We start from the raw sequence: 144,179 nt of genomic DNA on the forward strand, positions 1-144,179 counted from the left end.
CCTAAAAATGAGGTGACAACAAGGTGAAGCTATAAAACAGGATTACTTGCGTGCCAAACAGCATAAGCAGCAAGTGATAGACAGAGCTAAGCTATTCCACAACCAAAGGATCAGATATAAGCTCTGTATCCTGCCACATCAAGTCTTGAATGGTGGTGGATAATTAAACAACTCACTGGAAGAGGAGGATCCACAAATATCTGCATCCTCAATGATGGAAAAGCCCAGCACAGCAGTGCAAAAGATAAGGCTGAAGTATTCACAACAACCTTCAGCCAGAAGTGCCGAGTGGATGATCCATCTTGGACTCGTCTGAAGGTCCTCAGCATCACAGATGCCAGCCTTCAGCCAATTCAATTCACTTTACGTGATATCAAGAAATGGTTGAAGGTACTGGGTGCTGCAAAGGCTATGACAATATTCTGGCAATAGTACTGAAGACTTGTGCTCCAGAACTTGCTGCATCCCTTGCCAAGCTGTTCCAGTGCAGCTACAACACTGGCATCTACCTGGTTATGTGGAAAATTGCCCAGGTATGTCCAGTACATAAAAAGCAGGACAGATCCAACCCGACCAATTGCCGCCCCATCAGTCTACTCACCATCATCAGTAAAGTAATAGAAGGGGTCATCAACAGTGCTATCAAGCGGCATTTGCTTAGCAATAACCTGCTCACTGAATCCCCGTTTGGGTTCTGCCAGGGCCACTCAGCTCCTGACCTCATAACAGCCTTGGTTCAAACATGGACAAAAGAGCTGAACTCCAGAGGTAAGATGAAAGCGACTGCCCTTGACATCAAGGCAGCATTTGACCGAGTGTGGCATCAAGGAGCCCTAGCAAAACTGGAGTCAATGGGAATCAGGCAGAAAACTCTCTGCTGGTTGGAGTCATACCTAGCACAAAGGAAGATGGTTGTGGTTGTTTTAAGGTCAGTCATCTCAGATCCAGGACATCACTGCAGGAGTTCCTTAGGGTTGTCTCCTCGGCCCAACCATCTTCAGCTGCTTAATCAATGACCTTCCTTCCATCATAAGGTCAGAAGTGGGGATGCTCACTAATGATTGCACAATGTTCAGCACCATTCACACCTCCTCAGATACTGAAGCAGTCCATGCCCAAATGCAGCAAGACCTAGACAATATCCAGGCTTGGGCTGACAAGTGGCAAGTAACATTCACACCACACAAGTGTCAGGCAAAGACTATCTCCAACAAGACAGAATCCAAACATCGCCACTTGATGTTCAATGGCATTACCATCACTGAATCCCACACTACCAACATCCTGGGGGTTACCTTGGACCAGAAACTGAACTGCACTAGCCATATAAATATTGTGGCTACAAGAGCAGGTCAGAGGCTAGAAATCCTGTGGAAAGTAACTCACCTCCTGACTCCCCAAAGCCTGTCCACCATCTACAAGGCACAAGTCAGGAGTGTGATGGAATATTCCGTACTTGCCTGGATGAGTGCAACTCCTACAACACTGAAGAAGCTGGACACCATCCAGGCAATACGGTCTGCTTGATTGGCACCACATCCAGTAACATTCATTCCCTCCACCACCGACGTACGGTAGCAGCAGTGTGTACCATCTACAAGATGCAATGCAGGAATTCACCAAGGCTCCTTAGACAGCCCCTTCCAAACCCATGACCACTACCACCTAGAAGGACAAGGGCAGCAAATAGATGGGAACACCACCACCTGGAAATTCCCCTCCAAGTCACTCACCATCCTGACTTGGAAATATATCACTGTTCCTTCTCTGTCGCTGGGTCAAAATCCTGGAACTTCCTCCCTAACAGCACTATGTGTGTACCTACACCACATGCACTGCAGCAGTTCAAGAAGGCAGCTCATCCACCACCTTCTCAAGGACAATTAGGGATGGGCAATAAATGCAGGCCCAGCCAGCAAAGCCCACATCCCGTGAATGATTTTTAAAAAAAGTTTGACACCATCCAGGACAAAACAGCCTGCTTGATCAGCATGACATCAATGAACTTAAACATTCATTCCCTTCACCACTGACACACAATGGCAGTAATGTTAACCATATATGAAATGCACTGCAGCACCTTCCACTCATATGACCTCTATCCTCTGGAAGAACAAGGGCAACATGTGTATGGGAACACTACCAACTGCAAGATCACCCACACACTAGTCTGATTTGGAAATACCTCACCATTCTTTCATTATTACCTGCTCAAAATCCTGAAACTCCTTCCTTAACATCACTGTAGGTGTGCTTACCACAGATGAGCTGCAGCGGTTAAAGCAGACAGTTCACCACCACCATCTCAAGGGTAATTAGAGATGGGCAATAAATGTTGACCCACAATCAAATAAAAAATAAATAGCAATAGAGCAAAGTATATGCTTTGGTCTGGTCTATATATTGGACTAATGAATCACATAAGCCATATTATAGAAAAGCCATTATATAAAAAAAAAACCACTAGAGCTATACCTTGAGTGCCCTACCATCCATTCTTAATTAGCACATTTGTTTAGATAATATCACCAACTTTAACTTTAACACCTATGTGTTCTATTGTACTATTGTCGTTGACATCTTTTGATGATCTGCTTCTATCACTGCTTGTTTGTCCCTACAACCACACCCCCCCCCCACCTCTCTCTCTCTCTCTATCTCTCCGCCCCCCACACACACACCTTAAACCAGCTTATATTTCACCTCATTTCTATATTTCCTTAGTTCTGTTAAAGAGTCATAGGGACTCCAAACGTTAACTGTATTCCTCTCCGCAGGTGCTGTCAGACCTGCTAATTTTTTCCAGCTATTTTTGTTTTTGATTCAGAAACTCGGTTTAGTAACCGGCAGCTCATCTGTCAATTTCTGGACAGCAAAAGGGATACGACATCCACCCTCCCAGCTGAAAAAGTCCCCTTCGTCCGAAACATCTCCTCGCTGCGGGGGCGGGGGGTGGTGAGAGGATGGGGGAAGGGCAGCTGTCTTCTGGCCGTGCCGTGTGAGGCTTGTTTTTAATGTTGGAATTGAATTCTTTGTTACTTTCTCATTAAGACAGCAAATCTGGGAAAATTGACAGAGCAAGGTCACATAACCTGAAAGCATGCTGCCACCTTGTGAATCCCTCGTTAACATTAAGTTAGGCTGATGAGGCAGGTAAACTCTTTGAGTTTAAAATAAAAACTAAACTTGCAAGTTACTAGTTCCACAATAAAGCACCGTAAAGAATTGAATGGTGGAGTCCCGGTGCTGCCTGCAGCCACCAGAGTTAATTGATAACAGTGGCCATTCTGCCCGATTCAGCGCTAACTCCAGGCAGTGCTACGGGCAGAGCAGACACCCACCCACCCAACCTGGGTTAAATTCAGGGGGCAGTGACTGGCAGGACTCTGTTTAAAGAAACCGCTGTCTTAGCCCGTGTGTATCTGATAACCAAGGCGGCTTGTTTCTTAAACAGTTGGCCCAGCCCCTAGGATTATCATGTGCCCGCTCAGTCCTCGAGTTCACTTATCTGGAGAGAGTTGCCGAGGGGAGGGGGGCTTTAACTCTCCCAGGAACACGTCATCTGAACTCAAGACCAGAGGAGGTTAATAAAAAGAGCGGCACAGCGAACCCGCACAACACATCCCGGTGGACTGTTCAAATACTGAAGCCCAGTTCTGTGCTTGTAATTGTTCATTGGGGCGAGCTGCTAATGCAGCTTCAAACTTTCTCGCCTGTTTAGCTGCAACGGGTCGAGAAATGCTTTCAGCGAACCTGAGCGGGGATTGTAGCGAGATTGACCTGTGCGGGGACGATGGGGTTTCTTATCAACATTTCACCCTCAGCCCCACGGGCCACCTGGTCGCGGCCGTGTGCCTGGGGGCCATCGGGCTGCTGGGCTTTAGCAGCAACCTCCTGGTGCTGCTCCTCTTCTACCGGTACAAAGTGCTGCGCTCGCCCGTCAACCTGCTGCTCGTCAACATCTCGCTCAGCGACCTGCTCGTCAGTACCCTGGGCACCCCGTTCAGCTTCGCCGCCAGCACCCAGGGGCACTGGCTCATCGGGGACGCGGGTTGCGTCTGGTACGGATTCGCTAATTCCGTCTTCGGTGAGCTTGACCGGAATAATCATTCCCCCTTCTCCTTTAAGCATTTCAGTACTAACTTTCAAAAGGATGTAGACTTGAAAAAGGGCGAGAAAATGTGTGTTAATTTTTGCTGTTGAAAACAGTAAATCTATGGTCTTAATAAATAGTAAGGAGCCGGGAACTATTTATATCCTGGCGGACATCCCGGAACTCCTTATAACTCTTATAGAGTCAAAACAATTAAACTAAATTAACAAAATTGGGATAAATCAGGCACAGCCCCTAATTTAGGTCAGTTGTAAACCAAGAACAAAGTTTAAAGGAAACTTACAACTTTAAATCAAAATGTGATACGGAACTCCTTATAGTCGAGGAAGCACTTCAGTAGTGTAATTACTAGTGTAATGAAGGGAAGGCAGCAGCTAATTTGTGTAGGGCACGCCACATAAAGCAGTGAGATTGATGACTGGATAACCTGTTTTAGTGATGTTGGTTGAGGGATAAAGAAGGCTGGTTAGGATGCTAGGGAAACTCACTTGTTCTCTTTCAAATAATGCCATGGGGATCTTGTTATATCCACTTAAGAGGGCAGCCGGTGTCTCCATTTAATGTCCCATCTGAAAGACAACACCTCGGACAGTGCTTTCAGTACTGCACCGGTGTGTCACCTGAGGTTTGTTCTTAAAAACCGATGAAATTTGTAGATGTATGCTTGTCATGTCAAAATGTTTCAAAGCACTTTCAGAATACCACAAATATTTTCAGTTAGATAAGTTACTGATAATATCACGCTGAAATGAAGTGTACAAATCTCTGCATAGGTTGGATTTCCTGGACTGATTCCCTGCCACAGCTCACTATTACCAGTTGAATACAAATAGACTTGAGCACGAAACATATCAGTTTGTTATCCAAATATGAGTTCTTAAATACCCCAGGACTGTCTTCATTTTTTATATTTCAGAAATTCTCATAATCAGCGCTGTTGACAATAATTCTCACTGTAGTGTTTATAAGTTCCGAATTGAACGTGCGTGGCACTGAAATCAAGTGCTGGTGTGGATAAAGGTAAAAAGAGTTAGGTTTTTTTTAAAGTACAGACTAAAGTTTCCTTTGGTGAAAAGGGGCTTTGGAAATAAATCTCTTTTTTATATATAATAAGGTGTTATTTATCACTTTTGGTAAGTAATAATATTTTCACAGCAGGTAATGAGCATAAAGATTCTGAAACAAAAACAAAAATACCTGGAAAAACTCAGCATGTCTGGAAGCATCTACGGAGAGGAGCACAGTTAACGTTTTGAGTCTGAATGACTCTTTAACAGAACTAAGTAATGGAAGAGAGGTGAAATATAAGCTAGTTTAAGGGGAGGGGGTGGGACAAGTAGAGCTGGATAGCGGCCAGTGATAGGTGGAGATACCCAAAAGATGTCACAGACAAAAGGACAAAGAGGTGTTGAAGGTGGTGATATTATCTGAGAATGTGCTAATTAAGGGTAGAAAGCAGGACAAGCAAGGTACAGATAGCCCTAGTAGGGGTGGGGTGGGGTGAAGTCATCAAAAAAGGCTAAAAGGTAGAGATAAAATGATGGATGGAAAATACTTTTAAAAATAATGGGAGTAGGTGGGAAAAGAAAAATCTATATAAATTATTGGAAAAAAAGGGGGGAATCGGAAAGGGGGTGGGAATGGAGGAAAGTGTTCATAATCTAAAATTGTTGAACTCAATATTCAGTCCGGACGGCTGTAAAGTGCCTAGTCAGAAGATGAGGTGCTGTTCCTCCAGTTTGTGTTAAGCTTCACTAGAACAATGCAGCAAGCCAAGGACAGACATGTGGGCATGACAGCAGGGTGGAGTGTTGAAATGGCAAGCGACGGGGAGGTCTGGGTAATGCTTGCGGACAGACTGAAGGTGTTCTGCAAAGTGGTCACCCAGTCTGCATTTGGTCTCTCCAATGTAGAGGAAACCGCATTGAGAGGAACGAATGCAGCAGACTAAATTGAGGAAAGTGCAAGTGAAATGCTGCTTCACTTGAAAGGAATGTTTGGGCCCTTGGACGGTGAGGAGAGGCGAAGTAAAGGGGCAGGTGTTGTACCTTCTGTGGTTGCATGGGAAGGTGCCATGGGAGGGGGTTGAGGTGTAGGGAGTGATGGAGGAGTGGACCAGGGTGTCCCGGAGGGAATGATCCCTGCGAAATACTACTGGGGTGGGTGAAGGGAAGACGTGTTTGGTGGTGGCATCATGCTGGAGTAGGCGGAAATGGCGGAGGATGATCCTTTGAATGCGGAGGCTGGTGGGGTGATAAGTGAGGACAAGGGGGACCCTATCATGTTTCTGGGAGGGAGGAGAAGGTGTGAGGGCGGATGCGCGGGAGATGGGCCGGACACAGTTGAGGGCCCTGTCAACGACCGTGGGTGGAAAACCTCGGTTAAGGAAGAAGGAGGACATGTCAGAGGAACTGTTTTTGAAAGTGGCATCATCAGAACAGATGCGACAAAGGCGAATGGGATGGAGTCCTTACAGGAAGCGGGGTGTGAGGAGCCATAGTCGAGGTAGCTGTGGAAGTCGGTAGGCTTGTAATGGATAATGGTGGACAGTCTATCACCAGAAATTGAGACAGAGTGGTCAAGGAAGGGAAGGGAAGTGTCAGAGATGGACCATGTGAAAATGATGAAGGGGTGGAAATGAGAAGCAAAGTTAATAAATGTTTCCAGGTCCAGACGAGAGCATGAAGCAGCACCAAAGTAATCATCGATGTACCGGAGAAAGAGTTGTGGGAGGGGGCCGGAGTAGGACTGGAACAAGGAATGTTCCACATACCCCATAAAGAGACAGGCATAGCTGGGGCCCATGCGGGTACCCATAGCCACATTTTTATTTGGAGGAAGTGAGAGGAGTTGAAGGAGAAATTGTTCAGCGTGAGAACAAGTTCAGCCAGACGGAGGGGAGTAGTGGTGGATGGGGATTTTTCGGGGCTCTGTTCGAGGAAGAAGCGGAGAGCCATCAGACCATCCTGATGGGGGATGCGGTGTAGAGGGATTGGACATCCATGGTGAAGAGGAGGCGGTTGGGGCCCGGGAACTGAAAATTGTTGATATGATGTAGGGTGTCAGAGGAATCATGGATGTAGGTGGGAAGGGACTGGACAAGGGGAGAGAGAATGGAGTCAAGATAGCAAGAAATGAGTTCCATGGGGCAGAACAGGCTGACACAATCGGTCTGCCAGGACAGTCCTGTTTGTGGGTTTTGGGTAGGAGGTAGAAGCGGGCCCCCCTTGTCCTCACATATCACCCCACCAGCCTCCTCATTCAAAGGATCATCCTCTGCCATTTCCGCCTACTCCAGCACGATGCCACCACCAGACACATCTTCCCTTCAACCCCCCGGTGGCATTCCACAGGGATCGTTCCCTCCGGGACACCCTGGTCCACTCCTCCATCAAACCCTACACCTCAACCCCCTCCCATAGCACCTTCCCATGCAACCGCAGAAGGTGCAACACCTGCCCCTTTACTTCCTCTCTCCTCACCATCCAAGGGCCCAAACACTCCTTTCTAGTGAAGCAGCGTTTCACTTGCACTTTCCTCAATTTAGTCTATTGCATTCGTTGCTCCAAATGCTGTTTCCTCTACATTGGAGAGACCAAACGCAGACTGGGTGACTGCTTTGCAGAACGCCTTCAGTCTGTCCGTAAGCATTACCCAGACCTCCCTGTCGCTTGCCATTTCAACACTCCACCCTGCTGTCATGCCCACATGTCTGTCCTTGGCTTGCTGCATTGTTCCGTGAAGCTCAATGCAAACTGGAGGAACAGCACCTCATCTTCCGACTAGGCACTTTACAGCCTTCCGGACTGAATATTGAGTTCAACAATTTTAGATCATGAATTCTCTCCTCTATCCCCACACCCTTTCTGATTCCCCCTCTTTTTTTCCAATAATTTATATGGATTTTTCTTTTCCCACCTACTTCCATTATTTTTAAATGTATTTCCATCCGTCGTTTTATCTCTACCTTTTAGCCTTTTTTGATTCCTTCACCCCACCCCACCCCCACTAGGGCTATCTGTACCTTGCTTGTCCTGCTTTCTACCCTTAATTAGCCCATTCCTTAGATAATATCACCACCTTCAACACCTCTTTGTCTTTTTGTCTATGACATCTTTTGGCTATCTCCACCTATCACTGGCCCTCTATCCAGCTCTACTTGTCCCACCCCCCTTTAAACTAGCTTATATTTCACCTCTCTTCCATTTTTACTTAGTTCTGTTGAAGGGTCATTCGGACTCGAAATGTTAACTGTGCTCCTCTCCGTAGATGCAGCCAGACCTGCTGAGTTTTTCCAGGTATTTTTGTTTTTGTTTTGGATTTCCAGCATCCGCAGTATTTTGCTTTTATAAAGATTCTGAAATTGCCCCCAAGATGTTTACAAATAGTTTTAATGGCATTTCTGGCAGCTGGCAATATTGGCAAATGGTAAGGAAGAAGCAACAACTATCTTCAGATGCTGCACTTGACATTATTAATAAAAGCATTTTCCAAGCTTTTCTGTATATTTATGGGAACCCCTGAAGTAGTAGCGCACTCCCAAGAGCCCTCTGCCCTACAGTCAGAAAGGAAATCACTAAAGTATTACTGTCCTTGCAATTTTTTTGAAGTACTAGCAGATCTTCTATGACATTGTTCATGGTAAATTGTTATACTCATAGAAACATAGAAAGATAGAAAATAGAAGCAGGAGTAGGTCATTCAGCCCTTCGAGCCTGCTCCGCCATTCAATGTGATTATGGCTGATCCTCTATATCAACACCATACTCCCGCTCTCTTCCCATACCCCTTGATGCCTTTAGAGTCTAGAATTCTATCTATTTCCTTCTTAAGCATATTGAGTGACTTGGCCTCGACAGCCCTCTGTGATAGAGAATTCCTCATGTTCACCACCCTCTGAGTGAGGAAGTTTCTACTCATCTCAATGTTAAATGGTCCACCCCGTTTCCTGAGACTGTGACCGCTTGTTCTAGACTCCCCAGCCAGAGGAAACATCACCCCAGCATCCAGTCTGTCCAACCCTGTCAGAATTTTATGTTTCAATGAGATCCCCTTTCATTCTTTTGAACTGCAGTGAATATAGGCCAAATTAGCCCAATCTCTCCTCATACGACAAACTTGTCATCCCAGGAATCAGTCTGGTGAACCTTTGCTGCACTCCCTCTCTGGCTAGTATATTCTTTGTTGGTAAGGAAAAGAAAACTGCACCCAATGCTCCAGGTGTGGTCTCACCAAGGCCCAAAAGTCCGCTGTAAGGTATCTTTGTTCCTGTACTCAAGTCCTCTCACAATGAAGGCCAACATACCATTTGTATTCTTAAGTGCTTGCTGCACCTCCATGCCTGTTTTCAGTGATTTTTTAAAAATTATTCATTAACGGGATGTGGGCTTTGCTGGCTGGGCCAGCATTTATTGCCCAGCCCTGGTTGCCCTTGAGAACTGCCTTCTTGAACTGCTGCAGTCCATGTGGTGTAGGTACACCCATAGTGCTGTTAGGAAGGGAGTTCCATGATTTTGACCCACCATCAGTGAAGGATCGGCGATATATTTCCAAGTCAGGATGGTGAGTGACTTGGAGGGGAGCTTCCAGTTGGAGGTATTCGCACCTATCATCTGCCCTTGTCCTTCTAGATGGTAGTGGTCATGGGTTTGGAGGATGCTGTCGAAGGAGACTTGGTGAATTCCTGCAGTGCATCTTGTAGATGGTAGATGCTGCTGCTACTATGCATCAGTGATGGTGGGAGTGAATGTTTATGGATGCAGTGCCAATCAAGTGGGCTGCTTTGTCCTGGATGGTGTCAAGCTTCTTCAGCGTTGTGGGAGCTGCAATCAGCCTGGCAAGTGGGGAGTATTCCATCACACTCCTGACTTACACCTTGTAGATGGTGGACAGGCTTTGGGGAGTCAGGAGGTGAGTTACTCGTCATACGATTCCTAGCTTATGACCTACTCTTGTAGCTACAGTATTTATATGGCTAGTTCAGTTCAGTTTCTGGTCAATGGTCACCCCCAGGATGTTGATATTGGGGAATTCAGTGATGGTAGTGTCATTGAACATCAGGGGGCAATGGTTGGACTCTCTCTTGTTGGAGATGGCCATTGCCTGACACTTGTGTGGCGCAAATGATGCCACTTGTCAGTCCAAGCCTGCTTATTGTCCAGGTCTTGCTGCATTTGGGCATGGACTGCTTCAGAATCTGAGGAGTTGCGAATGGTGCTGAACACTGTGCAATTATCAGCGAACATCCCCACTTCTGAGCTTATGATGGAAGGAAGGTCATTAATGAAGCAGCTGAAGGTGGTTGGGCCTAGGACACTATTCTGAGGAACTCCTGCAGTGATGTCCTGGAGCTGAGATGACTAACCTCCAACAACCACAACCATCTTCCTTTGTGCTAGGTATGGCTCCAACTAGCGGATAATTTTCCCCCTGAGTCCCATTGACTCCAGTTTTGCTAGGGCTCCTTGATGCCACACTAAGTCAAATGTGGCCTTGATGTCAAGGGCAGTCACTCTTACCTCATCTTGGGAGTTCAGCTGTTTTTGTCCATGTTTGAACCAAGGCTGTAATGAGTCAGGTCAGGAGCTGAGTTGCCCTGGCGGAACCCAAATTGGGCATCAATGAGCAGTTTATTGCTAAGCAAGTGCCGCTTGATAGCACTTCCTATTACCACCCCTTCCATTACATTACTGATGATCGAGAGTAGACTGATGGGCGGTAATTGGCCCGGTTGGATTTGTCCTGCTTTTTGTGTACAGGACATACCTGGGCAGTTTTTGACATAGCTGGGTAGATGCCTTTGTTGTAGCTGTACTGGAACAGCTTGGCTAGGGGTGCAGCAAGTTCTGGAGCACTAGGACACCCAGATCCCTTTGTACATCAACATCTCCCAATCTATCACCATTTAAATAATACTCTGCCATTCTGTTTTTCCTACCAAAGTGGATAACCTCATACTTATCCACGTTATACTGCCTCTGCTTTATATTTGCCCACTCACTTGACTTGTCTAAATTGCCTTGAAGCCTCTTAACATCCTCCTTACCACTCACATTCCCACTTAGTTTTGTGTTATCAGCAAACTTGGAAATATTACATTTGGTTCGCTCATCCAAATCATTGACATATATTGTGAATAGCTGGGGCCCAAGCACTGATCCCTGCATCACCCCACTAGTCACCGCCTGCCACTCTGAAAAAGACCCATTTACTCTGTCTCTCTGTTTCCTGTCTGCTAACCAATTCTCAATCCATGCCAATATGTTACCTCCAATCCCATCTGCTTTAATTTTACATATTAACCTCTTACGTGGGACTTTATCATCAGCTTTCTGAAAATCCAAATACACAACAGCCACAGGTTCTCCCTTGTCTAGTCTGCTGGTTACATCCTCAAAAATCTCCAGTAGGTTTGCCTTTTATAAATCCATGATGACTTTGTCAAATTCTGTTGATATTTTCTAAGTGTCTTGTTATCACACCCTTTATAACAGACTCTATGTGATGTTTGTGTTTAACATTTATGCTTTTTTTTGCAAAAGGAAAATTTAGTTAAAAATAATTTTTTATGTAAAACTTAACAGTAGTTTGTGCTAAGTCCTGGATATATTGCCCTCTGATGGAGAATAAGGAATAAAGGCACCTTCTGTTTTCATACAGAAGTTTGGAGTTCAGAAGCGGATAGCTGTGTGTGTATATTTAATTGTCAAGAATTGACAAAACACTTCACTCTAACATTTTCCCTTCCACTGATGTTAGGTGAACCAGTCTGTAATTCCTGGTTTTTTCCCTCCCTCCTTTTTTAAATAATGGGGTTACATTTGTCACTCTCTAATCTGCTGGGACTGTTCCAGAATCTACAGAATTTTGGAAGATAACAACCAACGCATCCATTATTTCCAAGGCCACCTCCTTTAGTATCCTGGGATGTAGATTATTAGGCCCTGGGGATTTATTGGCTTTCAGTCCCATTAATTTCTCCAGCACTGTTTCTTAGTAATACTAATTTCCTTCAATTCCTCCTGCTCACTAGACCCTGGATTACCTAGTATTTCTGGGAAGTTATTTGTGTCTTCCTCCGTGAAGACAGAACTAAAGTAGTTGTCCAATTGCTCTGCCATTTCCGTGTTCTCTATTATAAGTTCTCCTGTTTTGGACTGTAAGGGACCTACATTTGTATTCACAAATCTTTTTCTCCTTACATATTTATAGAAGCTTTTACTGTCCTTTTCTATGTTCCTTGCAAGTTCACTCTCATACTCTATTTTTCCCCTCTTAATCAATCTCTTGGGGCAGGATTTTCCCCCCCATCGGGGGCAAAGTTGAAGTGTGGGCATGCACAGGTGTACCTCCGATCGGCGTCCCCGATTGGGGGCGTGGTGCCATTTTATGTGGGCGGGCCAACTAAGGCCCGACCAGCGTGACATCCCTGTGCGGGCGGGGGAGAATCCCTAAATCTGATAGTGCACTCTTTCGCACATGCGCATGAAAGAGTGCATTCATCTCCCTGAGGCTAAGTGCTGCCTCAGGGAGATTGGCTGTACTGTCAAAAATATTAAAAATAGAAAAAAAATTCCCTGGCATATCCCCTCATGTGACACTGTCACATGAGTTGGGACATGTAGATAATTTTTAAAAAATTTTAATAAATTTTTTAAAAATCCGACATGAAACCTCAACCTGGGGTTTCATGCTTTTCTTAATTCCCACCAAGGCTCCTGGCCTGCCCACCAACCTTAAGGTTGGACGGGCAGGTCCATTAATTAGTAAAATGACTCTGTCAGCTGATTTTGCTGCACCCCCGCCTACCTGAAAATTTAAATGGGGCACGGTGACGTCAGGAATTCTGCCCAACGTCACCATGCATCTGTTTACACATTGGTGAGCGGGCCCTGCCCCCTACTCACCAACGGGAAAATCCTGCCCTTGGCCCTCATTTGCTGAATTCTAAATTGATCCCAATTCTCAGACTTGCTACTTTTTGTAGCAACTTTATATGACTCCTCTTTGGATCTCATATTATCCTTAATTTATTTTGTTAGCCATGATTGGGCCACTTTTCCTGTGTGTTTTTGCACCAGAAAGGAATAAATAACTGTTGCAATGCATACATTTGTTCCTCAAATATTAGCCATTGCCTATCCATCTTTTAATGAAGTTCCCCAATCTATCTTAGCCAACTCACACCTCATACCCTCGTGATTTCCTTTGTTTAGGTTAAGGACCCTAGTTTAGGACTGGACTACTTCACTTTCCAACCTAAGAAAGAGTTCTATCATGTTATGGTCACTGTTCCCTAAAGGACCCTGCACAGCAAGATTATTAATTAACCTCTTCTCATAACACAAAACCAAATGTAGGATAGCCTGTTCCCTAGTTGGTTCTCTGACGTACTGGTCTAAAAAACCATCTTGTACACAATCCAGGAATTCAACTGCCACAGTATTACAGCTAATTTGGTTTGCCCAGTCTATATGTAGATTAAAGTCACCCATAATTATTGTAGTACCCTTGTTAGATGCATCTCTAATTTCCTGTTTAAGGCTGGGCAATCTAACAAAAAGCCAAGAAGATTCCAGTGTCACAGCTGTCCTGGAAGATCTTGACATGGGGCTGTCTAGCTTTGTTGCTCAACTATTCTTCACTACAGCTGGAATGTTTTTGGAGTCCAGATTCTTTACTATGTTTAGTCCAGTTTTTAATGTCATATAAAGTGAATCAAATTTGCTTTACGCTCGTATCATTGATGCAGACTCCAGGAGGAGGATCATCTAATCAGCATTTTTGGCTGAAGATGCTAACAATACAGGAACAGGAACAATGGACGAATAATAGCACTCTCAATATTGTATTAATAATTAACCAGTTATGCCTTCTAATAGATTTTGAAGATTGAGATTCTCATTGGGTGGAATTAAGGGTTTCTGAACCAAGAACTTTTAAAATGTCATTAGAATAACCTATCACTTATATCACACAAATTATATATAAAAGGCTTGTTTTTGCCCTCGAGCTTGATATATTTTCTCTATTATGCTAAATTTTCCAGTTCAGTTATTGTTTCTATGAAGACTTTCAAAATTCCCTGGCACCTATTAAACTCAGTTTCCATTAGATTTAAAAAAACAGTATTTATCATAATAGTTATCAAACACAATAGCACAGCTGGTTCATTTATCACATTAAGGTCTGAATTATTTGTTTGGTAACCTCACACACTTTTTCCCCCTTTGGAGAAGGGTGGTGATTTGTTGGAAGAATTAGCAGGCTGACTGTCATGAATGCTCTTTCCATGGCCATCAAGGCCTGGAGTGGAACTTGAACCAGAGCTTCTGGTTCAGACACAGGGGGTGGTACTTACTGAGCCGCAAGACCAGCCCCAAGGTCTGAATTGATAATCATAGTGACAATCTCAATCATCACTGGTGTTAAATACATAGAGCAAATTACAAACTGGTAACTAATACAGTAATCTTCTAATTCCTATCATGCCTTGAATCCGCCTGATGGCAATATTGGCCCTAAGTTAGACACATTCTCCAATGGTGAACTGATGCCATAATTTGCTAGGAAATTTTTTTTTTTTAAAATGAGCCTAGCGTTAGAACTGGGGCAGCATGGCCAATGACTGATACATATCCAGGATACCAGAACCGAACAGAAAATGGAATAATAGGCCTGATTTTCTTAAAGCATGACATCTCATGACCTGCTCCATTATTTGGAAGCCCAATTGCATTTTTAGGGGGTTTTTTTTGCCCGCAAACTCTCTGGAAGAATTAGCTCAGAATGGTGCAGTGAGGGCAAGGAGACACCCGGGACTTTGGTGATCAATGGGCCAAACAGATTATATATTTAATCAAAGAGATTAAGAATAAAACAGCGGAAGAACTGATAGGGAGGGTGAATTAGACTGGGTGAATTCAATACCAAAACAGGCACAAAGAGAGAAAAATAGGATAGGAAGATTGGATTATGAGAGAGAAAAGAGGAACAGGAGAAATAAGAAAGACAATAAAAAATAAAAACAGTTGTTATAACCTTCTAATAAAAATCATAATCTGAAGGAATGGGAGACTACATATATAATTTTTTTTTTGTGTATGTTAAATTTTATGGTGTATTTTTACAGTTTCTCTTTTTAATTTGATATTTTTTTCCTTTTTGAAACTCTTCGCAGCATTCAGCCTCTGTCTTAATCCTTTGGCCAAATGGTTCACTTTCTGGACGAGAGAAGTTTATTAATTGGCAGTCATTAACAATTATTTTGCTTTTATATTAACAATTATCACATTGTTAAAGAGCTTGCTGAGAGCTACTAAACTTAACTCTTTGTGGTAAGTTTAATTGACAATTGATGTACAAATACAGCAGCTGGATGAACATGGTGAGGACCAGTGTTAGTTTTGACCTGTTTAGCCGGGTCATCCTGCAAAGCTTGCTCCAGTTTCCCAACATCTTGCGATCTTCCCTTTCTGTTGTGCTCCGGCGAAACATCGGGTTCACGGCAGTGGTGTTTAACAAGACCAAGAGCCTCGACCCGATCCAAAAACTCTTTATAGATAAGATCAATGACTATGACACTAAGGGCAAGAAAGCGGGTGGTCCTGTTGATGCTGGTCCAGAATACCAGAAAAATATGGATGAGGAAATTGCCAAACTGCAGGAAAGGAGACCACCAAATTCCCAGGTTTTAAATTTGAGGAACCGAAATTTGATGAAAGCAAGTGATTAGGATCTTCAGGAAGGATGGGACCGTCTGTTCTTCGTTCATGTTTCCTGGGACTGTAGAGTTGCAACTTAAATTCCATTGGTTAAAAAAATAAATCACTGCACGATGCCACTTTCCTTAATGGTGGAGTGGGGGGCAGGCGATCGGTGGCTTATGGCAATTCGCAATTCACGGAATATCTCTGCTTGGCGCCAAATCGCTGACAGATATCCAGATTAGTAACGACATATGTCATTCAGTTAGATGCTGTAGATTCTTTCAGTAAAATCTGATCCAATTTAACAGAGTAGAGATTAGGAGCAATAGCTCCGATCTAATAATGTGATGGATCGCAATACCCAGCGATGGTATATCTAATTAGATAGGTGAGTTTGTACTGAGTCACTCAAAATATGTTCGTGTTAAGGCCCTGTGTGCATGAGATTGTCTCTCGAACTGTGTGTGAGCAATCCCTCACTCATCACCACTTGTACTCCATGCTCAGCGCACAAGCTCAATACATATTAATAAAACTAGTCAGGGGAGATTGAATGTCTGACTACCAAAGCTCTATTCATTAATTGAGCTTTAAGACTTTTTTTTATTCGTTCATGGGATGTGAGCATCACTGGCTAGGCCAGCATTTATTGCCCATCCCTAATTACCCTCATTCAAAGGGCATTTTTAAGAGTCAACATATTGCTGACAATCTGGAGACACATGTAGGCCTGTCCAGGTAAGGACAGCAGGTTTCCTTTCCTAAAGGACATTAGTAAACCAGATGGGGTTTTCTTTACAAAAATCAGCAATAGTTTCATGGTCATCATCAGACTTCTAATTCCAGATTGTTATTGAATTCAAATTTTGGCATCTGCTGTGGCAGGATTCAAACCCAAGGCCCCAGAGCATTTACCCTGGTTTTCTGGGAATACTAGTCCAGTGACAATACCACTACGCCACTGCCTCCTCAGTAACTTCAATGAAATTCATAGAGTAAGTCAGGAAAATGTCATTCCAGGAAGCTGCTGAGCAATTGGACACTAGCCCAGCAAACTAGTTCTCACCATTGGTTTCAATCGGAGCAGAGCTATGATAATTGGCTATTCAACTTTTTCAGTGCAGGTTTTTATAGCAGCAAGTTATGAGTCACTCACGGTATCGCAGAACTTGGTTAATTTGCATCCTTTGACATAAGTCCACCTATAAGATGGTATTTTGTAAACCAGCTTGGAAGCTGCTGTAAGCAAAGTTGTTTCCAACAACAGTAGATTTGGCACTTGTTCTTTATCACTTAATTCGGGTTTATTAGGAAGCCAAGCAAGAGTGCGACATAAAATGCCAACTGTGAAGTTGACTGAACTGTCAAAACATTGATTTATTGACAGACAGCATTAACTATCAAAAGCAAAATACTGCTCACTTCGATTATTTGTGCTGAATTTACTTTACAATTTGCACCGTGTTACCTACTGCAATTCATCTCTGTAAAACTGATGTATTTGATAAGATGTGGTTCAGTATAAAAAAAAGTGCACACGTTATTGACAAAGTACAGAGCAAAAATAATATTGTGCATTCAAGTTTAATTTTTACACTCAAAACAGGAATTTTAGTGTTGTCTAATAGAAATACTTCCACACTCTGACCAGCCTTAAGTACTTCCAGGACTTCGACCTACACTTCTCCAGCCTCCTGCCATCTGACTTCTCTGCCCTGAATTAATAATTAGTCTATGCTTGACCATTTTCTTGTCTTCCTGCCCCCTCCACATTACCCACACACCCCCAATCTTTCTATATTCAACAGCCATCCATAGAAATCTAGGTGGCAGGGCAAGGGTTATGTGAAAATAACTACTGGTCAATGTTTGCAAAGGTGTGCGCACATACACATTGGATATCAATTGCATCAAAGCAGTTTTCTCCACAAGTAGATTCTCTGATGAGGTTTTCTTCTGAGCAAGTGCTAGAGTTTGCAAATCCTGAGTTCAGGCAGGTTTACAAAAGATAGGAATTCATTCACACAACTTTAGCCACAAAATTTGGCTCCTTCAGTCCTGTTTTTCAGGCACTACGAGTGCCATTTTGACTCTAAAATGGCACCAACTATGCGCACTGACTTTCAGTGAAAACTGCACCTGATGCCATTTTGTTGAACCTCAGTGAGTAACAGTGTATCAGACATCTGTGCTTCAGTAAGGATTCTCTTACTGAAATTTTCCACTTGCTGCACCCACAATTGCAAACTCAATGCAAGGATCGCATTGTTAGTAGCTGTAAAGGTGACCATGACTATGAACAGTTATGCATCTGGCTCCTCTGATCTGAGCAGGTGATATTTGCAACATTGCCCAAATATTCCATCCACTGTCTTATGAAACTTGTGGCCTACAAGGGTGACAGAAGTGGAGACGATCAATGATTTTAAAAGGAGATTGGATGAGCATTTGAGAGAAATAAACTTGCAGGACTCAATGGATCGAATGGCATCTTTCTATGCCATAATCACACTGTGACTCAAAAGGAGCTCACTGAGGCTGTAGATTCCAAGAGACCTGAATGCACTTCATTTCCGCTTGCCAGAGAGAATCAGGCAGTGTGACCATGCATGAGGATTGTAGGCTTTCACATGATGCAGAATGCAATTGACTGCAAACATCACTTTGTGGACACCAGTTGTCAACTCTGAGATGCATCACAATCAAAAAGTTGTCTCATTGTTCATATGCAGAAAATCAAGCAGGTCAGTGCCTGATATCTTGGCAGCAGTCATGATGCCTTTATTCTGAAGCAGTCCACTATTTCAGCTGCATTGCACCATCACAACAAAGCAGAGGATGGCCACAGGGTGACAAGGACTATCCACTGAATACATGGCTCATGACTTTGGTATGCAACTCATGTACACATGGACAGCATGCATACAATGAAAGCCATCCTGCAACATGACATGTGATAGAGTAGACCATTGGCATGCTGAATTAGTGCTTCCTGCACCCCTTTGAAGGACCGCTATAGTACTTGGCAGATTACATGTCAAAATTCATGGTGGTCTGCTGCATGCTGAAGACCCTCACCATCATTATGGCAAGTTCTTGCCACAAGTTGGATGGCAAACAGCTGAGAAGCTGGAGGAGGAGAAAGGGGTGGAGGAAGCATCTAATACAGCCCCTTTCTGGTAGAGTTGTCTATGATAACTCATCTGTCTGTGATACAGTAGAGACCAATTCCACATTCACAAAAGGTCTCACCTTTTCTTCACTCTGTAACTGACTGTCACAGTGTCTGCCTGGGCACAAAGCAAAAATAAAAGGTTACGTAAAATAAATATTCCACATTAAATTTAGAAATCGAACTCCGCCATATTGTATACGAATGCTAACTATTCACTCTTGTACATTTCCTTAGTACCTGGATTCCTTGTGCTTTCTGCTTGTCCTAGTGCTTCTAGCAATGCTATCCCAGTGGCTACGCATGGCTGGTGGAAGGCTGTTGACTTACAGTGGGGGAGCTGCAGATGACCCTGTATGATGGCCACAAGCAGCTCTGGTCCTAGAAGCTTGGCTTCAGACCGCACCACCTCTTAAAAGCAGCAGCAGTCTGGGCTGGCCTAGCTGAGAGGCAACAGCAAGGTCGCTGGCAGAGTGACAGGGCTGAAAGGACACTTGGTTAGTATTATGGTGAGTGGAGAGATGATGTCAGTAAGAGGTGCAGGCTTACAAGTCTGCAGCTTCTAAATCAGAAGAAATCATGGGATGAGAGAAAGGTGGAATATAAGAAGTAGAATTGAGTATGAGGATACTGTGTTCTCCTATGGTTTCAGCTCTACCACTGGCCACGGCCCTAGCAATGGTTGCTGCATAATGGCAGGTACCATTTTGAACATGGGGATAAGAACATGCAGCCACGCCTACCCCCCATCATGAGAGAAGATAGCAGTTTCGTGCCCCACGGAACAGCTGCCACTCCCATGAGGTGAAACCTCAGCAATCCTAGTAATCCTTTGAAGGACAGATCGCTGGACTGTTGTATCACCCACCAAGTCCATTTGAACACTGGTATCCACAGTAAGTCCACTTGTGTGGCAGGCAGCTGACCTTGCGTGACTTCAATCTGAGCTAGCACTGCAGTACCCAGACACTGGGTGGATTCTGGGTGGGCTCTGCAATGGGAGCTAAGGCATCAGCCATCACAATCTGCAATTTAGTTGGCTCCGCAAGTGTGTTAATAGAGTTGGCCACTCCTTCCATGCTGGAAAGATTGGATTCCAAAGTCTACACAAAGCCTACTGCAAAATTAGTGCTGGACTCCTCCATGCTCCTTGACATTGCATGCAGACTTTCTGACAGGTCTGCCAATGCATCAATTAATTGTGTAGATGCATTAGTCTTCATCTCTAGGCTGGTCCATCAAAGTGATGATCTGAGTCCACTGCAGCAGGACTCACATGTGTGATCTTGCACTCAGAAGCTTGCACAACCCTTCCCCCTGCCCTGGTTGGAGATCACTTATGTTCAATATCTCATCACATGCATATTCCACCGTTATGCTATCCTCCAAATGATGCACAATCCCAGTTTCTGAGCTAGAGACTTCAAGTATGAGAGTGAGCACCAGCATTTCTTCATCAGTGTCTTCCTGCTCTTCCACCTGTTTTTCTTCCATCACTGCCTGGTCAGGTGGCTGTTCTTGGTTATCTGAAAGGAGAAGGACACTTGGGTAGGATTGTGGTGAGTGGAGAGATGATGTCAATAAGAGGTGCAAGCTTACAAGTCTGCAGCTTCTAAATCAGAAGAAATTGTGGGATGAGAGAAAGGTGGAATATAAGAAGTAGAATTGGGTATGAGAATACTGTGTTCTCTTATGGTTTCAGCTCTACCACTGGCCACGTCATAATGGCAGGTACCATTTTGAACATAGGGGTAAGAACATGCAGCCATGCCTACCGCCCCCCCCCCAACTGGTTAGTTTCTGTGGCCTCCAGTTGTGCACCATCTTGTCCTGCAAAAGAGAGTGAAGTGGGTCAGTGAGTGCAGCGTAGTCTAATGGGTGATGTGACTGTCACAGTCAAATAGCTGGCAGAATGTGCAAGTTGAGATGGGGGAATGTGAGGCTTGCAACAGTGCTAAATGTGTGAGGGTGAGGTAAAGCTATGAATGTTAGCTGAGTCCTGATTGATAGAGATTATTGGTAGGTGTGTGATGCTTAGAGCAGCGTTTGAGGCTATTGGCACTGCTGTTGGAAATTGGCATTTGAAATTACAATCACTGACCTTGACCATAAGTGTGTGGTCACTGAACTTTGTGGCACTGCAAGTCCTTGGGCATTGATTTCCATTGCTATGTTTTGTCAATGTCTTCTGAGAGTTTGTCTGGAGGGTCTCTTGGCATTTTGATAACGTCATCCCACTTCCCCACCCCCTGTACCAAGGCCTCCAGTGTAGCATCAGGCAATATTGGAACATGCTCTGTGCCCTGTTGCACCATGATTCACTCTTATTCATGCTAAGACTCTTTTCCACAACCAGTTCCAGCACCTCTAAAAGGTGCAGACTAGCTCTAAGTAGTGCAAGCCCCTCACAATCTTTGGTTCCCTGCTGAACCTTGCACACAATAGTGTGCTTTGTGCAGGACTGCACACAGCAATCATGCAAATTAGCATGAAGTTCATGTGCCACCTAGTTCAGAAGTAATCTTAATAGCATTAATCACGCATCATGAACTGTTTTCGAGGGTGATCAAATTTTACCCCCTTCAAAGCTAAATTAGCCTCATTTGAATGGGCTTGCAGAAAAGTCAGTGGAGACAGTAAACAATCCTGTGAAGAAATCACGGAACCGTTCACATTAGTACTCCTAGTTTACATTTGTAGCATTAGTTTGCGTTGGCATTACTAGTTCACGTTAGCGTTACTAGTTTACATTGGTATTGCTTTGTCATTTGGTTGACTATTCATATGTCAGAAGAATTACTGAAGCAGGAAATTCAGATATGGTAAAATGGAAAAAAAAGCAACAAGTTCTCACATAAAAGTTTACTTTTCAAAAGAGAACATGCCATCCTCCATAACTGAAATTTGAACACAGAGGGAGTATATACAAAATCATACCTGATTTAAATTTTTGCAACTATTCTGTTTGACTAGCCCTAAGTTGAAGTGAATATTAATCAATCTTTATCAGGGGATTTTTTTGGGTGAGGATTACCGATTTCAAAAATGTAAATTCTTATGGAACTTTTTATATAATTTCTTATATAATCTATATATTTTTCTAAAAAATTCTGAAGTGTTTGTTTTTCTTCACAGGTACTGTATCATTAATATCTTTGGCTATATTGTCATATGATCGTTATATTACAATCACTGGAGCGATGGAAGCTGACAGGACAAACTACAGCAAAGCCTTTGCTGGGATTTCATTTTCTTGGATCTACTCATTGATGTGGACACTGCCCCCTCTGTTCGGATGGAGTCGCTACGGCCCTGAGGGACCAGGAACCACGTGTTCTGTGAACTGGCACTCAAAAGACGCTGGTAATGTGTCTTATATTGTGTGTCTTTTCATCTTCTGTCTGGTCATCCCCTTTCTGGTGATAGTCTACTGTTATGGAAAGATACTGCTGACAGTGAAGGTAAGTTGTACCATTTACTTTCTCATCCAGGACCCCTTCTGACATTACAGTACCAGCACTAAGGAATGGCCTAAGGTATGGGCATGCTCAATTAGGCAATGGATTATAAGAATCTGCCTGTTCCAGAGCTCCATTGTTAATGGCTATAGGACAAAATCTAAACTTGGGAAGAAAATGTTTTTCATTTGATTTGAGTAAAATATAATTATGGTCAAGGGAAAGGTTCCACTTGGACAGAGTAATAGAGAGAAATACTTTCTGTTAACGGAAGGGTCAACAACCAGAGGATACCAATTGAGGTGTTGACAAAGGAAACAATGGTGACATGAGGAAAAACCTATTTACACAGCCAGCGGTTAGGATCTGGAATACACAGCCTGAGAGTGTGGTGGAGGCAGATTCAATTGCGGCTTTCAGAAAATAATTTGAATAATTATCGGAAGAGAAAAATGTTGCAGTGCTATGGGAAAATGGCGAGGGAGTGGGACTAGCTGAGTTGCTCTTGCACAGACCCTGCACAGACACAGTGGACTGAATGGCCTCCCTCTGTGCTGTAGCCATTCTATCATTTTATAAGCTGGATTTTATGGTGGCCCTGTGCCCTGGCACAAATGTCAGGAGCAAGTCCACCCTGACTTATTTGGCTCGCCCCATAGCCAATTAATGGTTGTCGGGCCATTAATTGACATGAGGCAGGCCTTCCATCCCATCAGGGGAAGAACTCCCACCTCAGAGAGCTGTGGCCAATCAAACATTAAAATTGTGATGGCACAGAGGCTGGTGGGTAGGCACGATGCCAGGAACAACGCCCATGGCACGGTGTCAAGCTTTGACATTCTGCAGTCGTGCAAAATGGGTGATAATGAGTTGGCAACCCATTATCCATCTCTCCCAATATGTAGGTGTGAGCATGTTCTGTTATAGGTGTGTGTGGGCTTAATTTTGAAATTGTGTGGTAGTGTAAAGGGAAGACAGTGAATTGACAGCCTGTTCTGTAGCAATGAAAATTGTCAAAGATGTAAAACAGGCTGCAGGCTTGCCATTGGCCATTTTACACAGTTGTGCCAAATCAAAATTACCCCCAAATTGGTGCAACATGGTGGGCGAGCAACTTGAAAACTGGAATCATTACCCGAAGAATGTACTGTTGCTGTGTTTTTGACCTGATATACCAGGGGATACCAAAATTCATGTATATTTCAAAACTCTCAGCAAGAAAGGTTCACACCACTAGCAAAGCATACCAGTGTACCCAGCCTGGATGAAGTGGCTCAGAATGAACTCAGAGGCTCTTAGATAGTACTACCTGTTTGACTGCATAGCTACAGGGACTGCCCAAAAAGTAATTCTTGTATAAAATGCCATAAGCTGTTTTGATAGCTGTTTTTAAGGTGTTGTGTAAGTTCAAGTAATATAAATGCCTGAAGTACATGTAGTCTTGTTATAAAATGAATGGAGCTGCTCTGGAACACAATGGGCCCTCATGGTCAGTATAATTGGAACAGCCTGAAGTGAAGGAGACAGAAAATGGCAGATCCCATGGCAAATGTAACTTTTTGTTAAAAAAGAAGCAACAGTAAGGAATATTTTCCTAGTTTTTTAAATAGAGATGGGGAAAGTGTTTTGAACTTTCCTTCAATGCATATTTATGTTGTCTGAAGTCAATGGGGAGGACAGAATTCAATGCTTGGAATAACCTTGTGTAGCCTACAGTTATATTACATAACCACCTTCAAGGCTCTGACAGTTAAAGCCAGGAACCCAGCCCAGCCCACTGATGACCAGGAAAGCAGTTAGGCAAACTATCCCCATCTTTCTGCTTGCTGCTTGTAGCTCCTCCTGCCAGGAGATCTGCTGTCATGGTATGTCAGGCTTGTCTGTCTTGTGCACCATACTCGCATACCCACTGTACCTCGTCTGCAACCAATCTCTGATGTTCATCATCCAAATATGCCTAGATTGACGCCTCTTTGTGCTGCCCTCCACTTTGCCACCAAGAAGACATCTCTGTAGCTCTTCAGCTCTGATCAAATGGCCTAAATATTGACATTTTATTTCTAGATATCAATTTTCACAGTTACTTTCACTCTTGCAATTTCAAGCACCTCCTCATTGGTCTTCTGGTTGGTATAAGGAATTTTTAGCAAACGTCTTAACATCCACATTTCGAAGGCCTCTATTTTCTTCCACAGATCTTTATTTATTGATCAAGTTTCTGAGGCAGACAGGGAAGTGAATAGAATGGAGCATCTTAAGAGTTTTTTCTTTGTTACAAGCTTGGGTTTTTGAGTTGTGAACATATCCTTTACCTTTATGAAATTACTTCTGGCTATCTCTATCCTTCTTTTGACTTCAGCATCGCATCTACTATCTTCTGGTAATCATTTGTTCTAAATAAGCAAACTTATCTACTTGTTCCAGTGTGACACCATCCACTTCAATCTTTACTCTAGTTCCTTCCAATGCATTCTTTCTAACTACCATTGTTTTTGTCTTTTGGTATTCATACTCAACCCATATTCTAAACTTATAGATTTTACTTGATATTTTGTGGGGCCTCTTTTGATTCTGCAAGTAGCATGTGTGTGTCAGTGCACCACGATAGTTTCTTGCCTCCAATCTTTACCCCTGGAAGTGCACTGAATTCTCTGAATATTTGTTCTGTGTACAGATTGAATAATTTTGGTGACTGTAAACATCCTTGTTATACTCCCCTCTTCTAGCCTGATGCTCACTATTTGGTCCCAAAATAGGCTCGGATACCATAAGACCATAAGAAGTTGGAGCAGAAGTAGGCCATTCAGCCCATCGAGTCTGCTCTACTATTCAATGAGATCATGGCTGATCTGATAATCCTCAACTCCACTTTCCTGCCTTTTCCCCAGAACCTTTGATTCCCTTGCTGATTAAAAATCTGTCTATCTCAGCCTTGAATATACTTAAAGACCCAGCCTCTACAGCCCTCTGTGGTAAAGAATTCCACAGATTCGCTACCCTTTGAGAGAAATTTCTCCTCATCTCTGCCTTAAATGGGCGACCCCTTACTCTGAGATTATGCCCTCTGGTCCTCTCACACAAGGGGAAACAACCTCCCAGCATCTGCCCTGTCAAGCCCCCTAAGAGCCTTATATGTTTCAATAAGGTCGCCTCTCAGTCTTCTAAACGCCAATGAGCACAGGCCCAACCTACTCAGCCTCTTGTCATAAGAAAATCCCTCCATACCTGGGATCAGCCTCGTGAAGCTTCTCTGGACTGCCTCCAATGCCAGTAATCTATCCTTAGATTAGGGGACCAAAACTGTTCACAGTATTCCAGGTGTGGTCTAACTTGTGCCTTGTATAGTTTTAGGAAGACTTCCCTATTTTTATACTCCATTCTTTTTGAAATAAAGGCCAACATTCCATTTGCCTTCCCTATTACCTGCTGAACTTGTATGCTAGCTTTTCGTGATTCATGCACAAAGACCCCCAAATCCCTCTGTGCTGCAGCTTTCTGTGGTCTTTCTCCATTTAAATTATATTCAGCTGCTCTTTTCTTCCTGCCAAAGTGCATAACCTCACATTTTCCAATGTTATATTTCATCTGCCAAGTTTTTGCCCATTCACTTAACAAGGTTCCCACTGAAAAGATTTTTATGCTTTGCAAACTGGGCATTTTTCTATTTCAATTTTTTTTTAAACTAGTTAGCTTCTATTACATTTTGTCAGTGCCTTTCTGTGCCGATATTTTATGAAAACCAACAGTAGATATAGTAATGTCAAACATTACAATTCATCTTCATATTAGAGAAGAGAGCAAGGGAAATGCACCTTGGCTCCGGGAAATCGCATTACTGCCCATTGTTTTCCACAGGACAATGAAGAGGTTGCACAAGGTCCTTTGAATTCCACTTCACTTTGCACATAACATCATATCCCATTTAAAATGTAATAAGTTTTTAAAATTTGCCATTTGACTTGTTACTGTATTTGGATCCCTAGAACACCCTAGAGTAATCTGCCACCAAATCACTAATATGTCTTCATTGCCAAAACATTATATATTGCACTAATCAGCTGCATTAATATTTCAAGGTGTTCTCCTGTTCACATGATTAGTCAAACATGAATATTTGCGTAAGATCCAATTGCTGGACGCAATTACAGCCTAATCTCCACTTGCTCAACCAGCGAGCCTTTGAAAAATTTGTAAATCTTTTTGTGCATATATATCTACTAGTGTTGAGGAACTCTAATCCCTCAGGAACAAATAATTGATAAACAGGAATGCTATTAAACTTCACCTGGGAATGCAGCAGTTGTTTTGTCACTAATTTAACATTAACATTACATTTGCAATAAGAAACCCGTGGAAGAAAGGCAGACAAATTGGCGGGGGGACAGATCAATAATCAATAAGCCACCTCCAACATTGCACAAACTGCAAACAGACAAAGGAATATATCTTTTATATTTAAAAAAAAAATGTTCACAAATAGCTAGAACTCAAGAGAACCTTCAGGTAGGTCTATAACCTTTATTCATTATCCACACTCAGCAAAGCTACTAAATACAATTGTAAACCAGCAAAGTAACTGGTGTCAGATTAAAAAATCAATGTTCCTGATGCTTTGCAAGCAACATTATAGGGCCAAATCTGCATTGTCAAACATTGTTTTCCCCATTCTCTCATCTTGCTAAGGCATTCACAACAAAAACGGAATTACCTGGAAAAACTCAGCAGGTCTGGCAGCATCGGCGGAGAAGAAAAGAGTTGACGTTTCGAGTCCTCATGACCCTTCAGCAGAACTGGGTGAATCTTAGGAAAGGGGTGAAATATAAGCTGGTTTAAGGTGGGGGGTGGGGAGGGGGGGGTTGAGGGGGGGGTGCGGGGTGCGAGGGTTGGGGGCAGGTGAGGGGAGAGAAGTTGGGGGGGCTGGGGTGGTTGTAGGGACAAGCAAGCAGTGATAGGAGCAGATAATCAAAAGATGTCATAGACAAAAGAACATATAGGTGTTGAAGTTGGTGATATTATCTAAACGAATGTGCTAATTAAGAATGGATGGTAGGGCACTCAAGGTACAACTCTAGTGGGGGTGGGGTGGAAAGGCTAGCAGGGCATAAAAGATTTAAAAATAATGGAAATAGGTGGGAAAAGAGAAATCTATATAAATTATTGGAAAAAACAAAAGGAAGGGGGGAAGAAACAGAAAGGGGGTGAAGATGGAGGAAGGAGTTCAAGATCTAAAGTTGTTGAATTCAATATTCAGTCCGGAAGGCTGTAAAGTGCCTAGTCAGAAGATGAGGTGCTGTTCCTCCAGTTTGCGTTGGGCTTCACTGGAACAATGCAGCAAGCCAAGGACAGACATGTGGGCAAGAGAGCAGGGTGGAGTGCTAAAATGGCAAGCAATGGGGAGGTTTGGGTCATTCTTGCAGACAGACCGCAGGTGTTCTGCAAAGCAGTCGCCCAGTTTACGTTTGGTCTCTCCAATGTAGAGGAGGCCACATTGGGAGCAACGAATGCAGTAGTTTAAGTTGGGGGAAAAGCAAGTGAAATGCTGCTTCACTTGAAAGGAGTGTTTGGGCCCTTGGACGGTGAGGAGAGAGGAAGTGAAGGGGCAGGTGTTGCATCTTTTGCGTGGGCATGGGGAGGTGCCATAGGTGGGGATTGGGGAGTAGGGGGTGATGGAGGAGTGGACCTGGTTTCCCGGAGGGAATGATCCCCATGGAATGCTGCCAGGGGTGGTGAAGGGAAGATGTGTTTGGTGGTGGCATCATGCTAGAGTTGGCGGAAATGGCGGAGGATGATCCTTTGAATGTGGAGGCTGGTGGGGTGATAAGTGAGGACAAGGGAGACCCTATCATGTTTCTGGGAGGGAGGAGAAGGCGTGAGGGCGGATGCGCGGGAGATGGGCCGGACACGGTTGAGGGCACTGTCAACGTGGGTGGAAAACCTTGGTTAAGGAAGAAGGAGGATATGTCAGAGGAACTGTTTTTGAAGGTAGCATCATCATCAGAACAGATGCGACGGAGGCGAAGGAACTGAGAGAATGGAATGGAGTCCTTACAGGAAGCGGGATGTGAGGAGCTGTAGTCGAGGTAGCTGTGGGAGTCGGTAGGCTTGTAATGGATATTGGTGGACAGTCTATCACCAGAGATTGAGACAGAGAGGTCAAGGAAGGGAAGGGAAGTGTCAGAGATGGACCATGTGAAAATGATGGAGGGGTGGAGATTGGAAGCAAAATTAATAAATTTTTCTAAGTCCCGACGAGAGCATGAAGCAGCACCAAAGTAATCATCGATGTACCGGAGAAAGAGTTGTGGAAGGGGGCCGGAGTAGGACTGGAACAAGGAATGTTCCACATACCCCATAAAGAGACAGGCATAGCTGGGGCCCATGCGGGTACCCATAGCCACACCTTTTCATTTGGAGAAAGTGAGAGGAGTTGAAGGAGAAATTGTTCAGTGTGAGAACAAGTTCAGCCAGACGGAGGAGAGTAGTGGTAGATGGGGATTGTTTGGGCCTCTGTTTGAGGAAGAAGCTAAGGGCCCTCAGACCATCTTGGTGAGGGATGGAGGTGTAGAGGGATTGGACGTTCATGGTGTAGAGGAAGCGGTTGGGGCCGGGGAACTGGAAATTGTTGATGTGACGTAAAGTGTCAGAGGAGTCATGGATGTAGGTGGGAAGGGACTGGACAAGGGGAGAGAGAAGGGAGTCAAGATAACGAGAAATGAGTTCCGTGGGGCAGGAGCAAGCGTTCCCTCCGGGACATCCTGGTCCACTCCTCCATCACCCCTACTCCTTAACCCCCACCTATGGCACCTCCCCATGCCCACGCAAAAGATGCAACACCCGCCCCTTCACTTCCTCTCTCCTCACCGTCCAAGGGCCCAAACACTCCTTTCAAGTGAAGCAGTATTTCACATGCTTTCCCCCAACTTAGTGTACTGCATTTGTTGCTCCAATGTGGTCTCCTCTACATTGGAGAGACCAAACGTAAACTGGGCGACCGCTTTGCAGAACACCTGCGGTCTGTCCGCAAGAATGACCTAAACCTCCCCGTCGCTTGCCATTTTAGCACTCCACCCTGCTTTCTTGCCCACATGTCTGTCCTTGGCTTGCTGCATTGTTCCAGTGAAGCAAACTGGAGGAACAACACCTCATCTTCCGACTAGGCACTTTACAGCCTTCCGGACTGAATATCGAATTCAACAACTTTAGATCTTGAACTCCCTCCTCCATCCCCACACCCTTTCTGTTTCTTCCTCCTTCCTTTTGTTTCTTCCAATAATTTATATAGAGTTCTTTTTTCCCACCTATTTCCATTATTTTTAAATCTTTTATGCCCTGCTAACCTTTCCACCCCACCCCCACTAGAGCTGTACCTTGAGTGCCCTACCATCCATTCTTAATTAGCACATTCGTTTAGATAATATCACTAAAATCAACACCTCTGTGTTCTTTTGTTCTTTTGTCTGTGACATCTTTTGATTATCTGCTCCTATCACTGCTTGCTTGTCCCTACAACCACCCCAGCGCCCCCTCAACTTCTCTCCCCTCACCTGCCCCCTCCCCCCCCCCCCCCCCCCACCCCCACCCCCCACCTTAAACCAGCTTATATTTCACCCCTTTCCTAAGATTCACTCAGTTCTACTGAAGGGTCATGAGGACTCGAAACGTCAACTCTTTTCTTCTCCGCCGATGCTGCCAGACCTGCTGAGTTTTTCCAGGTAATTCTGTTTTTGTTTTGGATTTCAAGCATCCGCAGTTTTTTGTTTTTATCTTTTTATTGCTAAGGCATTGGCTGTTCATTGGAATACAATTCATTCTCTTGGGTTGCCCTGTGGTACTTTGACCAGATGATGGCTCCTGTTTTGCCATCAGTAACAAAGCAAGGGCATTTTGACCTTAAAGAAAGCTGCCAACAAGTATCTCAAGATCTCTGTGGCATGGTTTTTCCTTTTCCTGGTGGCTTGTTAAATCTGGTGCCAAGTCATGGGTCACCTTTGTATGCAAAAGCAGTGATGTCAGCAAGCAGAGTAAGGAGCCAACTACTTTGAAGTTTTCACAAAGGACAAATTTAGAAGCTAAAAGCATTTAATATTCTTAGTTTTAATTTAAATTTCCAGGTAGTGAAATAAATAAGACAGAAGCTAAGATGTAGACAAACAAACTTTTAAAGAATGAAATATACTTTTAAATTATATGTGGAATTTTTTTTATCATTATGGAGAAATTTGATCATCCATAAAGGTAGAAATAGTTTTTCAGAGCCTGTGAGGATGTTGTGCAGTAATTATGATGTATGCTGATAAAAGCCCAGGCTGGGATTTTCATGGGGGTGCGGCAGCCCAGCTGAAAGGCCATTGACTTTCGGCAGCACTGGATGATCCCGGCAGTGGGCAGGGCCAGAAAATCCCAGTCCCAGTTACATCTCATTCAACAAGCTGTAACTTTTTCAAGGATTTTGCAGAAAGACTGAAGGCCTAAAGTGGAAGCTCTCATTGATTCAATTGAGTTCCCACTGATGGCAGTCTATGGGGACTTCAACAGTGCAACCTCTGAAAAGCGTAGAATCACCGGCAGCAACCTCTGAGCTTCTGCATTATTCCGTACTTGCACGGACTCCAAAAGCTGCTGTCAGCTTCGGTGAAGTAATGACGTGGAACACTGACAGTTTCACCGTTATGACTACGGCCTCCAAACAATAGAAATAAGGTAGGGGACAACACTAAACAGGAAATTATATGTGCATGTTACAAGGGTGCTTCAGTAATCATGGGTGACTTTAATCTGCATATAGACTGGGCAAACCAAATTAGCAATAATACTGTGGCAAATGAACTCCTGGAGTTTTACAGGATGGTTATTTTAGATCAGTATGTCGAGGAACCGGCTAGAGAACAGATTATCCTAGATTTGGTTTTTTGCAATGAGGAGGGGTTAATTAATAATCTTGTTGTACCGGGTCCTTTAGAGAACAGTGACCATAACATGCTAGAGTTCTTCATTAGGATAGAAAGTGAAGCAGTTTGATCTGAAACTAGAGTCCTAAATCTAAACAAAGGAAACTACAAAGATATGAGGCATCAGCTGGCTAAGATAGATTGGGGAACTTCCTTAAAAGGCATGACAGTGCATGGGTAATGGCTAATATTTAAGGATCAAATGTATGCATTGTAATAGCTATACATTCCTTTCTGGTGCAAAAACACAACAGGAAAAGCAGACTAACAAAATAAATTAAGGGTAGTACTAGTTCCAAAGAGGAGTGCCACCTGTACATTTCAGTTTCACCATCTTTACCACTGCAAATGCCAGGCCAAAATATTTTAAGTGGAGACATTTGTTGCTTTGTTATTTATAGATAGATTTAAATTGTATGTGTGACAAATTGGGTTTGTTTTCAAACTCTTTAAATAGTCAGGAATAAAATTAAATCATTGTTAGCTTGTGATGCCTCTGGAGCAACAGTAATAAAAATGAATGGACACACTTGTCACTAGTGACTGGCAATACATTACACGTTGGTTTTGTTTCTTTGACCTAGTGTCAAAATACTGCTGCACTTGCTACCAGTGAAGGATGTATTGAAGGTTAAAGTAGAATGTAGTGAGTAAACCCTGTTAAATTTTTTTGAAGCAGAAGAATGTCCTGTTTTAGCAATATTGAAACAAGAATTTGATGGGTATATCCATTTGTTATTTTTAAAAGCTAAAATATTAATGAAGATTAAACACAGCCAACTGGAATTTCCACTGAGGCAGAGTGAGAGTATTCCCCTGCAGGAGATCAATGAAACTCCTTGGCAAAAATTTCTTCCACCAAAAGGGATTGAAATCACCCCATGGAATTTGAGGACCTGTGTGTAAATGCATACAAAATGCTTAGTCCTTGTCAACATAAACATCATTCACACACGTCCAGCGTAGAAAGCCATATTCTCTCTTGGGGTCAGAGCTCTGCTAGGGCAAGACTATGTTCCTATTCTCCCATACGCATCTCAGACCCCACCCATTGGCCAGGGTTGGAGCACATAATTTAGGCATGGTGACGTCCCAGTGTAATTATGATCATCAAGAGAGCTTTTGCCAGTGGACAGGCAGAGAATCCTAGTGGTTTACTGTTGGAATGCCACTGCAGAAGACATAACATGGGACTTCAATGCTGCCTGAAGGTCTTCAGCAAGCAAGGCTCTGATGTTATTCTGAAAGCAGCTTCTGACTTAGGGTGGGAGTGGGGTTGTAATTACATGGGGAAAACATAGAAGAAAACTGAGTGGGTTGGAATCTGTGATTGCAACTCAATTATACCAATTCATTTTGACTTCCAGGCTTCACATCTCTAATATGCACAGCAGGTGTGATGCATACCTGTACAACGTGACCACAGCTGTATTTAAAGGGACAATCAACAGATGGAAGTTGCTGGAGTTCAGGATGGATGGTGGACATAGTAAGGGCAGCCGTCAGATTCATTATGCATCACTGGGTACAGTCAAGGGCAGGAGGGACATAATTTTCCCCAGCAATGGGAGGAAGAAACTTGCTGCCCTGACCAAGCTGTTGTGGTTAGAGATAGCTGAGAAAGTGAGTGGCAGAAATGTTATAACATCAGCCATGGCCCCTGCTTCTTGTTGCTACCCACTAACCTCAGATAGAGAGAGGAAATATCAGCCCCCTCATCCTCCTCCAATCCTCCCTGCTGTGCATCTTGTACAGAATGCAGCACACCACTATCATACAATTCACACTGGTTGGCGAGTACAGAATGGTGCCTCCAGACCTATCTTGGCACCTGAAGTGCATTTCAATAGTTTGCTATTGGTGGGCATGTGCTGTCATGAATCATTCCTCCATCTCATTGGTAGGACTGAATCACAGGAGTCATGGGCCAAGTTGGATGGGGATATCACTCATTTCTGATGAGTTTGCACTCTGAAAAAAAAAGATCCAGGATATTGAATTGCTGGGTCCCTGCTCCTAATTACTGCCAAGTGTTCCCTGCATTAGAGGGAGTGGGGAAATCAGCTAAGGCTCCTCTCTCCCTCTCTCACTTCCCCACCCTCTTCTCAGCTTGAATGCATGATGGTACCTCTGAGGAAATCTGGCCCAGTTCTGCGTGAACAGCTTCTCGTGGTTGCACAGCAACTGCGTGTTGATGGGTGAATATCCCTTGTGGTTCATGGTTGCTGTGGTGGTGTTTGAATTATCAAGTGTGTGCAGTCAATAGCTTCCTGTATCTGTGGGAATCCAGCCAAAGAGGTGTCTGCTCACTTTAGCTATTCACCACTGGGAAACAAGCTATCAATGACCTGCAATACAAGCTGCTTCCCTTCCTGATCTTCTCAATTTGAAACCCTCAAAGTTTGAAATAAAGTTGTATCCACATGCGAACTCTCTGTTAAACATTTGCCAGAAGGAACTCACCAGCTTCAATAGGTGAGTTTTTATTCAGATGGGGCAATGACATGTTTAAATACCCACCTGAACTGCTGTTCAATCTGGACTCCATTTCACTGGTAATTTTCACAAGCCTGGGAAACCCATTTGGCTCAAGTGAAATATGGAGGCAAGTTAAAAATAATTTTAAAATGCTTCAATAGTGTCTCCTAAGGAAAATACCTTCATTCATCAAGTTAGAAAATGCTCGACTTCAGCATGTCTCCCATCAGAATCCAAACGCACCTTTGTTAATGTGGAAGTTGCCATGTTGGAGCCTGGTTGTAGTACTGCATGAAAAATCAGCAATTTTTGCGCCCCATCCATTCCCAATCCAGCCACTCTTGGAATTAAAATCCCCTGCTTAGTCTCTGTGACCAGCTAGAGGAAGAGTAGAATTCTACAAGCCCCACTCTGTATTGGGGATCTCTGGGCCTTGACCTCCATTTCCTGGAGTCTACCATTGTCTTGCACATGGCAGACCCAGGAAATGGCAGTAACAGGGATGGAAAAAAAGAGATAACGCACCAGGATCCAAGATCACTCCCACTGCTATCGGCATGCAGCAGTCAACAACAGTCCTGGGGGGAAGATGAGAAATGCCAGTCAAGTGGTGAAGCAGTGGTAGGGCTCAGCCCCCTCAATTTAACCCTTGACCTTTCCATTAATGTCATTTCTCCAGGGTTTCTACAACTCGTCCACTGAAATTGCAGAAAATGAGTGGAGAATTTCTGTGGAAATTATAAAAGCAGGGATGTGCTGCTGGGGCTTTATAAGGCTCTGGTCAGACCACATTTAGAATATTGTGAGCAGTTTTGGGCCCCGTATCTCAGGAAGGATGTTCTAGCCCTGGAGAGGGTCCAGAGGTAGTTCACGAGAAAGATCCCAGGAATGAAAGGCTTAACATATGAGGAATATTTGAGGACTCTGGGTCTATACTTGATGGAGTTTAGTAGGATGAGGGGAGATCTGATTGAAACTTACAGAATACTGAAAGGCTTGGATTGGGGGCGTGGGGAAGATGTTTCCATTAGTAGGAGAGACTAGGACCCGAGGGCACAGCCTCAGAGTAAAGGGAAGACCTTTTACAACAGAGATGAGGAGAAACTTCTTTAGCCAGAGAGTGGTGAATCTATAGAATTCATTGCCACAGAAGGCTGTGGAGGCCAGATCATTGAGTGTATTTAAGACTGAGATAGATAGGTTCTTAAAAACAAAAAACTGTGGATGCTGGAAATCCAAAACAAAAACAGAATTACCTGGAAAAACTCAGCAGGTGTGGCAGCATCAGTGGAGAAGAAAAGAGTTGACGTTTCGAGTCCTCATGACCCTTCAGCAGAACTGGGTGAATCCAAGGAGAGGGGTGAAATATAAGCTGGTTTAAGGTTGGGGGGGTGTTGGGTGGGGGGAGAGAAGTGGAGGGGGGTGGTGTGGTTGTAGGGACAAGCAAGCAGTGATAGGAGCAGATAATCAAAAGATGTCACAGACAAAAGAACAAAAGAACACAGAGGTGTTGAAGTTGGTGATATTATCCAAACGAATGTGCTAATTAAGAATGGATGGTAGGGCACTCAAGGTATAGCTTTAGTGGGGGTGGGGGAGCATAAAAGATTTAAAAATAATGGAAATAGGTGGGAAAAGAAAAATCTATATAAATTATTGGAAAAAACAAAAGGAAGGGGGAAGAAACAGAAAGGGGGTGGGGATGGAGGAGGGAGTTCAAGATCTAAAGTTGTTGAATTCAGTATTCAGTCCGGAAGGCTGTAAAGTGCCTAGTTGGAAGATGAGGTGCTGTTCCTCCAGTTTGCGTTGGGCTTCACTGGAACAATGCTTGATTGGTAAGGGGATCAAAGGTTACGGGGCGAAGGCGGGAGAATGGGGTTGAGAAACTTATCAGCCATGATTGAATGGCAGAGCAGACTCGATGGGCTGAATGGCCTAATTTCTGCTCCTATGTCTTATGGTCTTATGGAAATTGACCCTGAGATTTTTAAACTGCTCATATGCACAAATTCTATCACTGCCAGTAATCTAACAACCTTCTTCTCAGTAAAATTGGACAAATTTACAACCAAGGCAACCATATCTTAGCATGTTTTGTTTTTGAAATGATCAAATATCTGAGTGGAGGTGGCCATCACAGTGTAAGGAATCACACAGTTGGATAACTGTTCAAATACTTCATTATTTATTTATGGATTTCAAAACCACGGAAATAAATTGAATTTCTTGATTGTTTAGTCAGACCATAAGAATATGAGCCAAGGACAAGAAAAGTCCATTTAGTTCATCAGTATACCTTTTTGTACTATGCCAATGCTTCCAGATTATTCTCCGGCTGCACTTTGCTCACACTTGGGCCTTTCTTTCCAACACCTTAACTGACACATTGGCCCAAATCCTTTGGCCTCTGGATCATTGGAGATGGGATGTAAATTGGGAGATGTGTGGCAGGACCCCTCCCAGAAGTCCTGACACACAAACATATAAGGAAATTGCCTGGGAAGTTTAAACTTTCCGCTGCCCAGGACCCTGCATGAATGTCTCCACCCCCGAGCTCTGGGCGCAGATCCGTGGGACTTAACCTGCATCCTTACCCTGGAACTGCTACACAGTTTAATACCTGGTCTAACTCAGTGGTTAGTCTAAGCCAACTGAGCAACCCCCAATTAACCCCCAAATCTGCCCTCCCAACTATCCACTACCCCCACACCAACTATGTGACTACCCCCAACCAGACCAAACTACCACCCGATCACCCCCAGCTACTCCTGCAACCACCCAACCAGACCCAACTACTCCTGCGTCCACCCGACTAACCCCGACCAGATCCAACTAACCCACCCCTACCCGACCTTACCCCCAACTCTAACTGCCTACCCACCTCAACCATCCACCTAACCATTCACTCACTCACCCTTCACTCACTCACTCATTCACGAGCTCAGTCGTTTACTGAAAGTGGGCGTGTCCTCCCTTCTTCCATCTCTTGTTGAAGCCGACTGTCTTCCCCTGGAGGGGCTGCTCTGACCCTCTGATGCTTCAGCCAGTATAGGAAGATACAACTGAAATATCATAAAAGGCTGGGTCACAGAAACCTTCCCAGGCAGCGTCAACACAATCAGCATTGACCCTGATTGGAAGATTTGGGCCATTATTCCAAATTCAATAACATTTTTATCACTAACAGCAATATCTTTTCCTCCTGACATCAGGTAGAATTTGAACTAATGTGACCAAGGTTATAATCTAATGTTGCAGCTTTGACCTTGAACTGAATCCCCCAGAAGCTCTGTAAGCCAACAATTAAAATTCTGAAAATTGCAGCATCTCTCCACAAAACAATCAGACTTAATAATACTTTAAATGTAGCACATACTTATTTTCAAGTTGTAGCTGTTGCACCTGCTTTTAATCGACCCAGTTCAGACAAGGTGTCATCAGTAGAAGACCAGATATGCTCGATTCATCTGATCAGTTTGTATAGTTATTGTGAAATAAGGATAGTGCATGTATACTCATCTCCGAAGAGCAATCATCTCATGAAACCAATAGTGTCTATTGGTTTGAGGAAACCTGCATTTTGTTTCAGGTTGGGTTAATGCTTTTTTAAAATTTGTTCTTGGGATGTGGGCAATACTAGCAAAGCAGTGTTTAATGCCCACTCCTTAGAGTGAAGAGGGTATTAAGAGTCAACTATGTAGTACAGAAGTGGAGTCACATGTTTTTACCTCAGCCTCTATGCCTATCACGTTCTCCTACCCAGTTTGGTCTCTTTAATTTGACATACATTTTTGTGCTAATCACAGCGAAGGTTGTCAACATTGGAATATCGAGCACTCTTCATACTTCACAATTCTGTGCCTGTTTTTCATTGGAGAACCCTGAGTTTTAAGGGAATCTCCATTCTCTGGGTGACTGGAGATGTCACAACATTTAGGCTGTACTCTCCCCCCAAAAAGCAATTTAAGTGAAATAAGAGAAACTTCACTTTGTACTCACATCAACTTTAGCATAAGGGAGATGAACTTTTTTATTTTTGGATTTCCAGCATCTGCAGTTTTTTTGTTTTTATTTTTTTATTTTAGTATTGTTTAGATGGAATGTAGAGAGCTCTAAACAATAAAACCAGTATGTTATGTGGAATTTTCAAAAACTTATATATTATATTATAATATATAAGAAAAATCCTGTGGATGCTGGAAATCTGAAATAAAAACAGAAAATGCTGGAAAAGCGAAGCAGACCTGGCAGTATCTGTGGAGAGAGAAACAGAGTTAACATTTTATCATTATAACATTATTAATGATAAAAATCAATATCTGTGACTATAACAACCAAATGTACATTACACATTTGAGACCTCTGTTGACAGCTATGAAATTAGCTTTAGTTCTAGAGAAAGATGGCATTATTACAACTAACCTTTAAAATGTCCTTTGCACAAGCTTTAGAATAGATGTAAAAACAAAAAACTGCGGATGCTGGATATCCAAAACAAAAACAGAAATACCTGGAAAAACTCAACAGGTCTGGCAGCATCGGCGGAGAAGGGCAAAGTTGACGTTTTGAGTCCTCCTGACTCTTCAACAGAACTAAGTAGAAATAGGAAAGGGGTGAAATATAAGCTGGTTTAAGGGGGTGGGGGGAAGAAGAGGGGGGGTGTTGTTGGGACAAGCAAGCAGTGATAGGAGGAGCTAACCAAAAGATGTAACAAGGCAAAAAAGAGATTTGAAAATCCTGACGGAGAGTAGACAAAACTTCTTCAACGTAGGCATTTCTTGAAGAGAAGTGGCAGTCAATTAAACACAGAGATAAAAACAAAAAACTGTGGATGCTGGAAATCCAAAACAAAAACAGAAATACCTGAAATAGATGTGGTGTTTCTAATTTACTAATGTGGGGTGAATTTTCACTTAGAGGAACATAGGAGCAGGAGTAAGCCATTCAGCCCCTTTAGCCTCCTCCACCATTTAACTAGATCATGGCTGATCTTCCACCTCAATGCCAGCTTCCGGCACTATCCCTGCATCCTTCGATGTCATTAGTATCCAGAAATCTATTGACCTCTGCTCTGAACATACTCAATGACTAAGCTTCCACAGCCGTCTGGAATGGAGAATTCCAAAAATTCACCACCCTCTGACTGAAGAAATTCCTCTTCATCTCGGTCCTAAGTGGCCTACCCCTTATTCTGAGACTATGCCCCTTGGTTCTTGACTCCCAATGAGGGGAAGCATCCTTCCAGCATCTACCTTGTCGAGACCTGTAAGAAATGTAACTTCAATTAGATCACCTCTCGTTCTTCTAAACTATAGAGAATGCAGGCCAGTCTCCTCAATCTTTCCTCATAGGAGAATCCCACCATCCCCAGAACTAGTCTGGTAAACCTGGGGGTTGCACAGGTTTTGCAGCTTGCCTGCCCTTTATAGAAATCACCCAATTTTTATTTCCATTGAACTTGATGGTATTGAAGTAAGGTGGCTTACTAATGGGTAATCGATCAGTAACATTAGCTTACATGACAAGTATAAAATTCACCCATCTGTTTTTAATGCTGACATTTTAAAATTTAATTTGTATTCAAATATTTCCCCAAAATACGTGTGTATGGAGGAGGAGGTGGGTGGGGGTGGGAAGTTTCTTTTTTGCAATGATAATGTTCTGTAGGCAAAGTGATTCTTTGGGCATCTTGCGCAGATGTTTTAAAGTGATTCAGTTGCTGCAAAAAACACGCTGGTTTTTAAATGGAGTACATTTCCATAGCAGTGGGACTAGCAGCCACTATTGAGTATCACTTCAAGATATCATAAATGGAACAGAAAATTTGTTTTTTGTGTGAGCATGCTGCAATAGATGGATGCATTGTAGACACACAGATTTTTAGCTTTGTGGAGCCTATACTAACATAAATATTACAGAGTGCTTGGCAGCTTCAGGATTGAAAGAAAGTTATTCCTTTGATTAAATATGTATAGGCCACAGATCTCAGATTCCCAGCCTGATTTATTTGCCTGTGTGTCTGCAGTTAGGAAGCAACTCGGCTTCTGAACATAGAGATGATGAAACTGAAAATAAACTTCAAAAACAGCTATTTTCACTGGAGTAATTGGACTGGTGTTATTTAAATAATATTCCTGTATGCATTGGTTGGGGATAGAGCATCAAAGATACTTAATCTAACACTATAGGCCTCCCAGTTGCCAGCAGGAGATTGAGGAACAGTTATGTAGGCAGATTTTGGAAAGATGTAAAAGCAATAGGGTTGCTGTGTTGGGTGATTTTAACTTTCCCTATATTGACTGGGAATCACTTAGTGCTAGGGGTTTGGATGGTGCAGAATTTGTAAGGTGCATTCAGGAGGGCTTCCTGATACAATATGTAGATAGTCCAACTAGGGAAGGGGCAATACTGGATCTGGTATTAGGGAATTAACCCGGTCAGGTGGTCGAAGTTTCAGTAGGGGAGCATTTCGGGAAAAGTGACCATAATTCAGTAAGTTTCAAGGTACTGGTGGATAAAGATAACAGGAGTCCTTGGGTTAAGGTGCTTAATTGGGAGAAGGCTAATTATAACAATATTAGGCAGGAACTGAGGAATCTAGACTGGAGGCGGATGTTTGAGGACAAATCAACAACTGACATGTGGGGGGCTTTCAAACATCAGTTGATAAGAGTTCAGCACTGGCATGTTCCTGCTAGGATGAAGGATAAGCATGGCAAGTTTCAGGAACCTTGGATAATGAAGGATATTGTGAGATTAGTCAAAAAGAAAAGGGAAACATTCGTAAGGGTTAGAAGGCTGGGAACAGATGAAGCCCGTGGAGAATACAAAGAAAGTAGGAAGAAACTTAAGCAAGGAGTCAGGGGGGCTAAAAGGAGTCATGCAAAGTCACTGGCAACCAGGATTAAAGAAAATCCCAAGGCCTCTTATACATATGTAAAAAGCAAGAGGGTAGCCAGGGAAAGGGTAGGCCCACTCAGGGACAGAGGTGGGAATCTGTGTGTGGAGCCAGAAGAAATGGGAGAGATATTAAATGAATACTTCTCATCAGTATTCACCAAAGAGAAGGACTTAGCGGTCAATTTGTCTAGGGAAGAGTATGTAGATAGCCTGGATCATGTTGAGATCAAAAAAGAGGAGGTGTTAGGTGTCTTGAAGAATATTAAGGTGGATAAGTCCCCAGGGCCAGATGGGATCTACCCAAGAGTATTGAGGGAGACAAGGGAGGAGATTGCTGGGGCCTTGACAGAAATCTTTGTATCCTCACTGGCTATGGGTGAGGTCCCAGAGAACTGGAGAATGGCCAATGTTGTTCCATTGTTTAAGAAAGGCAGCAGGGATAATCCAGGAAATTACAGGCTGATGAGCCTTATGTCAGTGGTAGGGAAATTATTGGAGAAGATTCTTCGTGACAGGATTTACTACCATTTGGAAGCAAATGGGCGTATTAGTGAGAGGCAGCATGGTTTTGTGAAAGGGAGGTCGTGTCTCACTAACTTGATCGAGTTTTTCAAGGAAGTGACAAAGATGATTGATGATGGAAGGATATTATATACATGGATTTCAGTAAGGCCTTTGACAAGGTCCCTCATGGCAGCGTGGCAGACTGGTACAGAAGGTAAAGTCGCACGGGATCAGAGGGGAGCTGGCAAGATGGATACAGAATTGGCTTGATCATAGAAGACAGAGGGTAGCAGTGGAAGGGTGCTTTTCTGAATGGAGAGCTGTGACTAGTGGAGTTCCGCAGGGATCAGTGCTGGGACCTTTGCTGTTTGTAGTATACATAAATGATTTGGAGGAAAATGTAACTGGGCTAATTAGTAAGTTTGCAGACGACACTAAGGTTGGAAGAGGTGCAGATAGTGAAGAGGATTGTCAAAGGATACAACGGGATACAGATCGGTTGGAGACTTGGGCGGAGAAATAGCAGATGGAGTTTAATCTGGACAAGTGTGAGGTAATGCATTTTGGAAGGTCTAATACAGGCAGGAATTGTACAGTAAATGGCAGAAACCTTAAGTGCATCGACGGGCAGAGGGATCTGGGTGCAGAGGTTCAGAGGTCACTGAAAGTAGCAACGCAGGTGAATAAGGTAGTCAGGAAGGCATATGGCATGCTTGCCTTCATTGGCAGGGGTATTGAGTATAAAAGCTGGGAAGTCATGCTGCAGCTGTATAGAACCTTGGTTAGGCCACACTTGGAATATTGCGTGCAATTCTGGTCACCACATTACCAGAAGGATATGGAGGCATTGGAGAGGGTGCAGAGGAGGTTTACCAGGATGCTGCCTGGTCTGGAGCTTATTATCTATGAGGAGAGATTGGAGAAACTCGGATTGTTCTCACTAGAGTGACGGAGATTGAGGGGCGACTTGATAGAAGTTTACAAAATTATGAGTGGCATGGACAGAGTAGATAGTCCACCCAGGGTGGAAGAGTCAATTACTAGGGGACATAGATTTAAGGTGAGAGGAGAAAACTATAAAGGAGATGTGCAGGGCAAGTTTTTTACGCAGAGGGTAGTAAGTGTCTGGAATTTGCTGCCAGAGGAGGTGGTGGAAGTAGGTATGATAGAGGTGTTTAAGAGGCAGCTTGACAAATACATGAATAGGATGGGAACAGAGGGATACAGACCCCGGAAGTGCAAAATGTTTTAGTTGACAGGCAATATGATCAGCGCAGGCTTGGAGGACCGAAGGGCCTGTTCCTGTGCTGTACTTTTCTTTGTTCTTTGTTATTGTGGAAAATAAAAGCTCATGGTGTAAGAAGTATCAAATTGGCATGGATAGAAGATTGGGTAGTTAACAGGAAAGTGAGAGTAGGCATAAATAGGTCATTTTCTGATTGGCAGGATGTGATGAGGGGTGTGCCACCGGGATCAGTGCTAGGGCCTTAACTCTTTACAATTTATATATATGATTTGGATGAAAGGGCTGATGGTATGGCTGCTAAATTTGCTAATGATACTAAGATAGGTAGGAATGTAAGTTGTGAAGAGGACATAAGTTGGCTACAAAAGGATATGGATAGGTTAAGTGAGTGGGCAAACACCTTGCAAATGGAGTATAATGTGAAGAAGTGTGAAATTGTCCATTTTGGCAGGACGAATAAAAAGACACATATTATTTAAATGATGAGAGTTTGCAGAGCTTTGAGATTTAGAGGGATCTGAGTGTCCTAGTGCATGAATCGCAAAATGTTAATATGCAGGTGCAGCAAGTAGTTAGCAAAGCTAATAGAATGTTACCACTTATTGTGAGGGAAATTGAATACAAGAGTAGGGAGGGCATACTTCAGTTATCCAGCCACAACTGGAGTACTGTGTACAATTTTAGTCTTTATTTAAGGAAAGTTGTAAATGCATTGGAAGCAGTTCAGAGAAGGTTTACTAGATTAATACCTGGAATGGGCTGGTTGTCTTATGAGGAAAGGCTGGACAGGCTAGGCTTGTAACCACTGGAGATTAGAAGAGTAAGAGGTGACTTGATTGAAACATACAAGATCCTGAGGGGACTTGACAGGGTAGATGTGGAAAGGATGTTCTCTATTGTGGGAGAATCTAGAACTTGGGGCCACTGTTTAAAAATAAGGGGTTGCCCGTTTAAGACAGAAATGAGGAAAAAAATTTCTCTCAGAGGGTTGCGAGACTTTGGAATTCTCTTCCTCAAAAGGTGGCTGAGGCAGAGTCTTTCAATGTCTTTAAGGCAGAGATAGATTCTTGATGAGCAAGAGGGTGAAAGGTTATTGGGGGTAGGCAGGAATATTAAGTTGGGGTTAAAATTAGATCAGCCATGATCTTATTGAATGGGGGAGTGGGCTTGAGGGGGCGAGTGGCCTGCTCCTGTTCCTAATGGGTATGAGTCACCAAGAGCGGAATTTTAGGCCCCATCGCAGCAGGGCCGTAAAATGTGGCAAGCTGTTCAAAAGTCCATTGACTTCAGTGGGACAGTAAAATCCTACCATTGTAAAATTCCGTTCCAAGAATATAAATGAGTCTCTTGTTAGATAATTAGATCAATTTGTAAGCCTGATATTAGTAATGTAATAGCAATGCTGTTTTATTCCTGGTTAAGCCCTCTTCTATAATTGCAGTACATCCAAGGAGCATATAGTGTATTTACTTGAAGGGTTATTATTTATTAACCTTGTGAACACCATAACTTAAAAAAATTATTTCTTTATTTCACTCTCCAGTATGATCTATTGACAAGCTGTCAATTTGTATCTCAGTTCTATTTGTGCTGATAATCTACATGGCAAAATCTTGTTGAGGCGTAAGGGGTCTTGCCTGCTGGCTGGAAAGCCAGTGAGAGACCTGCGGTGCCTCTTTTCAGGGAGGCCCGCTGAACTACATGGCAAACAGGCAGTGGCCAAGCCAGCTGTGGACCTTCCCCTGAAATCAAGACCCCAGGGGCAGACATCTCTCCTACCAGGAGCTGCCAGCCGATCAGAGGCCGGCAGCTCTTGAGTTTAGCAGCACCAAAATCCCAGGATTGCGAAGTGACCCAGGTCACAGATGAGTAATGTGGCAAGGTGGGGGTCATGGGGAGAGGGGTGCAGGGGGCTTGCAGCAATGACAAGGGAGTGGCTCTCAGCACCCACCCCACCCCCACCTCACCTTTGATCAAGGGATCCACCCTCCCCCAGGTGACAAACTGGCCATGCAGTTTTACCTGCTGTGCATGCTGCATGGCGACAGGCCAGCTTGCAGCTGGATTAATACCAGTGGTGGCAGGATGAGGCCCTTAAGTGGCCATTGATTGGCCACCTAAAAGCTTCAATTGGCTTCGGGCCGGGAAGCTAGACCATGGACCTTCCAGCCCAGAACTTAATTCTGCTGGGGGCAGAAAGGTGGCGGGATTCCGGAATGCCACCATCCCAACTAACTAAATACCTTTCCCACTTCCAAGCTTATCACCAAGAGCACAAGATTCTGACCACAGTCTATTTTCATCCTTCTATTCCCTACCATGATATCATTCTAATTCTAATTCAGGAATTATCAATCTCTATTTCCTGATCTGTCATTATTCCGCATGGTCCATCTGTCCCACAATTTCTCTCACCCAATGTGCTCATCCTAGTTATTTTTACTTGTGTAATAAGGACAAAAATAGAGATGGTGGGAGAACAAATTATAAATCAAAACTTTAAAGCGGTAAAATTATTTATTTATTCATTCTTGGGATGTGAGCATTGCTGGCAAGCCCAAAATTTATTGTCCACCCCTAGTTGCCCTCAAAGGTGGTGGTGAACCTTCTTAAAATGCTGCAGTCCATCTGGATAGGTACATCTATAGTGCTATTTGGATGGGAGTTCCAGGATTTTGACCCAGCGACAGCAAAGGAACGGCTATATATTTCCAAGTCAGGATGGTATGTGACTTGGATGGGAACTTCCAGGTGGTGATCTTCCCATGCAAATGCTGCCCTTGTCCTTCTAGATGGTAAAAGTCACAGTTTTGGAAGGTGATGTTAAAGGAGCCTTGCCGAGTGTCTCCAATGCATCTTGTAGACACTGCTGTTATTGTGTGTCAGTGGCAGAGGGAATGAATATTTAACGTGGTGGATGTGGTGTCTTTCAAGCGGACTGTTTGGTCTTGGATGGTGTTGAGGTTCTTGAGTGTTGAATACAAAATAACGTAACCCAAATAACATTAACAATGGAGTAAACTATTTTTTCAAATGATCCTGTTTCTAGGATGGCAGAACATATTATTACTTCTGAATCGTCCCTACTGTTAGAGCCATACACTTGAAAAGATAGCGTTCAATGAACTAGAAGGCTATAGATTCCTGAGGTGTATTCAGGGATTCTCACAGGTATGCCATGCCCTGTATAGTATGATTTGCGTTTGGCACCCGAAAATTACAGGGTCAACTGCTACATAACTTTTTGCCCAAGGACAATGGACTTCTCACTGGCATTGAATGCTGACTTAATTTTTAATATGAGAAGAAAGCCTAAAAAAAGTAACATTGCTTTTCAAAATGACCAAAGCAATCACAGGTTGAGAAGGTGCCACTGTCAAGAGAGACTGAAAAGACTGGGTTATTTTTTTCTAAAAAGAAGAGGTTTACAGTGAACAGAGAGAGATCATTAAAACTATGAAGAGGATTGATAGGGAGGTAATAGACAAAATGTTTCCACTTGTAGTAAAGTTCAAAAGTAGGAGCCAGAAATATAGGATAGTTACCATTGGCTCCTGCAGGGAATCCAAGATAAACTTCTTTACCCAGAAAACAGTTAGAATATGGAACTCACTTGGGTGAATAGCACTTCAGGAGCAGCCAGATATGTACATGAGGGAGATAGGAAAAGAAAAAATTGGATAAGATGAAGTAAATAAAATGTTAGGAGGTTCATGTGAAGGATAAACACTGGCATGGACCTGTTATGTTGAATAGCTTGTTCCTGTGCTGTATAATGCAATGTAATTCTATGTAAAAGAGTTTAAACATAGCGACGTGAAGCAATAGTGTGTCCCCTCCTCCCAAAGCCTGACCACCTTCTACAAGGTACAAGTCAGGAGTGTGATGGAATACTCTCCACTTACCTGGATGAGTGCAGCTCCATTAACACTGAAGAAGCTTGACACCATCCAGGACAAAGCAGCCCACTTGATTGGCACCACATTCACCATCTCCAACATCCACTCCCTCCAATACCAATGCACAGTAGCAGCAGTGTGTACCATTTACATGATGCACTGCAGAAACTCACCAAGGCTCCTTTAACAGCACCCTCCAAATACACAACTTCTACTACCTAGAAGGACAAGGGCAGCAGATTCATGGGAACACCACCACCTGCAAGTTCCCCACCAAGCCACATACTTGGAACTATATTGCCATTCCTTCACTGTTGCTGGGTCAAAATCCTGGAACTCCCTCCCAAGCAGCATCATGTGTGTACCTACACCACAGGGACTGCAGTGGTTCAAGAAGGCAGCTCACCACCCATCTTCTTTAGGGCAATTAGGGGTAGGCAGTCAAAATACTGGCCTAGCCAGCAACGCCCACATCCCATTAAAGAATTTTTTAAAAATGTCGACATGAGGAAATACTTTTTCTCGCAGCAAATGGTTAGGATCTGAAATGAACTGCCTGAGAGTGTGATGAAGGCAGGTTCAATCGAAGTATTCATGGGGATGTTGGGTTATTATCTGAAAAGGAAGAATGTGCAGGGCTATGGGGTGAAGGCGAGGTAAATAGCTCATAGGGAGAGCCAGAGCAGGCATGATGGGCCTATAATGGCCTCTTTCCATGCTGAAACAATTCCATAATTCTCTGAAACATGATTTTGCAATGGGCTACCGCTGTACCACAGCACATGCAGGCACATCAAATCAACATGATGCATTTTAAATGAATTTCATCAATGCAAATTCTTCAGTATGACTAGAATGCAAAGACTGCAATATAGGGACGTAGCAACAGAAGTAGGCCATTTTGTCCATCAAGCCTGGTCTGCAATTCAGTGAGGTCATGGTTAATCTGTATCCTAACTCCTTGGCACCATATTACTTAATATCCTTGGTTAGCCAAAGCCTATTGATCTCAGATTTAGAATTATTAATTGAGCTAGCATCTATTGCTTTTTCTGGAAGAGATGCTCCCCACTTTTGTTCATGGGATGTGGGCAGCCCTGCCTAGACCAACATTTATTGCCCACCCCTAGTTGCCCTTGAGAAGATGGTGGTAAGCTGCCTTCTTGAACCACTGCAGTCCATGTGGTGTAGGTACACCCACTGTGCTGTTAGGAAGGGAGTTCCAGGATTTTGACCCAGTGACATTGAAGGAATGGAGATATAGTTCCAAGTCAGAATGTTTTTTGACTTGGAGGGGAACTTGCAGGTGGTGGTGTTCCCATGCACCTGCTGACCTTGTCCTTCTAGGTGGTAGAAGTGTTTCCTAACTTCTCCCCGAAATGACCTGGCTCAGACTTTTAACATTATGTCCCCTTGAACTTAACCTTTTATATTCTAGGAAATAAAGTCCAGATGTGGTCTAACCAGGTTTTTGTATAGCTGTAGCAAAACTTTCTCACCTTTATTTTCTATAACTCTAGTTATAAAGGCTATTCGCTGTCTTGAATTTATTTTTGTAGCTGGCTACTGCATTTTGTTGATCTGTGTAAATGGAACTCTAAATCTCTTTGGACCTCCACTATTTCTAGCTTTTCACCATTTAACTAATTTTAATGATTTAACTAATATTCAAAATGGATGACCTCACACTTACCTGCACTGAAGCTCATATGCCACAGGTTCACCCAGTCACTTAATCTTTTAATGTTTCTTTGTAATTTTATGCAACCATCTAATTACTGACAATCTTGTATCATCAGTAAATTTGGATATTTGGCTGTCTATCATGTTATCTAAGTTGTTAATAAATATAGTGAATGGTTGAGGCCCCAGCACAAATCCTTATGGAGCACCTTTCATTCCAATTCGAATACATACTCATTATCCCTCCTCTCTATCTTGATATTCATTAATTGTGAAAAGAGCTGCAAATTTTGAATTCAACACCATCATTGAAAGTTATCAGTAATAATTATTTCACAGATTCGCTTAAGATTATTGCATCCCAGAATGAGTAGTTTGGTCGGACAAATTTATCGTATTGGAGGTTGGTGAGATGAAGCAATGAGTCACTTAATAATATGTTCTTCTGCTAGTTATGTCAACCTGTTTGTTTAGAAACATTTGGTATGAATTAAGCAGATACTACTGGTGATTTTATGGCTGAAAACAAATCAACAGTCAATGTGTACGTAGGTGTGTTGTTGCTCTCTTGAGGGGAGGTCAACCCACACTCATTCTGCAGACAGTAAGCAAACTTTGTGCTGCCTGTTCATTTAAATGATTGCATGATGCTGAGTGCCTGCACCCCTGAGCAGGTGACATAAGTGATTAGAGGCTAGCATGAGCTCAAGCTAGCCTACATTACTGAAAGCAAGTCTGCACCTCTTAAAGGTGCACTCTGGATGAAGCAGATGCTGGAATTCATTGCACAAGCTCCCCTAGGAAAGATGGGAGAATGGCACAGCTAGGCAGAGAGTGCTTCCATAGTTCTCAAACACAGCACTAGAGGCCTTGGTGCAGGAGGAGGACAGGAGCAGGGGGATCCTTTAATCACAGGGAACCAGGAGGTGCTCCAGGCTAACTCTGAGAAGGCAATGCGAGCAGATGGCCATACAAGTCAATGCCAGCAGTATAGCCCCAAGACCTGGACGAGCACTGAAAGAAGTTCAGTGACTTCATCTGAGTGGTCAAGGTCAGTGAATGAATCTTCAAATAGTCATATCCCACTAACTGCATTCAGCCTCGCACAGTGATCAATGCACCACATGCCCTTCACTCACCTACCAGCAATCTCTGTTAATCACTCATACGTCACATTCATAACTTCATCTCATCATCACAGACATAAGGCTGCTGCAAGCCACATACCAACATCTCACAGTTTGCATACACTGCCAGCTATTCAACCATGACTGCTGGATCACCCAAGCACAGTGCACCACATGCACTGGCAGACTCCTGTCTCTATTGCAGGACAAAGTGGTGTACAATTACAGGCAGCAGCAACTAACTGTCAGGGCACAGGCATAGCTCCATGTCCTTACCCCTATGGAGGAGCCCATGGTTGCCATCATTAGAGTGACCATGACTGAAGCTTTGGCCAGCAGCAGGGCTGAAAGCATGGAAGATGACAGTATACTTCTACCTAATATCCTTCTCACATCCCACTTCCCCGTCATCCCATGATCTCTTTTGATGTACAAACGACAGATGGTGTAATCATGCACCTCTTGCACTCTCCCCTCAGCACCAAGCCTACCCTCGTGTCTTTCTCCTTTTGGATGCCCAAGAACTGCGCATTGGGCTTCCCCAATGGCTGATCAGGCAGTGGTGCAATAGTGTGAAAAGGAAGAGAAAGAAAAGACTGATAAATCCGTGGATCTCACACTCGCAGATACCAGGTAGCAGGACAAGTAAATAGTTAAGAAGAGATATGGGATACTTTCCTTTATTAGCCAAGGCATAGAATATAAGAGCAGGAAAGTTTTACTACATCTGTTGTAAACACTAGTTAGGTCACAGCTAGAGTACGATGTACAGTTCTGGTCACCACAGTGCAGGAAGGATGTGATTGCGCTGGGTACAGAGGAGATTTACCAGGATGTTGCCCGGAACAGAGAATTGTCATTTTGAGGAAAGATGGGATCAGCTTGGATTGTTTCCTTTGGAACAGATTAAACTGAGAGCAGATTTAATTGAGGTGTATAAAATTATGAAGGGCCGAGATAGAGTGCATAGGAAGGATTTATTTCCCTGAGCAAAGAGGACATAGATTTAAATCAATTGGCAGAAGGATTAGAGGGGAGAATTTATTTTACCCAAAATGTAGTGGGATTCTGGAACTCACTGTAAGAAAGAGCTATAGAGACAGCAACTCTCACTGCATTGAAAAAGTACTTGAACCTGCACTTAAAGTGGCATAACCTACAGGGCTACAGACCAAAAGCTGGAAAGTAAGATTAGGCAGGATGGCTGGCAGTGGTATGATGGGATGAATAGCCTCCTTCTGCACTGTACATTTTCTGCATTTCTATGCATTTAAACAGTTAATAGCTCACTACTTCAGGCCAATACATGGACAGCGACCTGTGAAGGAATAGTTGTACTTAGTACCACATTCTCGGGGTCTTTTTTTGCCCATAACCCTGTAAGTTTCACATTCTCAAACACCTGTCCAGCTCCCTTTTAAAATTGCTTATGGAATCAGCTTCTCAGGCAGAGTGTTTCAGATCCTGACTACTTACTAAGTGAAGGAATTTCCCCTCATCTCCCTGCTAGATCTAATTTCTTGTACACCTTGTACAGGTTTAAGGTAGTTGGTTAAAATTAAACACAGTTGCCAGAACAATGGTCCAATGAATGCCAATCTCAATTGGCATGAGTTGTGAAAGTGCCACATTCGCCTTGGGTTTCTCTTATAGAAGTAAACCTGTCAGCGCAGCTTTTAATGCCCATAATTTCCCACAATGTTCAAGTTTGGTGTCATCTCATGAGTAAATTTAACAACTTTATTGGTGACATGAATCAGGGGCTTGGGCCCATAGCCATATACAACAGAGGTAATTTGCAATTTCAGCAATGATAGAGAGTCTGCAATGTCAGATCAGCCACCTTTTTATCACCTCCTCTGACCTTTGTTTATCCATTGACTTCGGGCTGGTTCTGTAAAAGGTCGCTCCACCAGATTAGACCAAGGGTGGTGAATTTGGAAATCAACTGCATCCGACCCAACCGCTTGTGATCTTAGTATAGAGAATTACTTTACCATTATTATTACCTTGCCTGTGAGAGGTAATTGCCACTGGGGGCAGTATTTAATGGAGGTGAGGGGGTCTTGCCTATTGGTTGGAGAGTAGGCTAAAGCCCCGTGTCGTCTCCTTTAGGGAAGGCCTGTTCATTTTAATGCCAATCAGGCACTTAACAGGGCAGCGACAAGCCTTCCCTGAGATCAAGGACCCCAGGCGGAAGTCCTCCCAAGAGTTGCCAGCCAATTAGAGGCCAGCAGCTGTGCATTGCCTGGCAGCACTACCAGGGGAGCCAGCAATGTACCAACTGAGACACAGGATTGCCGAGGGACCATGGCCACAGGTGCGTGATGGCAGGATGGGGGTCATGTGATGGGAGGTTTCAGAGGATTAGGGCAAGGGGGACTAGCAGCAAGGGTAATAGGGTTGCTCTCATTGGGCCCTTCCCTTCCTCATGCTGAGTATCTAATCAAGGGACCCAATGTGAGGAAGGGAAGGGCCCACTGAGTGCCTTTGAATGAGGGACCCTCAGAAGTTGGCAAGAAACCCTGATAGGGTTTGCTTTTTGGGCTTCCCCAATGGTTGAATATCAGAGGCAGTGGGATGAGGCCCTTAAGGCATTAATTGCCCGCTTAAGGGCCTCAATTGGTGGTGGGGTGGGAAGGCCATCCACGAGTCCTCCAGCCCTGGACTTAAATGAGCAGAAGTGGGAAGGCAGTGGTGTCCCCACCCACCACCAAACTCGCCCCTGGGGAGGGTACTAAATTCCACCCTGGGTGTTTGAGAATTTTAAATTTTGCAAATTGGCAGCTGTACATTAATGGACAAAGCTTGATTTTTACTTACATGACTATAGGAATGTATTTGTGCTCCATCTTACCAATGCATATTGATAGAGAAATTCTGTCCCCTCCGTTCATTTGCATCTCCTTTGTGATGCACAATGATGCACTGCATAGGATTGGACAGAGACGGTAATAGATCCAATTGTCCTGATGTATGTCCTTTATCACTGGTACCGGAAACTCAGAAGAACACTCGTATATTTTTGAATAAGATAGCAAAAAGTCAACCGCCTACAAATATCATGCATTGACATCAGGGGACAACACGATAAGCTGAGTGCATAGTTTGTAGTTGTGTGGAAGAAGTTCAGGATAGACAGCCAATCATGTGAACAATATTAGTGGCACAATTTTAGTGGTGGTGACGATTAAGATAGAATTAATAGTAAAGTGTCTGGAATTGGTTGTGTTTGGACTGATTTAAATTCAAAAATGGGCTTTTGATAACAAAAGGTCTTAAGTATGACTGGCAAGTACAGACATGTAGGCTGTAACTTGGTTGGAAAAAAAGAAAAGATCAGCCTGGATCTGTTAAAGGCATGATAGATTTATCACCTTGCAATATAATCCTTGAGCAGCAGTTATTGCAAAAGTGTTTCACTTGTGTCATAACCTGTGACCACTTTTCAAAGAATTATTGCAGGCAGGTGCACAATCTGAAATCTTGTCCTTTCCTTACTGCGAACACAATTATTAACAATGTGGCATTTTCACCACAGAACTCAACAGGTATTAAAAATGAGCTCTTTGGAGGCACACCCACCCCAACTGATGGAGAGCCACCAGCACCACCACCAAGGTCTCTTCACTGGCCACTGCCAGCCTCTCTCAGACTTGCACCAACATCCTGAGATTTCAGAGCTCTCTCAAGTGAGAGAGGCATAATTTCACCAAGAAATTGCATCTCTTGTGATTAATTGGTGAGAGTTGGCAGGTTTGCATAAGGAGGCTCACTGAGGCTCTGTATGCAAAAAGAGCTGAATACATTTCATTCTCTTTTGCCAGAGGAGAGCATGCAACTTTGTGAGTATTGCAGGCTTCCCCATGGCGCAGAGTGCCGCTGGTTGCTTGCACATTGCTTTTACAGATGCTGGATGTGAACTCTAAGGTGTACTACAGCTAGAAAGGATACCAACCCCTCAATGTCCTGCTGGTGTGTGATCATATGCAGTGCATTGTGCAGATCAACACCTGGTATACTGGAAGCAGTCATGATGCCTTCAATTTGCAGCAGTGTGCCGTGCCACCTGTACCTGAGCTGCAATGACAAATATGTATTTTGGGAACTGGGATGAATGATCCTTTGTCTCCTTCACCATCAGCTGTACATACATCCTCGGTACACAAGCAGCAAGCATCACCATGTGCTGATGTTCTATCTGTTGCTAGGGTTGCGAAGGATTGGTCTTGTCACATTGATATCAAACGCTCCATTCAGCTGCACCGTGCCATTCTACCTGTCCCTTGCAGAAGAGTTTCAGCAGAAAAACACCTTTGACCACAAGTCCATCAAGTCTGCACGTAATGTTTTCTAGGTCCTGTGGAAAAAGGAAATGGTGGATCCTGTCACATGGTTCCTTGAGCAGACTGTCAAAGCCATTTGGCAGGCTGCCTCATCGCCAGAGCTTTCAAACAAGCACCAAGACGTAGTTTGGTGGCAAGAAGGGCCCTCATCATCGAAACCTGCCTGCGTGCCTGGAATCTCATTACCTCTGCAAAATGCCTTTGGTAGGGAAGAGATTGTCACCCACTTCTTTCTGCACTGTGCAAAGAAGGTCCGGAAAGAGACCTTGTGGTTTTTATCCAGGTTCATCCTGAGCTGTTCCGTTACACATGACTTTGTGCTCTATGGGCTGTTCCCAGGGACGCTCATTGGTTAACCATTAATAGCTGCTGGAAGGTCATCAACTTGGTGAAATATGCTCTTTGGCCTGCCTGAAACTTGTTGCAGGCTGGCAAATTCCAAGGTCCAGGACTAGTTGCTGAGGGATGCACCAAAGCTTGGGGCAACTGTTGCAAAGACTCAATGGAGAAAGGCTACAATCTAAAGCCTTCCTACTATAGTACACCAAGGAACTGGGATTTGTGGAAAACTCATCAGGCTGTATACACCAGAGAATAGTTTAAATGAAATGTAAATTGTAAATACAACTTGTAATTGTAAAGGTCCTTGTAGCAACCAACAACAGGTGGTACTGAGCCAAACTTTGCAATCCTCTCCCAAATTCACATACCTGAACTTTACAAATGAAGGATGATAAAGCAGTTTGAAGGAAAGTTACAAGTACAATATTAACATACTTCATCAGTTTACACACTGCATAATTTTTTTCACACATTGCACCATGAAGAAAATTTAGACAAACGTCCTTTCCTTTACACACTGTTGGCTTAGTTGTGTTGAGATAGATTAATTTACATTAATCCTAATCACTCTAAGAGTTGAAAACATGGTGGATTCTTATTACATCTGATTTCTTGCACCTGTTTGACTTGTCATTTAAATACCAGATGTTAATGTGAACTATCATGTATCCTGGGTTAATAAAGTGTGATAAGCTGTGGCTATGTTAAAACTATAGAATAAGTTGTCCTATAGCGAATAGTTTCAGCTGTAATTGGAGAGATAAAGAGAGCTTTAAGTTCTATTAATGCTTTGGGACTTGTCTGAACAGCCTGCATTGTATTCTATTAATTTGGGCAGAAGAACTCTGATCCAATTAGTATATCATGCTGATAAGTATTCATATACACAGGGGCAGTTCAAGCAGGCATCTGCAGGAGCCACTTTTAAATCAAATATTTATCTCACATTCATTTCTTGAGCACCAGACGAATTTTTCATGTAATAATCCCTTTCAGTGCAGCATTATTGCTTTCTTTGTATATTGGACTACAAAAGCTTTCACACTTTCACAATGACACATTTCTTTAATTAAAGTCCTGGGGTAAAGAGTAGAACACCAATTAGTATCTCCAACTACAACTTCCTAAGACTCATGGGAAAAACAGCATTAGAAATTAAAATATTTAGAGTTAAAGAACATCACAATATTCATTATTAATGTCCTGCAAGAAATGGGGTTTAACATTCAAGCTTAACTCCTAAAGGGCATATGCTCAAACCACAAAGCTCTTCCAGTTTGATAATTTATGATAAATCCAGTTTAATATGAGTTGGCATTATATGGCCAGTTGAATTGAGAGACTAAAAGGGTGGGTGAGAAGAGAAGTGAGAAAAACTGACATAAGGAAACTCCTCCTGGACTCCAGTTCGCAATGTTGTTGGACAAACCTAGATCAAATTGTGTTATACCTGACCTACGATATCTGAAATTATGAGCTGTTCATAGTCCAGGTGATATTACTCACCTTAAGTGAGCAGAAAATTAACTAAAGTATTTAAATAAAAATAAGATGGCATCATAACAGTAAAATCCTGGACTGTAATTTTCACTTTCCCCACTTGGGTGATAAACTGTCAAAGAACATTGCCTGACCATTATAGAGCTCACCCGGTTCTTAATGGCCAGTGAGTTTGTAATCAAGTCTTACCAGGAGCAGTACCACTAGCACCAAAACAGCAGTAACATCAAGTTGAATTTTTATAATGCCTTTAACACAGAAAAACATCACTAAAAGCTTCACAGAGGCATAATCAAACAAAGATGCTAAGTAAAAAAGGATATATTAGGAGGATTAACTGAAACTTTGGACAGGATTTTCCAGCCCCGCCCACTGCCAGATCGTCCGGTCCCGCCGAAGTCAATGGACTTTTTGCTGGGTTGCCAAATCTCCCGTGGTGTTCCTGTCATGACGGGGCTGGAAAATCCCAGCGTTTGTCAAAGAAGTGGATTTTTTAAGGAGGGTCTTGAACGTGGAGAAAGTAGAGGAGAAGGAGTTGGAAGAGGAGGCGGAGAGACAGAGGAATTAATGAAGGGCATTACAAAGTATGGGATCTAGGTTGTTGACGATACAATCATGGATAACAGGACGAAGGAGAAAGGAAGGCAGGGATGTAAAAGTGACCAGACTTGGAGGAGCAGAGAATCTAGAGGTGCACTGCAGCAATTCACCAAAACTTCTTCAACAGCACCTTTCAAACCCACTACCTCAGCCATCTAGAAGAGTGAGGGCAGTAAATTTATGAGAAAGCAATAAAGGGCTTTGGGTAACAAAATCAGAAAATGCTGGAAATCTCAGCAGGCCTAACAGCATCTGTGGAGAGAAAACAGAGTTAACATTTCAAATCCGTATGACTCTTATTCAGAGCTAAAGAGAAGTAAAAATGTGATGAAATTTATACTGTTTAAGGGGAGTTGAAGCATGTGAAGCTGGATGGAAGGCCAGCGATAGGTGGGGCTAATGGAGAGCTTGACAAAGATGCCATGAACAAAAGGACAAAGGGGTGTTAATGGGACCACGTTGGGAACAGCGAATGCAGTCGATCAAATTGAAGGAGGGACTGCATTCACTGCTCCCAGTGTGGTCTCCGCTACATTGGAGAGGCCAAATACAGATTCGGTGATTGCTTTGAGGAATACCTTCGGTTTGTCCGCAAGCATGACGCGGACCTTCCTGTCGCTTGCCATTTCAACACACCATCCTGCTCTCATACCACATGTCCGTCCTTGGTCTGCCGCAATGTTCCAGTGAAGCCCAATGCAAACTGAAGGAACAGCATCTCAGGCAGAACTTTGCCCTCGGATGGTGAGCGGGTCCCGCTGGCTCGGTGGCGGATGGACAGCTGATCCCCGCCACCGAAACGGGGCCCGCCATTTTGAGTGGGCGGGCCGATTAAGGCCCACCCAGTTGTCTGACCGACAGGAAGTGTATGCGCTTCCTGTGCCGGGGCGGGGGAGGGACTCCTCATCAGTCAAAGTGCGCTCTTTCGCACACTGCTCCCTCAGGCAAAGTCCTGTCTCAGAGAGATTAGTGACAGGTAAGAAAAGTCGAAAAATTAATAAATTGTTAACATGTCCCCCTCATGTGACAATGTCACACGAGATGGGACATGTTAATAAATATAACATAACATTTATTAAAGTTTTTAAAAAGAACCATGAAACCTCATCCCGCCAGCAGATGAGGTTTCATGTATTATCAGGAGCCCACTGGGGCTCCTGGCCTGCCCGCCAGCCTTAAGATTGGCCGGGCAGATCTTCAACAATCTTAACTAGCCCGTCAATGGCCTTAATTGGCCATTGACAGGTCGGTGGGCAGACAGCTTATTTCGCTGCCTGCCCGCCTTCCTGAAAATGTAAAGGGACCGGGATGACATCAGGGGTTCCTCTCAACGTCATCCCGTGTCGTTTTCCCATCGGCGAGCGGGCCCTGCCCCCAAATCGCTGATAGGAAAATTCTGGCCCTCATCTTCTGATTAGGCACTTTACAGCCTTCGGGACTTAATATTGAGTTCAACAACTTCAAGCCAGAACTCTCTCCTCCATCCTCACCCCTTTTTTATCCTCCTTTTTCAATATTCATTTTTATTTTTTTTTTATTTTTAGTCCACTTATTTTTAGTTTTATTTATTTCCATTTTTATTCATTGTTTTATCCCCACCTTTTATCCTACTTTCAACATTATTTCTTATCACTGTCCCATCTCCTCACCCCAACCCCATAAGGGCGATCTGTCACTTGTTCATGTTGTTCTTTCCAGAGTGCTTACCCTTGTCCTGCTATTATCACATTCCACTTTCTTACCTTAATGCCGCCATCAGCACCTCCTTTAGTCAGTACCAGTACCATTAACACCCCTTTATCCTTTTGTTCTTGACATCTTTGTCAATCTCTCCTTTGCCCTCACCTATCACTGGCAGCTTCACCTACTCCACCCCCTTTAAACAGTATAAATTTCATCACATTTTTACTTCCTCTTAGCTTTGAAGAAGAGTCATTTGGACTCGAAATGTTAACTCTGTTTTCTCTCCTCAGATGCTGTTAGACCTGTTGAGTTTTTCCAGTATTTTCTGTTTTTGTTTCAGATTTCCAGCAGCCACAGTATTTTGCTTTTATCTAAGGGCTTTGGGTAGTCAGGAGGTGAGCTACTCGCCACAGAATTCTCAGCCTCAGACCTACTCCTGTAGCCACAGTATTTACGTGATTGGTCCAGTTAAGTTCATTAAGGGTGAATTATGTCAGATTAAGACAGTATTGGAATAGCTGAATCTGGAACATAATCAATCTTGATGAACCAGTTGGGAAAACATCTCAACACTTCCAGGTCCTCAATATTGAACTGGAGAAAATTGCAACTGGTCCAGGACTGGTTGTCAAACAACAGTATGACAATAAGAGGCCGGAGCATTTGAAAGTGGTAATGAAGAGGCGAAGCTGGATGACATCAAGATTCATTTGTATCTCATGTTAGACAAACAGAAACCATAAAGGTAGCTTAATTTGGAAACTTTTAAACCTGATGATCGGTGTCTATGCTTCACCACATCCAGGTGAAATTGGGATGAATCAAAATGATTCACAAATTCATATTTTTGTTCCATTTAGACCTGCTGTGGTCAGTTATAGAATCATAAAATAGCTCAGCACAGAAGGATGCCATTCAGCCCATCAAATTGCATCCACTCTTCTGAAGAAGAAATCAGTTTGTCCCACCCCCTTACTCTTTCCCATCCCAGTATATATTTTTTCTTCAAGTATTTATACAATTCCCTTTTAGTAACTGTATCCAGTCATTGCATTCCAAATCACAACCACTTGGTGCATGAAAATGTTTTTCCTCATGTTGTCTCTGTTTTTTTTTTGCTGATCACCTTAAATCTGTGCCCTTTAGTTTTTGATCCTTTAGCCATTGGAAATAGTTTCTCTTTATTTATCCTATGTAAACATTTCATGATCTTAAATGCCTCCATTAAATCTCCTCTTACCTGTCTCTATGCTAAAGAGAATAGCTCCAGCTTCTCCTGGTCATCCAAGTAATTATAATCCCTCACCTCTGAAACCATTCAGTTCTGTACCCTCTCCAAAGATTCCATTTCCTTCCTAAAGTGTGATTCCCAGAATTGGTCACAAAACTTCAGCCGTTAGGAAAATAAAAATCAAGACTTGCTGCAGCATGGTGTCATACAGCCCATAACTTAGCAGAATACTCCCGCTACTTTGTTGTAAACATTAGAATTTGATATTCTTGAACTATGATCAGTTTATTCAGTTAACTGATGCCTAGTGAAAAAGCAGCTGGCATTATGGAGATCTGATTTCACACTTGACAGCACAAATGATACATACTTCAAAGTCTGTGTGGGCGGTTGCCATTTTGAAATGTAAAAAATCAGTAATTCATAATAAATGTAGAACGGCTTACTGAGTGAATTAATTCTACCAAGATGCCTTTAACCACGATCAAAGCGTTTTAAAACTGCCTAATTAATTGTCTTTGGCATTCAATGTAAAGAGTTAATCAAATTCATTCTCAGTCACTTTGGGCCAGGTTTGCAATAAGTGCAGTAGCGGGCAGGTAAAACAACGTTTTATCCACCAGCTGCAATGGCAAGTTTTCATGCCGTATTGTCCCAAATCCGCTGTATTACTTATACATTCCCGGGAAACACACCATTTCCGTGGCAGGCGGGCTTTCATTTGCCTGTCACGCCATCACCCTGCCGCTTCATCATGCCAGGCACCACATTTAAAGTACAGCCGCGCTTAGTGCTTCCAGCCCAGGACTGCAGCAAAGAAGTCATGGCCCCAAAAGGCAAGAAGAGTGCAGCCCTCAAGCGCCTTTTGGATGCCATGGAGGCCTGTTGTGTTGTCCCCTACACTCGCTCTGGCTGCAGGAGGGGCAGCTATATTACCGCTCGGCTTGGTAGATGATGGCAGTGGTGGTCAGTGCCAATGCTGCACAGAAGAGTTGGCCATCCAATGCAGATAGAGGATGAATGATCTCATCTGTGCAGCCAGGGTACAGCAACCATTTCATCACTCTAAACTCACACACTCAAGCTCATCACACATTCACTGGCATCTCACTTACTGCCAGCTCAAGGGATATCACCACTCACTCTCTCTCACACACACCCTCACATCTCCATCTGGCCTCATCTCCTCTGAAGATGACCTCCTTAGCCCTCATTATCTTGAGGCCACTTGCACAGATCAACATGTGCTCCACACACACCCTGGGTTACCCTCCTTCCCCAGTACAGCCCTCGTCCTGCAACCTCTTCTCTTGCCTGAGGCCACTTCTCCCCCTTTGTCAAGAAAGCCCTAGCCTTGCAGCCATTGAAAAGCCACTCCCACCTTATGGCCATTCTGGTAGGTAGAGACCTGCCCACGAGCCCCCCTAAAAGCGCTGTGTTGCTGCCTGTGAAGCCTGGCACGGATAGCTGCGAGTGCTGACTGAAGCAAGTTAGGCAAACAAATCTTGAAATCCTGAGCAAAGTGCAGCCTGCCAGGTGCAAGTCGCTTATGTGCTGTTGTGAAACACATTGGCGTGTTTTCCTGCTGATGTGGGCAGACGATCCAGCGGTGGCAGAGAGGGTGAGACTGGCGGGCTGGCCTGATAATGATATGCTGATGTATTACAATGAGGTTCCCAATGTCTGATGGTGGGAAGCGCAGCCTGCTATTGGCTGGCTGAGTGGACGATCGCAAACTGGTTTCACGCCATCGTGAAGCTTATCACACCATATTGTCCGCTCACGCCGCCAAACACACCTGACACCAGTGGGCACAGAAAATCCCAGCCTATCATTGTTAGGATCCTGCTCTGGATCAGATTTGGCACTTTTGGTTTTAGAATCATCCCTCCAGGACAAATCATCTCTCTCTCCATCCGTTAAATTATGTATTCCACATTTTATGAATGATCTGATTACACTTTTTGCACCAATAGCCTCACACTATTTAATAATGATAGCACACAAAAGATCAAGCAGGTTTTCTCTCTGGTTTTCTTATTCCATTTCGCACAAATATGTTCATTGAATTACTTGTTAAGGCACACGTCCAAAGGTTGAACTATGGACCCCATGGCAGAACTGTAATGTGGGTGTTATTTCTTCACAGGTATCTCTTGATCTCATCAGTTATATGGGATCTAAACATATCCCACACTAAAAGCTGCATTCTTTATATAGGCCACCAGGATGCCTATTCCACACATTATCGATTCTTAACTTCACTCCATCCTCATCCATCCAACCATTGGCATGGATGTGCACAAAAGCTCCTGCAGGGAACTCGATGTTTGGCATAGTTTTACGCTTGAAAATTACCATAGGCTTTAATTTCATTTTGGCAGCCTTGCAGGCTAGTACCACCGTGAATCTTGCCTTCTCAGTGGGGGGTGGGGTCTGTGAAGGTGGCATAGTGGTAATGTCACTAGACTAGTAGCCCAGAGGTCCAGGCTGATGCTCTGGGAACATGGGTTCAAATCCTACCACGACAGCTAATAAACCTGGAATATAAAGCTAGTCTCAGTAATAGTGACCATGACAACCAGCATTGATTGTAGTGGTTCACTAATGTTCTTTAGTGAAGGCACTCTGCCAATCTTACCTGGTTTGGTCCACATGGGACTCTGGACCCACTGCAATATGGTTAACTCTTAACTGCACTCTGCAATGGCCTAGCAAGCCACCCAGCTCAAGGGCAATTAGGGATGGGCAACAAATACTGGCCTTGCCAGTGATGCCCACATCCCAGGAAAGAATAAAAGAAAAGAAAATAAAAGAAAACATGGCCTGTCATTTTCACTAGAATTGTTTTTGAATTTTTCCACTTCACAGTTTAGCTGCTGGGCATGTTGCTGAAGTGGCATAATGGGTACTTGTGTTTTTGCTGCTGTCTGATGATGAATCACTGGAAACTGGTAGTATTGGCATCAAGATCTTCTGCCACAACACTAGACTGTTTTGTTCCATAAAGTGGCGACACCATCAAGCTGTTGTCCTGAAGCCTTTGCTGGATTCAGAGTCTGATTTGGCCCTGGTGATGCTGTAACGCATTCTGTTGGTTTTCAAGGACTCATTCAATGCCTGTTTCTCAAGACCAGGCCAGTGGCTGGTCCCTGTGTTCAAGGCGTATTTGGTCTTGGGCATCTTCTTCAGGGCAGATTTTTCTTTTCCATTCTCACAACAATTTTTCACTAATACCAATTCCCCCGCTGCAACATACTTATTTGATGAGTTGGCAAATGTTACGACTTTTAGTTTGATACCAGCTTTGTATTTCATTTGTTTTGCTGGAAGACCTATTTCTGTTTGTCACTCACCATGTCATGCATGTTCTGCTTTTAGTGGGCGTGCCTTAAACTCTTGTGCATCATCTTTACAACACAGCCTGTATTGCTGCTGGATCCCACTATTTAATAATGATAGCACACAAACAATCAAGCAGGGCAACAGGCATATTTCCACTCTTTGTGAAGGTTTTCTCTCTGGCTTTCCTATTCCATTTGGCACAAACATGTTCATTGAATTACTTGTTAAGGCTCACGTCAAAAGTTTGAACTATGGACTCCATGGCAGAACTGTAATGTAGGTGTTATTTCTTCACAGGTACCTTTAGATCTCATCAGTTATATGGGATCTGAACATGTCCCACACTAAAAGCTGCATTCTTTATGTAGGCCATCAGGATGCCTATTCCACACATTATCAATCCTTAACTTCAGTCCATCCTCATCCATCCAACCATTGGCATGGATGTGCACAAAAGCTCCTGCAGGGAACTCAATGTTTGGCATAGTTTTACGCTTGAAAATTACCATAGGCTTTAATTTCAGGATTAGGTAAGTGAAACATGCATTTCTGGAGTGAAAACTTGAGGCCAACTACGCCTGAGAGTATCATATTTCATAGCTGAAAAGGAGGAGTTAACTTATATGCTGAGTATATGCAAAAGCATGATATTTGATGCTGAAACAATGGGATCATTTAATACGTCAGGTCGATTTATATGCCATAATCTACAGTAATTCATTTTATAAATCATTAGCAATGTCGCATAAACTGATCTTACATTTGTAGGTTAGCAGCTTGCAAATATAAGAGTTATTTTCCAGAAGCAGCATTTTCTCCCCACACTACCCCCTCATTGGGAATCTGTATTTCATCATACTGGCCATTTTTCATATGGATGTCAGCTTGCAATTCAACTGTGGTAAGCATCACCACCAACCCAATTCCTGCACTCATACGGTAATGAGCCATACTCCACAAAGAATCATAGGGATAGAGCGAGACAACTGGTTATGTACAGGTTGAGGGGCACCACTCAGCAAGTGTGGGGCAAGACAAGGAAGAAGACCTCCTTGAATCACCACAGCCAGTACAGACATTGAACATGTGCCATTGGTGTCATTCTGCATCACACTCTAGTGATTCTAACCAGCTGAGTTAACCAACCCCCATATACCACGTTCAGCACATTCACACCATCCAACACTGCTTAACTGATAATAAATAGTTAATGGGATGCTGCATGATTTTTCCCATTGCCTAGCCTAAGGACAGTGAGATAAGCGTACTCAGAATAGTGCCGAGATCAAGATATACATTGTCTTGATCAGCTTTTCTCAGTTTCACACACAGTGAAACCTTCACTAGATGAAATGATGCATTAAAATGTATTCCGTAGATCAAAACATAAGAACGAAGCTAATGTATCATCAGTTGATCTGTCAGGTGTAAACTCTCAATAATTGTCAGCACTCTAAAGTCTTGCTGAAGGTGCGGTATGATCTAACAATCCTACATTTGAAAAACAATGGCCCAGATATTAAGCTGAAGGTGACCTCCATGCAAGTTGGAGGTTGGGGGTGTTGGGAGGGTGGGCTGGGGGAGGGGGGATTAGGGGATGGAATTGGGTGGGCAAAAGCCAGATGTCCACTCAGCAGGTTGGAATCTATGTTGAAGCTGAACTGAAGCAATTATTTTACACTTCCTAGTTTTGTTGCGCAGTTGCTGTGATCTGCATCCACATGACGTGATTGCAGCTGTATTTGAAGGGCGGTACACGCATGAAAATTAGAGTTGTTCAGGATGGATGGAGCACGGAAAGCAAGTGCAGCACTCAAAATGACGCATTGCTGGAATTACAGCTGGGTGCTGTCAGCAGCAGGAAAGACATACTCATTCCCACCAATGGGAGGAAGAAAATTTCTCCCCAAGAAATCCTGGTTGGAGGTAGCTAAGGAGATGAACAACAGGGGCACTGTGTCCCAGCCTTGCATTCAGTTCAGAAAACAGTTTACCTGCTTAACCAGGTCAGGGAATATTCAGTACCTTCACTTTCTTAATCACCTAGTTCTGTTGAAAGGTAATGAGGACTCGAAACGTCAACTCTTTTCTTCTCCGCCGATGCTGCCAGACCTGCTGAGTTTTTCCAGGTAATTCTGTTTTTGATAGGACCAGAGATAGACAGACATACATAGTCCAGCTGACTGATGCAGAGCGGGATGCCCTGGGAGTACAACTGTGTCCCTTTCAAATGGATATTAGAAGCGGGTGGAACACTCATGACAGAATGACAAATGTCTCTGACACACATATGATAACTTCATTTCATCAATGAATGAACTATGAGAAAATTAAGGATGGTAATTTTCAAGGTTATTTTCCTTTTGCCTACAAAGGCCTGTATGTGTACAGCAGGTACTGCAAAACAGAAATCAGGATGAGTCCTCAGAAGACTTCATTCCTTCTGAGAGTGCACCATCACAGGATGTACAGTCAGACACCAACACAAATACTCTTCACTGAGGCCCAGAGAGAGAGTTAGTTTGGTTTTCACCTGGTGATTCACAATTCACAAATGGACGCATGTAGACACTGGTACCAGAGCCAGCAGCGTGGACAGGCTCGATCCTGTGAGCTGCTCAGCTGGAGACTGATGCTAACCTGCTACTTTCTTTGAGAAGGGGAAAGCTCAGCATCAGCAACTTAGCCAGGTACAGATGGACACGCTAAGCACATTCTCCACATTAGCGGAGAAGATGGAGAAGTGCAACTTGATCATTCGCGGATTAGTGGCACAGGGAATTACAGGCATATTTGCCATTGGGAGAGTAACCACCTCCATGGAGCTCCAAGCAAGGTTCTCCAATGAGTTCATGCAGGCCAACACATACCATCACCACTTAGACTTTGGATGCCAACTATCTTTTGCCTTAACAGATATCTTATCTGTGGCTTTACAGTGCATCACTAATTTCCATTAAGCTGGTCTGTATGTGTGATGTAACACTGGCCCAGGAGTGGAATGATGTTGGAAGGAGACATTGAAGTGGGAATTCCATTCATAACACACCCACTTCTCACCTATTTCCCCACCGCCCCCCCCCCACCCCTCAGCCAATACCTGACACACTGCCTTGTCTCCTGATGGCCAAGTCTGCCCCGGCACAGGTGCAAATGGCTGGACCATCAGGAACTCAAAAGGCATCTCAGGCAGGATCTGAGCAACCTGCTTGTACCTCTGCTAAAGCCAGATGGGGTACATTGTGTAGAAGCAGTAGGAAGGATAAGTTTTTAAAAATTGCAATTCACCAAAGGTGTGCACATGGGCGTTTGACCAAATGTTATGCTGTCATCCTCTATGTACTGGATTGGAAACCCAGAGGCCTTGAGTTAAAATCCCAGCAACGCAAACTGTGAAACTGAATTCAGTACAGGTAGTATGGACCAACACCAAACTCACTGATACTCAATTTGAGTTCTGCTCGGAACACTCAGCTGCAGATCTCATTACAGCCTTGGCCCAAATATGGACAACGAGAATTGAATTCCAGAGGTGAGATGAGGGTGATTGCCCCTCACATCAAGGTAGTATTTGATCAAGTGTGGCATCAGGAGCCCTAGTAATATTGAAATCAATGGGAATTGGAGGAAAACACTCCACTGGCCAAAGTCATACCTTGAATAAGGACAATGGTTGTGATTGTTGGAGGCCAAACATCTCAGTACCAGGATATTGCTGCAGGACTTCCTCAGGGTAGTGTCCTCGGCCCAACTATCTGCAGCTGCTTCATCAATGATCTTCCTTCTGTCGAAAAGTTAGAAGTGGGGTTGTTAAATGATGGTTACAGTGTTCAATTTCATTCATAATTCAGATAATGAAACTGCTCATGTCAACATGCAGAAAGACCCAGACACATCCAGGCTTGGGCTGAAAAGTGGAAAGTAACTTTTGTACCGCACAAGTGCCAGACAATAATCATCTCCAATAAGAATGAGTCTAACCACATCCCCTTGACATTCAATGGCATTACCATTAATGATTCCCACGCCATCAAAAACTTTGGATTCATCATGGAATTGAAACCTAATCGGATCAGCCATGTAAATAATGTTACTATAGGCACAGGTCAGAGGCTGGGAATTCTGCAGTGAGTGACTCATCTTCTGAGTCCTCAAAGCCTGTCCACCATCTGCATGGCACAAGTCAGGAGTGTGGTGGAATTCTCTCCACTTGACTAGATGAATGCAGCTCAACACCACCCAGGACAAATTAGCTCTCTTTTTTCACCCCATCCACCACCTTAAACATTCATTCTCTCCACCACCAGTGCAATGTTGTTGCAGTGCTGTGCACCATCTACAATATGCATTGCAGCATCTCACCTAGGCTGTCTCAACAGTGCCTCACAACCCTGCCACCTAGAAGGTCAAGGGCAGCAGGCACAAAGGAACGCCATCACCTCAAACTTCTCCTCCAAATCACAAACCATCCTGATTTGGAAAATATATTGCTGTTCCTTCACTGCCAGTGGCTCCTTCCAGGGCTCCGCAGGTGTCATGTGCAGGATCTTACAAGCCTCCAAACACAAGTGTATCAGGAGTCACGGATGCCATCTTTGCAAAGGCACAGAACTTTGTCCATTTCGCCTGAGATCAGGAAAGCCAGGAAAGAAGAGCACGGATCTCTGGTTTTACACAGGTGCAGGGTGCCATAGACTGCACTCATATGGCGCTTAGATCTCCGTGGCAACAAGCAGTCAACGACATCAACCACAAGGGCTTCCACTCACTGAATGTTCTGCTGGACTGCGACCGCCACAGGTACATCCTACAGGTCTGTGCACGATTCCCAGGGAGCATCCTACATCTTCAGCAGGTCTCAGATCCCTGACATTTTCCAGGGTCCAGAGAGGTTGAAGGGTTGGCTCCTCGGAGACAAGGGCTATCCACAGAGGAAGTGGCTGATGACTCCCACGCAACAGCCTCAGACTGCAGCAGACCGACGTACATTGAGGCTCATGCCATGACCCAGACTTTGGTGAAGCAAATGATAGGCATTTTGAGGTTCCAGTGCTTTAACAGGTCCAGTGGAGCACTGCAAAACAGCCCCAGAGGATGTCGCGCAGCATCATCACTTGCTGCATGCTGCACAAGCTGGCGCTGCAACGGGGGGAGGAACTGGCTGTGGAGGGGATGGAGGAGCTGCACCTTCCCTCTGATGAGGAGGACCCACCCTCAGTGTTCAGGCTCATGTCATGGAGATGCAGCAGAAGCCTTAATAGTCACTAGATTGCAGGAGGATAATGATGACATGCAGTGAGGACAGTACATAGATCTGAAGAAGAGTCATCTGAGCTCAAAACGTTAACTCTTTCTCTCCACAGATGCTGTCAGACCTGCTGAGTTTTTCCAGCAATTTTTGTTTTTGTTTCAGATTTCCAGCATCCACAGTATTTTGCTTTTAACATAGATCTTCACATTGCCTCTGTGAACGTCTGGCTCCTCTCTGGCTGAGGGCAGCTTGCTTGCGCTCTGTGATCAGGGAGACGCAGCCGGGAAACTTTAAATGCACCTGATCCTTTGTCAGCCTTCAGCACCTGAGCCCTTCAGGAGCAAAGTGTCCATGGTCACAGATGATGAAGAGATGAGGGCCAGCCCCACCTCAAAGGTGCTGAGAGAATGACGGGACTCCGTGATGCCTACCCACGACATTCTGGCAGCACTGACAAGCACCATCGAGGTGCAGGCATCACTAATGTGTCCAGTGAGTGTGAAACTGGACAATCACTTTGATCTGAAGTTTACACTCTGCACTGGGAAGAGGCCCTGCACTGTGACACCTGCTTTTATCTTGTACAGCAACCAAAGTTTCACATCTGAGTAACAGGAACCTTGCTCATCAGAACAAGGAGCCATAGACAAGGAGACATTCTTGGGAGTTTATTTGCAATCATGAACATTGTCTACAAGTGATTAATACCCATGCGCAGGCTGTGCAACTACATCTTTTTAACCTTCCTAACTCTGCCGCTACGTCTTGATTCTCCCCCGACATCCACAGCGGAGGTGGAGGTTGCCTGCTGACTGCAACACCCTGTCTGTGATGACCTTTATGGGCATCCTTTGGAGGGCCGAGATCTGGAGGGCCCCGGCTTACCTTTTGGGTCCTGTTGTATGGCAGTGGCACCCTCATTGGACTGTGGAGCTAGAGCTGCTGGGGTCACAGGAAGAGGGGGTTTAGCTGGGCCGGATACTCCCTGGGTGTCTGGCTCCAGCATGTGCACCTGTTAATCCTCCTCCCTGTGTGTCCCCGAGGGCCCATGGCTGATTTCTTGAGGAGAAGGGTAACTGGAATGAGATCGAGCTGCCCCTCGCCCCTCTTGTGTTGACGTTGTTGGAGGCCAACTATGGTGTGAGCGATGGAGTTCAGCCCATGCAGAAGTGCAGATCCAATGTCCTGGACATCCCTTCTTGATGTTCCCGAGCTTGCCTTTGCAGGTCCAGCAACTGTGACATAACCAAGTCCAGAGGCTCATCATTTGCCTCAGACTCAGCACATTTCAGGCCTCCAGCAGTCCTCCAAGTGCTGACACCTGGCAAGTCCTGCTGCTGTCTGCTGTGTGAAGGAGCAGACAGTGCAATGTGCTCACCAAATTGTGACCCCAAGGCTGCTCTAGAGCTAGGATCCACCAAGGTGTGTGCCTCTGCACTGATGGAGGGTGTGGGTGAGCTCTGTGACAGGGCTTCAATAGGGTGTCATCAGATTCTTCTCCTCAGGTGCCTTCGGGGCTTGAGTGGAGGACATGGACCCCCTCAGCTGCTTCCCAGTTGTGCCTGCAAAAGCAAGGAGAGATAATTAGTGCATGGCAGGGGACTGCGAAACAAGGGAACTGACTCACAGCATGGTTGTTTGATGGATGTTGCACTGCCAGATCCTCACTTGTTGAGCATCGTCGACCTCACAGTCAGCACAGGAATGGTCCAAATCACTGCCAACTAGCTGGATGCCTCTATTTTCAAAGTCTGTGAGGGCTTTGATGTCTGATATTCCTCCACCATTCTGCCACCTCTCCCTTTTGTTATGTGCCACCTTGTCCTGCATGAATACAGATGGATAGAGTGTAAGCAGGATACCTAGTAGGCCAGGTGATAAGGATCCCTGGAATGTGTGGGTGGTGAGTAGTGCCATGAGCAGGATGAGGACATGATCTGCAGGGCAGATAAAGTTGTGTGTAAGAGAACGAATGGTGATGTCCCTTGAACTGGCAGTGAGTGCTATCCCTGCGCATGTGTGATGGGTTTGTGAATGTGTGAGTTGAGAGTGATGAGAAGAGTGACTTACACTTGGCAGAACAGGGGGGAATCATTCATAAAAACAAAAAAACTGCGGATGCTGGAAATCCAAAACAAAAACAGAATTACCTGGAAAAACTCAGCAGGTCTGGCAGCATCGGCGGAGAAGAAAAGAGTTGACGTTTCGAGTCCTCATGACCCTTCGACACTGTCGAAGGGAATCATTCATCCTGTTTTGGCACTGGGTGGCTGTCGTCTTTTGCTTGGCATTGGCGCTGAGCACTGCTGCCACTGCCTTCCATGCTGTATTAGTGACCTTGTTTGCTGAGGGTAGAGGACTTCAAGCGGGCCTCCACAGCTTCCAGTCAGCACCCGAGGGAGGCTAAATTTGGAGGCAGCATGTTTCCTCACTTTGGCAACCTTGACTTTGCAGCAGCTGCCAATGCCTTAGAGAGTGCTATCTCTGTGCAGGGGTGCCCTTTAAATATCACACCTGGATTACTGAAGGCCTGAGGCAACGGTGGGGTGGGCGAATCAGTGGCCGCCCTGCCAGCAACCCAGCCTGTCTCCTGCGAATACATTATTAATGAGGCGTGACGTGCCGGGAATGGGATGATAAAGCATGAAAATCCACCATTGGATAAAACGTCCTTTTTCCCACCCGCTACCGCACTCAATGCAAATCTGGGATGATTCCACCCTCTGTTTCACAAACACATAGCCTTAACATTTTGAATGTTAATGTTAAATGACATAATGCATAATTTAGTACAAATGTGTTAAGAGTTTGTGTGCTAATTTTACATAAGAACAAAAGAAATAGGAGCAAGAGAACACCGTAAAGCGCCTCAAGCCTGCTCTGCCATTCAATACAATCCTCAGCTCCACTTTATCCCACCCCTCCCCGCATCCTTTGATTACTTGAGAGACCAAAAGTCTGTTTATCTCAGCATTAAATATGCTCAACCACGCAACATCCACAATCCTCTGAGGTAGAGAATTTCAAAACTTCACAACCCTTTGAGTGGAAAATTTCTTCTTATCTCAATCCTAAATGATCGACTCCTCATCTTAAGACTGTGCCTCCACACCCCCCAGCCCGTTTTCTAGATTCCCCATTCAGGGGAAACAACTCTCAGTGTTTACCTTTTCAGGCCTCTTCAAGTTCTTGTATGCTAGCTTCAATGAGATCACCTCTCATTCTTTTAAACTCCAGGGGATATAGTCCTATTTTATTCAGCCTCTCGCCATATGACAACTCGCTCACCACAGGAAACAATCTAGTGAACTTTTGCTGTATCGCCTTAAATATTCTTCCTTAAATATAGAGACCAAAATTGCACACGGTACTCCAGGTGTAGTCTCACCAAAGCCCTGCACAATTACAGGAAGCATTCCTTGTTCTTGTACTCCAATCCCCTTACTGTAAAGCCAACAATGTAATTTCCTTTACTAATTATTTGCTATACCTACATGCTAACATTATGTTCCTTATACAAATACCCCAAGTCCCTCTGAACCTCAACATTGACTATTTTCATGCCTTTTCGAAAAATATTCTGCTTTTTCTATTCTTACTACCAAAATGAATGATCTCACATGTCTCCACGTTATACTCCAGCTGCCTCCTCGTTAACCATTCACTTAACCTGTCTATATCTCTTTGCAGTCTCTCTGCGCCCTCTTTACTGCCTATATATCCACCTAGCTTTATATGGTCAGCAAACTTAGAAAAATTACTCTTGGCCGCTTTGTCTAACTTATTATTATAGAATGTACATTGCTGATGCAATCTATCTAAAGTGCCAATCTTATTCCTACTCTCTGCTTCCTGTTCATTAATCGATCCTCTATCCATGTTAATATGCTACCCCCAATTCCATGGGCCCTTATCTAGTAAATTAAACTTTTGTGTGGCATCTTTCCAATTTCCTTTTGGAAATCCAAATATGCTACCTCTCCTGATTTCCTTTCGTCTACCCTACTAGTTATATCCTCAAAAACCTCTAATAAATTTTTCAAACATTATTCCCCTTTTGCAAAACCATGTTGCCTTTGTCTATCATACAATCATTTGCTACGTGCATTCTTAAGACTTCCTTAATAATACATCATCAGACTTTGTTCCTCTTGTCTAAGGTCACCGCGATGTCTCTCTGTAAATTCTGTGATGATTCTTCACTGTTTAGTTCATTTCTCCCGGCTTCCCATCAATCTTCTGTTGAGGTTATGACAGGCAATCAGGGAGCTGTCACAGAAGTTCTGCCACGATCCCATCTCTTCTCCATATAAGGTTGTAACTTGTGTCAAAAGTCTTGATTCTTTGTTAATCAGGAGTTGTGTAACTTTTTAGTTACATCAAAGTTAGGCACCTTCAGATTCTACAATCTTTTAGCTGCAATTTGAATCCATTCCTTAGAATGAAAAAAGTGATTTGGTTAGATAGGTGATTGAGGTATAAAATTGCCTTCCGAATCTTTGCTGATGGAGATCATTCCACTAGGATTAACAAATCATTGACAGGCTTACCGCAAACTCCAGCTTAATTTTAAATAGATTTAGTATTGCATCTGAGTTATGATCTTCAGCTGTCTTTCCCATACATTTTGTCTTAACAGGTGAGGATAAACAATTCCACAGGACGTGCAAGGGAACACAAGGTGTTGCTCATGGTGGCTTTGATGGTGATCTGTTTCCTGCTCTGCTGGTTACCTTATGGGATTGTAGCACTTGTAGCTACTTTTGGACGTCCCGGCTTGGTCTCGCCAACCGCCAGTATTATCCCATCGATCCTGGCAAAGAGCAGTACTGTCTACAACCCCATTATCTATGTATTTCTGAACAAACAGGTAAGATGCTCTTGATTTATTTTTTTAAGTTAGGCACTTCTTTAATGCAGGTCTGGGAAAAAAGTCACATTCCTGCTTTCAAATCGCCAAAATTGGCTTCCTCGGCCTGACAGCAGAATGAACCAGAAAAAAGTAGTCACTTCTACTGTAAATACTTATAATATCTTCCTTTGCTGTGGGAGGTGGAGTGGGGGTCGATTCATAACTGAAGCTGTAAAGGTGTAGAAGTTGCAGGTGCCTAACTTTGATTGTAACTGAATATTTGCAACTACTGATTGGCAAATCAGAATCTGACCTTTTAATACATCCATGCCGTTTTTACCTCAGGACTTGATTATTCCAAAGCACTCTTGGTTGGCTTCCCATTTTCCACCCTTCATAAACTTAAAATCTTCCAAAACTCTGCTGCCTGTATCTTAACTCACAGCAAGTCACGGTTCACCCATCATCCCTGTACTCACTGACCTACACTGGCTCCAGGTTTTAACATTCTTATCCTTGTTTTCAAATCTTTCCATCATTTCAACCTCCCTATTTCTCTAACTTTCTTCAGCTCTACAAGCTTCTGAAAAACTGTTTCTCTAATTCTAGCCTCTTGCACATTCCCATCATTGGCAGACATGCCATCAGCTGCCTAGACCCTAAGCTGTGGAATTCCATCCTTAAACATCTTGGCTTCTCTACCACGCTTTCCTCCTTTAAGACGCTGTTTAAAACCTAACTCTTTGACCAAACATTTGTTCATCTGCCTGATATCTCCTTATGTGGCTTGAGGTCAAGTTTTATTTGATAATGTTCCTGTGGTGCACCTTGGAATGTTTTATTATATTAAAGATGCAATATTAATGCAAGCTGTTATTGTTGAAGTACATTGTAATGTAATCTGGATAAGGGATTTTGTGTTGGCCATGCAAGCAGACAGGTACAAGATTGAGATTGCTACCCTGTAACCCCAGCTACAGCAGTGCCAAGAATCGTAGTATCTCTCTCCCAAAGCTCCTAATAATTGCCAATGCTGTGTCAGTGACTGTAAACCTTCTTGGCTTGGAATGAAACTGATAATTATAGAGCTTAACTTATATTTGAAGCTGCAATATTTCTAAAACAAACAGCTTGGGAGCAATTAAAATACATTATCACTTCAGAGATTGAGGAATGCAAGAGAATCAAGAGGGCAGCTTAATTTAAAATGTACATCTTTGTCAACATGACTAAGACAAAACAGTGACAATGAAGCATACAGTGTCATTAATCCAGGACTGCATCAACCATATCAAGTTAGCCCTAAGATAGATCAATGTAATGTTAAAAATAAAAATATTAATATTTTCTGCATGGTAGGAATTTGAAATTTGATTTCACAGTAAGGAGACAGTCTTCTGAGAACAGTTGTTAGCATTTTTATAGAGTGTCTCCAAAGAGAATTGTAGACAGAGATCTGAAATTGGCAGTGATACTGATTGGGGTGTGCCAAGCTGAAAAAAGTCAGTGCTACTGGAGTGCTCTGTGCTATCTTCATCACTTACACTTTTGGAACATCAATTATATAGATATATATTGGTAATAGAAACACATAAACAGAAGTAAGCCTTCCAGCTCACCAAGCCCATTCCACCATTCAATTAGATCACAATTGACCTGTATGTTAACTCCACTGACCTAACTTATCTTGATAATCTTCAATGCCTTTTCCTCATATAAACCTAACAATCTCAATATTGACATTTTTAATTGACCTAGCTTCAGCAGACTTTTAGGGAGAGGGTTCCTGATTTGCACTACCCTTTTGTGTGAAGACGTGTTTCCTGACATCACACCATTAGCCCAGCTTTCATTTTAGTCTTATGCCCCTGAACACAGTCTTCTAAATGGGATCTAACCAGAACCTTATATCATTATAACATAACTGTCGCCCCTTTGAATACCAGCCTTCTTGAGATAAAGGACAGAATTCCATTCATCTTTTTAAATTTTTCATCATATCGCTCCACTAGTTTTCAATGATTTCTGCGCTTTGACCCTTAAATACCTCTGTTCCTCCACAGGTCCTAGTTTCTCACTATTTAGAAAATACTCTGATTGTTTTTTCCTAGATCCAAAGTGGCTGACCTCACACTTTCCCACATTGACCTCCATCTTCCACAGTTTTGCCCCCTCACTTACTTAAGCAATGTCCCTTGACAACTCTCTACTCCCATCTACACTATTTACTGTGCCTCCTACTTCTCCTTGGAAAGCTCCCAGTATAAAGTATAAACATCATATATTGTTACCGCAAGCTTTTTCCTGGCCCACAGTTCCCTCCCCCACTTAATTATTACTGGATGATTTATTTTAGTTCAAAAAAGGCTAAGCAAATAGAAAGCTTAAAATGAAATCTGATAAGACTTGTTAAGTTTATAGTCAGAAAGCAGCAAGTACACACGCTGAAAATCAATAAGGCAACACCAAACATTAATCATTTTAACACAGGGTATAGAAACAGAAATTGATTTCCAAACAATAAATATTTTCACACCTCACTGAACTTAGACCAGATTCCAAAATATTTGGAAATAAAGCTAATTCTTGTCCGTCAAAAAGGGATTCAGGAAAGAGCCAACACAGGCTTGTGTGATGCGAGTGTCAACATTTCCAGGTATGGAGTGGAGTGCTGTTTAAGGAGGTGGAGTGAGGAGATCCCTTGTCAGAGCACTGTTAGAAGGTAGGCTCCACTCTTGGGGTTTAATTTAATGGCAGGGCCAATGACACTGACAGCATTCCAGAAAGCTGGGGGCAATCCTGCTGCAGCAGTTTCTGGGACTCCCAGTGCAATTCTATGTCCATCAGCAATTACCAGCCTGGTTTGGGCTTCCTTCTTTTTAAAGGTGAGGATCCTACTGCCCTGATAGCTCTTCGATCGCAACAGCGCCACCGGGGGTGGCAGCTAATGCTGGTACTGCAGCCGGCAAGGATTAGCAACCATGGAGGAGGCCACTGGAATCTAGGCAAGTGGGTTGAGCTTGCTGGGGGTCAGTCAAGCAGGCCCTAGTGAGGTGGATTGGGGGTTAGGATGGTCATTGCTGAGGGCTGGGGAGGGGTATTACAGTCGGGAGAGCCTCTGCCCAATCAGGAAGCCATCCCCCTGGTTTTTTCTGGTTGGCCTCCCCACATGGTGTAGGGCTCCCCCCCCCCCCCCCCACTGCACCCCCAACCCCTTGACTATCAGTAAAATGCCAGTGTTGGACGGATGAGGCCCTTAAGTGACTCTTAATTAGCCACTTAAGGGCCTCAATTGGCCTCTGGTGGCAGGGCATGGGGGAATCGCTCCTTGACCTTTCCCACTTCTGACTGAATCGTAGGGAGTCAGGAAGGAGATGGGATTTCTGCCCCTCATTTGAAAGGAAGCGTTGCAACAGAGAACCGCTGGCCAGTCTGATTGGTCAGCAGCATGTATTCCCTGCAGTGCCACCGGGAGTGGTTGCCACAGCTGGGACTACAGCTAGCCCCACAAGTCTAAATGCTGGAAGCCCAGGACCAGGTAAGTACAAGGGGTCCTGCAGCAGGGACTGTAGGGGAGGCTCCAGTAATATGGGGAGGTGAGGGGGCTGGGAGAACAAAAATAGAAACAGAAATACCTGAAAAAACTCAGCAGGTCTGGCAGCATCAGCGGAGGAGAGCACAGCTGACGTTTCGAGTCCTCATGTTTTGGATTTCCAGCATCCACAGTTTTTTGCTTTTATGTCAGGGGGCTGGGATAGTTGGGCTGGAAAGTCCGGCGGAGGAGGAAGCACCAGGGGGAGGCAGATCTTGGGGTGGGGAGGACAATATCGAGAAAGAATGTCTCTGAGGGAGGTGCCCCCACTTTTCATGCCTGGGGCTCAAGCAAGGTAACGTGTTGGGCCTCCCCCCACCATCCCTGAGCTCCTCCTGCTGGTTTCAAGATTTTGGCCGGGTGTGAAGCGGCCCTTTAGTGGCTATTAATTGGCCATTTGAGAGCCTCAATTGGGGTGAGGGCGGGCGGGTTGTCTTAGGAATTGCCACCCTCCCCCCCCAACCCACCATAAAATTTCAGACAGGTCAAGGGTGGATGGGTAGGGAACCAGGGAAATTTACAGGCTCCCCGTCTGCCTGCAAATTCACCATCGAGGGACCATAAAATTCTGCCCTATGTCACATGTTCATTTTATTTCTTTGATTTCTCTCATATTTCCTCCAATTTTCTCATGCAAATATCACTTTTGCCATTTCTTCACCATTTTTTCGTTCAAGCAGTTTACAAGTCATTCTATTTGTTTCCCTGTGCCTATATTTTTCTTCTTCTGTCCAATTGTTCCTGGCCATTTTAAAATGCTGTTCACCTTCCTGTTCCCACAAAGAGTTTGCACACTCAAAATGTGTCTGTTTGCTCTGACCATCTGAGCATTTTCATCATTGTCTGTTTTATTTTAGGTTTCTAACATCTTCGGTATTTTATTGCTTACCACGGATCATATTGATTACGCAAAAATTGCCTGAAATGATTCTGCAGGGCAGCAAAAGATCACATTGAAGGACAAAGCTTTACAAGCAAATTGGCAGGCCATTTTACATCTCTCACTTTAATTTTCATTATTCTCTATAAACTCTGTAGAAGTCAAAAATACTCCCTATGAATCTGTCTGTTGTTCTGCAATGATTTCTTGGAATAAAAACAGAAAATCCTGGGGAAAAAAACCTCAGCAGATTAAGCAGCAGAAACAGAGTTAATGTTTCAGGTCTGTGATCTTTCATCAGAACTGGGAAAAGTTAGAGGTGAGTTTTGAGCAAGGGGTGGGCGGGGCAAGCACAAAAGGAAAGTTTGCGATAGGGTGAAAGTTAGGAGAGATTGAATGACAGGAGAGTTAGGGTAGGATTTTCCGGCCCTACTTGCTACTGGGATTGCCTGGTCAGTGCTCAGTGGTCTTTTGGCTGGTCCACTGCATACCCTGTGGTGGGGGCTGGAAAATCCCACCCTTAGTCTTCCAGGGCCAAAGGGAATGGTGATGGCCTGGTGCCTAGAACAGGTATGCATCTGGCTGAAAGTGAAAAGAAAATGAAACAAGCAGAGAAAAGGAAACAAAATGGAGGATAAAGTTTACATTCTGACATTGTTGAACTCAGTGTTGAATCCAGCAAGCTGTAAAGTGCCCAATTGAAAGATGAGGTGCTTGACCTGAAGCTTATGTTGAACCTCACTGGAACAGTGCAGCAGGCCAAGGACAGAGGTGTCAGCATGAGAGCAAAGTGGAGAATTAAAATGAAAGGACATCAGAAGGTTGGGATCATGCTTGTGGACAGAATGGAGGTGTTCTGCATAGTAGTCACCCAATCTGCATTTGGTCTCCCCAAAGTAGAGGAGATCACTTTGTGAGCAGTGAATACAGTAGACTAGATTGAAAGAAGACACAAAAATCGCTGCTTTACCTGAAGGAGTTTCTGGGCCTTGGATGGTGAGGAAGGAGAAAGTAAATGGCTAGCTGTTACATCTCCTGCATTTGCATGGAAAGGTGCTATGGGGCGTTGGGGTGATTGAGGGGTGAACCAGCGCATTACGAAGGGAACAGTCCCTTTGGAATGCTGAAAGGGGGGTGGAAGGGAAGATGTATTTTGTGGTGACATCACACTGATGGTGGAAAATGATCCATTGACTATGAAGGCTGGTGGGGTGGAAGGTAAGGATAAGTGTTCCTATTGTGGTTCTGGGAGGGTGGGGAAGGGGTGAGAGCAGAAAAGTAGGAAATGTGGCAAACACTATCACAGGCCCTGTCAACTACTGTACAGAGGAAATCCTTGGTTGAAGAAAAAGGAAGACATCTCAGAAGCACTGTTGTGGAAGGTTGCTTCATCAGAGCAGATGCAACAGAGACAGAGGAACTGAGATAATGGAATGGCGTCCTTATAGGTTATACGATGTGAGGAAGTGTAGTCAGTGTAGCTGTGGGAGTCAGTGAGCTTATAAACAATATTATTTGATAGTCTGTCACCAGAAATCATGACAGAAAATTCGAGGAAGGGAAGGCATGTGTTGGGGATGCGCCACGTGAAACTGAAAGAAGGGTGGAAATTGGAAGCAAAGTTGATGAAATTTTCCAATTCAGGGCAAGAACAGAACATGGCTCCCATACAGTCATCAATATACCAGAACAAGGGTTGAGGGGGAGGGAACCCCCGAGTAGGACTGGAACAAGAAATATCCTACGAATATATAATCCTCCATATTCAACAGATCATTTTCCACCTTTTTCTACTCTGGCAGTCCCGCACATCAGGAATTTCTATATCCTCAGCCCAGGATTTTTTGGGTCATTCGTTTTAATTAATTCAGGAATGCATAAGAGGAAAATCTGCCATTTCTTTCACAGAGGTCTCCAGGATCGTGACATTGATTCTTTTTGTAGCATTTTGGAGCTTAGTGCAATTCGGCCTATGAAGCAGAAAGGAAAGATAAAGATATTTTAAATATGAAACTAATGGAGCTTCAAAACAACCTTATGACATCCAATTCCTTCCATTGGGATTTGAAACATGCAAGCATTTATGGCAGAGGAGACAATTTGACCCATCATTTTGGTGCCTGCTGACAAAGAGCCATCCAGCCTATTCTCACTTTCCAGCTGTTAGTCCATAACCCTGTATGTTACGGCATTTCAAATGCATATCAACCAATGTATTGCAATTTTCTGCATTCTGCACACACTATTGCTGGTAACTAACCAGCTCAGGTTTAGGCTGCCCTTGATGCTTCAAGTTGACCCATGTTGTCCTGGGACTTTTTTCCCCTACACATGGCTTGTTATATCACTCTTAGCAGAAGAGATATTGCTCAGTTGCTGGCGGGTTAGGTAGGGGTTTGGCAGGACTCTATCAGAAGTTTTCAAGAAGTAAACTTTCATTCAAATTCCTGTTTTGTTTTTAATCATACTGCATGGTTCACATTGCTAGGAAATATTGATTTAGTCACAGCTTAATTACTGACAATATAATCATTTGTTATGGATTGCAAATAACATTTTATTCACGAGTGAATTCTTCATTTTAATCATATCACTTTTAATCACATGCAGTGAATTATATAGCTTACCAAAGCTTCTGATGTGGTCAGAGTTCAATTGAATCCCTGATCCCACTTTCTCCCTTTCTGCCAATGGTATCGAAGTAGCTGTTGCTGCTCTAAAGTTGTGTGTGAGCCAACATGGTTGACTCTTTCCATCTGCTCTCCTGAGCTATGGGTTCCTGCTTAGATATCATTGGTGGAAAGAGGGAAAGTGGGATCAGTGATTCAGTTGAACTCTGACCATATCTGAAGTTTTGGTAAACTAAGATGATTCTTCACCATTTTGCAGTCAACATTGATATACAGACACCAAGCCCAAAATTTCCACTGTCTGTACAAAATACTGATGGTTGGCATATATGCGTAAAGCTCCCTTTTTCATTGGTGGAATGAAATAGGTTCTGTGGTAATGCAATTCATAATATAGTAAGTAACCCAAGAACCTGCATCTCCAAACCATGAATAAGTACATAATCCATGTTTGTAAGGTTTCCAAGTTCATATCTTTCACTCATCCCATTCCCACTGAACTACAGCTAGATTCTACATCAACAATACATCTCTTCCCATTTGTGTAAATGAACTTGTAGTTTACAGAATTCAGTTTAAACGGAACCGTAAATTCAATACATGTAAAATTGATAGTTGCTTGATTATAATTCTTCTTTCTGATTGGCTCACTTGGTATCACACTTGACTCAGAAGATTGTAGTTCAGTTCTTACTCCAGGATTTGTGCGCATAACCTAGGCTGACAATCTAGTGCTGTACTAAAACATGAGTTGACAGTGGTATAATTCTTTTGATGAGATGTTCAACCAAAAATCATCTGTCCTTTAGATCTCATGATACTATTTTCCTGACCCACGTTTCTTTCTCAGCCAATACCATGAAAAGAAATTAACTAGCCATTCCTTAATATTGCTGGGATCTTGCTGTCTGCAAAATGGCTGCTAATTATTTACTGTACAAAAACAGTCATTCGATTTCATAAATAGATCATTGTATATGAAATATTCTAAATGTTCAAGGGATGTGATAAGGCCCAGTATAAATGGACGTCTCAGGTCCAATTGTAACCCTTAGAAACCATGGCGCTGAAATCACACGATGCAAAAATTCAACATGCTTGTCTGAAATTCCATTACATTCAAGAAGTTATTAACCTGTTTAAAATATTGTTTCATACCTCCACTAAATTAGCAGAAAGAAAGGAATTTCCACACAAACTTGTGCTCCTACTGGTATCTCTTGACACAATTCAGGGCCTATGATTTTGCTTTTGAAACTTATATACAGTGTAATACTTGGAAAGTTCCTAATCATGTTATATCTAAGGTGCATATTCCAATTCATCTTTCCACAGTGCAGTAACTCTCATAAATGTTTGTATTTGAATGTAAGGCTATACAGCAGTAGCCTTATTAAACATTTACCCACTGATTCTAAAAATCAACAACTGGTGGACTTTAACTTGACTAGTGGAGAATATGTTCACATTTACTCCTTTAGCTTTACCCAGTGATTCTGCTGTGGGAGCCGGCATTGATGGAGCATTACAACTGAGCTCCACTGACTGATGGGATAACTTTTAAATAGCTTGAAAGTTTAAATCCACAATGATGTTTGTCTAAAGAACACCCAGACAACAGGTATTGCACCCAAAATGCTGACTGCCCATGTAAAATAAAGACATTTGGCATGTATGCAGTTATAGGTTGGGTCTCTTCTGCCTTGAAAAGAAAAGGCTGATTAGTAACCTAGCAGAGGTCTTTATATTATGAAAGGTTTTAAAGGAGAAGATGCAGAGAAAATGTTTCCACTTGTGGGGAAGAGAAAAACTAGAGGACTTCAATATAAGATAGTCGCCAAGCAGTCAAAAAGAGAATTCAGAATAACCTCTTTACTCGGAGAGTAATGAAAATTTGGAATTGAACAGTCACAGTAACAAATACAGAAGCACACGGATAAACTCAGATCCTCACTGATAAGGCAATTGGAATGCTAAACCAAAGCTTGGATGAACAAAATGGGCAAGGGAAGCTTGTGACCAGTAACATGCTATTAAGCAGATTAATACAGTTCCATAGCCGTACTTATGATGTATAGAAACAGACCATTTGACCGAACCAGTCCACGCTCGTGTTTATGTTCCACTCAAGCCTCCTTCAATTCTTCCTCATTCAGTTATCAGCGTAACCCTCTATTCTCTTCTCCCTCAAATGCTTGTCAACTTCCCTGTAAATGCAACCACACTATTCACCACAACTACTCCCAATGGTAGAGAATTCCACATTCTCATTACTCTCTGAGTAAAGAGGTTTTCCTGAATTCTCTATTTGACTCCTTGGTGACTATCTTACATTGAAGACCTCTAGTTTTGCCCTTCCCCACAAGTGGAAACATTTTCTCTGCATCTACTCTTTTAAAACATTTCATAATTTAAAGACCTCCATTAGGTTAACACTGGCAGGACAGACCTGGCAGAGGTGGCAGCACAGTGATGTCCTGTTGGGAGGGAATTGTCCTGGGAGTCCTCAACATCAGCTCCGGACCCCAGGAAGTCTCATGGCATCAGGTCAAACATGGGCAAGGAAACCTCCTGCTGATGAACACAGACCGCCCTCCCTCAACTGATGAATCAGTGCTCCTCTATGTTGAACACCACTTGGAGGAAGCACTGAAGGTGGCAAGGGCACAAAATGTACTCTGGGTTCTCTGTCCACCACCAAGAGTGGCTTGTTAGCACCTCTCACCAAGCTGGTCGAGCCCTAAAAGACTGGGTCTGCAGCAGGTGGTGAGGGAACCAACAAGAGGGAAAACGATACTTGACTTCACCCTCACCAACCTGCCTGCCGCAGATACATCTATCCATGACAGCTTTGGTAGGAGTGACTGCCACACATCCTTGTGGAGACGAAGTCCTGGCTTTACATTGAGCGTCCCCTCCATCGTGTTGTGTGGCACCACCACCAGGCTAAATGGAATAGATTTCGAACAGATCTAGCAACTCAAGACTGAGCGTCCATGAGGCGCTGTGGGCCATTGACAGCAGCAGAATTGTACTCAAGCAGAATCTGTAACCTCATGACCCGGCTTATCTCCCACTCTACCATTACCATCTAGCCAGGGGATCAACCCTGTTTCAATGAAGAGTGCAGGAGGGCATGCCAGGAGCAGCACCAGGCATAGCTAAAATTGAGGTGTCAACCTGGTGAAGCAGGAGTACTTGTATGGCAAAGAGCATAAGTAACAAGTGATAGACAGGGCTAAGCGATCCCACAACCAACTGATCAGATCTAAGCTCTGCAGTCCTGCCACATCCAGTCGTGAATAGTGGTGGACTGTTAAACAACTCGCTAGAGGAGGAGGCTCCACAAACATCCCCATCCTCAATGATGGAAGAGCCCAGCAGCAATGCAAAAGATAAGGCTGAAGCATTTGCAACAATCTTCAGCCAGAAGTGTCGAGCGGATGATCCATCTCGGCCTCCTCCGGAGATCCCCAGCATCACAGATGCCAGACTTCAGCCAATTCAATTCACTCCATTTGATATCAAAAAACAGTGAAGGCACTGGATACTGAAAAGGCTATGGACCCTGACAATATTCCGGCAATAGTACTGAAGACTTGTGCTCCAGAACCTGCCGCACCCCTAGCCAAGCTGTTCCAGTACAGCTACAACACTGGCATCTACTCAGCTATGTGGAAAACTGTCAGGTGTGTCCTGTACACAAAAAGCAGAACAAATCCAACCTGGCCAATTACCACCCCATCAGTCTACTCTCAATCATCAGTAAAGCAATGGAAGGGGTCATCAATAGTGCTATCAAGCAGCATTGCTTAGCAATAACCTACTCACTGATGCCGAGTTTGGGTTCCGCCAGGGCCACTCAGTTCCTGACCTCAATACAGCTTTGGTTCAAACATGGACAAAAGAGCTGAACTCCTAAGGTGAGGGGAGAGTGACTGCCCTTGACATCAAGGCAGTATTTGACCAAGTGTGGCATCAAGGAGCCCTAGCCCTGGAGTCAATGGGAATTAGTCAGAAAACTCTCCGCTGGTTGGAGTTATACCTAGCACAAAGGGAGAAGGTTATGATTGTTGGAGGTCAGTCATCTCAGCTCCAAGACATCACTGCAAGAGTTCCTCAGGGTAGTGTCCTAGGCCCAACCATCTTCAGCTGCTTCATCAATGACTTTCCTTCCATCAGAAGTGGGGATGTTCGCCAATGATTGCACAATGTTCAGCACCATTCATGACTGCTCAGATACTGAAGCAGTCCAAGCCCAAATACAGCAAGTCCTGGACAATATCCAGGCTTGGGCTGACAAGCAGCAAGTAACATTCGCACCACACAAGTGTCAGGCAATTACCATCTCCAATAAGAGAGAATCCAAACATTGCCCCTTGATGTTCAATGGCATGACCATCGCTGAATTCCCCACTATCAACATCCTGGGGGTTACTGTTGACCAGAAACTGAACTGGACTAGCCATTACAATACTATGGCTACAAGAGCAGGCCAGAGGCTATAAATCCTGCAATGAGTAACTTACCTCCTGACTCCCTAAAGCCTGTCCACCATCTACAAGGCACATGTCAGGAGTCTGATGGAATATTCCCCACTTGTCTGGATGAGTGCAGCTCCCACATCACTGAAGAAGCTGAACACCATCCACAACAAAGCAGTGCGCTTGCTTGGTTCCACATCCACAAACATTCACTTCCTCCACCACCGACGCACAGTAGCAGCAGTGTGAACCATCTACAAAATGCACTGCAGGAACTCACCAAGGCTCCTTAGGCAGCACCTTCTAAACCCACGACCACAACCCTGTAGAAGGACAAGGGCAGCAGATAGATGGGAGCACCACCACCTGGACGTTTTCCTCCAAGTCAGTCACCATCCTGATTTGGAAATATATCGCCGTTCCTTCACTGTCACTGGGTCAAAATCCTGGAACTCCCTCCCTAACAGTACTGTGGATGTACCTACATCACATGCACTGCAGTGGTTCAAGAAAGCAGCTCTCCACCACCTTCTCAAGGGCAGCTTGGGATGGGCAGTAAATGTTGGGCCAGCCAGTGAAGCCCACATCCCGTGAATGAATAAAAAATTATCACTGAGGAGACACAACTGCCACTAATCCTTCAAGGCTGCTGAGCTGCCCTCACCCAATGGTGTGTTCTGAGGAAAAAGGGTTACAAGCGCATTAATTACACACTTCCAATAAATATTTTAACACATCACAAAAGGGTGCAGAAACTATATTCAATGAGGCTGACATCATAGGAATGTGAATCTCACACAGGGAGACTATCAGGAGGACATGACTAAACCTCAAAATGTAGATAATCACAACGCTTTCAGTTGACCAAGCCATTCACATAAACATCAAAAGTATTAACAAAAGTGCAATATTTTTATAGTGATTGCACATCAGTGACCCAAAAGTGATGTTGATGTTTCTTAATTTTCCTAACCCTTTCACCGTGCCTGGGTGCAGCCCCGACATCCGCAGCAGATGACCTTGGCAGATTTGCTCTGGAGGCCTGAGGCCTGGAGGGCCCAGCCCTGATAAGGGTCTTGTGCTCAGAGACAGATGCACCCTCCTCGGCCTGAGCAGCTGAAGTGGATGGGGTCACAGGCAGGGGGGATTCTGAGCGGCTGGATATCCTTGGAGTTTCCTGAGTGGAGGCCCCAGGTGTCCGGCTAATGCTCATCTCCCCTGTGGGTGTCCAATGGCCCCTCTCTGATTTCTTGAGGGGAAGGGGCACCTGGAAGGAGGTCAAGGTGTCTCATCCCCTTCTCTTCTAGTTATGGTGGAGTCATAGAAGGTGCCCACCAATGTGTGCAGCCATGGAGTCCAAGGCCGAGTGCAATCTGGCAAAACCTGCTGGACTAATATCTCCACGGTGGCTCCCCACCTTCCCATGTTGACCTTGAGGTGCTCACATGTCGGAACCACAACATCAGGCAGAACGCAGATAGACTCCTCCATTGTTCACTCTAGACTGCTGAGTGGCTGCCAAATCTCTGCCTGATGTTCCTCCAACTGTCGGTGCATCTCCAGCATTACGTTGGCAGCCACTTTCAGAGGCTCATCATCTGACTCAGATTCAGCGGGTCCCTGGTCTCCAGCAGCCCTCCGAGTGCGAATACCTGGGCTGCCCCTGCCTCCGACTGCGGCAGGGACATGTCAGTGAGGTTCTCCAGTAGGTGAGCCCAAGCCTAATCTAGAGCTATGTCCCACCGAGGTGTGTGTGGCTGCACTGGTGGAGGATGTGGGTGAGCATTGTGAAGGGTCTTCCATAGGTTCCTCATCTGATATGGCCTGAGGTCTGGGGCTTTATGTTGGCTATCCTTGTGGGCCTCGGTCTGCTGGTTCCTATAAGAGAGAGAAGAGAGTTTTACTTCATGAGCAGGCGAATTACAAGATTGCTTGTCACCCACCGTGAATGTCAGGATGTGACGAACTTATGGAGGTGTCATCCATACCAGGTTGCTGGGGCAATCCGATCACCCCTTCCCCACAGGATTGATCCCTGTCCTCCCCGGCGAGCTCGGCGGTATCTTCCTCAAACTGTGTGACGGTAACTACATCAGCCTTCCCTCCCTTGCTCTGGGATCTTTCCCATCTGTTGTGGGCATGCTTGCCCTGGTTGAAGACGTAAGAAAGGAATGTGGTGAGAACGGAGGGAGCAGGGGTTGGGAAACAGACATGCTCCTGTGTGTGGTGAGCCCTCCACAGAAGGGGCTGAGGATGGCGTATGAGCAGCTTGATTAATGAGATGGTGGTGATGTGATAGTTTCAGTGAGGCAATCAGTGGTGAGATGTGTCCCCCACTAATGGTTGTGTGAAATCCCTGAAGAGATTAGCCTTTTGAGTACATGATGCCATGATGACAGTTTAATATTGGAGGCAGTTGAAGGTTGATCTACCTTGGCTTAGCAGATGAGATCATGCATCCTCTCCCTGTGCTAGATCACATTGCGGGTGTGGTGGCCAGCCGCAGTGATATCCTCTGAGACGACCTCCAAGGCCGAAGAGGTGAGGCTGGTGTGCTTTCTGTAGCTGTACCTGGAATAAAGCACATCCCTTTGTGCACTCCTCTTATCAATTCCTTGAGATCATCGGGGCAGAAGCTGGGTGCAGCTTTCTACTTGTAGCTTGCTGCCTTCTTTCTCTGGTCACCACATCTCCTGAAAACAGATGGGCTGGAGAGAGTGAGATGTGTGTGTTCAGGTAGCTTTACAATATGGTGCCCGGACCTTCAACACCGTCAGGTAACAGTGGGCCAGGCGATTCGAAGAGATACTTGCCTGTATATAACTAATGAGTTTCCAAGCGCTAAATCAGGCATGATTTCCCGCCATTCCGAGCAGTGGGAAACGTACTGTGGAACCCGCCCGCCACCAACAGAAAATTCCACTTTTAGAGCACAATGTAAAGTTCCCTTATGGAGATCACAAAAATGGGGTGGCTTAAAGTTTAATGATATGGAACCCATGGGAATCAGGAAACACGGATTGTTGCATGTAAATACCCCCAGAACACTTTAGTGCCTCCTTGTAGCAAGGTCTATAAAAGTCTGACATAAACAGATTGGCAACAGTTGAATAATTACTTTAAAACAAGAACAGAGTCGGGTCCAATACACGAAACCATGATTCATGCTGAGCGACAAAGATACAGCTCATCCAGGTGGTGCTCATGGTAGACATGTATTCTGACATCAGCACAGTTGTTCTAAGTTGTTGTTCATGAATCAGAATAGGGCCTGAAAACAGGTATGGGTATCATAATACCTAATTAAGGCTTGCTCATTGCTTTCAATGCAGGCAGTGCGCAGAAATTTTGCTGCCTGCTGATTTGCATGATATTTTCAGGCAGCCAGCACTACACATGCTGCTGCTGGCTTCATGCTTCAGTGGGGGTCTTAGCTTGCCCAGCGCTAGCACCACTTAACAGCAGCCTGCATCTCTTAAAGGGCAAGTGCGTTCTGGTCAGAGCTGGAACTGTTGCAGGATAAAGTATAAGTAAGAGGAACTGAATTATGGCTCTGCAGGGCTGAGAGGATCCGGATACAGTGCCGCAAGACGTTCAGCAATCTCACATGAATGGCCAAGATCGGTGAATTCATTTTCAAATCTCACATCACACCAACTGCACTAAAACCTCTGATATTGCTTAATGCATCATGCCCCTATTTTTCACTGACCAAACAGGTCTATCAAACAGGATTCTTACCTAACCTGCACAGCTTCACCTCACTCTCACACACTTAACACTGTTGCAAGCATCTCAGCTTGCACACTTTGCTGGCTATTCAATCATTACTGCTACATCACCCAAACACATTGCTCCACACTCTCTGGCACATTTTCCTCCCTCTTGCAGGACGAGATGGTGGCAGCATCAAACCAATGGGGGATGGTGACAGCTGCATGTCCTTACCCTAATGGAGGAGACAGTTTCCACCATCATTGGAGTGGCCATCGCTGAGCCAGTTGAAGGTGACTATATCCTGATATCCAATCATCCTTCTCAAGTCCCACTTGTCCTTCCTCCCACAATCATTTGGGATTTACAAGCTACAGATTGTTCTGTATGCACCTTTTATTTTCCCCTCTTCCCTTATCAGCCTTGCACATTTTTCTTTTCAGGTAACAAGAACTGCAAATTTGCCAGGCATGGCGCAGGAGCAAGAACTGGAAGAGCAGCAAGGCAGTGATAAGGAAGAAGCACTATCACTTACTCTCACATTCGGCTCAGACACTGACCCTGCAGGTACTTTAGAGGATAGCTTAGATGCCAGATCTGCAAGAGGTAAGACACTGGGCATTAGTTACCTAAGTCACAGGGAACAATGGTAGCACTGGTACCTAGAGGCCGAGGTTGCACATGAATGCTACCGCAGAGGACTCAGGTAAGGATTTCAATGGGCAGCCTACTGGTGAGGGTTGATGGGTAAACACAATTAAATGTTTATTGCATTAGCAGGCCTGGCAGAAAGCCAGCAGTCAATACCAAGGAGCCTGGAGGAGTCAGGCACCAACTTTGCACAGGGCCTTGCACAGCCCGTCATTTTCAGCATGGCAGTGGTGACCAACTTCATTAGCATACTTGTCATCCTAACCACAATGCAGCATTGGACGGCAATGTCTCAGCTTCCATTGCAGCACAAGCAGAAGCCGCGCAATGTTTGGATGCTCCAGTAGAAGTTCAAACTGCTAGCAGGTAAGCTCAACTTCCTGGCACACAATCTCAGACTGCTGCCTGCATTACTGTGGATACCAGTGTTCAAAGGGATTTGCAAGGTTTCGTAGCATTCCAGCGATCTTTCTTCTCCCAGATTACTGGGATTGCCAGGAGTCCACCCCAAGGGAGTTCCAGTGATTTCATGAAGCATGAGCCTGCTGTTCTCAGGATGGCAGCTTTCACCCTGCTGCACCACTGCCTCTCCGTCGGTACCTTTAATGCCGCCTCTCAGCCCATGTTGCTCACCAGCAAACCCCTCCCCTACCCACCATCCCCTCACAACCTCACTGCTCAGATGATGCAGTCTGAAGAGATGCTCAAGGTCATCATCCTGCAAAGCCATCCACAGTCTGTCCACCTCCCCCTACCGCCCGCCTCACCTTCTGAAAATCAGCAGCCTTCCACCAGTTATGCTGTTCCCACGGGGTAACACTAGGAGGGGGAGAAGCACAAGGAAGACAAGGGCTTAAGAAATGGATAAAGGTGATTAGTTGACATTTATGTGCAAAACAGCATGATTTTGGAATAGAATGTTAATTTTGTGTTGGCTTTAATTTTTCCATTGTAGCTAAGCTGTTCAATGACAGACGAAAGATAAAGTGTGGGTCCATGCTGAATGGGGAATTGGGGTTGCGCTTACAGGGACTGCAGTCATATGAGTGGATCACAGGCAGCACAGCCAGAAAGGGGCTTTGTATGCTGCCTCCTTCTCTTGCTCTTCCTCTTCCTCAGCTATTCGCTTTATAACTGGTGGTAAGGTGCCCTCATGTTAGCAAGGTTGTGCAGCATGCAGCAGGCCACCACAAATCTGGCACTGCAGCACTCCTCCAGAGCACTCCAGGCAGCAGAAGTGTTACTTAAAGCACTGCAATGATCGGCTTAATTACATTTCATGTGGCAGGTCGGCTTTCTTTGTATGCATGCTGCCCACTTGTGTCTGAGCTATGCACCAGAGTCGTTGACCATTAGTGTCCAGCAAACTAGCTGCCTCCTGGTTTGTCATGGTGGGTCGAATGCAGCTGGCACAGTGGACTACCTCGGAATAAAGGCATCTTGGCTGCTACCAGCATAGCAAGCATTGACCCGCATGCTACATTGAGCAAGGCCACACGTTAGCTGGTTGTTGAGGGAGTTGAATTCCTCTCAATTACAATACATCTCAGATTTGACGTGCCACACATGCAAAGTGATGTGATTGCAGTCAATGATACGCTGCACTATGGAAAGGCTGCAACCTCACAAAGCCGCCTGCTTCTCTCTGGTGAGAAAGAATAAAATGTATTCAGCTCTCCTGGAATACAGACCCTCAGTGCGTCCCCTTATACCATAGTAGATGGTCCAATTAAATGTTCTCCCCACCTCCAAACACGCCACTAGAGAGGACAGAAGATTGCACCCATTATCCCTCATAGGTTCACGTGGGAGAACTGCTTCCTGAATGCCCAGAGTGGACAGGGCCTGCTGCTGAGTGTCTGCTCACCCTCCTCCTTCTGCTTTCATGAGTTTTTCATGCTCTGTTTTGCCTCTGTTCAACCTCCCTAAAATGCAGTAGTCTAAGGATCATGCCAACTATTGCACCTGTGTCAGGGAGCAAGTGTTTTGTACGGAATTCTTGAATTCCCTGTAGGCTCTAACAACTTTAACGAACTCTGAGAACCAACCAACACTTCTACAATCACAGTAAGAGCCAGTAGAAATCACCAGCTACTCACCCGAAAGTGGTTGATGACTTTTTTCAATCGCTTTGGTTGGGGGTCCTTCCTGCTGCTGAACCTTTTTAAGAGAAAGTATTAGCTGATGTTTTGAACTCCAAAATGGCAGTGCCTGCATCAAATCTGCATTACACACTGATTGACATCATGATCTGTCCACTCTGCATGATCTGTCCACTTCCGGTGGACTCTCATTGCACGCATTCCAATACACTCACCAAAATGGTGTTTGGTGTGGCCAGCACCAGAAGTGTGCACAGGTGCCGTGAAATGTCTTTTAGGTGACAAAACCACACCCACAGCACTGAACACCGAGTGCTATGGAGCAGAATTGCATGGCCCTCATGTCTTTGTTGCATTATTTCTCTACCTAAAAGCACAGTTTTGGGCTGATCTTTATAATAGGAAATTAGCTTGATGATTGCCAGGCACTAACCCATAGAGGGCACTTCCTTATCTCTTAATAGAATGGAATAGAAGGCCACTGACCGTAGAGTCCAGGACAGATGACATTCATATGCCCAAAGGTTACACGAATCCAGGTTAGACACTGTTAACCTTATTCATCTCCCTTGCCATTTTGAACAAGCTGTTGAGTATGTACTCAGCTCTGGTCCCAGATATGAGTCTCTGTGAAGCATTGCCTTCACCAAGGTCATGCTCTACAGCTCCTTTCCAATCTCCTCTTGGGAAACAATAGCCTGTCTGTCTTTTCTGTTTTCTCCTGACATCCAAGAATGCATTATTCAAGAAGCTTAAAAATTATAGTTTGTTACAGAGCCAAAAACATATTGAAACTAACTTATTCATCATGTGGTTCATGCTGTCATGACTATGTTGAATCACAAGTCTTTTCATGAGGCTATCCACACAATTGCCTGGTGATTTGGGTACTACTAAGCAGATGTTTCAAGCTGCCCTTCCCAAGATTACAACCGGGAATCTCAGTTCACTACAACATATACATTACCACTTTGCATCACAATTGTTCTCCTCTTTACAAAACTTACTTTGTCAAATCTAATACATAGAAGAAAAGATGACTCTAAGAAGATTGCTTCTGAAGCATTAAAAGGATTATTTGATTGTTAAACCATTAAACAGATAGTCAGTTGCCTGTACCTACAGCAAGGGGATGGATAGGATTTTGAGCCCATAACCTCATTTATGCGTCAAATAGGTGTCCTGGGGCAGAATTTTCTCATTGGTGTGAGGGGGCAGGACCCGCACGCTGATGCGTAAAATGACGCATGGTGACGTCGGGCGAGCGTCCCGATGTCACCGCGCGCCATCGCGATATTTGGTTGGGCGGGCGCATGATGATATCCGATGCACACCCGCCATTAATTAACAGGCCACTTAAGGCCCTTGAGGTGCCAGTTGATGGCGATTTTTTGGCGTCCATGCAATCTTCGGGTCAGCGCACGGGTGCAAGGGGCAGGTGAATATGACACATTTGTATAAACCTCATCCACGGGCGGGATAAGAGGGCTCAGTGAGGTCACGAGTGTGTTCTGTCCAATATTGATTTTTCAAAGTTATTGATACTTGCCTGTGTGAGCTGCAATACTTCAAAATGCATACCAGCCACTTGGACTGGACTCATAATCTTCAGGTCAGCACTCTGCAGTGAGGAATCTTTTTTGGGCCTGCAGGTTTCAGGAAGCCTTCCCTTAGCCTAGGAATGGGAGTTGAACTCTCCACTGGAGGCACCTCCTCTGAGGAGGAAGGGAGGACTAGAAGGGGGAGAAGGCCAGGAGCATACATTCAGCCTCCAGGGGAGTGACCTTTGGGAGGACAGGCGCAGGCAGAAGGGACGCAGGGCCAAGAGGTAGTCCAAGGTGGAAGGGGCCACAGAAGACGCCACTATCCTGCTGCCAGGATATACAGGAGGTATACAATATATCTGAGGTGCAGTGCTGAAGGATGCTCCATCTCTCAAGGGAGACAGTCAACTATATCTGTCAGATGATTGGGCCTGAGCTCTCTGTGAACTGTGTGGGTGGACACCCCATGCCAGTGGTTCTAAAGGTCACAGCTGCCCTCAGCTTCTATGCCTCTGGCTCCTTCCAGGGGTCAGTGGTTGATCTTTGCGGTGTCTCCCAATCAGCTGTCCACACTTGTGTCAAGCAGATTACAGATGCTCTGTTCAGGCATACATTGAACTTCATCCACTACCATTGAGACCAGGTAAGCCAGACACAGCGAGCCAGAGGCTTCACGGCCATTGCTGGCTTCCCTCATGTCCAGGGTGCTATAGACTGTACACATGTGGCCATCAATGTGCCAGCAGGTGAGCCCGGTGCCTTCGTCAACAGGAAGGGCTTCCACTCCATGAACATGCAGATAGTGTGTGATCACAGGATGCTGATTCTACAAGTCTGTGCAAGGTACCCAGGCAGCTCCCACGATGCCTACATCCTCAGACACTCCCAGGGGCCGGGGCTCTTCAGTGCTCCAGCCCAGCTTGATGAATGGCTGCTGGGTGACAAGGGCTATCCCCTCAGAAGGTGGCTCATGACGTCTCTCTGCCATCCAAGAACAGAAGCTCAGCAGCAATATAATAGGAGCCACGTCACCACAAGGGCTGTGGTGGAGAAAGCCATCGGTCTTCTCAAAATGTGCTTCTGATAACTGGACCTCTCAGGGGGTGCACTCCAGTACCCCCCAGATTGTGTGTCACTGATAGTGGTTTCATGCTGCGCTCTCCACAATCTTGCATTGGAAAGGGAGAATGCTGTGGACGATGAAGGTGTTGACGCAGTGGCTGCAGCTGCACGTGATGAGTCCAGCAGTGAGTCCAAGGATGAGCATCCTCAGGGGAATGCTGAGGGGGTAGATACTGACCCGGGCATACTCCAGGGAGGCAGGAGGCTTTAATTGAATAAACCTTCAGCTGGCACACCACATATGGACCTCCAGGACAAGCCTGGACTGCAGGCTCTATACTCAATACCTGAGTGCAAGATCTGCCTGAATAGGAACATTAACTAAGGCCTTGTTAATAAAGCTGAATGTCCCACAAATCACACATAACATTATTGGGAACCATCCACCTGCAGAAGTAAAGAGGCACCTTCAGCCATGATGACATGTCTGAATTTAATATTATAACAAAAGGAGCTTAAGGAAACAAAATGACAAAGGTGTTAAACATCACACCAACTCAAAAAGACCTCATTGTGGGGCAACACAAAAGCACCAGTGATAAACCTGTGGTGTGCCTAAGGTGCTTTATGTTTACGTTTTCAGGTGCTACGTCTTGGTGCTGCCCCCTCGCTGGGCATGGCATCTGAGACAGCCTGCTCACTCTGCTGTCCGGTAGGCCTTGATGACTTTGGTGGCCGTCCTCTGGCCCGTGCAGCCTGTGCTGGCCCCGCCTGGGAGGAAGCTGTCCGTTCCACAGCTGGCATCTCCCCAGTCATCGCAGCCTCTTCGGATACAATGGTCACTGGCAGAGTGGCAGATGAGCTGCCGCCCTCATCTGGAGCGCCCTCAGAGGAACTCGCCAAGACAACAGGCAGCTGCTGCGCCAACATGAGATTGCTTTGGACCTCCCTGCTCACCGTGGATGGATGGGCACCAGGCTGGGAAACTTAGTGCCCAGACCATCTCCCACACTGGCACTGACCAGCTGAGGTCAATGCCAATATGAGGGCTTGCTGGTCAGAGCACATCCCCAAGAAGCCCTGATTGGTCTCCTGGAGGAGGCTTTCCATGAGAATCGCCACTTTCTCCATGGAGGATGCATGGCGCTCGGACATGAGGCTCATTGCATCAGCGATGGTCCACGTAGACTCCTCCACCATGGACATCAAGCCAAGCATAGCCTCATGTATTTCCACCAGATGTTCCCGCACACCCGGCCGCATTTCCTGTGTTTGCTGTGTCACGGACGACTCCAGAGGCAGATCATCAGCCACCAACTGAGCATGTGCCTGGTCCCCTGTAGTCCTCCGACTGCTGCCGCCATGGGTGCTCTCTGTCTTTGCTTGCTCCTCCAGCAACTGTAAAGTGCCCTCACAGCTGTGCCCCGGGACACTAGCCGATGCTTTAATTCCCACCAACGTGCTAGTATCTGCACTGGTGCCTGTCTGGCAGAGATGATGTGTCGCTGGTGAGTCCAAGACTTCAGGGCCCTCAGCTGTGAGAGGGGCCCCTGCTGCTTCTTCTCCCAGCCCTGCTCCTCTGATGCTGAAAGGAAGAACAAGGACATTGGATCAGTTAACATGGAGACAATGTCAATGTGCATCCCTGTCCCCTGGATCATTATCTGCTCATCCTTCCATAAGCAATGGTCAAGCCATGTTGCAAACTTCAATCACTGAACATTCAGCACTGCCAAGGCTGTTGGGAGAACAATGGTGACCTCACTGCTGGGCAAACATACCTGCCCTTGGCACCCCAGCCTCACCAACACTGGTGGACCTGGGCGCATGGTGCCTCTTCAGATCTAGGACCTCCTGTTCAAAGTGGCTGAGAATCGCCAACTGGGCCGGCCCTCCACCAGTCCTCACCCACTTGGCGGCATTATGTGCATTCTTCTCCTGAAAAGGAGAGAAGAGTGATTAGTGATACTTGTACCTGGATTCTCTTTGCAGACAGCTCACCCCAACCAGAGTGGGACATTGCAGGGCTCCAGTGCCTCCTCACCCCGCTGCTGCCGAGCACTCACACAAAGATGCTAGGCCTGTTCCCCACACCCTCTCCCTTGGACACATGCTGCCTACATCACATTTGGCACCACATAGTATATCATTCCATTGCAAGGAAGCGCAAGTACGTGGAGCGCAGAGGGCAGCAGATCAATTGGTGCCAACACCACCTTGAAACTCCCCTCCTAGCATGTCATCACCCTGACTTTGACATGTCCTGGAGTTCCAGCACTGTGTCTAGGTGCAGCTCCTCCAGGTTGCCCCCAAACCAGTCATGTGGGTCTCAGTATAACACATGCTGCGGGTGCAGAACCCATCTCTTCACCAACCTCTCACGGTGACCTCGGCATAGAACCATAGAACACTACAGCACAGAAAACAGGCCATTCGGCCCTTCTATTCTGCGCCAAAATATTATTCCACTAGTCCCATTGACCTGCATCCAGTCCATAACCCTCCAGACCTCCCCATCCATGTATCTATCTAATTTATTCTTAAAACTTGAGCCTGCATTTACCATGTCAGATGGTAGCTCGTTCCACACTCTCACCACTTTCTGAGTGAAGAAGTTCCCCCTAATGTTCCCCCTAAACCTTTCCCCTTTCACAATAAAGCCATGTCCTCTCGTGTTTATTTCTCCTAATCTGAGTGGAAAGAGCCTACTCGCATTTACTCTGTCAATACCCCTCATAACTTTGTAAACTTCTATCATATCTCCCCTCATTCTTCTACGGTCTAAGGAATAAAGTCCTAACCTGTTTAATCTTTCCCTGTAACTCAATTCCTTAAGACCTGGCAACATCCTAGTAAATCTTCTCTGCACTCTTTCAATCTTACTGATATCCTTCCTGTACTTAGGCGACCAGAACTGCACACAATACTCCAGAGATAAAAACAAAAAAACTGCGGATTCTGGAAATCCAAAACAAAAACAGAATTACCTGGAAAAACTCAGCAGGTCTAGCAGCATCGGCGGAGAAGAAAAGAATTGACATTTCGAGTCCTCATGACCCTTCGACAGAACAGTTCTGTCGAAGGGTCACGAGGACTCAAAACGTCAACTCTTTTCTTCTCTGCCGATGCTGCCAGACAATACTCCAGAGTTGGCCTCATCAATGTCTTATACAACCTCACCATAACATCCCAACTCCTATACTCAATACTTTGATTTATGATGGCCAGTATGCCAAAAGCTTTCTTTACAACCTTGTCTACCTGTGACGCCACTTTCAGGGAACTATGTATCTGAACTCCCAGATCCCTTTGTTCCTCCGTACTTCTCACTGCCCTACCATTTACTGTGTATGTCCTATCTTGGTTTGACCTTCCAAAATGTAACACCTCACACTTTTCCACATTAAATTCCATCCGCCATTTTCTGGCCCATTTTTCCAGTTGATCCAGATCTCTCTGCAATCTTTGAAAGCCTTCCTCGCTGTCCACAACATCTCCAATCTTAGTGTCATCAGCAAACTTGCTGATCCAATTCACTATATTATCATCCAAATCATTGATATAGACAACAAACAACATTGGTCCCAGCACAGATCCCTGAGGCACATCACTGGTCACAGACCTCCAGTCTGAGAAGCAATCATCCACTACCACGCTCTGTCTTCTCCCACGCAGGCAATTTCGAATCCAGTTTACAACCTCTCCATGGATACCAAGTGTCTGAACTTTCTGAACTAACCTCTCATGTGGGACCTTGCCAAAGGCCTTACTAAAGTCCATGTAGACAACATCCACAGCCTTTCCTTCATCTACTTTCTTGGTCATGGCCAATATCTGTTGGCCCAGCCAGTGAAGGACACATACTGTCAATGATTCAGTGCAGTAACTGCACTCAGACGTGAGGAGGGCAGCAAGGCAATCATCAGAAGAACGAGGGGCACAGTGCCCCCCTGCCCTTGCCTCCTGCCTGGCCTGCTCACCAGCAGCGCTCTGGGGAATCCCTTCCACTAGCCGTGTTTCACAGCCTTTGAAAGCTGCAGGAGCTTTTTAAAACAGGCCGCCGGGTCGCCATTGGTCCCAGCAGTTATTGCAGTCCCACCGCTGCCCGCCCACTCCTTCTGTCCTCGGGAGCCGTGTTTCACACTGGGTGGGCCTTAATTGGCCCTCCCACGTAAAATGGCGGCATGGACCTGATTGCGGGAGGTGATCGGGTCTGCGCCTGCTCCCGCACCGCTCACCCAACAGGCAGAAAGTTCTGCGCCTGATTGCACTTTCCAGATTAATGCTGGCCAATATTAAAACCCGCTGGCCATTAGCCAGGAAAGGACAGCAGTGAGGGCCTCTGCTCCCAAGAAAAATTATTTAAAATGTATCTTTGCTGGGCCTTTCGATTCAGTCGCCTGGGGAACTCATCAAAATGTGCATGGCTCTCTAAGGTGGCAGTCAGGATTCTAGATCCCGAATTGTGTATTCAAATTGGTAATCAGATTAACCCCGTTTTAATCAGGAAAATTTATTCTTAACTGGTTTTTATTGCAATTACATTAAGCCCAGCGGGTTGTGAAAGACTTGTTTAATTACATTACTTTTCTGAGTGTTATGAATCATCAAAAGTCATGTCCCGACTCCAATTAACTGAACAAAAAATGCTGTGGATAATTTTGTTCGAATTGCTTAAATGGATCAGAGAGTTTGTCCTGTAGTATTACAGTCCTAACTCTGAGCTGAGTTCCGACTTAATGAGCTCTGGAATACTTATAGAAGATAAACTTCATTTAATCCTTCCTGGCTCAGGCACCAACAGCACCTAAATGGAAACAACTATTAGTAAATAAGAAAGCAGGAACACTTGGTGCAAAATAAGTCTGCATTCTGTTTATGTCCTTCCTGTCAATTTGACGCAGCAGCATTCCCACCTCTGACACTGGGTTTAATAGGATAGTTTAATTTATCTGATCTGCAGGGAACAAGTTGTTTGGAAAGTCATGGTAATCCATAATTTGTGTGGAGTTATAAACTAATTGCAAGTAAAGTGAGGCACCTCAGAGTGCCACATACTGTACTGAAAGAAACTGATATCACGTGCATTTTATATTAAGCCAACTTTGAACTGTCATATTATGTACTTGAATAAATTTTATGAGTAAAGTATATTTTTGGAGAAAAAGGAGATGGGGTTTAATCAGACGGTGGGGATTCAACCCTCGGAGACTGGAGGAGGAGGGGGCTGGCTGGGGAGTTAGGGTCAATCAAGGGGTGGGGTGGGAGGGGTGGTGATCAGCAGGTCTACTGGTGGAAGAGGTTTGATCGAGTAAGGTTTGGTGGGGAGAGAGTAGTCAATCAGAGGTAGAGAGGAGGGGTGTGATCGGGGGAAGAGGAGGGAGTCGATCAAGGAGGCGATCAGCGGCAGGGTAAGGAGGAGGGTCAACTGGCGGAAGCATTTGATTGTTGGAGAAGGTCAGTTGGCAAGGAAGTAGGGCAGGTAAATCGTTGATCACGAAGGGGTATTGGATGCCTTATGGGGCGGGAGTGAGGGGGGTGCACTCGAGACCTTGGAAGTGAATTGCAAGCTGTGTGAGGGTGGGGAGAAAATTACAAATTGCAAACTGGGATTGGAGCTTATGAGGGGAGGGGGGGAATTGAAGGCCCGGGGATGTGGGATTATGACCATAAGCCTTGGAGTGGGATCGAAGGCTTCAGGAGACTGGGAGATTGGGGCCTGGTGGTGGTTTGGGAGGCTTTGGTGGGAATGCTGTTGGGATGTGGGGATGTGGAGCCCAATCATGGAAACTCCTCAAGCAGGCAGCTGGATCCAGTGGTTAAATGGCACTCAGCTCCTGAAGCCACCAAGTTCTCACTTCAATAAAACTGCTGGGTTTCCTAGTGCTCATGAAACCTGGCCGACAGCAGTTAAAGTCAAAAGCCTGAATGACAATGAGAAACAAAAACAGAATTACCTTGAAAAACTCAGCAGGTCTGGCAGCATCGGCGGAGAAGAAAAGAGTTGACGTTTCGAGTCCTGATGACCCTTCGACAGTTCTGTCAAAGAGTCGTGAGGACTCGAAACGTCAATTCTTTTCTTCTCCGCTGATGCTGCCAGACCTGCTGAGTTTTTCCAGATAATTCTGTTTTTGTTTTGGATTTCCAGCATCTGCAGTTTTTTGTTTTTATGAATGACAATGAGGTTTGCTTTCTCATTAACATAGTTAAAGTTACAGTGCCTTTGGATTGGCTGCCTGCCCACCTTCTGGCCTCAGTTAAAGCTGGAAATTGGTGGATTGGAGGTGGGTTTGGGTCAGGATTCAAATTTCTCAGACTTTAATAGCCCACTCGATTCAATCCAATGTTTTATTGGCTAAAATTTCCCCCTAAGTCTTCCTCCACAACTAGATTACATAATCTAGCGTGGCACTTCAGTGCAGTGCTGAAGGAGAACTGCATTATCATCAGATCTGCTGTGTTTCCGATCAGACATTCAACTGAAACCCTATGTGTCTGTTCAGGTGGATGCACAAAAATCTCTGGCACTATCTCACTATCCTCACCATATTTCCCTCCTTCTGCTTATCCAGAATCTCATTGTCATGAATAATTGAAAAGGATTAACAAGTGTTCCTGGATAAAACGCAACTGCAGAGTATTTTTTTATAAATGACAAAATCCATTGTCAGTTAAGAGGCTTATGAAATGCTAATTAGTTACAGAAACTGAATTAACTGGAAATCAATCATCAAATGAAACAGGAATGTATCTGATTGAATCACGAGGATTTTTACTTTCTTGGGCTGATTAGATGATGGTTGTTACATAAAAATTACACAAAATACTCCTGTCTTCTAATTAAATTAGGTTTCATTTAAAGTTCATTAAATATAAATGTCCTAGGACCCCAATTTGCATATTTAAAGAGCCTCATGTGCATGTCAGACGAGGGCTTTGGACGACTAAAAATTCCCCAACCCAATATGGCATCCTCCCACTTGCAGGTGTGACAGAAAACCACACAAATTTCATGGGCCTAACATTCATTTTATGAGTGCAAAATTGAAGAGTTAAAGTTGAACTTTTACCCCCATGAGTTTGTCCATGATTAGCATTAATGATGTATATTTAGCTTATCCTCCTCTCCCTTCTTGAACAAAGGTGTTATACTGGCTATTGTCCAAACTCACATCATAATTTGCATGTTTAAGTTATCATGGTTCAGTTTTCTTTAGCCAGTTCTCACAGTAAAAACGCGGTCATAATCAATCTGAAAAGTGTTGTGAGTAAACATTCAATCAAAGGTCTTTGTTTTTGGGTGCGGGTGCATTTCTGAGATGTGATTCTATGGGAAGCTGACTACAACAACAACTCAGATTTTTTAGCACCTTTAATGTAGTTCCATGGTGCTTCACAAGAATGTTATCAAACACAATTTGACATTGAGCCTGATAAGGATATATTGGGACAGGTGACTGAAAGCTTGGTCAAAGCGGCAAGTTTTTAAGGGCTGTCTTAGAGGAGAAATAGTGAGGTGAAGAGGTATAGGGAGGGAAGTCCAGAACTTAGGGGCTAAGCAGCTGAAGGCACGGCCACAAATGATGGAGTAATTAAAATCAGAGATGAGCAAGTAGCCAGAATTGGAGGAGTGCAGATATCTCAGAGGATTGTAGGGCTTTAGGAAGAAATAGCAATTGGGAGGGCAAGGCCAATGGAGGTTTTGGAAATAGCATACAATTTTAAAAATTGAAACGTTGAAGTAAATGTTGGGTAGGATGATGTTTGAACAGGATTTGGTGTGAATAGGATACAGGCAATGGGATTTTGGATGAGCTTTTTCTTCATTCTTTTCATGGGATGTGGGTGTCATTGGCAAGTCCAGCATTTATTGCTAATCTCTAATTGCCCTGGAACTGAGTGGCTTGCTAAGCTATTTCAGGGTGCAGTTAGGAGTCAAACACGTCGCTGTTCATCTGGAGTTACATGTAGGCCAGATCAGTTAATGATGGCAGATTTCCTTCCCTAAAGGGGCATCGGAGAATAGATGGGATTTTCTTTTAATGACAGTTGATTGCACCATTACTAAGACTAGCTTGCAATTCCAGATTTATTAATTAATCAAATACAAATTCCACCAGCTGACATGGTGGGATTTGACCCTGTGACATCAAGAGTCCTCCAGACCTGGGCCCCTGGATTACTAGCCCAGTGACGTTACCACTACAACACCACCTACATTACAAGAGTGATAACACTTCAAAAGCATTTCATTGGTTGTAAAGAACTTTGAGATGTCCGGTGGTCGTGAAAATAAATTCGAGTGTTTTTTTTTCTCAAATTTATGGAACATGCAAGGTGAAAGGCTGGCCAAGAGAGACTTGGAATAGTTGAATTTAGATATAACAAAGCCAAGGTTGAGGGCTTCAGCAGCAGATGAGCTGAGGTAAGGGTGAAGACAGGTGATGTTGCGGAGGTGAAATTGGACACTCCTTCGAGACAGGCAGGACATGAGATTGGAAGCTCAGCTCAGGATCAAATAGAAATTAATATATGAGATGAAAATCAGTGGATAGAGGCCAAACAATATATTTGGAATGAATGGTCATTCTTATAGCACCTTGGGGTTAACAATCTCTTTTAAGTTTTATGGACCAGGAAGAGAGCATTTTTAAAAAATGCAGTTAAGCTGCAGAAGGCCGGATTCTCTCTCCCAATCACTGTTCATTGATTTGAACTGGAACATGAATCCTGAACAGGATCAGGTTTGGGCTGGATCAGTGAATAATAAATATCTGCTGACATACACTGGGTGAAATCTTGTGCCCTCCCCCATGGTGTGTTTGGTGGCAGGGGGGTGCATTTAATCAGGCAGGGAGTGCAGCGAAGGTTCACTAGGCTAATACCGGGGATGGCAGGACTGTGGTATGAGGAGAAATTGGTTTGACTGAGCCCGTATTCACTAGGGTTTAGAAGAATGAGAGGGGATCTGATTGAAACATATAAAATTCTAACTGAGCTATACAGACTAGATGTAGGGAGGACGTTTCCCCTGGTTGAGGAGTCTGGAACCAGGGACCACAGTCTCATAATATGGGTCAGGCCGTTTAGGACTGAGATGAGGAAAAAGGTCTTCACTCAGAGGGTGGTCAACCTGTGGAATTCTCTACCACAGAAGGCTGTGGAGGTCGGGTCACTGAGTATATTCAAGAAATAAATTGATCATTTTTTGGATACTGGGGCATCAGGGGGTATGGAGAGAAAGCAGGAATATGGCGTTGAGATAGAGGATCAGCCATGATCATATTGAATGGTGGAGTAGGCTTGAAGGGCCGAATGGCCTACTCCTGCTCCTAGTTTCTATGTTTCTATGTTAACTCTGATCAAATAAATTCTGTCCTTGATTTTTTGGGACATCCCCTCCCTCTCCAACACTGCAATATTCTCCTTAAGGCAACCCCGCTGCCTTCCTGCCTCTATAGCGATTAAGTCTGTGGCGGCAAATCCTGGAGGTGGCCTTCTCGCTCAGTTGCCAATTGAAGCCCTTAAGTGATCAGTTGATACCCACTTAACAGTCTCATCCCACCACTGCTGGTATTATCCCAGTTGCGGGCAGGGTCTCATCAGACAGGGAGCATGACAAGCAAACTTGCAGGCTTCCAGGTGGAGATCCCTTGTTCCAAGGTGCTCAATGCCTGATTGAGAGACCCAGCATGGGAAGGGGTGGGGGGAGGGGGCACTGAGAGCCAACCCCCTGACCTCGCTGCCGACCTCCTTCTCCCGTGACCCTCACACTGTGACTCCCAGCACCCCGTCATCACTCACCTCTAGCCTGGGATCCAGTGATGATCCGAGTCCTCATGGGGTACCAGCAGCAGCCACCGCCTCCCTGGAGGCACTGCTGGTAAATAGAACAGCCAGCCTTTGATTGGGACTTCCACCCCAGGAGACTTGATTCTGGGGAAAGGCCCACCCATTTGGCCTCTCAAATGCTTGTTCGGCACCTTATAAAGTAGACCTTCCCGAAAAGAGGTGACTCAGGGCTCTCACCAGCTCCCCAGCAGAAACCCGCGTCTTCTCAATAAGGTCTGCTCACTGTCTTCAGTATGTGAAGTATAGCCAGTTGAGAAAGGTACTGGAAGCCTGTATGGAAAGAATCAAACTGTACTACAAGCCATCACCTCCAGGGAGGATAGAGAATTACATGGAGTTCTCACTTACTGTCATTGTAAGTAATATTTTTGGTCCAGCATTATTTTGAGTGTATGATTAATGCACATTGTTGGAACACAGCCAGGAAGAAACACTCTGCAAATCAACAATGTTTGACCTGTACTAGGATTCTTTGTCCTGACATAAAACTATCCTATATGGAAGGAGAGATTAAATCAAGGTCCCAGCCACTCCCACAGGAGTGGGAATGAACCCCCAACAGCACTCAAACAAAAGCAGATGCACTGTCTGATGTTTTGGCCACCAGCTATCCATCAAACAACATCTAAAATAGATAAAATGGTCATTTATCTCATTTGTATTTTTGAAACTTCACTGCATCTCATCTTCTCCAATACAATAGTGACTATAGTTCAAAAATACTTCATTTGCCGTGAGCATTTAGGGACATCCTGAGTTTGTGAAAGGCCCTACATAAATCCTAGCTCTTTCTCCCTCATGCATTAATCTGAACCCAATAACAACTGGCTATAATTTTGCACAAATTTCTCTCCACTTCAAATTATTGAATTTGTCATTGCGAAGAGCTTGAATATGACAAAGGGAAAAGATTAACTGTCACGCTGATGATGTGTATTCAGAAATACTATGATGTCTCATGCGATGTACCTGAGTATGAAGCAATTATAACTGACAGAGCTTGTCTTCTATATGTTATAAAATAATTTTAGTAAACTTTTTTTTAGTAATGGTGGAGATGTTGGACCTTTATTAATCTTAACATTCTCAATATTGATAATCAGTAAAGTGTATCTTGAATGTCTCATTTGTCTCAGCAGCTAGCTGAATGGAATATCAATTTTTGGAAGCAATGTTTATTTATTGGCAAATGTTTTGTAGTCATCAGTGAATGAATTGCACCAGCCATACATTACACTTACACTTGTCCAGAGATTTTATATGGGATTTTGCATAGGAACATGCAGTGACTGGAAATCATTTGGGTGTAGCACCTTCTGAAGAGGATCTGGGACCAGTGTGAAGAGGGAAAACAACTGTAAATTTCCTCAATAAATCAGAATGAAGAATTGTTTGGAAGCTATGCAGAGCATGAAGCAGAATAATTTAGAATATTTAAATCAATGCAAGATCATGTATATAAATTGAAATAAAGAGAGGGAAAGAAAGATGGGATTAAGAGAGGAAGAGTGTCAGAAAGAAAAAGTAAAGCAACTTAAAATTCTTTTAATATTAAATCACTAACTTTAATTAAAAGCTGAAAGAATGAGATTCCACATTTGTAAAAGTTAATTGTCTGTACCAGAGAGATTGTTTGGTAAGTAATTAAGAGTTATCATGCCATTAAAAATATTACTTACATTGGAATGGACTCGCCCTAATATTTTCTGGTGAATTTAGTGTGTAAATGGCATGTAAGTACATTAACTTTTTTTATTCCATCACGGGATGTGGGTATTGCTGGAAGGCCAGCATTTATTACCCGCCCCTAACTTCCCTTGAGAAGCTGATGCTGACACCCCTTCTTGAATTGCTGTAATCTGTGTGGTGTAGGTAATCCCACAGTCCCGTTAGGGAGGAAGTTCAGGATTTTGATCCAGTGACATTGTAGGAATGGCGTGTCATATTTTCAAGTCAGGATGGTGTGTAACTTGGAGGGTAACTCGCAGGTGGCAGTGTTCCCATGCAACTGCTGCCCTTGCTCTTCTATGTAGTATGGTTTGCTGGTTTGCAAGGTGCTTGCAGAGGTCTTGATGTGCTACCACAGTAAATCCTGTGGATGTCACGAAGTAGTCATTGAGCTTGGTGTGAAGCGAATGAATGTTTAAGGTTTTGGATGGGATGTAAACAAGCAACTGGCCAAACTTCGAGTGTTTTTGCAAAGTGCACAATTATCCATCACACTCCTGACTTGTGTCTTCCAGATGGTGGACAGGCTTTGGGGAATCAATAGATGTGGTACTTTCCACAGAATACTCAGCCTTTGTCCTCTTCATGCAGTCACAGCATTTATGTGGCTGATCCAGTTATGTTGCTGGTCAGGGATGACCTCCAGAATGTTGATAGTGGGTGATTCCTTGATGGTAATGCTGTTGAATGTCAAAGAGGTGGTGATGATTAGATCCTCTTGTTGGAGATTGTCATTGCCCAGCACTTGAGTAGGACTTAACAATCTGCAACCATCAGTGGACATCCCCACTTCTGACTGTATGTTGGAGCAAAGGTCATTGATGAAGCAGTTAACGATGTTTGGCCTAGGACATTGCCCTGAGTAACTCCGCCAGCCATGCCCTGGAGCTGAGATGATGAGCATCCAACAACCACAAAAGTCTTCCTTTCCATTAAATAGGAACCCATTGGAGAGTTTTCTCCAATTTCCATTGACTTCAATTTTGCTAGATTTCTTTGATGCAACTGCTGGTGCAGTCTGCCTTGATGTCAAGGGCTGTCACTCTCACCTCACCTCTTGAATTTCTCTCTTTTGTTCATGTTTTGACCAAGGCTGAAATGAGGCCTGGAGGTGAATGGTCCTGTCAAACTGAGCATCAGTGAGCAGGCTATTGATGTCTTAGTACTGCTAACTAGCACTGTCAATGACACCTTCCATCACCTTGCTGAGTATTCTGATGGGATGGTAATTGGTTGGATTGAGTCCTGCTTTTTGTGCACAGGACATATCTGGGCAATTACCACTTTGTTGGATAGATGCCAGTATTGTAGTTGTCATGGAACATCTTGGCTAGATACATGGCTACTTATGGAGCACAAGCATTCAGCACTACAGCTAAGTCTCTTTGAGGCTCATAACCTCAGCTGTATGCAATACACTCAGCCATTTCTTAATATCACAGGGAGTGAATCAAATCAATCAAAGAGTGGCATTTGTGATACTGCATCCTCAGGAGGAGACCAAGATGAACCATCCACTTGACGCTCCTGCCTGAAGAAGGTTGGAAACACTTCACCTTTGTCTTTTGCATTGGTTTGCTGGACTCCAACTCCACGAAGGCTGCAATTTTCATGGAGCCTTCTCCTCCCATAAGTTGTTTAATTGTCCAGCACCATTTGCAGAAGTGGCAGGGCTGAAAAGTTGTTCTGATTTTTTTGCTCTGTTTATATGGCATGCTGCTTCCATTGTTTAGCATGCATGTAGACCTGTGTTGTATCTTCACCATGTTGGCACCTCATTTTTAGGCTCTGACGAAGACTCCTATGGACTCAAAACATTAACTCTGTTTCCCTCTCCATGGATGCTGCCATACCTGCTGAGTTTTTTCCAGCATTTTCTGTTTTTATTTCAGATTTCCAACATCTGCAGTATTTTGCTTTTATCATTTTTAGGTAGTCATGGCAATACTCCTAGTATGTTCTCCTATACTCCTCAGTGAACCAGAATTCATCCTCTGTCTTCATGATAATATAGAGTGGGAATATGCTGTGCCATGAAGTTACCAATTGTGGCGGAGTTCATTTCTGCTGCTACTTCATGGATTTCCAGTTTTGAGCTGCTAGATCTGCTCTTAAGGCAACACAATGGAGGGTGTCCTCAAAGTGAAAATGGGACTTTGTCTCCATAACAACCATGCGGTAGTCATTCAGTCCAATACTGTTATGCATCTGCAACAGGTAGATTGATGAATACGAGGGTAGATTTATGAGGACTTCACATGTTCTATGCATTTCAATGTCGAGTCTCTCAGTGAGATACTGTTTTAGCAGAACCTCTGGAGAAGCAAGATAACTCAGACAGTTATTTCCTGATTTCCGTGTTTAACTGTGCTTGTGCAATTACCGGAAGTTGCTGTATGATTTACTCTTTAATAGTGGGGAGGGCTCTTAGCCTAACCACTATTTTTTTTGTAAAATCTGGATTATTATGTCTGATTGTAGAAATGATTCCTCAATAAGGTTTACATGATATTTGACTAATTTGGTAACAGCACGACTGCTGTAGCATGTCAAAACTATTTTTTTCAGGTCTAATCTTTTGAGTGGATGACAGGTAACTTTTGCAAGTCTTTAATTTTAATGTCAGCCTTGTCAGCCAGTTCAGTAGTTAATGACATGCATTTTGATAGTAAGTGCATATTTTATACAAATAAAACACTCAAACCCGGGCACTCTGTCACTCTGAAACACATCTAGCATAGGAGAGCAGCTGTGAGCAGCACACAACTCTGACCTTTTCTCCCTGATAAAGGACTTCAAAAAAAGATTTACTGTTAGGCTGATTCCAGTGAGAACTTGTTTCACTGGATCTGCTTCCCAGGGTCAATAAGTATTCTTGTAGGGGTCTTTAAACTTTATTTAAAGATTGAAAGCAATTGCTGCGAAATTTAAAAACCCCCGAAAATGGGTGGCGGGGATAGCGACGAGTGTATAACCCACGTCCATTGCTTCCAATTCTGCTAGCATGCCACCTCGTGCTGCCTGCCAATTTTAATGATTGCAGCATTCAGTCATTGCTAAGCATGCTGTCGAGTGGTTGCATTCCTGAACAGAGGGGAAAGAATCATCAGAAGCAGGCAGGGGTTCAAGCTAGGCTGCATTACTTAAAGCTAGACTGCACCTCTTAAGGAGGAGAATATTTTGGCTGGAGCAGGTGGTGGAGGTCTTTCCTAAAAGTGTTTTTGATATGGGAATGACAAAAAAAAAGACACAAGATAACATGGCAGAGAGTGGGCTGCAAGCTCTTCCAACGCTGCTCATGAGGCCTTGGTGCATGAGGTCGAGGGAGGAGAGCTGTCATCAATTCAGAAGGGGCCAGGAAGCCTCAGCCATACTTTATGAAAGCAATAGGAGCAGATAGCTGTGATGGTCGGTGTCAGGAGTCTGGCCCTAACTACCTGTACGCAGTGCTGCAAAAAGCTCAATGAGCTCGCACAAGCATCCATGGTTCATGAATTCATCTGCAAATGCCACATCCTACTAGCTGCACCTGTAGCCTCAAACTGATTAATTAACACCCAGCCCTTCACTCATCTAATTAAATTCTCTAACAGTCATGCCTCATACCTAACATTCATGGCTGCATTTCACCCTCACATGCTTAGCACTGCTCGCAAGCATGCCTCGCAGTTTCCACACGCTTCCCACTTTTCAATCATGACAGTGACAGTACCCAAATCACATTGCACCACAATCATTTTTCTTTCTTTTGCATGATATGATGGTGCACAACCACCAGCTGCAGTACCTAACCAGTGGGGGACAAGCATGGCTGCGTAGGCTTAACCCAAATAGAGGAATCTGTGCCATCAGTGGAGCGGCCCTGGCTGAAGCTATGGCCAGTGGTGGGGCTGAAACCATCATTGATGATGACATGTTCCCATGGTCTCAGTAGAGACCAGTAACTTTTTTTTTAAAATGAAGAAATACAAAATCCCGTTTATTTACAAAAGAGTGAAGCCTTAAGATTCCATGGTTTTAGACTGAAGAAAACTATAAATTGCACTGTAAATGGCAGATACAACTGAGACAGATCTTACGAATTGCCTCAGCGATCTACTCAGATTTTGGTGATCACACTCAGTCATAAATTACTTCAACCTCTGGTCAGAATCGTCCGGTCCCGTTGGTGGAGGGTGTCATGGCGAGCTGGTGGCGGTGGGGGGGAACGATATGGTGAGAAGGCCAAAAACCGTTTTAAGCTGTTGTCAAATCGGTGTGCAATCGTTTGTTCAACCTGCCAATGGTGGGCCGCGTATCCCACCGCTGCATGCCAGGAACCTAATTTCAATACTTCAGCATCGCATTGTAAGCCCTGCTCACCAGAATCATCACCCCCATATCAAATTTACTGCCGACGTCAGCGTGACTTCAGAACAGCGTGCTTCATGATAACCTTTAAAGGGCACGCACCTGGCGACCTGAATTTCGAGAGGAACTCAGAAGTGAGTGCACACAACCTTGCACATAGGACATCAAGGAAAAGGTGCTGCACATTTGCACGGGGGCACAGGCAAGTCACTTTTTCCCGGCTGGCTTTCATTGCGGTGCCGGGGCAAGGGCTCCAGTGCAGGTCAGGCCATGGGGGGTGGGGGTGCAAGGTAGCACAGACTGAAGTAAGTACACAAACACATGCAGTAGGGGAGTGTGGTGTGAGGGAAGTGGCCATGCATTTGGAAAAGCTTGTCAAAAGTGAGCATTCTTCTGCAGCTGAGGCCGTTCATCAGCAGTTCCATTGACATGATTGGAGTCAGGCCTCTGAAGCTTTCCTGCCCACTCAAGCTACACAACAGCAAGAAAGTGCCACAAATGCTCCAGAACTTTACATCCGAGGCACAAACTGTAAATTAATGTTTTAGGAGACAGCAGAACAATTGGCCAACTTGGCAAGTTGTACAATCCCCTTGCGAAAGGTGGCCATGGCACAGTCACTAGTGGAGGAGCTTAGAGCCCCTTGCAATGTATTTATCAAGGGTTGGACCAGTATCCATCATGGTTCAAGCTAACAGCGCAGCCTTGCAGTGTGGGTTAGGAGAATGCCTGCACCTGAGCTGAGAGCACAGCATGCAGTCCAGTGGCTGAAGCTGCCGCCAATCAGTCAAGTAGAGTGGAGCAGAGGTCTTTCTCTTTCTGTGACTCTCTCTCTGTCTCTCTCTCTCCCTCTCTCTCTGTCACTCTCTCCCTCGATCTCTCTCTCTCTGTCTTTCTCTCTGTCTCTCTCTCTCTCTCTGTCTCTTTCTCTCTGTCTCTCTCTCTGTCTCACTCTTTGTCTCTCTCTCTCTCTGTCTCTTTCTCTGCACTTTGGGCAGACCTCAGTGGGAAGAAAAGTAAACACAGAAGCTTGGAAAATCAAACAAGCATTAGCTTAGAAGTCACTGTTTTTCATGTAAAAGGTAACATAGGAAGTGCTAAAGGTTTGATTTATGCATTTACTAACATTTTAGCTTGTGCCACAGGCTTTATATGATGGCCAAATTTGAGTTATTTCATAGTCTCTGTCACCACTAAAATACTAATTTTACTAAGTACTGAAGGTTTACTTTGATGTTCTGATCATTTATTTTAATCTGTCTAGTTCTATAGATGCTTTAAAGCACTGCTGATCTGTCAGAATTCACCCGTTGGTTTAAGCACCAAAAGTCTGTCTAAGAGTACAAAGAATTATCGAAGAAAGGACAACACCAGCTTCATAAAGGCCACTATTGCTAAACGCACATCAGTGAATGAAAACCAATCTGCTAGCATTAAAGAAGATGCAGACAAAGATCTTTCATGTGAAGATTTAAAGCCACCAGTAGCTCTAGTGGTATGCTACAGTGTCTGACCCAATGGAAACTTCTGATGGCAACTCCATGCCATTTTAACCATTGCTTTGTAAGAAGCAAATTTCCTATGGAAATTATAGTAATCCACAGCTGGGGAAAGCCAAGCTGCCTGTAACAGCAGTCAGGATGAGATAGATTTTTGTGTGAAGGTTGACGAGTACAGAGGGCAAAAATATCCTTATGAGCCAATGAAACTTTTGGACATTGGGGATCTGAGCCATGGCTGACTGTCCAATTCCAAGTTAAACTTTGCTTGTTTCAAAGTTGCTCAATCAAAATATAATTTATTACCCTGACTTTCTATAAAATAGTTATAAGAATAGAGACTATCAAAAAGGTAAATTAGATAAATGAAAAAATCACAGACTATAAAACGTCTATCAGGCAGTTCTGAAGAGGAGTTATAATTGGACTCAATGTTAACTCCGTTTCTCTCTTTCCACAGATATTGCCAGATTTGCTGAGTTTTTCTGGCATTTTCTGTTTTTATTTCAGATCTCCAGCATCCAAAGTATTTTGCTTTATTATAGAACCTCCATCCTGTGTTTGGACAGTGGTCTCCAATATATTGTGTGTTGATGTTGTTTCACTTACTGTGGTATCTCTTAATGTAATTATCATAAAAGCTGCTCAAGGCAATGATATTTTCTCCATATCCCAGTTTAAATGAATCCATCAACCCATTTTAAGCAACTTTATAAGGTTGTTAAAGCAAATGCTCATAAAAATATCAGGATATATATTTTATTGGAGGCCTTTGAAGAACACCAACATCATAAAAAGATCAAATTTGAAACATCTCAAAAACAGCAGGAGTATATACCATCATCCATGAAACAATAGTCTAATCGCACTCTGTAATGTTTTCAAGGATCAGAGGGTTTTTCCTCTGTGTATCTGCCTCTCTATCCCTCACTCTCTTTTTTACAAATGATCTTTAATGTATACTCATTTTTTCCACTTTGTCCCTGTCCCCCCACCACATTCTCTTATTCATTCATTAATCTGCTTTCTTTTCTTCTGCATATCTGATCTCATTGTGCTTCCTTTCCAACATTGCCTTAAGTTTATTTCTCATTCTATCTCTTGCATTCTCTTTATTTCCCAGTTAATATTGTTAATTTTTTAATCTGCTGCTTTATTTGTTTTTTATACCCTTTCTTTGCACTTGGCCGTCTCTTAATTCTATTCTTCATTTCCTGGCTCCCACTCACAATCTTCAGACTATTTTCATCTCTTTACCTAGTCCCCCTCTGTAATAGGTTATATACAAACACACAAAAAGAATTGCCTGCAGGAATGACCACAGTATAGCTAGTGATTCACACATCAGTGTTAATCTCTATTTGTTATGTGAACTCTATAATATTAGGAATAAATGCATGGCATGTCTGCATGAAATTCCTCCATCTACTAATTTAACAGAGACATTAACTCATTAATAATAAATGTGTTAAAACCTTCATGAAACCGGCAGCCTATGAATGGTGAGAAATCAAACAATGTTTTGCATTCATGCACCTTGAGATAAGTTTCTAATTGTTTAAAACATGTACCTGTACATAGACAGAATAACAGATAAAATTATTTTGACATTTCTGTATTCATGATAATGAGTTGTATTCCTATTGGAATAATGGTTTGCTATTGTATATTAAAAGCAGAACTGAAATCAAACACTCAAATAAGGGGCAACTATGGAGATCTTATTAATATCTTCACTGGCAAAATGTGATATGTAAGGCAATGTGCAAACTGTCTGGCTGTTGTCACTTTGCTCACAACATAAAAACATGTTACATTAAAGCTATATTTTTTACAAGTAATTGTACAGGATAAGTATAAGTACTACATATACACTTCAACTACAGGTGACTTGCTTAAGAAAATGACAATCAGTATTTTTTTCGTAATCCACTAAAAAGGAAAACATATGTTCCCAACTGGTTCAGTTACATTTTCCTCTTGGCAAATTATCTGAATTCAACTTGCCTGGAAGTTATGCCATGAAGTTTTCCAATCTGCTTTTCACTTCAGTTCTTATTTATAAATAATCAATATTTAAACATCATAGTTGCAGTCATAAGTGAGAGCTAAATAAATCAAAGGGTAAACAGATAATAAAGTTCATATATGTGATTATAAACACTGTGAATTTAATCCATTTGGAATTTTAAAAATCCTAAATTTTGGTTTAATTTATTGTGAATGTTCTGAATAGGGTGTCCTCCACAACCCCCACCCTCAGTGTAAATGTAGACAAGCTCCATAGATAATACATGAAACTGCAAAAAAAAATCATGGTTGCCATCAGCCACTAATGTCTTTACATTGACTGCTTGAGTATTAAAATAAACAAGTGAATACACTGCAGGCGAGGAGCCCTGACCTGAACATGTTCTTTCCATAGCTCCAGATTGCTGAGGATAATTTTAGCATGTCTGCAATCATGCAGCTGAAATCAGCAGATTATGATCATACCAGAGATCAAACCTAGGATATTCCCTGCCTTTATGGCTCAGCATCACAACACTCAGTGTATTTATTCACAGAAACATGGTGAGGGGGTGGGGTCCAGGGAAGAGCTCTGTCCAATTTTAAACATCAGTAGAGATAAGGGCAGCTGAAGATTGACTTTAGCTCTGTACCACCATAATTTCTTTCTCTGCTCCACTTGCACACAGTTAAAGTCTTGGCTTTGACAGCTTCAAGTCCAGTCACATTTTCAAATTCTGATTTAGGCACAAGAAAGGTATTTTATTTGATTAAGCCCAACCATCAGTAATTCTGGTAACCTTTTCATAAGGGTAAACCAAGAACCAGGACCAAATTTCCCCCAAATGGTGACTCCCTGCTGGCCTGTGCTTCCACAAACAACAATATCTAAAGTGGCTATAATCCATATGTCATGTTTGTCTATGACATCGAACCATGCACTTCCAGCAAAGACTGAAGAATAGCAATCAAAGATAAAACCCTGGTCATTTATTCTTTCCTCTTCCTGTGGCCACCAAGCCCAATTGTAGTAACCTTACCACTCTAACAGTAATTTAGCAAAAAAAAAAGAATTTAAATGTAGACTTTCCCGGGCGGTATGCCTTAGATATTCACAGAATAAGTCACTGAGTCCCTTGTGGGGAGGAATTTCCTCATTACCTGCTGAAGGATAAAATGACCACAACAATAGGCTAATAGTGCATTTACTGTGTTTGCATACATTACCAATTCACTAACCTAAAGGCATTGCATCAAAAGATAATCAGATGTTCAAATTAGTCATCTTGTTACAATGCTTTCAACTTATTAAAATGTGTATGTGACAAAATGTCATAGCGAAAACATTTATATTTTAATATGCTTCATTCTTATAGCTTTGTTAGCCCTTCTGAATTGCATTATAAAAATGTTTTGACTGTCTACTGTAAAACAACATCCATTCAATTGTTTTCAAGGTGGTGTTAAATGGTATGTAATTGAACTTTTATTGATGTTTGCTTTAGCAGACTTGATCTTCTAAATGTCTTTCTTAAATTAAAAGCTGAATTCCAGCAATTCAAAGCTTAGATGAAGCAGTGAAGCTAAATACAGTCCACTGAGTTAACAGATAGTGAAGAGATTATTTTAATGCAAACTTCATACTAGATCTGAGCTTTAATACTTATTGCTGGGTCAGTTTGCATCTCAGAAAATGTTAGGAATTGACTAATTTTCATGCAGAATCAATAGAGTGGCTTTGAAGTTCAAAGCACAATATAACTAAGTGTTACTGCTGATCTTGGTATAAAGTGCTAATGTTAAAAATATAAGCGCATATCCACTTATTGTTGTGACTTAAAGAAGTTGTAAAGGATATTTTATCTTGTCAAGCAAGTTTTATTAAAATGATGTCTGAATTGGTTTAGATTGCCATATTGATAAACTATGATGAAGTTAAATATATTAAGTGTGATTCTTGCTTCAGTTGACTGAGCTCAATGTCAAAATTCAGGTGCAGCAAGTAATTTTATTGTGAACTGATTGTGTTGTGAAAACAATTTGTCCTCTGAACAGATGTCAGAGAACCAGACAACCAATGTGGCTGGCACAATGCTGGATCTCTCTCTCATGAGATTGCAACACAGAAAAAAAAGGAAATGTGGTATACCATTCAAAGAAAAGAACAAAGAAAAGTACAGCACAGGAACAGGCCCTTCGGACCTCCAAGCCTGCGCCGATCATATTGCCCGTCAACTAACTAAAACATAAAACTTATGGCTTTGTTAGCCCTTCTGAATTGCATTATAAAAAATGCAGTAGTTGTGCGTCAGCCTGGTAAAGCTACAGCACAGGGTTACTTGCGTGACAAACAGCATAAGCAGCAAGAGATAGACACAGCTAAGTGATTCCACAACGAATGTATCAGATCTAAGCTCTGCAATCCTGCCACATTCAGTCATGGATGGTGGTGGAAAATAAACTATTTACTGCAGGAGCAGGCTCCACAAATGTCTCCATCCTCAATGATGGGAGCCTAGCACATCAGTGTAAAAGGCAAGGCTGAAGCATTTGCAACTAACTTCAGCTAGAAGTGCCATCTCAGCCTCCTTTGGAGGTCCCTAGCATCATAGATGCCAGTCTTCAGCCAATTTGATTCACTCCACATGATATCAAGAAATGGCTGAAGGCACTGGATACTGCAAAACCTGACAGCTTTCCGGCTATAGCACTGAAGTTTTGTGTTCCAGAACTAATCAAGCCCCAGTCCAAGCTTTCCCAGTACAGTTACAACACTGGCATCTACCCAGCATTGTGGAAAATTACCCAGGTATGTTCTGTCCACAAAAACAAGACAATTCCAACATGGCCAATTATCATCCTATCAGTCCTCTCTCGATTATCAGTAACTTGATGGAAGGGGTCATCAGCAGTGCTACCAAGTGATGTTTGCTCAGCAATAACCTGCTCACTGATGCTCAGTTTGAGTTCCACCAGTGCTGTGGGTGTGCCTACACCACATGAACTGCAGTGGTTCAAGAAAGCGGCTCACCCCACTCTCCACTGCACCCTCTGAAGGACCTTCATATCCTTCTTAAACTGTGGGGACCAGGATTGGACACAATACTCTAGTTGTGGCCCATTTAGGACTTTATGAATATTCAGTGATACTTCCCTGCTTTTCTGGCCTATAGCTCTATTTACGAAGCCCAAGATTCCTTTTACTTTGAGTCTTAGAAAGTCAGAGAGTCATTAGAGCACAGAAGAAATCCATTCATTCCATCGAGTGCATGCCAGCTCTTTATAGAGCAAAATAGTTAGTCCAATCCCCTGTTCTATCCCCATAGCCTGCAAGTTTATCATGAAGTCCTTAATCAATTTCCTTTGAAATCAATGATCATCTCTGCTTCCACCCACCATCATAGGCAGCATGTTCATCAGATAGCATCAGCTAACGGGGCCAGCTTCTCTTTGTCTACCTTATCTAACCCTGTCCTAATGTTGTACACATCTATCAGATCTTGCCTCAAACTTCTTTGCTTCAAAGAGGACAATCCTAGTTTCTCCAACCTAACCTTGTAGCTAAATTCCCTCATCACCAGAACTGATCCGGGAAATCTCCTCTGCATCCTTTCAAGAACCTTCACATCCTTCCTAAACTGTGGTGACCAGAATTGGACACAATACTCTAACTGTGACCTAACTAGAGCTTTAGAGAGGTTCAGCTATACTCCCCTGCTTTTGTACTCAATGCCTCTACTTATATGAAGCCCAAGATCCCAAATGCTTTGCTAACTCCTCTCTCAATATATCCTGCCACCTTCAAAGGTCTTTGCACTTGAACCCAGATCCCTCTGTCCCTGCACACCCTTTAGAACAGTACCATTAAGTCCATATTGCATCTGGCACTTTCTTCCCATTCTGTTCACTTACCTATGTCTTGTTATAGTCAATTTGTTTCATCCTCACTATTTGCTACACATCCAAGTTTAGACAGAGACAGAGAGAGAGAAAGCATATAGTAGATAATAGGGCATTTGATCGAAGGTTTGATCAAAGAGTTAGGTTTAAATGTTAGTCTTAAAGGAGAGGTGAGAGGGAGAGAGGTTTAGAGAGAAAATTCCAGAACTTAGAGCCAATAACTGAAGGGCACAGCTGTCAAAGGTGGAGCAATTAAAATCAGGAGGCTAGAATTGAGGAGCAATTCTAATTGTAATCTTGTAGGGCTGGAGGAGATTACAGAGATAGGGAGGTGTGTAAATTCAAATAAACACCCCTTGTAATCTTCAAGAAATCCATGCAGCACAAACGCAGCAGATATTCTAAGATATTTTATACTCCTTTTTGATCTTTAACCATAGCATCCAACTTTGATTGTATCAAACTGAGCAAGGTCTCTTTGATTTAATACAATTCATCACTTTCTCAGCATGATGGATCCTGAGCACTGCAATTATTCGCCACTATTTGGGTGCCTCTGTCTCTCACATTGCTCCAATTGGCAATGATCCTGGGGACCCAAGGTTCTCAAGTGCTGAATTCAGTGCTTGAATGGGTTGAATCTCAAATCAAATGAATGTAGACAAGCAGACATTATGTAAAAGCAAAATACTGCAGATGCTGGAAATCTGAAGCAAAAACAGAAAATGCTGGAAAAACTTAGCAAGCCTAACAGCATCTGTGGAGAAAACAAAACCGAGCTCTGAAGAAGTCATACAGACTCAAAACATTAACCATTTTTTTTTCTCCAGAGATGCTGTTAGACCTGCTGAGTTTTTTCAGCATTTTCTGCTTTTGTTTCAGAAATTTTATAAATTTGGTTCTACAAGATGCTGTCCATATCATCTGTTCAAATGCAGCATAAGAACACAATTTGTATTGTTGTCAGTAAGGCAGATCTATTGATCAAAGAACGATGTTTTGTCTTCAGGCTGCCTTGGAGAATTTTGAAAGATAAGCATAAAACGTGGAAAATGTGTTTTCTATTCACCTCCTCCCCTAGGTACATAAGATGTAGACATAGTGCCTAAAATTGTCTTGTTGATCCATGCAGCAAAATGAAATAGCATTGGCAAATTCTCCTGCAAGAATCACAAAGGAAAAGATAACACTTCAATAAAAATAAAACCATGTCAACAAAAATTTTGTATTATAGAGAGTAACACCCTGTGAACATGAGGCCAGTGATCATAGCTATTGACCCAGATGTTACAGCTGTAATGACAGTGAAAAACTGTCAGTGTTCTGTGGAACTGAGAGCAACATCTGGAAATGTCACGTGCACAACTAAGTGTGGAAAATCAAAAGTTAATGTCAGTGATTCCCCACTCCTCCACATAGTACACTGTGGAAGTCTTCCCAGATGGACATCTCAGGCATCACTTTGAATTGTCATGAATTTCCACTTCTTGCACATTATTCTCATTGTAAAAACACTTGAAAAAGTTATGCCTAGTTGAATAAATGAAACTGGATCTTTAATGTTGTACTAAGTCATAATTATTGCTGAATCACCTTTCTGACCCGGAAAAGCTAATTTATATTTAATGATAAATTTCTTCTGTTATAATTAAAATAATTCAGAGAATTTTAAAATAGAGTCATAGGGCAGAATTTTACGTGTATGTCTGACCCGATCGGGCATAAAATAGTGCGCGATGACGTTGGATGAGCGCCCTGACATCATTGCTCACTCGCACGATATTTCGCTCAGCGGCCGCAAGCGGGTGCCGGAGCTACACCTGCCATTAGTTAACAGGCCACTTAAGACCATTAACAATCCAATTGAAGGCAATTTTTCATTTTGCACTTGTCACATGGGGCAAACAGTAAGTGGCCAGCTGCCATTTTCAAAAACCTCAGCCACGGGTGAGATAAAAGGGGTCAGCAGCATCGCCAGTGTAAGCAGTGAGGAGTTTGGTGCATAGTTTGTTGCTGGTGATTTATTGGTACTTTGCAGCTTCATCTCTGTTCAGTGTTTCATTCTTAGCATTTTCAGGTTTCATTTCAGGCCTCTGTGATGTCCCCAAAGACCGTGGAGGATTCAGACCATGTGGACCTGCCCAGGAATCAGACAGCCTTCTGTCACCCTGGTAATGGGGACTGTGATCTCCACTGGTGGCACCTCTTTCTCTGAGGAAGAGAGGGGCAGAAGGGAGAGGAGGCCAGGTGTCCCCATGTAGCTTCCAGGGAGCAACCGGTGGAGGGAGAGTCACAGGCACAGGGGGCACAGGGTCAGCAGGAAGCTCAAGTCAGAAGGGGGCAACAGAATATGCCACTATCCTGGTTTACAGACGATGATTCAGCTACTTTAATATGTCTGAGATGCAATGCTGAAGGAGGCTTCACCTCTCAAAGGAGACCCTGACCTCCATTTGTCAGATGATTGGGCCTGAGATCACCTCCAATATGTGGGTGGACAACCCATGCCAGTGGCTCTGAAGGTCACAGCGGCCCTCAAGTTCTATGTCCCCGGCTCTTTCCAGGCGTCAGTGGGGGGGTCTGTGTGGAGTCTCCCGATCAGCTGTCCACAGTTGCATCCAGCTGGTGACAGAAGCTCTGTTTAGGTGGGTACTGACCTTTATTCTTTACCATATGGATGAGGCCAGCCAGGCTGAGCGAGCCAAAGGCTTTGCAGTGAATGCTACTGGGTTCCCCTGAGTCCAGAGTGCCATAGTCTGTACATATGTGGCCATCAAGGCGCCAGCGGGTCAGCTGGGTGCCTTCGTCAACTGGAAGAGACTCCACTCCATGAATGTGCAGATAGTGTGTGATCACAGGATGCAGATTCTGCAAGTGTGTACAAGGTACCCAGGCAGCTCCCATGACGCTTACATCCTGAGGCACTCCCAGGTGCCGAGGCTCTTCAATGCTCCAGCCCCACTGGATGGATGGCTGCTGGGTGTCAAGGGCTATGCGCTGAAGAGTTGGCTCATTACGCCTCTCTGCCACCCAAGAACAGAGGAAGAGAAGCATTATATACGAGTCATGCCTCCACAAGGGCAGTGGTAGAGAGGACCATAGGTCTCCTCAAGATGTGCTTCTGATGCCTGGACCGTTCACAGGGAGCACTACAATAACCCCCAGGGCAGGTGTCATTGATAGTGGTTGCATGCTGCGCTCTCATTAATCTGGCACTGGCAAGGCGGGACCGACTGGAGGAAGAGGATTTTAACACAGCTGCACAGGCCACAAGTCCAGTAGTGAGTCAGAAGAGGAGGACAGTGAGGAGAACACTGAGGGTATGGAGGCAGACCTCGGTAACCTCCAGGGAGGCAGGGACACCAGGGATGCCTTGATCCAACGCTCCTTCAGCTAGGCTACCAAAGATCAGCTTCAACCACATGGCAGGGCTGCCACCTCCATCCTGGATGGCTGAAATGACCCTTTCATTTGAACACAAAGAACACATAGATCCTGTGCAATAAAGTTTCAAGCCACGTACATCCGGCTTTACATACCAGCGTACCCTGCACCAAGAAAATAAAAATCTAAAGCATACTCAGGCCATGACAACAGAAACAAAATTGGAGACAGCCTGCTGACTCTGCTGTCCTGTTGGCCCCGTTGACCTTGGCGGTCGTCCTCTGGCCAGCGGAGCCTGTGCTGTCCCCACCTGGGAGGGAGCAGCCAGTGCCACGGCCCCAGGCATCGCAGCCTCATCAGATGCCACAGTCACTGGCAGAGGGGCGGACGAGCTGCTGCCATCATCCAGAGCACCCTGAGAGGAGCCTGCAGAGAGGACAAGCAGCTCATGGGCCAACGTGAGGTCGCTGTGGACCCCCCTGCTCACCATTGCTGGGGGTGCACGTAGCTGGGTTACTGGGTGCCTCATCCATCTCTCACATTGGCGCTGACCTCCTGAGACCGTTGACTGTGTGAGGCCTTGCAGGTCCAAGCTCAACCCCAGGAACCCCTGATTCTGTTCCTGGAGATGCCTCTCCATGATAGTCGCCACTCTCTCAGTGGAGGAGGCAGTCCACTCAGCCATGAGGGTGTACGCCGTGCTGATGGTCCACATGGACTCCTCCATAATGGAGACCATGGCATGCATACCCTCATGGATCTCCGCCAGATCCTTCCACACGTCTCACTGAACATCCAGCATCTGCCGTCTAATGGACAACTAATGGTCAACTCAGCATCGTCCTGTTCTCCAGCAGTCCTCCGACTGTTGGCGCCCTGGGTACCCTCTACCTCCGCCTGCACCTCAAGCAACTGTGAAGTGCCCTCACCAATGTACACCAAGATACTAGCCGCCGATCTAATGCCCACCAATGTGCTGGTATCTGCGCTGTTGCCTGCATCAAAAAGCGGGTGTGAGGCAGGTGCAACTGAAGATCGGTGGTCCTCCGGTGTCAGGGTTGACCTTTCGGGGTCCGTAGAGCAAACGCCTGCCGACAAATCTAAGGGAGGACAAGGACATGTCATCATTTTAAGTCATCACACTGTCACTGTGCCTGCTAGGCACCCTGGTGAGGCAGTGGAGTTCGGCATCATGGTGTCATCATCTTTCAATGATCAATGGGGTCTCCAGGTTCGAGGCTCACATCAATGAAGTGACTACACAAGAATGATTGCACAATCCGAAAGTTTCACCGTGCACTGCACCCTTACCTTCATCTGGCATCCCCGCCGAGTTGCACAGGGGGCGTGTTGGCTGTCAAGCTCCAGCGCATCTTGCTCAAACCTGCTGAGCAGCAGGAGGTTGGGCAGCCCTCCACCTGTAGGTGCTCACTCTGCTTGGTTATGGCTTATCTTCTCCTGAAAGGACAGAGAAGCATTGATTAGTCCACTTTCTATCTGCAGCGCCATTGCAGCCTGGCCAACCCCAGCTGAAGAACACCTCGCAGGACACATCCGAGTCATGGCCCTCGAGCCGCAAGGCACTCAGTCCAAGCAGCTAGGGCGCACCCCCTTGGCCAGCTCTGGCGCATTGACAATTGACACTCAGACTCTAACACCCCTGAGGTCAACAGGGGTACAGCCACACCTTAACACTTCTGCACACTGACCCATGCCATCACAGTACTCACCCTTCCTGAGCGCAGCAGGTCATTGAAGCGCTTCCAGCGCTGCAGCCATGTGCGCCGCACCACGTGATGGCTGCTCACCAGTGCTGCCATCTCCTCCCATGCCCTTTTTGTGAGGTGCGATGGTCTCCTCCTCCCATCTCTGGGGGGAAGGGTGTCCCTCCTGGCAGCCACCTCCTCCAAGAGACCACGAGGCACTCATCGGAAAAGCGGGGGCCGAGTGCCCAGCCGACCTGCCCTCCCACCTGCCGTGTCCAGCTGCACTCAACTCCATAACTTCGGTTTGGGAATGCAGAGGACATGTCCTTCAGGGGCTGACTGAGCCATTTTAAACTGGCCACCGGGTCACCAATGGACCCGGCAGCTGACAGGCTCCCCACCCATCCACCCCCAACTCGGCCCTTTCCAATCAGTGCAGAACCGTGTTTCACACTGGGTGGGCCTTAATTGGCCCACCACCGTGAAACTGAGGTCGGGAGCTGATCACTAGCGCCGGACCATTTACCAGCCGCCTCCGAGCCCACCTGCCGCGCTTGCCCGACAACCTGAGAATCCTGCCTATAGAGTTATTACGCACAGATGGATGTAATTTGCCCCATCAAGTCCAGTTTGCTTGTGGTATTTAGGCTTCCACCTTAATCCCATACCTATATTTCATTTTTGTTTCCCTCTCTGCAAAATGACTGAAATGTGAAGGATAATCTGTACCTTTTACTTCCTGGATTTCCGTCTGTGGGAATTCTTCAATGTGATTGGCAGCTTAGTCTGCTTAATGATATCACTGTTGCTGGATGTCAAAGATCCCTTATGGTTGTGGCAGAAGGAAATTAAGATTGGCAAAGATGAAATCCACACCACAGATTTCACTATATCTTTTGCAAGCAATTTAGTTTGAGGTCAATGTCAAGCACCATCACTTTATTACTGACCACAAATTACAGGCCACAATTTGCTGCTTAAGTACAAGAGGTATCAAGAGTGTTATATTAGTCGCAGCAGTAACTTGATCAGTAAACCATACACGTGGCTATCAGAGAGGAACCTTTCATGTAACAAGAGATTTTTGTTAATGATTAAACATTCTTCCATGTTAACAATTGTCAATTAAAAATCAATTCTTGACACTAAACTATTAATGCTGGCCCACAGTGTAACAATGTGCATATAACAAGCAGCTTATCGATAACCTAAGGCAATCCCTAGCTTCTGAGCTCAATGCTATTTGGCACAGCTTATAGTTAATGTTTCACTTTTACTTGATTTACACAATATGGGCAGCATTTATAAGTAGAAGTCTTAGATAATGCAGACCTGTATACATAGCAACAAATTACCTTGCTCACTGATGACAAGTTGGTGCACATGTCACCCACTAAATGAAAGCATTTTGTGTGTCGTAACATGTAAAACTGTCCAAAGCTCGCAGGTTGGCGATTTTCAAATTTTGATGAAAGATTGCAAACATTTATAGATATCTTTGTATCAAAATATGTAATTTTCCACCTATCACCAAACAAACAATAATAGTGAACATGTGCCGAAAGCACACATGATAGTGACAAAATTCCTGGTTCCACCAAAGTTCCACCAAAGTACATGGAATAATTCATCATTTGCCTCAATGCTTGAAATGGATGTTCTTGAACGTATAGGTCAGGATCTTATGTTATCCTATGCGCCCGACCTGAATGCACGTGAAATTGCATGAAATGCCTTTGGATGTCATCACGTACACAAGCAATATTGAGGTCGGTGGGCAGGCTCGGGAGTCGGAGCCGTGCCCACCATCAATTAAAGGGCCACTTAAGGCCATTAAAAACCCTAATGTCCACGATTTTGTGTTGCCTGTGTGATTTCGCACTTGTCGCACAGGTAAAACGGGCAGGCGGGCTGCCCATTTTTAATGAAACCTCATCCAATGGCAAGATGAAATGTCCGGGGTGAAATATAATAAAAAAATAATATCTGGGGACTGACGTTTTTAGAGTTCTGCTGTCAAGTGCTTGAACGTGCTGAATAGATAGTTTGCTGCCTTTTTTCTTCTCATTTAATCTGCACAGGTCTGCAGATCCCTGAGGCAGCGCCGCAGCAGCTGTCCGCCTTCAGGGAACTCGCGAGAAGCGCCCACCTGCACCCTCACTTTTGTTGGCACCTGCCCTCTTCCCGCCCTTCCCCTCCTCGGCCACGCTGAGGCTTTCTCAGAGCACGTTTCATGCTGGCTGGCCGTTAATTGGCCAATCGCAGGAGGAAGCACATTGCGTGTCCGCTCCCGGAGCCGCTGACTTGGCGCATGTGCCAAGTGTGAAATTCAGGCCATGAACAGTCCTCTGCTCACTTTTTTTAACATTAGGTGAGTTAGCAGTGTTGTCCCCCAAATATACCTGATAAGAATTCTTCTGGTTTCTGTATGTAGCAATATTGCACAAATGTTTGTGAAGCAGATGGTGGAATTTGAACTGAATAAAAATCTGGAATTACAAGTCTAATGATGACTATGAAACCATTGCCGATTGTTGTAAAGACCTATCAGGTTCACTAATGTCCTTTAAGGAAGGAAATCTGTTGTCCGATCCTGGCCTGACCTACACATCACAGCAATGTGGTTGAATCTTAAGCACCCTCTGAAATGGCCTAGCAAGTTACGCAGCTGTAATAAACCACTATAAAGTCATAAAAAAGGAATGGAACCAGATGGACCACCCTGCATCGACCTAGGCACTGGAAAGGACAACAGCATTCTCAGCCCTGTCAACGCTTCAAAATCCTCCTTACTAATATCTGGGGGCTAGTGCCAATATTGGGAGAGCTTTCTCATAAACTAGTTAAACAACAGTCTGATGGAGTCATCCTCATGGAAACACACCTTACAAATAATGTCCCAGACACTACCATCACCATCCCTGGGTATGTCCTGTCCCACCGGTAGGACAGACCCAGCAGAGGTGGCGGCACAGTGGTATACAGTTGGGAGAGAGTTGCTCTGGGAGTCTTCAACATTGACTCCAGACCCCATGAAGTCTCATGGCATCAGGTCAAACATGGGCAAGGAAGCCTCCTGCTGATTACCATGTACCACTCACTCTCAGCTGATGAATCAGTACTTTTCCACATTGAACACCACTTGGAGGAAGCACTGAGGGTGGCAAGGGCACAGAATGTACTCTGGTTGGGGAACTTCATTGCCCATCACCAAGAGTGACTTGGTAGCTCCACTACTGACCAGGCTGTCCGAGTCCTAAATAACATAGCTGCTAGACTGGGTCTGCGGAAGGTAGTTAGGGAACCAACAAAAGGGAAAAACATACTTGACCTCAACCCACCTGCCATAGATGCATCTGTCCATGACAGTACTGGTAGGAGTAATCACAGCACAGTTGTTGTGGAGATGAAGTCCTGGCTTCACATTGAGGATACCCTCCATTGTGTTGTGTGGCACAACCATCGTGCTAAATTTTGAACAGATCTAGCAACTCAAGACTGGGCATCCATGAGGCGCTGCGAGCCATCAGCAGCAGCAGAATTGTACTCAACCACAATCTGTCCGTCATGGCCCGGCATATCCTGCACACCACCATTACCATCAAGCCAGGGGATCAACCTCATCTTCAATGAAGAGTGCAGGAGAGCATGCCAGAAGCAGCACCTGGCATACCTAAAAATGAGGTGTCAACTTATTAAAGCTATAACGCAGAACTAACTGGGTGCCAAAGAGCATAAGCAGCAAGTGATAGACAGGGCTAAGCGATCCCACAACCAACAGATCAGATCTAAGCTCTGCACTCCTGCCACATCCAGTGGTGAATGGTGGTGGATAATTAAATAACTCACTGGAGGAGTAGGCTGCACAAATATCCCCATCCTCAATGATGGAGGAGCCCAGCACATCAGTGCAAAAGATAAGGCTGAAGCATTTGCTACAATCTTCAGCCAGATGTGCTGAATGGATGATCCATCTCGGCCTCCTCTGGAGGTCCCCAGTATCACAGATGCCAGACTTCAGCCAATTTGATTCATTCCACATGATATCAAAAAACAGTGAAGGCACTGGATACTGCAAAGGCTATGGACCCTGACAATATTCTGGCAATAGTGCTGAAGGCTTGTGCTCCAGAACTTGCTGCGCCCCTAGCCAAGCTGTTCCAGTACAGCTACAACACTGGCATCTACCTGGTTATGTGGAAAATTGCCCAGGTATGTCCTGTACACAAAAAGCAGGACAAGTCCAACTCAGCCAATTACCGCCCCATCAGTCTACTCTTGATCATCAGTAAAGTAATGGAAGGCATCATCAACAGTGCTATCAAGTGGCATTTGTTTAGCAAAAACCTGCTCACTGACGCCCAGTTTGGGTTCTGCCAGGGCCACTCAGCTCCTGACCTCATTACACCCTTGGTTTAAACATAGACAAAAGAGCTGAATTCCAGAGGTGAGGTGAGAGCGACTGCCCTTGGAGAGTGACATGAAGGCAGCATTTGACCGAGTGTGGCATCAAGGAGCCCTGGCAAAACTGGAGTCAATCGGAATCAAGGGGAAAACTCTCCGCTGGTTGGAGTCATACCTAGCACAAAGGAAGATGGTTGTGATTGTTGGAGGTCAGTCATCTCAGCTCTAGAATATCACTGCAGTAATTCCTCAGGGTAGTGTCCTTGGCCCAACCACCTTCAGCTGCTTCATCAATGACCTTCCTTCCATCATAAGGTCAGAAGAGGGCGTGTTCGGTGATGAGCGCACAATGTTCAGCACCATTCACGACTTCTCAGGTACTAAAACAGTCCATGTTCAAATACAGCAAGACCTGGACAATATCCAGACTTGGGCTGACAAGCGGCAAGTAATATTTGTGCCACACAAGTGCCAGGCAATGACCATCTCCAACAAGAGAGAATCTAACCATCACCACTTGATATTCAATGGTATTGTTATCACTGAATCCCCCACTATCATTATCCTGGGGGTTACCATTGACCAGAAACTGAACTGGACTGGCCATATAAATACTGTGGCTACAAGAGCAGTCAGAGGCTAGGAATCATATGATGAGTAACACACATCCTGACTCCCCAAAGCCTGTCCACTATCTACAAGGCACAAGTCAGGAGTGTGATGGAATACTGCCCACTTGCCTGAATGAGTGCAGTTCCCACAGCACTCAAGAAGCTTGACACCATCCAGGACAAAGCAGCCCACTTGATTGGCACCACATCCACAAACACTCTCCATGACTGACACACAGTAGCAGCAGAGTGTACCATCTACAAGATGCACTGCAGGAATTCATGAAGGCTCCTTAGACAGCACCTTTCAAACACATGACCACTACCATCTAGAAGGACAAGGGCAGCAGATAGATGGGAACACCACCAGCTGGAAGTTCTCCGTCAAGCCACTCACCATCCTGACTTGGAAATATATCACCGTTCCTTCACTGTCGCTGGGAACTCCCTCCCTAACAGCACTGTGGGTGTACCTACACCTCATGGATTGCAGTGTTCAAGCGGCAGTTCACTACCACCTTCACAATGGCACCAAGGGTCGGGCAATAAATGCTGGGCCAGCCAGCGAAGCTCACATCGCGTGCATGAATAAAAAAAAACTTAGGGCAGAATTTCCCCTGCTGGCATAGGGTGTCATTGTGGGCATGAGCGGACAATAGAGTGGGAAGCCCAGAAGTTGGTTTCATGATGTTGCGAAACCAGTTTGCAATCGTCCACTCAGCCGGTCAATGACCACACGTCGGGAACTTCATTGTAATACATCTGCATATCGTTATAAGTCCAGCTCGCTGGAATCGTCCCCCCATGCTGGATCACCTGAGCAGGTCAGCATGATTGCAAAGCAACATGTTTCACAACAGCATTTTTAAGGCATGCACCTGGCGAGCTGCATGTCGAGGGGAACTCGGAGGTGAGCGCACAGAAAAATGCATAGCGCTCGTGAGGTTGACTGTTCCACCTCAAGGTTGAGACGCCACGCATTCAGGCAAGGGCATAGGCAAATCCCATTTTCCCAGCTGGTTGACAGTGCGGTGCTGGGTCAAGGGCTGTACTGTGGTTGAGGCGAACGGGGGAGGCGAGTAACAGCTGTACTGCACTTGAGGCAAGTTTGGGGGGGGTGCGGGCAAGGGCTTCACAGCAGTTGAGGTGAGTTGGGGGGCAAGGGCTTCATAGCAGTTGAGGCGAGTTGGGGGGGCAAGGGCTGCACTGCAGTTGAGGCGAGTTATCTGCCCACTCAAGCAACACAGAGGCATGAAAGTGCCACCAAGTGCTCCAGAGCTTTTCACCTCTCGGTCACAGACTGCAAACTAATTGATGTTTTAGTGGGCTGCAGAACAATTGGACGATGGGGCACTTTGTGCAATCTCTTTGGCCATTGAGAAGTCACTGGCAGAGGTACTCACAGCCCCTCATAATGTCATCATTCAGGTTTGGATCAGTCTCCCCCATGGTTCAAGCTAACTGTGCAGCCTTATAGTGCAGGTTAGGAGAATGCCTGCACCTGAGCTGAGAGCACAGCATTGCAGTCCAGTGGGAAAAGCTAATTGGTCAGGCAGAGTGGGGTGGAGGTGGGTGGGGCTTCGGGCAGCCATGCAGCGCACTAAACTCCGGCCATCCAAGTGGTGGCCAGCACTCTCCGGGATGTGCTAAGGGGCCTTCAGACTTAACCAGGAGAGGACTTTTGTATAACAAGCTAACTGAAGCACCCCTGTATAATTACCTGAAGGAGATGACCCTCGACGTTTGGTGACACTGCTGCTTCATGCTTCTAATCTTTGCCTGACCAGTGTGGAGGGGGAGTGGGTAACTCAGAGACTCTTCTCCTGAAACTGTACATGGGCCTGGTTAAAAAAGGAATTTGTAGATCCAGGATGGATGACACACATCAGAGTGGTCACACTGGCTGCTGACCTCTGTTCCTTGGCCTTGCCCATGCCTGGGTGTCCCTGATGAGGGAACATCCTGCAGAAGGAGTACATCAGGAGCGTGGAGCCTGGTGAGCTAGCTGTATGTCTCATGGTTTACAGAGAGTGGAGACGAAGGAGAAGAGAGTGACTGAGCTGTCTGGTGAGTCAGACAGTGGAGCAGCACCCTCAGGAAGAAGGGGCGGCTGATGCTCCCGCACTCGCCGCTGATAAGCCACAGCGAACCATTGCTTCTCGGCGCCTAGCTAGATGCAGGGTCTATAGACGGCACTTGCCATTTCCGCAGATGACCTAGAACCAGTGTCACTGAGGACTGCATTTCCAGGGAACTGGTTGGTCACAACTACCAGCTGCTGCAGGATTTGGCGCCACAGGGACATGAGGGCACCCACTGCCAGTGGACATGAAAGTGACCGCAGAGCTCAATCTTTACGCTAGTAGCTCCTTTCAGGACTCCACATGTTGTAAAGGGTGCAGTAGGCGACAAAGATGCATGACACCCTCTGTGGACTGTTTTGCAGGGCTCCACCAGACTGGCCCGGGCACCAGAACCTCACCATCAAAATGCCTATCGTTTGTTCCACCAAGGTGCGAGTTGCAGCATGAGCCTTGTTGTACCTGCTCTCTCCTGCAGTCTGAGGCCACCGCACATATGTCATCAGCCACATCCTCTGCAGATAGCCCTTGTCCCCAAGGAGTCATCCTTGCAGCCTCTCTGGATCCTCAAAGATGACAGGCACCTGAGACCTACTGAGAATGCAGGAGGCATGGACACTCTCTGGAAACCATGTGCAGACCTGCAGGATGTGTTTGTGGTTGTCGCACACCAGCTGCGCATTCAGCGAGTGGAAGCCCTTGCGGTTGACATAGTTGACCGCTTGTTGCCATGCAGGGGGACATCGCAAACCTCCACCCACATATGCGTCCATGAGGTTACAGACACCATCTTAGTGAAGACACACAATTTTGTATTTCACTTGGGATCAGGAAAGCCAGGAAGCAAGACCGCTGGGATTTTCCCAGATGCAGGGTGCCATCGACTGCACTCACATAGCCCTCACGTCTCTGTGGCAACAAGCGGTCATCTATGTCAACCGCAAGGGCTTCCACCTGCTGAATGGTGTGCGATCACCACAAACACATCCTGCAGGTCTGCATATGGTTTCCAGAGAACATCCACGACTCCTGCATTCTCAGTAGGTCTCAGGTGCCTGTCATCTTTGAGGATCCAGAGAGACTCCATAGATCCTCACATAGCCTAAGTGAATGTCTGACTCCTGTCTGGCTGATGGCAGCTCACTTGTGCTCTGTGAACAGGGTTATATCATGGAGAAGCAGCGGGGAAACTTTAACTTCTCCTGATCCTATGGCTTCCTTCGTGAGCTGAACCCTTCAGGACCAGACTGTTAATGGAAACAGATGCTGATGAGATTGTTGCGGGGGGGGTGCAGCTACACCCCAAAGGTGCTGGGAGCACACAGAGAGAATGAGCGAATCTGTGCCCCCGGCCCAAGACATTCTGGCAGCAATGATAAGCCCCATCGTGATGCAGGCATGACTGATGTGTCCAGTGACTGTGAAGATGCACCATCAGTGTGCTGGGCACGTTACACAAAGCACAGGGAGGAGGCCCTGGACAGAGACACTGCCTCTATCTTGTTCAGGGACTAAACTTTCACATCTGATGACACAAACTCTGGTCACGAAAACAGGGAGCCATAGGCAAGGGGACAATCGTGGGCATTATTAACCAAGTGAACATTATGTACAAGTGTTTAACATCTGTGCCCAGCCTGTGCAGCTACATCTTCCTACTGGTCTTGTGGAGTCTGTGGACCATGCTTATATAGGGTGTGGTAGGCTGCACTCTCTTTTTAGTTACTTGAAGAACCTGTTATTAATGTTTTGTTTGCACTTCAGCCCCATGCTCCTGATCTATGGACACCCGGTGCGGAAGAGGGTCGGGAAGGAGGAGGACCTTCTCGTGAACCTGCTCCTGGGCCTGGCCAAGTTGGCCATTAACAGGTCCAGGCAGCGGGCGATTGACGTGGGAGTCCTGCCCGATTGTCCCTCTTCCGCGGCTACATTCACGGCCGGATGTCCCTGGAGAGGGAGCACGCGGTGTCTGCTGGCACTCTCGAGGCCTTCCGTGCTCGGTGGGCACCGCGGGGACTGGTGTGTTTTATTGACCCCTTTAATCACATTTTGGTTTAAAGTTTGTAAGTTTCCTTTAAACTTTGTTCTTAGTTTTACAGCTGACCTGAATTAGGGGCTGTGCCTGATTTATCCCAATTTTGTTAATTTGGTTTTATTGGTTTTAACTTGAAAGAGTTACATCTTCCTACTGGTCTTGTGGAGTCTGTGGACCATGCTTATATAGGGTGTGGTAGGCTGCACTCCCTTTTTAGTTATTTAAAAAACCTTTTATTAATGTTTTGTTTACACTTCAGCCCCACGCTCCTGATCTATGGACACCCGGTGCGGAAGGGGGTCGGGAAGGAGGAGGACCTCCTCGTGAACCTGCTCCTGGGCCTGGCCAAGTTGGCTATTAATAGGTCCAGGCAGTGGGCGATTGACAGGGGAGCCCCGGCCAATTGTTTGTCCCTCTTCCGTGGCTACGTTCGCGGCCGGGTGTCTTTGGAGAGGGAGCACGCGCTGTCTGCTGGCACTCTTGAGGCCTTCCATGCTCGGTGGGCACCGCGGAGACTGGAGTGTTTTATTGACCCCTTTAATCACATTTTGGTTGAAAGTTTGTAAGTTTCCTTTAAACTTTGTCCTTTGTTTTTTAGCTGACCTGACTTAGGAGCTGTGCTTGATTTGTCCCTCATTTTGTTAATTTAGTTTAATTGTTTTAACTCTAAAAGAGTTACATCTTCCTACTGGTCTTGTGGAGTCTGTGGACCATTCTTATATAGGGTGTGGTAGGCTGCACTCCCTTTTTAGTTATTTAAAAAAACTTTTATTAATGTTTTGTTTGCACTTCAGCCCCACGCTCCTGATCTATGGACACTCGGTGCGGAAGGGGGTTGGGAAGGAGGAGGACCTCCTCGTGAACCTGCTCCTGGGCCTGGCCAAGTTGGCCATTGACAGGTCCACGCAGCGGGCGATCGACGGGGGAGTACTGCCGATTGTTTGTCCCTCTTCCGCGGCTATGTTCGCGACCGGGTGTCCCTGGAGAGGGAGCACACAGTGTCTGCCGGCACTCTCGAGGCCTTCCGTGCTCGGTTGGCACCGCGGGGACTGGGGTGTTTTATTGACCCTTTTGATCACATTTTGGTTTAAAGTTTATAAGTTTCCTTTAAACTTTGTCCTTGGTTTTACAGCTGACCTGACTTAGGAGCTGTGCTTGATTTGTCCCTCATTTTGTTAATTTAGTATAATTGGTTTAACTCCAAAAGGGTTATATCTTCCTACTCTTCCTAACCCTGCCGCTACGTTTTGGTGTTCCCCAACATTCACAGCGGAGGTGGAGGCAGCCTGCTAACTGCTACACGTTGTCTTTGGTGACTGACGTCCTTTGGAAGGCTGAGACTTGGAGGGCCCCGGCCTGCTTTCGGGGTCATGCTGTGTGGCAGTTGCATCTTCCTTGGTCTGTGGAGCTGGAGCTGCTGGGGGTCACAGGAAGAGGGGATTCGGAGGGGCTGGACACTCCCGGAGTCACCTGGGTGGATGGCACGGGGGTGTGCACCTGCTGATGCACCTTGCTATGGTTGCCCAAGGGCCCCTGGCTGATTCCTTGAGGGGAGGAGGAAGCTGGAGTGAGATCAAGCTATCCACCAGCCCTCTTACGTAGACACTGTTGGAGGCTGACTATGGCTTCAGCGATGGAGTTTAGCCCGCGCAGCAGTCCGATGTCCCCGACCAAGGTCTCCATGGCAACTGCCATCCTACCAGTGTTGACTTCGGGGCATTGGCATGGTGGCGCTATTATCTCAGACTGAAGGCGAATGGATTCTTCCATCTTGCTTTGCAATCTGAGGAATGCAACTGACATCCCTTGCTGATGTTCCCGAGCTTTCCTTTGCAACTCCAGCAACTGTGACATGACCGAGTCCAGAGGCGCGTCACCTGACTCAGACTCAGCAAACTTCTGGTCTCCAGCAGTCCTCCGAGTGCCAGACACCGGGAAAGCTCCTGCTTCCGCCTGCTGTGGATCAGACAGTGCGATGTGCTCATCAGATTGTGACCCTGAGGCTACTATAAAGCTTGGTCCCACTGAGGTGTGTGCCTCTGCACTGGTGGGGTGTGGGTGAGCGCTTTGATGGGACTTCAAGGAGGGTGCCCCCAGACTTCTCTTCTCTGTTTTTGGGGCTTGAATCAAGGACCTGGATTGTGGACCCCTTCGGCTGTTTCCCAGATGTACCTGTGAAAGCAAGGGGAGATAATTAGTGCATGGCAGTGGCCTGTGAAACAGGACACATCACTCACAGCATGGGTGGCTGATGGATGTTGCACTGCTGGTCCCTCACTTGGTTAAGCACCACTGACTTCACCTTCAGCTTTGGAATGGTCCAGATCTTCATTGGCCAGCTGGATGGCTCTATTTACAAAATCCTTGAGGACCTTGATTTCAGGCATTCACCCACCAGTCTGCGATCTCTCCCTTTTGTTTTGTGCCAGCTTGTCCCGCATGAACACAAATGGAGAGAGTGTAAACAGGGCACCTGCCAGGCCAGATGATAAGTATGCCTGGCATGGTTGTTGAGTGGTCCCATGGATGGGATGAGGATAATAAAGGTGTGAGAGAATGAATGGTGATGTCCCTTGAACTGGCAGTGAATGAGATCCCTGTGGATGTGTGATGGGTTTGTGAGTGTGTGAGTTGAGAGTGATGAGAAGAGTGACTTACCCTGGTGGAATGGAGGAGATCAGTCATCCTCTTTTGGCACTGGGTGACTGTCCTCTTTGGAAGGGCATTAGCACTGACCACCACTGCCGCCACCTGCCATGCTGAATTGGTGACCTTGCTCACTGGCCTTCGCCCAGAGCATGGGTAGAGGACATCATGGCGAACATCCAGGCTATTCAAAAGGCACTCCAGAGACACGTTACTGAATCGGGGGGCTACAGTCTTCTTGCCTTTTGGCGCCATGTCTTCCATGCAGCACTCCTGAGCTGGAAGCCCTGAGTGGTGTGCGTGCAGTAGCACTTTAAATATGGCACCTGGCGAGGTGACGGCATCAGCAAAACGGCATGTTTCCTGGGAATGCATGGTTAATGAGGCAGGATTATGATGATACAATGTGAATAGCCACCATTGTGGGTAAAACGTTCTTTTTCCCGCCCACTGCTGCACCTAATGCACACCTAGGACGATTCCGCCCTTACTATGTTTGGAATTTCTAGTGAAATGCAAAACATATTCTTGAAAAAGTATTTATGATTTCCCTAAAAATCACAAACGGGAAACACCTTGGGAATCTCTTTGTAGGGTGGAGGGAGGTGGGTGAGTATGCCTGTTTGGCTGCTGTAACTTCAGCAGAAGATTGGAGGAGACCACAGATCGGCATGTAATGGAATTTCTGCTAATCTTGTACAAAAGTTGCAGCAACCTGTCGTGAAACCCTGAGGAAACTTTCAGTGAGGATTTTTATCTGTGACATTATTATACTGAATAAGCAGAAAAGTTCTTGACTTTCATGTTGTAAGGAACATATCTCTTTATTTTCTGGTGGACTATGGAGTAGAATTACAATGGCTGCAGGTTGAAAGACATATCCACGGGAAAGATGAGAGATATATACAATATTGCAGTCCTGGCACAGAGTGTGCCATGAAAGACAGGATGGTGCTGAAAAGGAGATCTGGACCAAGGGAGCTACCTGACAACAGCATTTTAAATGGCCCCTGACCAGGTGACCAGGTTTTGTGTGAAAGCAGAGCTGAATAGCTCCTAGTCTGAAAGGAGCAAGATCTAAAACACCTTTCTCCTGTGTGTGGAAGATTCTAGTAATTCCACAATAATAGCTAGCTGTTTTTTTTCCTCCTCACATCTCTACAACCTGCTCTCTCTTTGAAAATCCCTGTCAAGAAGCAAAGGGGAAAATCATTGTTAGAGGCATAGAAAGGCAAGTTCTCGACCAGTGAACTAAAGACTGAAAGTGCTGGAAGACCACCTCATGTCATCAACAAGAACTGAAAAGAATTTGGAAGACATCGATCAAAATCAACCCATTGACTTCTGTACTCCAGAATTTGTGCAATTGAATTGTTTTATCTCAACCTTAAAATCCATGTTTTGTGTGTCACATGTATCTTGTATGTTTTTAAATAGGGATTTAAGAAGGGGGTAGAGTTTAAGTTATAGTGTTAGAAATTAGCAGTTCATATTTCTTTCTTTTGCCACTGGTTAATGACAGTTTGTTCAATTAACAGTTATTTACTTATTAAGTTTACAAACCTGGTGCTCGTATTCTGTTAGCCTAAATTAAACAGTTAGGTAGAATTGGGGCAATCTGGTGGCTTGATCAAATTTTTTCACATTTATCACGGCTCGGGGAACAGTGGGGCTCGATATTACAGCGCACAATCCCCAGTGAGACATGACAATGTGCTAAAAATCAAAATTACAATATTCACAAAAAAGTCACATTAATTCTATCAAATATCCTTGTTAATACGACCCCTATTCTTTCACAAAGGATTGAATATACAGCTGGAAATATTAAGCACCATTGTACAAATTGCCTCATGAAAACAGCTTATTAGAACTATTCCAATGGAGTGGTAAGGAGGAGGTCTTCTTGCACTTCATCCCACTATTTTGATCATCCCACATGCCGAACTCCTGATCCTGCTATGATGTTACAAGAAGACACTGGTGTTACGGCAGGTGGATGGTAAATGCCAAGCTGCCAAAATCCCAGAGGGAAGCTTAAAGCAGCTGCCACAACCATTTGCAATTTGTACTTATTTCTATATGGTGGCTTTGAATTCAGTACAAAGAAAGACACCAAGTCTCATAGGTTTCTTACAAAACTAAATTAAACCCTTATTAATAGAAGAAATGATTTCAAGCATATGCATAGGTCTACAAATTATTATTATAATAACTTCTAAATCCCCTTTTTTTTTACAAAAATATACTTTATTCATAAACAATCTTCAACAACATTTCAAACCATTTCAAAATCACCATCACAAAAATACAATCAGGTTCAACTTTTACAACATGAATCACAAGGTGTACAAGTACAAACAATGAATATTACAATCATTAGCAGACATTCATTTTGAGCTGTACATCCTGAAGGGCTCTTTACAGTTCCCAGCCCCTCGGTGCACTGTGGCAGAAAGGTCTTAGGCAGCGATCCATCCCCACTGCGCCTTTGCAGCAGCTACCCCAAGCTTTAGTGTGTCCCTCAGTACATAGTCCTGGACTTTGGAATGTGCCAGTCTGCAACACTCGGTCTTTGCGCTGGAAAACCAACAAGTTACGGGCAGACCAAAGAGCGTCTTTCACCGAGTTGATGATCCTCCAGCTGCAGTTGATGTTTGTCTCGGTGTGTGTCCCTGGGAATAGCCTGTAGAGCACAGAGTCCTGTGTCACAGAACTGCTCGGGATGAACCTCGACAGAAACCACTGCATCTCTCTCCAGACCTTCTTTGCAAAGGCACAATCTACAAGGAGGTGAACAACGGTCTCTTCCCTACCACAGCTACCTCGAGGGCAACATGCCGAGGGGGTGAGACTCCTGGCATGTAGGAAGGATCTGACAGGGAGGGCTTTTCTCACCACCAGCCAAGCTACGTCTTGGTGCTTGTTGGAAAGTTCTGGCAACGAGGCATTCTGCCAAATGACTTTGACAGTCTGCTCGGGGAACCATCCCACCGGATCCACCCTCTCCTTTTCCCGCAGGGCCTCTAAGACGTTACGTGCCAACCACTGCCTGATGGACTTGTGGTCAAAGGTGTTCCTCTGCATAAATATTTCCACGAGGGACAGGTAATTAATCTAATCCCCAGTTACATCTTCGTTAAGGCAACAGTAAGGCACATAAATTTTAAAAGACTCAGGCAAAGTAACACACAATACGCTGAACTGTCAAATTCAAAGTGAGTTGTTCTCAGCTTCAGTTCCTTGTAGACAGCAGCTTGAGGCTTAGATGTTGGAGTCTTTTCACACTTGTGTTAGATCTTAGAATTCCTGCCTTTACACACAGCCATCTCCCCTTTATACATATTTTCTCCATTGAATGCAAATTCCCATTGGGCTGAATTTTCTGGCTGGTGGGGGTGGGGGGGGCGGGCGGAATGGGTGCAGGTGTGCATGGACCCAATCGCCCCTCGTGATTGGATCTGTGCTGTCATTTTACGCAGGCGGGTCGATTAAGACCAGCCCAGCATACTTCACAACTCCTGAGCAATGGCTGGGCGAAGGGCTCTGCAGAGGGGCAATGGAGGTGACCCAAGTCTGGAGGGTAGGCATCAGGGCAGGCCAGGCCGGAGGGTAGGCCTTTGGGGCAGGCCAGGCTGGAGGGTAGGCCATCGGGGCAGGCCAGGCCGGAGGGTAGGCCATTGGGGCAGGCCAGGCTGGAGGGTAGAGTGGGGGGCCAGTGTGCCCCTTGTTTTTCTGATGACTGCCTTGCTGCCCTCCTCGAGGAGGGGACAGCACAGCGGGAGGTGCTGGTTCCCCAGGACAGGAGGAGGAGGCCCCCACAACATGAATAAATGTGCCTGGGAGGAGGTGGCTGGGGTGGTGAGCTCCCGTGACGTGGTGCGGCGCACCTGGGGCCCAGTATTGAATGCGCTTCAATGACTTGTTGCTCTCTGGAAGAGTGAGGATAATATTGGCATTGGTCATTTAACCTAACAGGTCGGCTCTCTCCCCTGGTGCCCACCGCCCCCGCCACCCCACCAAGTCTGAGTGTAGTGACTGCATCTCCCCAGTCATCGCAGCCTCACTGGATCCTACGGTCACTGGGAGAAGGGCGGAGGAGCGGCCTCCCTCATCTGGAACGCCCTCAGAGGTGCCCGCAGAAACAACAGGCAACTGCTGCACCGATGTGAGGTTGCTTCAGGCCTCCGTGCTCACTGTGGATGGATGGGCACTGACCTGGGAAACATGGTGCCTAGACCATCTTCCACACTGGCACTGACCACTCAGAAACCATTGCACTGGGTGGGCCAGCAGATATCGCCCATGCCATGGTCACCCTGAGAGAGTGGTGAAGAGATGGGTTCTGTGCCCGCAGCATGTGTTACACTGTGACCCACATGACTATTTTGGGGGCAACCTGGAGGAGCTGGAACTGCAGGACATGTCCAAGTCAGACTGATGACATGCTGGGAGGGGAGCTTCAATGTGGCGTGGCACCGAACCATCTGCTGCCCTCTGCACTCCACGTACTTGCACCTCCTTGCTGTGGAAGGATATAACGTGCGGTGCCTAATGTGATGTAGGCAGTATGTGTCCGGGAGAGTGGGGGGCTGTGGTGGGTGTGGGGTACAGGCCTAGCATCTTTGTGTGAGTGCTTGGCAGCAGCAGGGTGAGGAGGCATTGGAGCCCTCTGGTTGGGGTGGGCCGTGCGGGAGGAGAGTTCAGGTACAATTTGCACTAATCAATGCTCGTCTCTCATTTTCAGGATAAGAATGTTCCTAATGCTGCAGAGTGTGTGAGGAGTGGCGGCAGCCAGGCGCAGTTAGTCATTCTCAGCTGGTTCGAGCAGGAGGCTCTGGATTTGAAGAGGTGCCATGCACCCAGGTCCACTGGTGTCAGTGAGGCTGGGATGCCACAGCCGGGTATTTATGCCTAGCAGTGAGGTCAGCATTGTTCTCCCAACAGCCATGGCAGTGCTGAATGTCAAGTGATTTAATTTTGCAACATGGCTCGATCATTGCTTATGGAAGGATGAGCAGGTAATGATCCGGAGGACAGGGATGCACTTTGTCATTGTCTCCACATTAACTGATCCAATGTCCTTGTTCTTCCTTTGAGAGTCAGCAGAGCAGGGCCAGGAGGAGGAGCAGCAGAGGCCCTTCTCACACCTGAGGGCCCTGAAGTCTCACCAGCATCACACCATCTCTGCCAGGCAGGCACCAGCGCAGACTCTAGGACCTCAGTGTGAATTCGAACAACAGCTAGTGTCCCGGGGCACAGCGGTGAGAGCACTTCACAGTCGCTGGAAGAGCTGGCAGAGATAGAGCGGCCAGAGCAGTCAAAAGGGACTAGGCACATGTTCAGTCGGTGCCTGATGATGTGCCTTCTGGAGTCGTCCGCGACAAAACAGGTGCAGGAGATGTGCCTGGGTGTGTGGGAGTCTCTGGGGGAGATACATGAGGCTATGCTTGGCTTGGTCTCCGTGGTGGAGGAGTCTACGCGAATGATTGCTGAAGCAATGAGCCACATGTCCGAGTAGCATGCGTCCTCCATGGAGGGAGTGGCGACTCTCATGGAGAGGCTACATCAGGAGACCCATCAGGGCTTCCTGGGGATGCGGTCTGACCGGCAACCCCTACATCAGTTTTGACCTCAGCTGGTCAGTGCCAGTGTGGTAGATGGTCTAGGCACCATGTTTCCCAGTTCAGTGCCCATCCATCCACGTGAGCAGGGAAGTCCAAAGCAACCTCACATCGGCGCAACAGCTGTCTGTTGTCTCTGCGGGCTCCTCTCAGGGCATTCCAGATGAGGGAGGCAGCTCCTCTGTCCCTCTCTCAGTGACCGTAGTATCCAGTGAGGCTGCGACGACTGGAGAGATGCCAGCTGTGGAACTGGCAGATCCCTCCCAGGCGGGGCCAGCACAGGCTCCATGGGCCAGAGGACGGCCGCCAAGGTTATCGAGGCCAACAGGACAGCAGATTCAGCAGGCTGTCTCACAGGCCACTCCCAGTGATGTGGCAGCACCAAGACGTAGCACCAGAAACATAAACATAAGGCACCTTAGGCACACCACGGGTTTCTCACTGGTGCTTTTGTGTTGGCCCGAGATGAGGTCTTTATAATTTGCTTTGAAGTGAAACACCATTGTCATTTCTTTTTGCTTAAGTTTCTTTGCTTGTGATATTAAATTCAGACATGTGACCATGGCTGAGGGTGCCTCTTTTCTTCTGCATGTGTATGGTTTCCAAAAATGTTATGAGTGATTTGTTGGACATTCAGACTTATTAACAAAGCCCTTAGTTACTGTTGCTAACCAGGCAGATTTTGCACGTAGGCATCGAATATGGAGCCTACAGCCCAGACTCGCCCTGGAGGTCCATCTGTGATGTGCTAGCTGAAGGTTCGTTGGATTAAAGCCTCCCAGGTGTCCCTGCCTCCCTACAGTATGCCTGGGTCAGCATCTACCCCCTCAGCATTTCCCTGTGCATGCTCATCCTCGAATTCACTGCTGGACTCATCATGTGCAGCCACAGCCACTGCATCAATGTCTTCAACGTCCACTGCGTCCCCCCCTTTACAGCGCAAGATTTTGGAGAGCGCAGCATGCAACCACTATCACCAACACACAATCTGGGAGGGGTACTGGAGTGCACCCCCTGCGTGGTCCAGGCATCAGAAACACATCTTGAGAAGACCGATGGCTCTCTCCACCACAGCCCTTGTGGTGACGTGGCTCCTATTGTACCGCTGCTCAGCTTCTGTTCTTGGATGGCGGAGAGGCATCATGAGCCACTTTCTGAGGGGATAGCCGTTGTCACCCAGCAGCCATCCATCAAGCCGGGCCGGAGCATTGAAGAGCCCCGGCACCCGGGGATGTCTAAGGATGTAGGCGTCCTGGGAGCTGCCTGGGTACCTTGCACATGTAGAATCTGCATCCTGTGATCACACACTATCTGCACGTTCATGGAGTGGAAGCCCTTCCTGTTGACGAAGGCACCGGGCTCACCTGCTGGTGCCTTGTTGGCCACATGTGTACAGTCTATTGCACCCTAGACGCAAGGGAAGCCAGCAATGGCTGCGAAGCCTCTGGTTCACTGTGCCTGACTTGCCTAGTCACAGCGGAAGTGGATGAAGGTCAATGCATGCCTGAACAGAGCATCTGTAACCTGCTTGACACAATTCTGGACAGCTGATTGGAAGACACTCCAAAGATTACCCACCGAGCCCTGATGGGAGCCAGAGGCATAGAAGCTGAGGGCAGCTGTGACCTTTAGAGCCACTGGCATGGGGTATCCACCCACACAGTCAGGGGAGATCTCAGGCCCAATCATCTGACAGATATAATTGACTGTCTCCCTTGAGAGACAGAGCTCCTTTGGCACCACAGACATATTGAGGTAACTGCTCCGCCGCCTGTATACCCTGGCAGCAGGATAGTGGTGTCTTCTGTGGCCCCATCCACCTTGGTTTACCATTTGGTCCTGCACCCCTTGTGCCTGCTCCTGTCCTCCCAAAGGTGGCTCCCCTGGAGGCTGAATGTGCAGTCCTGGCCTCCTCCTCCTTCTAGTCTTCCCTTCCACCTCCGAAGAAGTGCCTCCAGTGGACAGTTCAGTTCCCATTCCCAGGCTAAGGGAAGGCTTCCTGAAACCTGCAGGCCCAAAAAAGATTCCTCACTGCAGAGTGCTGACCTGAAGGTTAAGAGTCCAGACCAGCAACTGGTATGCGTTTTGAAGTATTGCAGATCACACAGGCAAGTTTCAATAACTTTGAAAAATCAGTACTTGAAAGAGCACACTCACAACCCCACTGAGCCCTCTTATCCCACCCGTGGCTGCGGTTTATACAAATGTATCCTTCCTGCCTGCCCGTTGCGCCTGTGCGCCGACCTGAAGATTGCACGGGCACTGAAAAATCGCGGTCGATTGGAGCGTCAAGGGCCTTAAGCGGTCTGTTAATTAATGGCGGGTACACATTAGAGAGCATCACACACCCACCCAACCAAATATTGCGATGGCGCGTGGTGACATCGGGACACTCGCCTGACATCACCGGGCGTCACTTTGTGCACATGCTTGTGGAGCCCACCACCGCACGCCAACAGAAAAATTCTGCCCATTGTTTCACTATCCTTTGGACTTTACCTCTCTAATAATAAAAATCTATCATAGTACCAATCTTACCAGTAATCTTTGGGAAAAATAAAGACACTGTTTCTTAACCTCTCCTGGCTATATGTAACATTTCACTCCGTCTTTTGAATTCAAGCTCGTCTGGTTTATTTAAAATGGAAATGCTCCCTTCGTAACTCACATTCTAAAACTTCCCCCATGTTCACATACTTAACATTTCAAACCTAGCTTATCTCCTGATGGATCAAAGCCTTCAGGCCAGCTGCCTTTAATTCAATTCCACACGCATACACACACAGACACACACACAGACATAGTCACAGACCCTACTATTCAAATAATATTATGAAAATTATTATCTCTTCTTGACACAGGGCTGAGGCTATTCATTCCTCCACAGGAAGACTCAGCCAGCTCCTAATCCTTCTGCATCTCTTAACAAGTGGCAAAAGAACTGAGATCCATGTTGCCCTTATCTCAAACAGACCACTCAACACAGTGTTGGGGAATAAATCACAAACTTTTGCATTATTCAGCTAGTCACCTCGACCTTTTTGCTTTCATGTTGAACCTTGATTAAATGAAAAGATTCCTCACCACTATGCTCAACTTTTTCCTGTCAGGGTCAGTCTGACTTTATAAATGTAGTTTAGTTTCTCAAACCTTTTTTACTTTACTTTGTTACTTTCTCTTCTGCGAAATTAAGATAACAACTGCCTACCTTCAGCTCATAGGGAGAGCCATCAAAAATGAATCCCGCATGCTAAAATTATCAAACACATGTTCCAGGACCTTAGCATAATGCAAATTGATAATGAAGCATGGTATCCATTTTCCCACTCTTCTCTTGCAGTATGGCTGGGTGTTGAGGAAGGGAATTTTAATAATAATGCTGATCTTGATAAACATCCCATGCCTTCATCTTGTGTATCTTTACAGCTACATACAAAAATGCCCAAAGGCCTCAGCAGCATTGGAGGGAGAACAACACTATGGAATCTGCAATTCCATAACATTAAACACTTTCTCTATGTGTTAGAAATTACTTTTACCTACGAAGTGTTCTAGCATGAGGCTAAGGAAATAATGCCAGATGAGTGAAGATAATGAAATCTAGAACAGAGTTAGAGGTAGAATGCTATGGGAGCCTTGGCCATGTAGGGTATGGTGCCTTTGTGCTCCAAAATATAGGAAGCAAATAACACTGTGCCCACTTACTACAACTAGAGGCCTGAGGCACAGTAAAAGCACAGGAATACAATTAGTTTCACATTCTTTGTCTCCTTCCATCTCGTATGTCAACTTTAAACTTTCAATTAAAGCAAGGATTATGATTTGAGACCTCCTCACTCTGCCCCAACAGGATACTTTATTAACAGTAGATCAAAGTGAATTATTTTACATGTTTCATAAGTGGGAAAGGCACTGTGAAGTCATGATGAACCAGAATTTAAATACATTAATGAATGTGCCAACTCCACAACTCTGTGGCAATCGCTTTGCTTCAACTGACAAGAGCTCTCCTGTGGGTGATTAGTTCTCATTTACAATTGGAACATTGGCCTAATTATGTGAAGTTGTCAGCATTAAAATTCAGAATTACCTGGAAAAACTCAGCAGGTCTGGCAGCATCGGCGGAGAAGAAAAGAGTTGACGTTTCGAGTCCTCATGACCCTTCTGTCGAAGGGTCATGAGGACTCGAAACGTCAACTCTTTTCTTCTCCGCCGATGCTGCCAGACCTGCTGAGTTTTTCCAGGTAATTCTGTTTTTGTTTTGGATTTCCAGCATCCGCAGTTTTTTTGTTTTTAGCATTAAAATTCAGCTGGGAGTAACTTTGATGTCATCCTTTTAAGGAGCTGCCATTATTTGTTTATTTATCTCAGTAGAATATTCAATAGTAACATAGAAATAATGTGTTGATTAAATGTACAATGGCGTCTCCCTTTGTTCTCCTTTTCATTCTTTAAAATTAAAAATAAACTTTCTGAACAAAATCTCCAATACAAAAACTCATCTATTTTAAGAAGCCAAAGGATAACAGGATGAAAGGCTTATGTTCCTAACTCTTCACATGCTAACCTGTATTGCTGAGCTAGAATTAAGAGAGACACTGTGGAGGGAGGAGAGGGGGAGAGGGAATGACTAGAGGCTGACAGTTTTAGAATTATTCTGAGTTTCTGCACTATGCAGGTGGATTTTACTGGCACTAACATCCTGCCACTTTAATACTCAGTGTTTAATCATGCCAATATAGTGTTCCACTATTAGACAGGTGCAATATATTCTCTAGTCGTGCCCTTGCTCACCATCTGAGCTGAGAGTAAATGGGTGTGAAATTCAATCACCCTGACTTTTGATGGCAGTTCAAATCAAAGTGGGTAAAATGCAAAATTAGTCTACCTCACCTGCATAAATAAGCAGAGGAATCTGTCCCTCCAGTGCTGGTCTCCTCAATGCTGCCAGCATATTCTGCACATAGCAGTTTTTTTATTCATTCATGGCATGTGGGTGTCATTGCAAGGCCAGCATTTATTACCCATCCCTAATTCCCTCTGAGAAGGTGGTGGTGAGCTGCATTCTTGAACTGCTGCTGTCCATATGGTGTAGGTACACCCACTGTGCTTTTAGGAAGGGGAGTTCCAGGATTTTGATCCAGTGACAGTGAAGGAATGGTGATATATTGCCAAGTCAGGATGGTGAGTGGCTTAGAGGGGAACTTCCTGGTGGTGATGTTCCCATCTATCTGTTGCCCTTGTCCTTCTAGATGATAGTGGTCATGGGTTTGGAAGGTGATGTCTAAGGAGGCTTGGTGAAT

The 144,179-nt window shown here is 44.9% G+C and overlaps 1 protein-coding gene and 1 pseudogene across 1 annotated transcript; both read left to right on the forward strand.

Annotated features, from left to right (window-relative positions):
• Window positions 1–3,738: 3,738 nt before the first annotated feature.
• On the forward strand, window positions 3,739–112,987 carry LOC121287642 (parapinopsin-like). Its single transcript, XM_041205585.1, has 6 exons — window positions 3,739–4,087; window positions 22,130–22,455; window positions 43,094–43,099; window positions 72,175–72,405; window positions 110,241–110,471; window positions 112,901–112,987. Exons 1-6 carry the CDS (start codon window positions 3,739–3,741, stop codon window positions 112,985–112,987), a joined length of 1,230 nt encoding a protein of 409 aa, XP_041061519.1.
• LOC121269364 lies at window positions 15,498–17,469 on the forward strand (annotated as a pseudogene).
• Window positions 112,988–144,179: the final 31,192 nt, after the last annotated feature.

This window comes from Carcharodon carcharias, chromosome 2, assembly GCF_017639515.1.
Source record: "Carcharodon carcharias isolate sCarCar2 chromosome 2, sCarCar2.pri, whole genome shotgun sequence".
NCBI classification, from domain to species: Eukaryota; Metazoa; Chordata; class Chondrichthyes; order Lamniformes; family Lamnidae; genus Carcharodon; species Carcharodon carcharias.

Coding starts and splice junctions, on each gene's coding strand:
- LOC121287642 (XM_041205585.1), top strand. CDS start 3,739: ATGCTTTCAGCGAACCTGAGCGGGGATTGTAGCGAGATTGACCTGTGC. Junction 72,406..110,240: donor ATGTATTTCTGAACAAACAG/GTAAGATGCTCT, acceptor TAATCTGTCTAG/TTCTATAGATGCTTTAAAGC. Junction 110,472..112,900: donor AGCCACCAGTAGCTCTAGTG/GTATGCTACAGT, acceptor TTCTTTCCATAG/CTCCAGATTGCTGAGGATAA.